The sequence below is a fragment of the Schistocerca cancellata genome, chromosome 1, assembly GCF_023864275.1.
Source record: "Schistocerca cancellata isolate TAMUIC-IGC-003103 chromosome 1, iqSchCanc2.1, whole genome shotgun sequence".
Taxonomy (NCBI): Eukaryota; Metazoa; Arthropoda; class Insecta; order Orthoptera; family Acrididae; genus Schistocerca; species Schistocerca cancellata.
In genome coordinates, this window is record NC_064626.1 from 282,696,671 (window position 1) to 282,840,849 (window position 144,179).

The following is a 144,179-nucleotide window of genomic DNA, read 5'->3' on the forward strand; positions in this document are numbered from 1 at the left end:
TGCGAAGACTTGTGTGAGGTCTTGCATTGTCATGAAGAAGGAGAAGTTCTTTCAGATTTTTGTGAACAATTGTGACAGCACTACCAACAGAGATATCAAGTTGAGCACTAAGTTGTTTGATGGTGATCATCTCGAACGAGTGTGTTCGCACGCTCCGCCATTGCAGGAGCCACAGCTGTGCGCGGCCGGCCCGCACGCGGGAGATCAGACAGTCTTGCTTGACTTTTGCCCAACGACTCACCGTGCTTTTGTCCACTGCCAGATCACCGTAGACATTCTGCAAGCGCCTATGAATATCTGAGATGCCCTGGTCTTCCGCCAAAAGAAACTCGATCACTGCCCGTTGTTTGCAACGCACATCCGTTACAGACGCCATTTTAACAGCTCCGTACAGCGCTGCCACCTGTCGGAAGTCAATGAAACTATACGAGACGAAGCGGGAATGTTTGAAAATATTCCACAAGAAATTTCCGGTTCTTTCAACCAAAATTGGCCGAGAAAAAAAATGTTTTGCATTACTTATTGAACTGCCCTCGTAGTTTGAGAAATGTGTGGGGCCCTGGGGCCCATAGTCCCAGATCTTGTAGGCATATCTTTAAAAGGTTAGAAAATCTTACAACAGTCTCATTGTACATTTACTAAGTAATGAAATTTGTTCCCAGCAATATAGACCAGTTTACGAACAACTGTGACGTTCATGATTATAAAACCAGAAGAAAGTAAGACTTACACTATCCTCTACTTAACCTATCTTTGGCACAGAAAGGGGTAACATATGTTGCTGTAAAACTTTTCGAGAAATTACCATATGAAATAAAATGTCTGACAGAGAGGAGTCACAGTTTTAAAAATAAACTGAAATCAAACCTCCTTGACAACTACTCCTATACCATAGATGAATTCTTGAGTAGGAATAAATAAAGCTATAGGTCTAAGATATGCATTTTGTGCCATGTAGGGGACTGGGGTACGTAATAAAAATTTTAAGCTTTTTTGTAAAGAAAAGGAAAAAAATCCTTCATTCATGTATGCATTTCTTATGCTCTTGACATGTTCCACATCATAACCCTTACCGTGACATTGATCAATGAAACAGGTAATCAAATAACTTTGCTATGAACACCCGCTTATCCTTCAGACCCATTTCTCCCTACGCGATTACTATATTTTTGCTGCCCTAAGGAATCGCATTAGTGGCCAACGATTTAATGGGGTCGAAGAGGTGCACGCCTGGGTACAATCGTGGTTCCCTAAAGAGAGGTTCCTTCCAGCAAAACAAAAAAAGTAGAAGGACCATGCAGTAAACATTAGCTCTGAAATGCATACCTGAAGAGCTATCAGCATTTGTACATCTTCGGTGCTCAGAAACCTATTTCTTCTATTGAACATGTGCTCTTAGCTCTTAAGGTAAGTATTTTAGATCCTACATTTACTCGACAATTTTTTCTTGTTTCGGTCGATACTACCTACTCGAAAAATACGGAAAGGAAAGCGCTTACAGTAGAAGAATATCAAAGATGAACAAGTGCTCACCGCTCTTAAGCTATGCGTGTCAGAGACTATATTTACTAGATATTGCTTCTTCTTGTTTTGGTTAAGGAACCTGTCCAAATGCCTGTAAAGTGAATATCGAATCGCCTTGTCTAAGTTGGTTAAGTGCTGTTGTTGTTGTGGTCTTCAGTCCAGAGACTGGTCTGATACAGCTCTCCATGCTACTCTATCCTGTGCAAGCTTCTTCATGTCCCAGTACCTACTGCAACGTACATCCTTCTGAATCTGTTTAGTGTATTCATCTCTGACTCCCTCCGTCGGCGGGGTCAGGGATTTTCTCTGCCTCGTGATGACTGGGTGTTGTGTGATGTCCTTAGGTTAGTTAGGTTTAAGTAGTTCTAAGTTCTAGGGGACTGATGACGATAGATGTTAAGTCCCATAGTGCTCAGAGCCAGCCATTTACCCTCCGTGCTGCCCTCCAATACTAAATTGGTGATCCCTTTATGCCTCAGAATATGTACCACCAACCGACCCCTTCTTCTAGTCAAGTTGTGCCCCAAATTTCTCTGCTCCCCAATTCCATTCAATACCTGCTCATTAGTTATGTGATCTACCCATCTAATCTTCAGCATTCTTCTGTGGCACCACATTTCGAAAGCTTCTATTCTCTTCTTGTCTAAACTATGTATCGTCCACGTTTCACTTCCATACATGGCTACACACTATACAAATACTTTCAGAAGCGACTTCCTGACATTTCAATCTATACTCGATGTTAACAAATTTTTCTTCTTCAGAAATGGTTTCTTTGCCATTGCCAGTCTACATTTTACATCCTCTCTACTTCGACCATCAACAGTTATTTTTCTGCCAAATAGCAAAACTCATTTACTACTTTAAGCGTCTCATTTCCTAAACTAATTCCCACAGCATCACCCGACTTAATTCGACTATATTCCATTATCCTACCCAAGAGGACGGCATCATCATTAAACCATACAGTAAAGCTGCATGCCCTCGGAAAAATTACGGCTGTAGTTTCCTCTTGCTTTCAGCCGTTCGCAGTACCAGCACAACCAGGCCGTTTTGGTTAATGTTACAAGACCAGATCAGTCAATCGTCCACACTGTTGCCCCTGCAGTTACTGAAAAGGCCGCTGCTCCTCTTCAGGAGCCACACGTTTGTCTGGCCTCTCAACAGATACCACCCCGTTGTGGTTGCACCTACGGTACGGCTATCTGTATCGTTGAGGCATGCAAGCCTCCCCACCAACGGCAAGGTCTATGGTTCATGGGGGGAGGGGTTAAGTGTTAGTTCTTCCTAAAACCCGAATTTAATTCTTAAGCTAGATGACAGTCCAGTTACGCGTAGTTCTGCTTGCATGTACTTACGCGTACCTTTCAACGAAAAAAGAAACAGATCAGGACAGTCTCCAAAAGATGCTAAACTCATTTGTAAAATTACTAACGCCAGCAGAGCCAGGTACAAAATACCCCTGATGTTCTGTATATGTATAACTCATTCAAATCATAGTAGCAAGCTCTAGTGCTCATTGACTCCAGCCTATGATGTACGCTAATAAGCGAGGAGAAGATCAAAGGAGCATTCGGTACTGCACACATAAAGGCTCTCTTAGTCGTTCACCGATGACATCACAGTAAGGTATCTTGCGTCAACATATTGCTTACGAAGAATCAGGTAGAGTATAATTAACTAATTACCCAAGAATAAATGAAGTCGGATCTTTGAAAACGGAACATTTGATGAATGGCAGCAGGATTAAGACAATGGAAGTACGCAACGCCGCATACGTAGTTTTCTTAGGAATGTCATATGAAGTTTATAAAAGAGTGATAGTAGATGGACAATGTGCTATTTGATTGGTTGAGTTGAGGGGACCAAAGCGCGAATTCTTCGGTGCTGTCGGCTTAGGGAAGGATGAGGAAGGAAGTCGGCCGACCTCTTTGAAAGGGATCATCCCGGCATTTGCCTGAAGCGATTTAGGAAAATCATTAAAACCTAAATCGGGATGACCAGACGCGGCTCTGAACCGTCGTCCCGCCGAATGTTAATCCAGTGTGCTAACCACTGAGCTGCGCCACTTCACTCGGTATGCTATTCGAATCTTAGAGGGAATCGAGAGGATTCACGAATGCTCTTCCCATTGAGAAGGCTGATGAGTGCATAAAAGCCACCGTATACTAGGCGATGAAGAAGAAATGATATCTTGATATCGTCAGCAGCGTCTGTTGGTAGGTATTGTGCGAACATCAGTGTGTGCACTGTCCAAATACGTTATATCAGAAATTACTGTGTACTCATGTGTTCAGTGATTAGCATGCTGGACACGCATTCGGGGCCGCCCGCGGTGGTCTCGCGGTTCTAGGCGCTCAGTCCGGAACCGCGTGACTGCTACGGTCGCAGGTTCGAATCCTGCCTCGGGCATGGATGTGTGTGATGTCCTTAGGTTAGATAGGTTTAAGTACTTCTAAGGTCTAGGGGACTGATGACCTCAGATGTTAAGTCCTATAGTGCTCAGAGCCATTTGAACTATTTGAACGCATTCGGGAGGATGACGGTTCAAACCCGCGTCTGAGCATCCGGATTTAAAATTTCCGTGATTTTTTTAAGTCGCTCCAGGCAAATGTCTGGACGGATCCTCTGAAAGGGCAAGACCGATTTCCTCCCTCGTCCTTGATAGAATCCGAGCTTGTGCTCCGTCTCTTATGATCCCGCTGTCAGAGAAATGTTAAACCCGTTCTTCCTTCCTTTCTTCCACTCATGTTTCATGCGGAATATTCAAACCCTCTTTACAACTGCTACGAGATTCTTGTTATCTGGAAAGATAGTTTGTTGACGATCTCATAGACGAAAAATACATAGAATTATGTCATCGGACAATTTCGGGGATTCTTGCCCTAGAACACAGAATTTGAAAATAATTGCAATCCAAAAATCACTAATTTTATATCTAATATCTGTGACTGCCCTCTGGTTAACCAAGCGAAGATGAATTATTATGTCAGTCATGGTGTTGAAGGAGATGGTGACATCTCGAGTAGGCACTGTACGCTAGTTCAATTTATACTAATAGTCGTCACAAAAACGTGGGATTTGAAAGGACGAAGTAAAAAAGAATCAGCGCATAACTTACACTACTCTTCCGCAGTTAGCTGTACTGTGTACTCAGCTGTATATTCAGGGAGGTGTCACATCTAACATACATTGATAAGCCAAAGAAACTGGTACACCAGTTTAATATCGCGTAGGGCCCCCGCGAGCAAGCAGAAGTGCCGCTGAACGACGTGGCATGGACTCGACTAATGTCTGAAGTAGTGCTGAAGGTAACTGACACCGTGAATCCTGCAGGGCTGCACATAAATCCGTAAGAGTACGAGGTGGTGGAGATCTCTTTTAAACATCACTTTGCAAGGCATAGCAGATATGCTAAAAAATGTTCATGTCTAGGGACGTTCAAATTATCATATATGTGTGAATTCCTAAGGGACCCCAAACTGCTGAGGTCATCGGTCCCTAGACTCACACACTACTTAAACTAACTTATGATAAGAACAAAACACACACCCCTGCCCGAGGGACGACTCGAACCTCCGGCGGAGAGGCAGCAAAATCCGTGTATGTCGCCTCAAACCGCGCTGTCATTCCGCGCGGCATGTATTGGGAGACTGGTGACCAACGGAAGTGTTTAAACTCAGAGGAGTGTTCCTGAAGCCACTTTGTAGCAATTCTGGACGTGTGGGACTCACATTGGCCTTCTCAAACTGCCCAAGTCCGTCGGAATCCACAATGGACATGAATGGACGCAGGTGATCAGACAGGATGCTTACGTACGTGTCACCTGTCAAAGTTGTATCTAGATGTATCAGGGGTCCCGTATCACTCCAACTGCACACGCCCCACACAATTACACAGCCGCCCCCAGCTTGAACAGTCCAGAGCTGACATGTAGGATCCTTGGATTCGTGATCTTGTCTCCATACTTCATACACGTCCATCCGCTCGGTACAATTTGAAACGAGACTCGTCCGACCAGGCAACATGTTTCCTGTAATTAATAGTCCCATGTCAGTGTTGACGCGCGCAAGCGAGGTGTAAAGTATCGTGTCGTGCAGTCATCAAGGGCACTCGAGGGGGCCTTCGGCTCCGAAAGCCCATATCGACGATGTTTCGTTGAATGGTTCGCAAGCTGACACTTGTTGATATCCCAGCACTGAAATTTGCAGCAACTTGCGGGAGGGTTGCACTTGTGTCACGTTGAACGATTCTCTTCAGTCGTCTTTTGTCCCATTATTGTAGGAACTCTTTCCGGCAGCAGCGGTGTCGGAGATCTGATGTTTTACCGGATTCCTGATATCCAGCGTACACTCTTGAAATGGTCGTACCGGAAAATCCCCACTTCATCGCTACCTCAGAGATTCTATGTCCCATCGCTCGTGCGCCGAGTATAACACCACGTTCAAACCGTTCAAACTCACTTAAATCTTGATAACCTGCCATTGTAGCAACAGTAACCGATCTAACAACTGCGTGAGACACATGTTGTCTTACACAGGCGTTGCCGACAGCAGCACCGTAATCTGAATGTTTACGTACGTCTGTATTTGAATACACTTGTCTGTACCAGTTCCCTTGGCGCTTCAGTGTATAACGACAAATTAGACTGAATGTCTGACTGTTATCTTAGCAATAGAACAACCGGTGTACAGTAGAATGTCTTCAGTACTTTTCCTGATTACAGAGGTGTTTCCAGAAACACTGATCATAATTTTGCTAAGAGAAACTTTACATGGAGTGAATGAAGGTGGGCGTTGCATGTAATGCTTCGTTTAATATTCGTAAAATATAATCATCAACTGAAACCAAGCGTGTTGAGAAGATGTAGCGCTAAAAGGACCGTACGACGTTCGATGGAGAAGAGGACGCAAGGTGAACTTAAAGATTTTCTCGGTCTTATAATTTGAGTCCTTGTCCTCCGCTTAACTAGTTCTCTTGTTTACCCATATTTACGAGAGGATGCTGAAAGAAGGCCGGTTTGTGCCTTGGAGGGTTGCTCGGACGAGAACAAACCATGAGAAAGTTTTTCGGTACGGATCAAGTTGGGAGCGCTTTGGCTGGAAACTGGCGGCACGCACATCAAAGAGACGACGACCTCCCCTCCCACCCTGCCCTCCTTTGCCACCCCCATGCTTCCAGAGACGCGTTTTCCTGTATCGCTCGTACAAAGAAAGAGAAACATCCAAGTTGTCCTTCCTAACCCTGCCACACTAATGCAATAGCCTGCGAGAGGAAAGGCAGTAACACTGAACAACACGCCAGCTACCTCTTTTACCATTCGCACAGAAAAATATTGTGAGAGTAGTAATATACAAAAGTAAAACGTCTACGGTTGGGAGCTGCTTGTGAGGAATCAAATAGACAGCAATTACATGTAAACCGAAATTGTCCTTACAAGTCCTATACAAATACTTCTCAAGCAATGAAAAACGGCCTCCTAAGTCTGTGTGAGTGATATTATACTTTTGCTATAGAACCAGTTTACATAAGTCAGCTTGCTTTTAATTACAGTTTCCGTACGGTCCTAGGATAAAGCGGCCTTTTCTTAAAGACATCAGTCATCGGCCATTCGACGATAGATATTGCCCGCCAAGATTCCCATCCTGTGACAAATTCTTCATCTCACAGTATCGATTCAACTCTACATCTTCAGTTATTTGTTCAATGGTGTTCCAGTTTCATCTCCCCAAGGACTTTTTAGCTCCTATGACTGCCTTGGAGGCTATTTCCTGTTGTCTTAAGAAATGTCCTGTCATCCTGTCCTTTCTTCTTGTCAGTGCTTTCCGTATGTTCCTTTTCTCACCGATCTCCTCATCTTACCAGTCCACACACGTCTCACACACTTCGACTCTCTTCATCTACGGTTTTCCCATGATCCACGATTCACTACCAAACAATGCTGTGTCCAAATGTATATTCTAAGAAAGTTGTTCTCCAAATTGACCAATGTTTGACACTTGTTTTAGCAGGACACTCCTATTTGCTTGAGTAATCTACGAGTACTTTTTACGTCATCATTGTCTCGTCGGTAACGTGCTACCTTGCTTCCTGGGTACCATAATTCCTTAACTTCGTCGGTACTCTCGTTTCTACTACTCTCATTTCTACCATTATTGACTTTCTTCAATTCACTCTCAATTCAGGTTCCGTACCCATTAAAATGTTGATTCTATTAAAAAGGTCCTGTACTGCTTCTTCAGTTTCACTGAGAATAGTACTGTCATCCACGAATGTTTTCTGAGATATCTTTTCACCCTGAATTTTAATTTCACCCTTGAAACATTTTTTTTTATTTCCGTCAGTGCTTTTTCGAGAATAGACTGAACAGAAGGAGCGTAAGAGTACAGCCTTGTCTTATATCGATTTTAATCACAGCGTTTCTTTCTTGGTCTTCCTGTTTTACTGTTCCAGTCTTAGTGTCACCTACTGTGCATTATGCGTTTTCGTCTATAGCTTAATCCTACTTGTTATGGCTTCATTTACACGCTCTGTGGTTCTTTAGTCGATGCAGGAGCGAGGAATAGATGGTGTTCATTAACAGAGCATTCAGACCTTAAGTTATTCTATACTTTTGAATACATTACGGGGAAGGCAGTGATCAATGTCTTACAAATATTTACTATTAAAAACAGTCTTGATCATGATTTATTTATCAAGGTGACCAGTTTCGACCACTACTGTGGTCATCTTCAGACCATTGAGTAGGAAGCTATTTCTGTTGGAGAATCTCCAACAGAAAGAGGTTCCTACTCAATGGTCTGAAGATGACCACAGTAGTGGTCGAAACCGGTCACCTTGATAAATAAATCGTGATCAAGACTGTTTTTAATAGTAAATATTATTAAGTTATTCTGTATCTAATATCAAATAGTAAAAATAACACATACCTGTGTTGCGGTTGCGCAGCGTTAGTTACTAACAGTAAATATGAATGTAGAAATATGTACGGATATAAAAGATTTTTAAATCTCTCACTATTCATCACACTGACTGTTCAGAAAATGTCGAGCCCTGGTCACTAAGAAAGCCTGTAAATGTTATGCAACTGGCAAATACACAAAATGGGGTCAGTCGAAGAATGTTCTAACTTACGTACACCCGCCGCTGGAGATGAGAGGAAGCTTGCATCTAACTGGCAGCTACGTAATCGTTTGTGGCAGCGCCCTCGTGCCGCAGTGACGTCTGTAGGCAATGCGGCGGGTGTAAGTAACGGCGTCCGTATTTGAAATGCGATCGACCATCTGGTACCCGATACCGCACTACTATACCCTGAATTTCGAAATATTACACCAGTTTACAAGTCAACAGATCCTACGAACGTGTCTCGATTATTCATACTACTAACTTCCATTACCAACCGTAACATCAGAACTGCATCACTGGTTCCTCTACCTTTCCGAGAGCCAAACTAATAGTCATTTGTTGCCAATACTTCTGTATATTGTCCTCGTGCACATCTTGAGTGCACGGGCTGCTAAGTTGAATGCGTGTTCTCTCACGTTGTATCAACTAACATGACTGCTACTGATTACTCCACCATGTGCGACTGTATATGAATAAATGTTATCTTGTGATGCCCCTCCCTCTATTGTGCGTGCTGCTTCGGAGGGAAAGGGAAGAATTCAAAGACAACAGCGACTGTCTGTGAAGGCAGAGACGTTAGCGAAAATCGTGCCGGATGTATCGACACCTACATCTATATAAATACTCTGTAAATCACCGTACAGTGCGTTGCTGTGGATACCTTGTACCATTGCTGGTTATTTCACTCGCAAAGAGAGCGAGGGAAAAACGAATGTCTAAACGCCTCCATAGGAACCCTAATGTCTCCTATATTCGGGGTCCTCATTCGAAATGTAAGTTAGCGGCAGCAGAATCTTCCTGCAATCACCCTCAAATGATGGTTTTCTACACTCCGGGAAATGGAAAAAAGAACACATTGACACCGGTGTGTCAGACCCACCATACTTGCTCCGGACACTGCGAGAGGGCTGTACAAGCAATGATCACACGCACGGCACAGCGGACACACCAGGAACCGCGGTGTTGGCCGTCGAATGGCGCTAGCTGCGCAGCATTTGTGCACCGCCGCCGTCAGTGTCAGCCAGTTTGCCGTGGCATACGGAGCTCCATCGCAGTCTTTAACACTGGTAGCATGCCGCGACAGCGTGGACGTGAACCGTATGTGCAGTTGATGGACTTTGAGCGAGGGCGTATAGTGGGCATGCGGGAGGCCGGGTGGACGTACCGCCGAATTGCTCAACACGTGGGGTGTGAGGTCTCCACAGTACATCGATGTTGTCGCCAGTGGTCGGCGGAAGGTGCACGTGCCCGTCGACCTGTGACCGGACCGCAGCGCCGCACGGATGCACGCCAAGACCGTAGGATCCTACGCAGTGCCGTAGGGGACCGCACCGCCACTTCCCAGCAAATTAGGGACACTGTTGCTCCTGGGGTATCGGCGAGGACCATTCGCAACTGTCTCCATGAAGCTGGGCTACGGTCCCGCACACCGTTAGGCCGTCTTCCGCTCACGCCCCAACATCGTGCAGCCCGCCTCCAGTGGTGTCGCGACAGGCGTGAATGGAGGGACGAATGGAGACGTGTCGTCTTCAGCGATGAGAGTCGCTTCTGCCTTGGTGCCAATGATGGTCGTACGCGTGTTTGGCGCCGTGCAGGTGAGCGCCACAATCAGGACTGCATACGACCGAGGCACACAGGGCCAACACCCGGCATCATGGTGTGGGGAGCGGTCTCCTACACTGGCCGTACACCACTGGTGATCGTCGAGGGGACACTGAATAGTGCACGGTACATCCCAACCGTCATCGAACCCATCGTTCTACCATTCCTAGACCGGCAAGGGAACTTGCTGTTCCAACAGGAAAATGCACGTCCGCATGTATCCCGTGCCACCCAATGTGCTCTAGAAGGTGTAAGTCAACTACCCTGGCCAGCAAGATCTCCGGATCTGTCCCCCATTGAGCATGTTTGGGACTGGATGAAGCGTCGTCTCACGCGGTCTGCACGTCCAGCACGAACGCTGGTCCAACTGAGGCGCCAGGTGGAAATGGCATGGCAAGCCGTTCCACAGGACTACATCCAGCATCTCTACGATCGTCTCCATGGGAGAATAGCAGCCTGCATTGCTGCGAAAGGTGGATATACACTGTACTAGTGCCGACATTGTGCATGCTCTGTTGCCTGTGTCTATGTGCCTGTGGTTCTGTCAGTGTGATCATGTGATGTCTCTGACCCCAGGAATGTGTCAATAAAGTTTCCCCTTCCTGGGACAATGAATTCACGGTGTTCTTATTTCAATTTCCAGGAGTGTAAATTTGCGCAAAAGTGCCTTCCGGAAAGAGCATTGTCTTCCCTCCAGGGAAGCATACCTGTGAATTGCTTTGGCGCCTTCCTTTAATTCGATCTGGTTGGAGTTCAAATGGTTCAAATGGCTCTGAGCACTATGGGACTCAACTTCTGAGGTCATTAGTCCCCTAGAACTTAGAACTACTTAAACCTAACTAACCTAAGGACATCACACACATCCATGCCCGAGGCAGGATTCGAACCTGCGACCGTAGCGCTGGTTGGAGTCCCAAACACTCAAACAATATTAAGGAAAAGGTCGCACTAGCTCTCTACATGCCGTCTCTCGTTGCTACATTTCCAGCTGTTCTCCTAGTAACACGAAGTCGAGAATTTAGCTTCCCTGCCACCAACCTGATGTGATCATTGCATTTCATATCGCTTTACTGCTTTACGCATACATATATACTGGAAGTAACTGTGTCATGCTGCATCCTACTAATGCTGTATTCTAACGATAAACCTCTTTTTTCCTACTCATCCGCATTAGCTTATATTTTTATGCCATTATAGCAAGCTACCATCAGCACACCAAGACAGCAACTAGAAATTTTGTCCATGTCCCCTTGCATTTTCCTACAGTATATCAACGACGACACCTTTCATACACCGAAACGTAATATCAACAAACAGCTGTAAACTGCTGCTCATCATGTTCTTTAGGTAATTTATATATATACGAGACTAAAAGCGGTCTTATCACAGTTTCTCCTATTTCCTCTATTACGTTAAGAAAATGGACTACTATTCGACAGGAACTAGATTCTAGGCCATGTCTGCCCATTCTTATTTAGGACTTGTTTATTTGGTACCTCTGTTGTTATCTTAGTATAAGTATTACCCGGAAAGTTGTTAGTTCTGCCATAAAGCTTTTATATTTAAACACCTGCACAAGAAATTTGACTTTATTTTTCGACCCATTCTGTATAGCTTCAGGCTCATACATTTTATATAAGGGGCAATCAAAAAGTTTCCGTTTGAATGCCGTTTGCTAAAACGTCTTGTCCTGCTACGTGAACACATCCGTAACATCCTGTTGTACATCCTTGTATATCCTCATCCGACAGGAATCGTCGGCCCCTCAAAGCTTTTTTAAGGGACGGATGGCGTGATAATCACGAGAGGGAAAACCAGCACTGTAGGGGTGGGGGGATGGGGGGTCTGGTGCTCGGTTGTCACTCACTTGTAAGTAATCGATGAGGCCCGCCGCAACATCGACCGCCGTCTTATGTCGAATCGCAACCACGACGGAACTTGAGAAACCATTCCACAACGACGGTGGTCCACGGACACGCTGCCTCATATACATTCTTCGTTCTCTGATCGATGTCTACTGGTGATTGTCCATCGGCAGCCAAGAAAAGAATAACAATACGTTTGTTCTATTTCGACTCTTTTGGTAACAACGTGGTCATTGCTCACGTTTCCCATTCGACGAACGCAAGGACCGAGTTCCGTAATACTCTCTTGCCTATATATCGACGCTTATATAACCTAGTCGGAGACACATTACATATAAGCTGCAGAAACGCGCTCAAACGTAAAAGTTTTGATCACCCCTTATAGCTTGTTACACTTGTGACCCTAGGCTCTATACAATCCTGATGTTTAAAAATTCACAGCACGTACAAACCTCGGTTGTTAAACTTATTCTTTCGAGATAAATGAATATTTTAATTTGATAACAATTAAAGTCTTTGATTGTTTATTGTTGAAAAGCCTGAAGTTACACAACAACGCAGGTCCCATGTTAAGTCCGACCTACCAAAACATCATCGCTACTATTCGTATGGCAACTGTTTGGTGCGGATGAAGTTCATGTATCTAACAGTTCATGTAGGCTATCACGATGGTAAGATTTCTTTCTGACAAGCAAATGGAAAGACCGGTAAATACATCTGCAGGTGAAGAGAATATACTCGTATTACCTAATGAAGAAAATAACACCACTGATGGAAGCATTTCTTCTACATATGAATCAGAAGAGACAGCTGACAATGATACCTCCCGTGGTAACATGTAAGCTGTGCAAGTGGTTCAGTCAAAGGGCAAAAATGCCATAATTAGCTCACAACTATTTCTATAAGCTGGAAGGGGAGTTAGACTGAACTTTGTAAAATAGACTCCTACTTCAACAGGGTTTGCTACATCCAAAATAAATTTATTAAAATCATCTTTTCAAGTTCTTATTTCCTAATATAGTAATGCCCAATACCTCATAAGAGAGAGTGCACAATTACTTTCTTGGTATCTAGGTTGCTCGTTGAACAAACGAAAGATTATTTTAAGGATACAATGATTTACAGTTTTTGATTTTTTTAATTCTCATGGTATAACGGAAAGACTATCAGTTCCAGTAAAAAAAAAAGAACAATCCTAAATTATATTGAAACCACATTAGTATTGTTAACAGGGTGAAGCAAATGTCTTGGCTTCAATATTGTGCTTCACATCATTAACATCCGGCTTCTTGTATAAAATGCATGCTTTCCTGACGTCTGCACTGGTGTGCAGTACACCGGAACGAAAGTAACTTGTACTTTACGTTGCGCTGCCAACTAACATGGTTCCATGAAACGTGGACTATAAGTAGAGAGAACTAAAGCAGCTGAAAAGAAGAGGGTGTGCCGTCACAACGGATGGAAATGCAGGCTCTTCAACGTACTTCTTGTAGTAAGACATTACATTTCGCCACCAGCGGGGTCGACAAACAATTACTGGATGGTCGTTGATGCATATAGGCGTGTTGAAGTACGTTCAACCAACGCATCCCAGATGTATTCGAAAGGATTTAGAGGGGTGTACATGCACGAAAATCCTTTCGCCAAATATCCCATCCTTCCAATAGCTCCTCCACCTCCACTCTTCGACACGGTCTTGTATTGAAATCCATAAAATTAATGTAAGGGTCGAGTGAATCCCTGAAACGTCGCACATGGGGAAGGACGTCAGTGTTACAGTATCGTTCACCAGTGAGTATAACTGCGTTCAGAGATTTAAAGGTCAGTACGTTCATGCACTATTATGCTTTCTCGCAGTATGCACCTGGAGCACCGAAACCATGCCTGTTACAAGGTGACTAAAATTTTGGGGTCAGAATCATTCAGGTGGAATGGGATTTTACACAGACTCCTTTGAGATGAGGAACTAACATCAGGAAACGAATATTTGATTTGCCATTAGAGTAGCAAATTACACATGGTAGTAAACACTTGCGCAAATAGGAAGTGTCAGCTTACGTTTCCCTATCTCCTACACAAAAGGCATCATGTTTATCCATAAAGGAATCATGCATACGTGGAAAAAGAATCGATTGGAATGGAAACAAGAAGGGAAAAGAAAATGTTAGTGTTTACTCAATAAGTAAACAAGATTGGATTAACCAGTGCAGCCAAATATGAAATTTGGAGGAATGACAAACTTTCACAGAGAAGTCAATTGAGAGCTTGACAACTTGACTCTGAATATTTCAAGAAGACCTAAAGTAATCAAACATAAGAAAGCGTTCCGTATAAACAGAATAAACAGAGAATAAGTTGAATACCCAGATATATCGTCCATTGAAGAATTTTTAAAATGTAACTGGAAAAATAGTAACATCCCAAAGCATGCTGTTAAAGAAAAGTAATATCTATTTATATGATAGTTTATAAATGAAAAGCTTAAAACACAGTTATCACGTGACTCCCTTATTAACAGCAGAAGCAAATTCTCTCTCTCTCTCTCCTTGACTTACTTATTAACAACAGAAAAAAATTACCACACTGTAGCGACTATCAAACAACAAGCAATAAAACTCTCCCTCTCTCCCTTTCTCTCTCTCTCTCTCTCTCTCTCTCTCTCTCTCTCTCTCTCTGACACACACACACACACATTGAAAACATATCAGAACACATTTAAATTTCGAGGTCGCCAATAGAAAAAAAAAAAAAAAACGAACGAAACGACTGTATATAGCTCAAGTATGGAATAAAAAGCGAATCTAAGCCTCAGCTACATATAATATCCAGAATTCATCAATGAACACTACATTTTACCGATGTTCAGGAGACATTTTAAATAAAAAGCGACAACAACAACATGCTTAGCGAGTAAATAGAACCCAATTACAGCTCAGAACAGGTCAACAGCAATCAGCAATAGTAACCATAAAAAGTTGTATTCCAAACCAAAATTCAATTCAGACGTTGCCCTAATATTCTTGTGTAGCAGATGAAATACTCCATCAATTTCTGCTTGTGGTTTATTTCTGTTGGCAGTCACATAATGTAAAAATAGGAAAATTACATACATAACGTGAATAACAACACTATTACAGACATTTTAACCTCAGAGGAACTGGGTTAGGAATACTTAAGTATGGTTGCGCTTCTCACACCGAAAAGAAGAACCACAGAATGAACTTTGAAACGTTTTCTCCAGTTACTGATTTCGAACAAGCACGGATAGGATAACGTCATGAAGCGTTTTTAATAGAACGAGTATACATATATCAAATGGTGGGATCCATAATATTCGACTGTGCCTATACAATAATTTGTTTGAATATAAACAGAAAATTAATCCAGTCGTTCCCCGAAAATAAAATAGTAAAATAATAATAAATCCTTTCTGCAATATTACTTAATGCATACGTTCATGTTATGGTTATAACACGGAAGTCCAATATTAGTTCAAAGATTTCTGTTGGAGAAAATATTTCCTTAAGTGTAACACCATATGTTGATGATCTAGTCTGTGACCCCGAACGCCACCGATAAAATATCGTTTATTTCGCAAGTACGTTTATTTTGGTACGAGGGATATGAGGTCCTTACCTGTTCATTACTGAAATATCGCATTTAGTTTGATTCCTTGAAATTGTTTGACATTGGAGACATCTGGACAAAAGTGCACATGTTGAAGGAGTGCGTTGTGTCAGTTGTTTGAAGAGAACTTTTTCTACGCAACCACGGGACTGACTGCCGACAACAGTAACGCCCACTTGTCTCTTCGCCCTCAATATTTCATTCAGTATTGCAGGCCGTTTCTCGGTTTCGACTTACCAGCAGTGTTAATTGTGTATTAACGGTAGTACACGGACTATGAAATGACATTTCTTTGCAATGTGAAACTAGAGACCGTAAGTCCCTTACACGAAAATACCTATAAAGTAACGATATATAAAATAACAATATGCCCGAACAGACTGCTCAGTTTTGACGGTGGAGTTCAGGTTCACCCTGACGACGTTATTCATTATAATGAACATCAACTACAGTATGAAGTTTGAATTTCAACCAGACTGTAACAGTACTACCATATGTTATATGTTTCGACAAAGCAAAGACAACGGCTTTAAAGATTGCAGATGAAGGCAAGTGTCACACTGAAGATAAGAAACACGACATGCTTTTTATTCCATATTTAGTAGTCTATACTTCACATGAGAACGACACAGACCCAGATCCACACTATACCAAAGTGTAGAAGTATTTGTGGCGATGTTCACAAAGACATGGAAAATTTGCCCGACCAATGAACAGGTAAGGACCTCATATTCCTCGTACCAAAATAAACGTACTTGCGATATAAACGATATTTTATCGGTGGCGTTCAGGGTCACAGACTAGATCATCAACATATGGTGTTGGTTGAAAACATAGTCCCTTTGGCACCAAACTCCCGTCTACAACTTCTGCCGCCATGCAGATGCGTATGCAGATATTTTGGAATCTCTGTTTAAGGTTTTAACCCTCCGTATAGATTCAAAAAAAAAAACATGGTGGGTTGCTGACAGTACTGTAGCACTAAATTAATGACGTAAATCCACCAGAACTTGTATGTGAGCTACATAGTCATGGTTACTGAGCGAACACCACACACCTATTGGGAGTGTACGGTAGGTAGCCACTGGACTGTGCTCAGGAACGTTGAAGACTCGAAAACTCTAGTACCTTCCGCCGCGGAAGTCGAACACACGGCAGAACAAATGGACGTGGTCAGCCCATAGATGGCTCCGCCTCCGCGGCGCCTATTCGGCGCAGCGGCTCTCGCGCAGCGAGGGCACCACCGCTAAGCCACGTGCAGACAGCGGCTAATAGCCGCTCCCTCCGGTTTCTTATATAGGGACGCGCTCTGCCCTAGTCCAGCCACCCTACGACGCCACCGGCAACTCCAGCGACACATTCATAATTTGCTCGCGGCTAAGAAACGCCGGGACTGGCGACAGACATGCACCCGTTTAAATGCTACCCTCCCTATTAACTCGTCCAAGTTCTGGTCAGCCTTCCGTCGCCTTACCGGAACTAAGCCCTCCCCCTACTGTCCTCTTCTCCATGATGATCACCCCTTCCCTGACCCCCTTAGTAAGACCAATCACTTTGCCTCCTACCTGTCCGATGTGTTTTCCATCCCCGATGATCCCCTGTCTGATTACTCCCTCTTCCCGGATATCCGCGATCGAACTGACACCTCTGTCCCCCCCCCCCCCCTCGCTCCTGGTTTTCAGTACTTGGACAACATTGCACACACGGAACTCAATGCCTCTATCACTACACAGGATCTCATTGCTACACTCCGCACAAAACGCAACACCGCTCCTGGTCACGATCGTGTCACCTACCGTCACCTACCGTCACCTTCGTGAAGCTCCTGTCTCTTTTCTCTCCACCCTGGTCGGGCTCTACAATGTAGTCCTGTAAACTGGTCACTACCCCGACCTGTGGAAAACCTCCCGTATCCTCATGTTCCTTAAACCTGGCAAACCGCCGTCCGCCGTCTCCTCCTACCGTCCCATCAGCCTTTCCTCGGTCTTCGGCAAGGTCCTGGAATCTATCCTCACCCGACGCATCCACCAGCATCTCCGCCAGCACCGCCTCCTTCCCGTTACCCAGTGTGGCTTTCGGCCGTCCTTCTCTTCCGACGATCTTCTCCTTCACCTCACTCATCTCCTTTCCGAACAGCTAAATTCCCGTCGCTCTGCAATCTTCCTCTCCCTTGACCTCGAACGCGCTTATGACCACGTATGGCATTCCGATCTCCTCTGCAAGCTACAAACCTTCGCCCTTCCCGTTAAATACGTCCGTCTGATCGGTTCCTTTCTCTCCCGCCGTCCTTCCTATGTCACGATCCATAACACAGATTCCTACACCTTTTTCCCCTCCGCCGGTGTGCCCCAAGGCTCCGTCCTCTCCCCCCTTCTGTACCTTCTGTACACGGCGGACATGCCGCCGCCGTCACCTCCCGCCCACCTTCCCAGTTTGCCGATGACACCGCCTTCCTTGCCCTTGCCCCCACCCTGCAACGCTCCCAACGCCTTCTCCAATCCCATCTTGACCGGTTCACTGCTTGGTGCAACAAGTGGTTGCTCAAGGTCAATCCCTCCAAAACCCAGGCGATCATTGTAGGCAAAACCACCCCTTCCTTCCGCCTCCTTGATTTCTATCTCACCGTCTATGGCCGTCCTATCGCCCTCACTCCCACCCTTAAGTACCTTGGCGTCACCCTCGACCGTCGCCTCTCCTGGACTCCCTATCTCCGGACAATCCAAGCCAAGGCACGTTCCCGCCTCCGTCTCCTCAAGCTCCTTTCCGGCCGTATGTGGGATCTGGACCCCTCCACAATCCTCCACACCTATAAATCCCTCATCCGCCCTATCCTTTGTTACGCCCATCCAGCCTGGATCTCCGCCCCCCCCCCCTACCTTTTATAAATCCCTCCAAATCCTTGAACGCCATGCTCTCCGCCTTGCCTATCGCATCCGTCTCCCCTCCCCCACGCAGATCCTGTATGATCTCATCCCCTTCCCCCACCTCCTCCTTTTCCTTGAAAGGATACGGATCCTGTACACCTCCCGTAAACTTGAACCTCCTCACCCGCTCGTGTCCCCGATCCTCTCCCACCCCCGCACGCTGCCGCGCCTGTATTCCCACGTCACACCCGGTCTCCATGTCTCCACCCTCCTTACCCTCTCCCAAGGTGGCTTTCGCCAGCTCCCCCTCCCTGTTGATGTCCTCATCCCCTCCATCTACCCCTCCTATCAACTTTGACCCTGCCCCACCCCTCCCACTTCTGGTGTCCATTCCTTTCGGCACCCTCCCTCCCTCCCTTCTCTTCTCTTCCCTTCTTTTTCCTTTTCCTCGTCTCCTCCCTCCACCCCTCTTCCCCCAGGCTTCCTCTCCCCCTTCCTCCCTACCCCCTATTTCCCCTGCCTGTGGCATCTCTGCTCTCCCCTCTCGCTCTCCCACACCCCTTCCTCCTCCTCCTCTCTTGGCAGGTCCCCGGACTCGCACACCCTTAGTGAACATTCGCGCGCCGGAGATCATCGCCATTTGTGTCTCGTGTGTGTGACGTCGTTTTGTGTTTTTAGTGTCCGCCGTCCCGCTACTACGTTCACTTGTGCTGTCGGATTCGTCGAGGTTATGTGCGCTGTGTCAACGTGTTTTCAGTGTTGTTATCGTCGCGTGTGAACGGCTCCGTGTTTTTTGTGTTTCTGTGACCTCTATCTTTTGCCCATCACTATATTCATTATCATTCTACATTCTTGTACTATTGTCAACACTATGGCTGACGAGCGGCGTAGTGTGCCGCTGACAGCCTACCTGATTTGTACAGGTATTAAAATAACAATAAAGTAACAAAAAAGAACCTAGTCCAGCCAGTCTGGTACTCTCTCTGGATTTCGTTTCTATCTCGGTGGTACTGCGTTCTGGTCGTTGCTCGTTGTTGACATTTGCCTGGCTCTGGTTCCGAGAGGATTTACGTTTGGTGTTTGGTGTTGTGGTTTCCACAAGCCTCCTACTCGTCACTGAAACAAAATAATGGACGATGGTGCCATATTACAGCATTTCTTACCATTCCCATCTTGCTAAAAACTGTAACAACTATGCAGTAGTGCGTTGTAAAGTGATCGTGTTTCCCTGGATGATGCTATTGTTGGTTGGTTGGTTGATTTTGGGGGAGCGGACCAAACAGCGAAGTCACCAGTTCCATCGGATTAGGGAAGGCTAGGGAAGGAGGTCGGCCGTACCATATCCAAGGAACCATCCCAACATTTGCCTGAAGCGCAAAACCTAAATAAGGATGGCCGGACGTGGGTTTGAACCGTCGTCCTTCCGAATTCGAGGGCAGTGTGGAAACCACTGTGCCACGTCGCGTCGCTCGGTGATACTTTTATTAAAGGTAATTCTCTCCGTATGAAATTCTCTAGATGGGAAGTTTTGTGTGTTCGGCCTAATTAAAACGCAAGGTAATGGGGAAAGAAAGAGAATTCCTTCTCTGTCAGATTCTAAAAAATTATACCGCTGCTGCTAATGAACTCCAAGAGTTCTGTCCACATGCAACGAGCACTGGTGCAACTAATAAAACGTGTTAGAGCATCCTGTAATTATCATTTCGAAACCGTCCGACTTTCCACATCCACACAGACACTCCACATTCCACCGTACGGTGCGTGGCGGAGGGTACCCTCTACCACTACCGGTCAATTCCTTTCCTGTTCCACTCGCCAATACAGCGAGGGGATGACCGACTGTCTAAATGCTTCCATATGAGCCCAATTTTTCGTGTCTTACACTCATGGTCCTTATGTGCAGTGTATATTGGCGACAGTAGAATCATCCTACAGTCAGCTTCTAATGCTAGGTCTCTAAATTTTCTCAACAGTGTTTCTCTAAAACATCGTCCGCTCTCTCCAGGATTCCTATTTCAGTCCCCGAAGCATCTCGGTAACACTAACATGTTGTTCGAACCTAACGGTAACAAATCTGACAGCCCGCCTCTGATTTGCTTCGACGTCTTCCTTCAACTCGACCTGGTACGAATCCCAAACACTCGAACAGTACTCAAGAATGGGTCTCACCAGCGTCTTATATGCGGTCTCCTTCACAGGTGAACCACTCATTCCTGAAATTCTCCCAATAAACCTAAGTCCACTATTTGCTTTTCCTACCACAAGTCTCACATGCTCATTCCACATCACATCGCTGTGCAACGTTACGCCTCAACATTTAAACGACTTCATTGTGTCAAGCAGGACACGAGTAACATTGTATCTGATCTTTACAGGTTTGATCTTCTACTCATCCGCATTAACTTACATTTTTCGACATTTGGAGCTACTGTCACTCATCACACCAATTGGAAATACTTTCTAAGTCTTCTTGTATCTTCCTACAGTCACATGATTTCGAGATGTATCGTAACCACGGCATAATCAGCAAACAACCGCTGACTGCCGCCAAGCATGTCTGCCAAATCATTTGTGTAAATAGAGAACAACAGTGGTTCTGTCACAATTCCCTCGGGCGATGCTGGCGATACACTTTTCTCTTGCGAACACTCGCCGTCCAAGGCAACACACTGGGTTCTATTATTTAAGAAGTCTTAGAGCCCCTCAAAAAACTGTGGACTTACACCGTATGCTCGTGCCTTCGTTAACAGCCTGCAATGTGGTGCCGTGTTAATTGCTTTCTGGAAATCTAGAAATATGGAATATGGCTGTTGCCCTTCATCCATATTTCTCAGTATATCATGTGAGAAAAGAGGAAGTTGAGTTTGGCATGAGCGATGCTTTCCAATACCACGCTGATTCGTGGACATAAGCCTCTCAGTTTCAAGAAAGTTTACAACATTAGTACTGAGAGTACGTTAAGGATTCTGCAGCAAATAGAAGTTAAGTATATTGGTATCTAATTTTGCGGGTCCTTTCATGTACCCTTCTTATATACTCGAGTCACCTGCGCTTTTTTCCAGTCTCTTGGGACTTTGCGCTGGCAGAGAGATTCACAATAAATGCAAGCAAGGCAAGGGATCAATGCTGTAAAGTATTTTTCATAAAATCGCACTGGGATTCCATCAGGACCTGATGATTTATTTGCTTTCATATCTTGCAGCTGTTTCTCTACGCTACGTATGCTAATTACAATGTCGTCCATACGGCAGTCTGTCCGATGGCCTAATGATGGTATGTTTGTACGATTTTACGTAAGACCAGAATTTTCTTGGGTTCTCTGTCAGATCTTTTGCTAAGACGTGACGGTGTTAGTAGTATTTTCGTGCATAGATCTTTTCAAAGACGGACCAATCTCTGCCAACCTTCGCATGCCATCAATTGTTCTTTCCCTTTGAACCGAGAGTGCAACAGCCTCTGCCTCCTCGGCATCCATCGAATTTCCATATTAAACTATGGTAACTATGGTGAGTCTCTTCCATCCATTGTCCGCTTACTAGACACATAATCCTCTAGACACGATATAAAATCTACTTAAACATTTCCTATAATTCCTCTACATCCATCATACTAGAAATAAGTGCCGTTATTTCACTTTCTAAGTGAGATGCTAATAACTGCCTATCTGCTCTATCTAAGAGAAACACTCTACTCACCTTCTTGATGGATTTTTTATTTTTCGTAGTCGTAGTTGCTACAATGCCATCATGATCGTTAATCCCAATTCTATACGGACGTTGTCGATAAGCTCCGCCCTATTTGTAGCTACAAGATCTAGGACATTTCCATTGCGTGTTTGCTGCCGAGCTAGCTGCTCAAGACAATTTTTAGGAAACGTACTAGAAGGTATTTCGCATCACTGTCAGTCTGTACCCCTCCGCAATGAATCCATAAACATTTCCGATTGGGAGGTCAAAGTCGCCTCCAACTACTACTGCATGAACTGCATATTTACGCGCTATGCAGCGTTGACTTTCTTTGAATCACTCTGCATAAGTATTCCCTTTGGCAATTTATACGGCTGATGAAACTAAGTTAACTTCAGTTCAGAATAAACAAATGAACTATGTACAGTTAGTAATAATGATTTCATAGCTCTGCTTTTTTTTATTTCCACCGCGAACTCATCAGATTTGTGTCAGCTGTTGTTAATTCAGCCGCCTATCCTGATAGGTAGAGGGGCAGAGTGACAGGGTATTTCCGTTAGCGGCATCTCCTGACAGCCAAGGGAAATCTCCAGGACACCTTTATCGGACTTGAACTATTTAAATTTGTATCTGGGACATTGCTGTCCATTGTCCAAGAACTATTGAAACTTATATCTGGGGCAGTGCTCTCAATTGCCTCAAAGAATTTAATTTTATGTAACAGTATGTAAGTATATACACTCCTGGAAATTGAAATAAGAACACCGTGAATTCATTGTCCCAGGAAGGGGAAACTTTATTGACACATTCCTGGGGTCAGATACATCACATGATCACACTGACAGAACCACAGGCACATGGACACAGGCAACAGAGCATGCACAATGTCGGCACTAGTACAGTGTATATCCACCTTTCGCAGCAATGCAGGCTGCTATTCTCCCATGGAGACGATCGTAGAGATGCTGGATGTAGTCCTGTGGAACGGCTTGCCATGCCATTTCCACCTGCCGCCTCAGTTGGACCAGCGTTCGTGCTGGACGTGCAGACCGCGTGAGACGACGCTTCATCCAGTCCCAAACATGCTCAATGGGGGACAGATCCGGAGATCTTGCTGGCCAGGGTAGTTGAATTACACCTTCTAGAGCACGTTGGGTGGCACGGGATACATGCGGACGTGCATTGTACTGTTGGAACAGCAAGTTCCCTTGCCGGTCTAGGAATGGTAGAACGATGGGTTCGATGACGGTTTGGATGTACCGTGCACTATTCAGTGTCCCCTCGACGATCACCAGTGGTGTACGGCCAGTGTAGGAGATCGCTCCCCACACCATGATGCCGGGTGTTGGCCCTGTGTGCCTCGGTCGTATGCAGTCCAGATTGTGGCACTCACCTGCACGGCGCCAAACACGCATACGACCATCATTGGCACCAAGGCAGAAGCGACTCTCATCGCTGAAGACGACACGTCTCCATTCGTCCCACCATTCACGCCTGTCGCGACACCACTGGAGGCGGGCTGCACAATGTTGGGGCGTGAGCGGAAGACGGCCTAACGGTGTGCGGGACCGTAGCCCAGCTTCATGGAGACGGTTGCGAATGGTCCTCGCCGATACCCCAGGAGCAACAGTGTCCCTAATTTGCTGGGAAGTGGCGGTGCGGTCCCCTACGGCACTGCGTAGGATCCTACGGTCTTGGCGTGCATCCGTGCGTCGCTGCGGTCCGGTCCCAGGTCGACGGGCACGTGCACCTTCCGCCGACCACTGGCGACAACATCGATGTACTGTGGAGACCTCACGCCCCACGTGTTGAGCAATTCGGCGGTACGTCCACCCGGCCTCCCGCATGCCCACTACACGCCCTCGCTCAAAGTCCGTCAACTGCACATACGGTTCACGTCCACGCTGTCGCGGCATGCTACCAGTGTTAAAGACTGCGATGGAGCTCCGTATGCCACGGCAAACTGGCTGACACTGACGGCGGCGGTGCACAAATGCTGCGCAGCTAGCGCCATTCGACGGCCAACACCGCGGTTCCTGGTGTGTCCGCTGTGCCGTGCGTGTGATCATTGCTTGTACAGCCCTCTCGCAGTGTCCGGAGCAAGTATGGTGGGTCTGACACACCGGTGTCAATGTGTTCTTTTTTCCATTTCCAGGAGTGTATGTTTTGTTTTAACAAAATCCTTTAATACTCCACTCCAAAGAATGAAGCAAGTTCTTCGAGATCTGCGCCACTGATCAGTCACGGTTTCCTTCAACTAATTATGTGTGCGTGCACGTGCAATCTAAGAGCAAACAACGTTTAATGGGCCTGAAAACGATACAAACCGTACAAAGGAAAAAATTCTTAAGAGAAACAACCGGCCATTAATTCTACCTGTACGCTGTGTAGCGGAGTGTACTTCTCATATCACTACTTCATTCCACCTGTTCTGTTCTATTCACAAATCGGAGAGGGGAGAAACGACTGTTTGTAACACTCCGTATGACACCGAATTTATCTAGGTTTTTGATCGCGATAATTTCGCGAGACGTATGTGGGAGGAAATGTGTTACCCGATTTTTCTTCGAGAGACGTCTGTTGAAATTTGTGCAGTAAACCTCTCCGTCATTTACAGCGTGTCTGTTGAACAGTCTTCCAGTGGAGTCTGTTGAGCATCTCCGAAACTCTCGCCTGCCATGTCCACTTTGAAACAAAAAAGAAAAGAAACACGCAACACGAAGGAATTTTTAGAATGGTACGGAAAGCGGTAGGTGTGATATGCATCTACAGATAAACAAATAATTGCAGTTTGAGAAAAACTGGAAGAATGATTTAAGAGAAAGAGCTCCACAAACGAAGCACGTCAATAGCACGTTGCTCCGTCTGCAGCCCTTATGTAGTCAGTTATTCGGATTGGCATTGATTGACAGAGTTGTTGGATACCCTCCTGAGAGATATAGTGCCAAACTTTTCCCAACTGGCTCGTTGGATCGTCAAAATCCCGAGATGTAGGAAGGTTCTGCACATATACTCCAAGCGTTCTCTATTGGGGAGAGATTCGGCGAACTTTCTGGCCTATATGGGGTTTGCCAAGTACGAAGACGAGCACTAGAAACTCTCTCAGTGAGTGAACTGGCATTATCGTGATGAAATGAAAGCCCGGGATGGCTTGCCATGAGAAGCAACGAAACGAGGTGCAGGAAATCATCAAAGTATCGCCGTTCTGTAAGAACGCCGCGGATGACAACCCATCCTGGGATTATCTTTCAGCAAGATAGTGCCAGCCCGCGGATGGCGAGAGTTTCTGCTGATTGTCTTCGAGCTTGCCAATCCCAACCTTCCCTAGGTCACCGGATCTCTCCCCAACTGGGAACGTTTGGAGCATTATGGGCAGGACTCGCCAATCTGCTCGGAATTTTGAGGATGTAAGGCGCCAGTTGGACAGAACTTGGCATTGGTATCACGCAGGACATCCAGTGAGTCTATTAATCAGTCTCAAGCCGAATAGCTGAGTGTATAATGGCCAGAATGGATCAAAGCGTTACTGACTTGTTCAATTTGTGAACCTCTTTCTGTAGAATAAATCATATAATTTTTCTGAAATTGTAATCATTTATCTGTTAGTAGATATATAACACATCTACCCTTCTCCTTGTCAGAGTTTCCCACATTTTCCTTTCCTCTCCGATTCTGTATAGAACCTCCTCATTCCTTACCTTGTCAGTCCATCTTATTTTCAAAATTCGTATGCAGCACCGCATCACAAATGCTTCGATTCTATTCTGTTCCGGTTTTCCCGTAGTCCATGCTTCATTACCGTACAATGGTGTACTCCAGACGTACATTCTCAGAAATTCCTTCCTCAAATTAAGGCTGATATTTTGATATTTGGAGACTTCTCTGGGCCAGGAATGCTGTCTATGCCATTGCTAGTCTGCTTTTGATGTCCTCCTTGCTCCGTCCGTCACTCGTTATTTTACTGCCTGGCTAGCAGAATTCCTTAACTCCATCTACATCGTGACCATCGATCCTGATATTAAGTTTCTCGCTGTTCTCATTTCTACTACTTCTCATTACCTTCGTCTTTCTTCGATTTACTCTCAATCCATATTCTGTGCTCATTAGACTGTTCATTCCGTTTAGCAGATCATGTAATTCTTCTTCACTTTCACTCACGATAGCAAAGTCATCAGCGAATCGTATCATTGATATCCCTTCACCTTGAATTTTAATTCCATTCCTGAATCTATATTTTGTAGTGCAATAGGGGATGAAAACTTTTAGGAAAATATTTTGTTACATTAAAAAATTTGAAGTAAATTTATGAAAATTAGTATTTTACTTCTCGGTTAGATACAAAGAACTATGTGTTACCTGATGAAGGTTGCTCTGGAAATATCTCCACAGAAGGAATGATTAACAAAAACTTTGGGTTACAGCTACGAAAATCGCTTTTTGGTCAGAAGTAAATTCGGAAAAGACCACACTTAAATGGCCTTAATTAGCATGTAGAGCTTGGAAGATGTTGCAGTTTATGAACAACATAAAAGTTATATTATATATAAACAAAAAACTCTCTGCAGGCTGTACAGTCTACACGAGCGAAGCAGCGTGCGCTGAGCTAGTAATGTATAACAACAGGCACCTCAAATTAGTTAACAATGTTCGTAACAGGTACGCCATGTGAAGTTCTGATAATGTGTTGCTTTGTAGAGATTATGTTTCAGGTAAATGGGAACATAAATATTCCCTATTTCGGATGCAATTTTTGACGTATATTCCCTTTTTGATGTGTGTGTGTGTGTTGGTCAGAAATTGCTAGACACACTAAACTTCCTTCCCGTCAACTTGATCAAAATACAACAGGATTATGGACACGAGTCACTAGGTATATAATTCCAAATAGATAGGTTTACTTTTATGGTGGTTAACTTGACGTCTTCTATACAGTTTTCAGTCATCTATTGCTCATCGTCAGACATGCATTTTTATGGTATTTTTATAGCATGACAGCGACTTTCTACCTCCATACACATTATACCGGCGAAGGTAGCCTCTTTACTTCCATAATATTTGCAAGGAAGTTACAGCGTATCGATGAACGTGAGCTGGTTCTCTGTCATGCTCCTAACTGCGAAACTTTTACATCGTTCCTCAGACACACGGAGTTTCTGTAAGGGAGAACGGCACCTCTTACTGGACTGCAAGTTTATGGGAGCAGAATATGTTGATGGGACGAGACTTTACGCAGCGACTTCCCAGCTGCTGTGAAGTAACGAGTAGTATTTACGATGGTACTTCGAGAACGGCTGCGCTTCTACAATGTAATTTACTGGGTGTAACATGGTGTGGATCATGTGACAGATACGCATATTCTGCGAAGTTGGTTTACGATGCAGTAAATCGACTGGGTACTGTGTAAAATCATAAATTTTTCTTGTAACCTGAAAAATTTACTGAAACTATTCGGGTAGATTTAACACATATTTGAACGTATTACTTGAAACTGAAAATAATCAGCTGCAACCAGGTCTTCAGGACATTATTTTAAGAAAGATATGAACAATACTACTTGCAGTCTTCTAGCTTTCAGTTTCAAATGGACTTTGTGCTGGAAATTATATTTCACAAAATTCTGGGAACGAGTGCCTGAAGGTATTTTTAAATATCTCATAAATTACAATTTCCGTGTCTTTTCGAGTTTGTGGCCTCACTTCGTCAAACAGGAGCAAGAAGTAGGAATTCGTGTGACCTGTTGTGAATGCGATATAGTATACAATATAAACCTCCTTGTTTCCACATGTGTTTGCCGTTTTTGAATTTCACCTCAAAAATGTTTCATTTATAAATACGGATCAGTTTATATCGTAAATTCTTAAGGTGAGAATTAGTTCGCTAACGTACAAAACACCTGCATAATGGTATTTGTTTGTCTTGAATGGTCAGGTATTGCCACTCGTGTTTAAAGTCTCAGAGTACGTGTTGTAGCTGAGTTGTCAGCTTAAACGGCTGCCATGCGGAGGAGCCGGGTTCAGTTCCCGGTACCGCCAAGGGTTTTTCCGTGGTAGGAAGACTGGTAGGGAGTGCCAATTGACGAGCTACTTGGGCAAGCAGCAGTGGCTCCACGGTCTGGGAGGTCTACATCTACATCTACATTCATACTCCGCAAGCCACCTGACGGTGTGTGGCGGAGGGTACCTTGAGTACCTCTATCGGTTCTCCCTTCCATTCCAGTCTCGTATTGTTCGTGGAAAGGAGGACTGTCGGTATGCCTCTGTGTGGGCTCTAATCTCTCTGATTTTATCCTCATGGTCATGGTTTCTTCGCGTGATATACGTAGGAGGGAGCAATATACTGCTTGACTCATGGTGAAGGTATGTTCTCGAAACTTCAACAAAAGCCCCTACCGAGCTACTGAGCGTCTCTCCTGCAGAGTCTTCCACTGGAGTTTATCTATCATTTCCGTAACGCTTTCGCGATTACTAAATGATCCTGTAACGATGCGCGCTGCTCTCCGTTGGATCTTCTCTATTTCTTCTATCAACCCTATCTGGTACGGATCCCACACTATTGAGCAGTATTCAAGCAGTGGGCGAACAAGCGTACTGTAACCTACTTCCTTTGTTTTCGGATTGCATTTCCTTAGGATTCTTCCAATGAATCTCAGTCTGGCATCTGCTTTACCGACGATCAACTTTATATAATCATTCCATTTTAAATCACTCCTAATGCGTACTCCCAGATAATTTATGGAATTAACTGCTTCCAGTTGCTGATCTGCTATATTGTAGCTAAATGATAAGGTATCTTTCCTTTATATGTATTCACAGCACATTACACTTGTCTACATTGAGATTCAATTCCCTTTCTCTGCACCATGCGTTAATTCGCTGCAGATCCTCCTGCATTTCAGTACAATTTTCCATTGTTACAACCTCTCGATATACCACAGCATCATCCGCAAAAAGCATCAGTGAACTTCTGATGTCATCCACAAGGTCATTTATGTATATTGTGAATAGCAACGGTCCTACGACACTCCCCTGCGGCACACCTGAAATCACCCTTACTTCGGAAGACTTCTCTCCGTTGAGAATGACATGCTGCGTTCTGTTATCTAGGAACTCTTCAATCCAATCACACAATTGGTCTGCTAGTCCATATACTCTTACTTTGTTCATTAAACGACTGTGGGGAACTATATCGAACGCCTTGCGGAAGTCAAGAAACACGGCATCTACCTGGGAATCCGTGTCTATGGCCCTATGAGTGTCGTGCACGAATAGCGCGAGCTGGGTTCACACGATCGTCTTTTTCGAAACCCATGCTGATTCCTACAGAGAAGATTTCTAGTCTCCAGAAAAGGCATTATACTCGAACATAATACGTGTTCCAAAATTCTACAACTGATCGACGTTAGAGATATAGGTCTATAGTTGTGCACATCTGTTCGACGTCCCTTCTTGAAAACGGGGATGACCTGTGCCCTTTTCCAATCCTTTGGAACGCTACGCTCTTCTAGAGACCCACGGTACACCGCTGCAAGAAGGGGGGCAAGTTCCTTCGCGTACTCTGTGTAAAACCGAACTGGTATCCCATAAGGTCCAGAGGCCTTTCCTCTTTTGAGCGATTTTAATTGTTTCTCTACCCCTCTGTCGTCTATTTCGATATCTACGATTTTGTCATCTGTGCGACAATCTAGACAAGGGACTACAGTGCAGTCTTCCTCTGTGAAACAGCTTTGGAAAAAGACATTTAGTATTTCGGCTTTTAGTCTGTTATCCTATGTTTCAGTACCATTTTGGTCACAGAGTGTCTGGACATTTTGTTTTGATCCACCTACCGCTTTGACATAAGACCAAAATTTCTTAGGATTATCTGCCAAGTCGGTACATAGAACTTTACTTTCGAATTCATTGAACGCCTCTCGCATAGCCCTCCTCACACTACATTTCGCTTCGAGTAATTTTTGTTTGTCTGCAAGGCGTTGGCTATGTTTATGTTTGCTGTAAAGTTCCTTTGCCTCCGCAGCAGTTTTCTAAAGCGGTTGTTGTACCACGGTGGCTCTTTTCCATCTCTTACGATCTTGCTTGGCACATACTCATCCAACGCATATTGTACGATGGTTCTGAACTTTGTTCCCTGATCCTCAACACTATCTGTACTTAAAACTTTCGTGTTGAGCCGTCATGTATTCTGAAATCTGCTTTCTGTCACTTTTGCTAAACAGAAAGATCTTCCTACCTTTTTTAGTATTTCTATTTACGGCTGAAATCATCGATGCAGTAACCGCTTTACGATCGCTGATTCCCTGTTCTGCGTCAACTGTTTCAAATACTTCGTGTCTTTTTGTCAGCAGAAGGTCTAATATGTTGTCGCCACGAGTCGGTTCTCTGTTTAACTGCTCAAGGTAATTTTCAGATAAAGCACTTAAAAAAATTTCACTGGATCCTTTGTCCCTGCCACCCGTTATGAACGTTTGAGTCTCCCAGTCTATATTCGGCAAATTAAAATCTCCACCAAGAACTATAACATGGTGGGGAAATCTACCCGAAATATTTTCCAAATTATCCTTCAGGTGCTCAGCCACAGCTGCTGAGCCAGGGGGCCTATAGAGACATCCAATTACCATGTATGAGCCTGCTTTAACCGTGACCGTCACCCAAATTATTTCACATTTCGGATCTCCGTCAATTTCCTTCGATACTATTGCACTTCTTATCGCTATAAACACGCCTCCCCCTTCACTGTCCAGCCTGTCTCTGCGGTATACATTCGAATCTGAGTTTAGAATTTCATTACTGTTTACATCTGGTTTCAGCCAACTTTCTGTCCCTCGTACTGTGTGGGCATTGTGACCGTTTATTAATGAGAGCAGTTCTGGGACCTTTCTATAGACGCTCCTGCAGGTCTGCGAAACGGCCGGGAGAACGGTGTACTGACCACATGCCCCTTCAGACAGAGCAAGGCAGAGGATGACAGCGCGGCCGGTAGACATCCATTGGGCCTCAACGGCCTGAAGAGGGGCACATTTCACCAATTTCTGCCCGGGTCCCATAGTTTACGACTGCTCAAACAGATCGAGATACAAAGACCACAAAAAAAAGTAAAATAAAAGTAAACGTTGTTAGTGACGGTGAACAGTAAAATCGCTGTTATTAGGAAATAATCAACAAAGACAAATATTGAGACTTCATGAATGATAGTGCGAATTATGAGTATACCGTAAAATCCAGCTGCTAGTTTCTGAAGCGTCCATTTTCCTCCTCGCAGAATTTCTTAACACTACAAAATAGGACACACCTACTTTGCTACTTTGAGAACACGATGCTTTAGAAATAGCTACCTACAGTAACAGTTCTTGTTTCAAAAGGTATACTTTATTTATAGCAAATGGTACACAGAGAATTACTCTGTGAAAGTTTAGGGTAAAGAGCTCTGCTTATCCGTACAATGTCGAGTATTTTCACGTATACATGAACTGTTTTGTTCAAAATTCTCTCCATGTCCACCAACAGTTCGCTGAAATTGAGTTTATATTTGAAGCTTAGTTTTGTGTGCTTGCCTCAAGAAAAACATCGGAATTTAGTGACATAACTTCACATCAATTCCTTTGAGGAGTATCAGACAGATGGTGTTTGTCTCCGTACGTACATCTTTTTAGAGACAGTTACGGGACTCGGCTGCTCGGTACAGGATATCAAATTAAATATCTTTCAGTGGTCTAGTTTCGAAAACTTATTTTATTTGGATACCAGATTCGGCGATTCATTACGCCATCTTCAGGCCCCTGCCGACGTGTAGGAAGATTCCACCTCGGTTCTGATCACAAAAGTTGCCGTCAGTATTGATATTAGTAGATTTGTGCTTGGTATAGCGATACCTTCTACCATATTTGGCAGATGATACCAGTACTGCTGGCCCGTGTTTTGATCAGAACCGAGGTGGAATCTTCCTACACGTCGGTCAAGGGGCTGCCGGCCACTGTGGCCGAGCGTTTCTAGGCGCTTCAGTCTGGAACCACGCTACCGCTACCGTCGCAGGTTCGAATCCTGCCTCGGGCATGGTTGTGTGTGGTGTCCTTAGGGGACTGATGACCTCAGATGATAAGTCCCTTAGTGCTCAGAGCCATTTGGTCAGGGGACTGAAAATGGCGTAGTGAATCGCCAAAACTGGTAGAAATATAAAATAAGTTTGGAGGCTACAGGGCTGAAAGGTGTTTAATTGGACATCCTGATGGTGATAGGTTCTTTGTTGTCTTCAAGTTAGCTCTGGTGGACATTATGTACGCTGAAGTTGACACTAACCCATACACACAAGTACCAGGAAATACTCCTGTTCCCAATCACGAATATGCAGTCCGTTGTAGTCGCTGCCTTTTATACCCTGCGAAATTCCTACTGCCAACATAATCACTGTATATCCTGAACGGGTTAGTGACAACGCCTGTAAGCAGACAGTTTGGTAAGTCATACTTGTGTTAGAACATTAATGCGAATGTATCGGACACATGCGAATCAGGTCACATGTGACCAAATTTTCTTACCATTTCGTAGAGTATTATTTGCTATGTTTGTATTTCATAGCAAACAGACAGCTTAGGAAAAACCACTGAGCGACCCAGCTGAAATATTTATCCCAGCTTATAGAAATTCCGTTGCGTATATCATGGCAATGTATCGTGCAAGCATTTTTTTCGTATGTCGCTCTTTGCCTGCGACACATCAGTGTAATTGCAAAGCTAATTATTGTATCTGCCCCTTTTGTAATACAACTCATTGATACGATTAGCTGCCAGCCGGTGTGGCCGAGCGGTTCTAGGCGCTTCAGTCTAGAACCGCGCGACCGCTACGGTTGCAGGTTCGAATCCTGCCTCGGGCATGGAAGTGTGTGATGTCCCTAGGTTAGTTAGGTTTAAGTAGCTCTAAGTTCTAGGAGACTGATGACCTCAGATGTTAAGTCCCATAGTGCTCAGAGCCATTTGACCCATTTGATACGATTAGCTAGAATGTTTGTATGGTGAACCGAGGATTGCTAGACACTACGTATTTGCCGACGAGAAGGTGAACGTACACCAATGCGACAGCTCAGAGCCTGACAGCCACGAAGTTTTCTTTGGTTGTGGGCTTTTTTGTGTTTTGCTGGCGCCTTAATTCTATCTTGTCTTTTCTTTGCAGGGTGTATTTACTTGTCTTAATAGTTTTTTCTCTATTCAGTATTTTCAGGTGGGCATTGCAGAAACTTTCTTTGCTTGTGTGCTTACTTTTATTGCTTGCATTGTCTGTAGCCGGCCGCAGTGGTCGTGCGGTTCTAGGCGCTGCAGTCCGGAACCGTGGGACTGCTACGGTCGCAGGTTCGAATCCTGCCTCGGGCATGGATGTGTGTGATGTCCTTAGGTTAGTTAGGTTTAAGTAGTTCTACGTTCTACGGGACTGATGACCTAGGATGTTAAGTCCCATAGTGCTCAGAGCCATTTTTTTGCATTGTCTGTTTATTGCGTTTGTCTATTCCAAAAGGAGCAATCCACCCCTCCTGCCTCCCTGCTCAGGCACTTCAGCTAAAAGCGATGGATGCAACACAGCGAACACAGATGTTTCAATTTCAGATGCAGTAGATAGCCATGCTGCTCAACACGGTGCACCAGCTATTAACCAATACTAAATACAATTGTAGCTCCGTGTTCCATATCGCCTTTTCGCCAGTTTAGTGAAAAAGAAGAGGAATCGCTCGAGAGGTTCCAAGAGTATGAAGCCAACATAATTGCTCACAACGTATCAGGTACTGTGAAACTACATTACTTTCTGTAAACGGCAGAAAGTGCAGCTTTTCGCCTTGTTGAAAACTTGTTCCCTAATGTCACTCCAAGTGAACTTTCCTATGATCAGGTTGTAGATTCGCTAACTGTTATGACCAACTAGTGAATGTGATGGCAGCTAGTTACCAATTCTTCCGTTGTAAGAAACGCTCAGAACAAACTTACTCCGCGCGGGATTAGCCGAGCGGTCTCAGGCGCTGCAATCATGGACTGTGCGGCTGATCCCGGCGGAGCTTCGAGTCCTCCCTCGGGCATGGATGTGTGTGTTTGTCCTTAGGATAATTTAGGTTAAGTAGTGTGTAAGCGTAGGGACTCATGACCTTAGCAGTTAAGTCCCATAAGATTTCACACACATCTGAACATTTTTGGACAAACGTATCGTGTACGTGTAACAGATTTGCAGGGTGTGATGAGGAAATGCTAATTCAAATGTGCTTATTGTGCTTTATATTCAGATGTTACGTTGCGTGATGTTGTCATGTACAATGTAACTTCCATACCTGGAGAACAGATTTTGAAACAGTAACATCCATCATTTCAGCATGTAGTGCAAATTCTACATCAGTATGATCCAGGTTCCATAGCGGCCGTAAAATTTGAGCAGCCACAAAATTTGTTGGGTTGAGTCATCCCTTGCTTACGATAAGCCATAAAGGCAGCAACAGTTCTGTAAACAGGCAAACAGAATTAAGTCATGCTGTTAGTGCCATTCATTGCACTAACGCCACTATTGTCCGTCCAGATACGCACAGTGCTACGTTTGTGGCAAGAAAGGTCACGTACAATATGTATGTTTGCAACGGAGCAAACATAAGGATTATGCCCACTCATAAAAAATCAAGTCAGAACGTTCATGTAATCACCGCAGTGTATTCCAACCCTGCTGCAAGCATTAGCAAAACTAGCAAGCGAACAATTTCTTCAGTGCTACGCATGTCCAACAAACTCTTTGTCCATTTGCATATTAGTGGAAAACTTGTAAAATTTCAGTTGGAAACGTGTGCCACTGTTACATTGCTGAATCGTAACACATATGACTGTTAAGCTCCCCCACACTTGTCTAAAACTACCACGTACTTGACAGCTTATAATGGACAAGACACTCCCATTCTTGGAAAATTTACTTTGCATGAGCCGGCCGCGGTGGTAATGCTGTTCTAGGTGCAGCAGTCCGGAACGGCGGGACTGCTACGGTCGCAGATTCGAATCCTGCCTCGGGCATGGATGTGTGTGATGTCCTTAGGTTAGTTAGGTTTAAGTAGTTCTAAGTCTATGGGACTGATGACCTAAGATGTTCAGTCCCATAGTGCTCAGAACCATTTGACCCATTTTTTTTACTTTGAATGCCACGTATCGCTCGATTACGCGAACTGAGAATTTCACTATGCTCCAATCACGCGACTGTGAGAGCATATTTGGCCTTGATTCTTGTAACTTGCTTGGTTTTCAAATTTAGGACAATGTGTTGTCAGTGACTGTATTTAATGCCAAAGACAGTGTAGCTAGCTTGCTGAAAGAATTCCCTGAACTCTTTTCTCAAGGTTTAGAAAAAGCTATTTTGTTGCACATATTACTAAGAAAGACATTGGCCAGCCTAAATTTTGCCCAGCCAGAACTTTTCCCATTGCATTATTGGACAAAGTGACTGCTGAAAGTAAAAATAAGACAGCGGAGCTATTGCACCCACTCAAGATAGTCAGTGGGCAAGTCCACTGCTTTTGCTCCCCAAACCGTCAGGTGTCATTCGCCTCGGTGTTGACTTCGTCTGAGGTCAACCCAAAAACTGTGACTGGTACTTATCCATTGCCATGCCCAGAGGATCTTATGGACAGATTATGCGCTGGTCGGTACTTTCCAAAACTTGATCTGCGCGACGCGTACCTTCAAACACCACTAGATGAAGAATCTGAAACCGTGTGTGTTTTTAACATTCATTTGGCTTGTTTAAATCTTTGAGTTTGCCTTTTGGCAGTGCTTCCGCACCCGCCATTTTCCACCGGTATTTGGAACAGTTGACTGTTCAAGTACCAAACTGTTCAAAATATTTGGACAGTATTGTTGTATGAGGTAGACCAACCACCTGAAGAACGCATTGAAAATTTGCGTGCTTTGTTGCGTACTACTAACACGGATCTACCGCTTACTGGAAGCACATGTATATTTGTGCCGGACAGGGGCTCGAACCAGGATTTCCGGTATATCACGTGCGGATGCCTCTACCACTTCCCCTATCTGAGCACGTCTCCAGGACCGATCCAAACTTCCACGTGTACTAGTGTCTTCACGACCTACTGGTCACACATTGATTCCGACACACGGAGGGACTGTGTTTTTTGTTCGCCTTTTTTCTTTGCTTCTGCGTGACATGCCGTTCTGGCAGTGGTTGTATTTTACAGTCCCTATGTAGTTCGATCCAGGCACCCTTCAAATAAGCATTTATTTCCGCGGGAACGTATACCGCTGACGATTTACGCAAAACTGACAGTTAATTGGAACGTTCAGACACTCTTAGAGACGATGGAACACACAAATTGCATCGCGATTCAATACAGCGTCCTCCAGCCGAATTGTCTCCAAATGTGTATTGCTGCCTCGGTCACCTGGTGGTTTTCCTGTGAGTCTAGTTTTTCGAATTCTAAGCAAATCTGACAGGTAATTGTAACGTTCAGACCCTCTTAATGGCGATGGAACACACAAATAGCGTCGCGATTCAATACATCGTCCTCCAGCCAAAATGTTTCCAAGGGTCTATTGGTATCTTGGTCACCTTATGGTCGTTCTCCTGTGAGTCTAGTTTTTCGAATCCGACGCTAAATTGACTGTTAATTGTACCGTTCCGACCCTCTTAATGTCGATGGAACACATAAATTGCGTCGCGATTCAATACATCGTCCTCCAGCCGAATTGTCTCCGAGGGTGTATTGCTGCTTCGGTCACCTGGTGGTCGTTATCCCGCGAGTCTAGTTTTTCGAATCAGGCGCAAAACTGACACTTAATTGTAACGTTCAGACCCTCTTAATGACGATGGAACACACAAATTGCGTCGAGATACAATACATCGTCCTTCAGCCGACTTGTCTCGAAGGGTCTATTGCTGACTCGGTCACCTGGTGGTCGTTCTCCTGAGAGTGTAGTTTTTTGAATCCGACGCATAACTGACAGTTAATTGTAACGTTCCGACACTCTTAATGACGATGGAACACACAAATTGCGTCGCGATTCAATACATCGTCCTCCAGCCGACTTGTCTCCAAGGGTCTATTGCTGCCTCGGTCACCTTCTGGTCGTTCTCCTGTGAGTCTAGTTTTTCGATTCCGACGCAAAACTGGCAGTTAATTGTAACGTTCCAGCCCTCTTAGTGACGATAGAACACTTAAATTGCGTCGCGATTCAATACATTGTCCTCCAGCCAAAATGTCTCCAACGGTCTATTGCTGCCTCGGTCCCCTTATGGTCGTTCTCCAGTGAGTCTAGTTTTTCGAATCCGACGCAAAACTGACATTTAATTGTAACTTTCCGACCCTGCTAATGACGATGGAACACACAAATTGGTTCGCGATTCAATACATCGTCCTCCAGCCCACTTGTCTCCAAGGGTGTATTGCTGCCTCGGTCACCTGGTAGTCGTTTTCCTGAGAGTCTAGTTTTTCGAATCCGACGCAAAACTGACAGTTTATTGTAACGTTTCGAACCCCTTAATGACGATGGAACACACAAATTGCGTCACGATTCAATACATCGTCCTCCAGCCGTATAAACTACATGAAATGTAGTGTTCCCCCAAAATACTATTTCTCCCAAAATTGTGAAAAAACCTGAATCTGGTGACAGTGTCTGGAGCACTACAGTGCTCTGTCAGTACGGTGACCGTTGTTGCGGCTTTCCTTGGCGAAGCGACAAAGACATGCGATCTGACAGTGTTGCATGCAACAACAGACACAGGACTGGCACTACGTCGACTATTCAGTTCTGCACACAGTACCACGACGAACGAGTGCATGCTCCGAGGAGAACGAACATTGCCAGATTAGATTCGTCTTTATCATTCACGCAAGGCATTATACAGTCCGTAATTCATGCCGCAGACGTTACAATTACACTGAGGTGACAAAAGTCAATGGACGCCAGTTAATATCGTGTCGGAACTCCTTTTTCTCAGCGTAGTGCATCCACTCGACGTGGCAGGGACCCAACAAGTAAATGAAATATCGAGCCTAGCTGCCTCTAAAGCCATCGATAATGGCGAAAATGATACTGATGCAGGATTTTATGCACGAACAGACTTCTCGATTATGTTCTAGGGGACCGATGACCTCAGATGTTAAGTCCCATAGCGCTCAGAGCCATTTTAACGAATTTTTTGGAAGGCTGCCAGTTTTGCTTGTGAGAAGACAACAGAGCTCACCAATTTCAGTAAAGTCGACAGGACCGATAGCCGAGTGGCAGGGGCTGTGCGGAGTGTACTCGGTGGTTTTTCGGGTTAAGGGGTCTCGGGGAAACACAACAAGAGATTCAGTCTCAAAGGGTGCACGTCGAAGACACGATGAACGTAGACACAGGAACCATCGGTATAACAGTTGTAAATTGTCGTAGCTGTGTTGGGAAAGTATCAGAGGTCCAAGCACTAACAGAAAGCACTAATGCTCAAATCGTTATAGGCACTGAAAGCCGGCTAAGGCCGGAGAAAAGTTCAGCCGAAACTTTTGCGAATAAACTAGCGGTGGTCGAAAGGATAGGCTAAACATGTGACGGTGGCGTGTTTGTTGCTGTTAGAAGTAATTTATACTGAAGCGAAATTGAATTAGATACTCCCTGTGAGTTTGTATGGGCAGAGGTCATTAATGGCAACCAGAATAAAATATAGTTCATGAGAGCGGAAACACAGTTGACCTCTTATCAACAAATAATCTTGAGCTAACAACGAGCATTAAAACTGATACAGAGATTAGTCAACACGGGACTGTTGTAGCATGATTCCATATCGTTACCCCCCACTGCCCCCTCCCCCAAAAAACGAAAACTACACGTACTGAAAAAGGCAGGTAAAAATTCAGTTGACGCATTCCTGAGAGACAACTTCCACTCCTTCCAAGTTAACAATGTAACTGTTGACCAGATATAACTTGAATTCAAAGAAATAGTGCCGACAGCAATTCAGAGATTTATACCAAACAAATTATCAAATGATGGAGCTGATCCGACTTGGTACACAAAACGGATCAGAAAACTGTTTCAGAAACAACGAAAAAACATGCTACAACATTTAAACGAACTCAAAATCTCCACGATTGTCGATCTTTAACAGAAACTTGAAATTTAGCGCTGAACTCAATGCGAGATGTTTGTAGTAGTTTCAACAAAGACACTTTGTCTCTAAACCTGCTAGAAAATCCGAAGACATTCTAGTCATATGTAAAGTATGCTAGTGGCAAGACACTTTCAGTGCCTCCTCTGCACGATGGCCATGGAAATACTATCGATGACAGAGCTGCTAAAAAAAATTACTACACTCGTACACCCCTTCCGAAGTTCCTTCACCAAAGAAGACGAAGTAGTCATTCAAGAATCAGAATCAAGAATAGCTGCCAATATGAGTATCTTAGAAATATACACTCCTGGCAATGGAAAAAAGAACACATTGACACCGGTGTGTCAGACCCACCATACTTGCGCCGGACACTGCGAGAGGGCTGTACAAGCAATGATCACACGCACGGCACAGCGGACACACCAGGAACCGCGGTGTTGGCCGTCGAATGGCGCTAGCTGCGCAGCATTTGTGCACCGCCGCCGTCAGTGTCAGCCAGTTTGCCGTGGCATACGGAACTCCATCGCAGTCTTTAACACTGGTAGCATGCCGCGACAGCGTGGACGTGAACCGTATGTGCAGTTGACGGACTTTGAGCGAGGGCGTATAGTGGGCATGCGGGAGGCCGGGTGGACGTACCGCCGAATTGCTCAACACGTGGGGCGTGAGGTCTCCACAGTACATCGATGTTGTCGCCAGTGGTCGGCGGAAGGTGCACGTGCCCGTCGACCTGGGACCGGACCGCAGTGACGCACGGATGCACGCCAAGACCGTAGGATCCTACGCAGTGCCGTAGGGGACCGCACCGCCACTTCCCAGCAAATTAGGGACACTGTTGCTCCTGGGGTATCGGCGAGGACCATTCGCAACCGTCTCCATGAAGCTGGGCTACGGTCCCGCACACCGTTAGGCCGTCTTCCGCTCACGCCCCAACATCGTGCAGCCCGCCTCCAGTGGTGTCGCGACAGGCGTGAATGGAGGGACGAATGGAGACGTGTCGTCTTCAGCGATGAGAGTCGCTTCTGCCTTGGTGCCAATGATGGTCGTATGCGTGTTTGGCGCCGTGCAGGTGAGCGCCACAATCAGGACTGCATACGACCGAGACACACAGGGCCAACACCCGGCATCATGGTGTGGGGAGCGATCTCCTACACTGGCCGTACACCACTGGTGATCGTCGAGGGGACACTGAATAGTGCACGGTACATCCAAACCGTCATCGAACCCATCGTTCTACCATTCCTAGACCGGCAAGGGAACTTGCTGTTCCAACAGGACAATGCACGTCCGCATGTATCCCGTGCCACCCAACGTGCTCTAGAAAGTGTAAGTCAACTACCCTAGCCAGCAAGATCTCAGGATCTGTCCCCCATTGAGCATGTTTGGGACTGGATGAAGCGTCGTCTCACGCGGTCTGCACGTCCAGCACGAACGCTGGTCCAACTGAGGCGCCAGGTGGAAATGGCATGGCAAGCCGTTCCACAGGACTACATCCAGCATCTCTACGATCGTCTCCATGGGAGAATAGCAGCCTGCATTGCTGCGAAAGGTGGATATACACTGTACTAGTGCCGACATTGTGCATGCTCTGTTGCCTGTGTCTATGTGCCTGTGGTTCTGTCAGTGTGATCATGTGATGTATCTGACCCCAGATATGTGTCAATAAAGTTTCCCCTTCCTGGGACAATGAATTCACGGTGTTCTTATTTCAATTTCCAGGAGTGTATATCCGCGGAGTAGTGAAGCAACTTAGATCACGTAATAAAAGCAAGTCTTCCGATCCATACTGTATATGAATTAGGATCCATTTAGAGCACGCTGATGCAATAGCTACCTACTTTATAACCATATGCAAAAGCTCGCTTGACGAAATACCCGTACTCAAAGACTCTAAAGTTCCACAGGTCACACCAATATTCAAGAAAGGTAGTAGGTGTAATGCACTAAATTATAGGTCCATTTCATTAATGTCAATATGCCGCAGGATTCTCGGGCATATACAGTGTTTGAACATTATTATTTATCTCGAAGAGAACGATCTATTGACACACAGTCAACACAGATTTAGAAAACATCTTTCTTGGGAAACACGACTAGCTCTTCCCTCACGTGAAGTGTTGAGTGCTATTGATGAGGGATTTGAGAATGTTTCCGTATTTCTAGATTTCGAGAAGGCTTTTTACACTGTACCACACAGGCGGTATGTAGTGAAATTGCGTGATCCCAGTTGTGGGACTGGATTTGTGATTTCTTGTCAGAGAGGTAACAGTTCGAAGCAATTGACTTAAAGTGATCGGGTAAAACAGAAGTAAATTCTGGCGTTCCCTAAGGTAGTGTTATAAGCCCTACGCTGTCTCTTATCTACATAAACGATTTAGGAGACAATCTGAGCAGCCATATTAGGTTGTTCGAAGATGACGATGTCGTTTATCGTCTACTAAAATCATCAGAAGATCAAAACAAATTGCCAAACGATTTAGAAAATATGTATGGTGCTCGAATTGGCAATTTACACCAATTAATGACAAGTGTGAAGTCATCAACCAGAGTGTTAAAAGAAATCCGTTAAACGTCGCTTACACGATAAATCAGTCAAATCTAAAGGCCGTAAATACAGCTAAATACCTAGGAAATACAATTACGAACATCTTAAATTAGAAAGAACAAACAGCAAATGTTGTGGGGAAGGAAAACCCAAGACTGCGATTTTTTGGCAGATTTATTGGCAAAGTACAGTTAGATGTAAATGTATAATGCTTTGAGATCAGTGGCTATCTCCTTCCTACTATGTTGTATAGGCACATTACTTTCCTCCATGGTGTGGCAGTTTCAGCTACTGGTAATGCATTTCCACAGAAACAATCAGATGAGCCTATGGAAGTCTTCAATAGTCTGAACCTACACTGCACAAATCCCGTTTTACTAAATTTCACATCCTGGTATCCAACGTATCCGATTTACTGCACTGAATACAGAAAAGTAAAATTTCATGTGCTGTTTTTCCCAGTGCAATTACAATGCCCTCTGGTATGTAGAATTCAGAATGAAAAGTCGCAACTATTTAATACACAGAGTGAAATCGACAACAAATACAGAAAATTTAAAGAGACGTTCAAACTTTTTCCATATTTTATTCGTATTTTATGTGACTCTCCATAATCACAAAGTCAACGTCAAAGAATTAATCCATTTTAGGCCTTATAGTCTAAAGAATAAATGAACACATCGACGGAAGTGCATTGTAAAAGCACATTTTCAATTCTGAAATCGTTTTCACGAAAGAAACACACACAGAAGGTATTTTTCACAACCCCTAAGAATAATTTGATAGGTGTTATCTTCGGTTATGTAAGAAGCGAGGAGCAGATCACATCGTCATTATGTTTAATCGATAAATCAGTTTGTAGGATTTACATGCATGTCTGAAAGAATGGACACTGTTGACGATCCGCAGCTGTACGAAGCACCTGGAAATGAAGTCGCTGCGTGCGAATTTCTTGACATGAAGTGTCATAGGTGTACTCGTACAGCTGCTGCAAAACAGTGACGCATGAAAATTTGCTCTGGACCAGGCCTCTAATCCGGACTTCCCGCTTAATGCAAGCGGTTGCCTTAATCGCATCAGTTAATCCGTGCACACCCAGCCAAACTTCCTTATGTCGCACATTCTGTATCCTAATACTGTAGTTTACTAAATTTATCGCCGGCCGCGTTGGTCTCGCGGTTAAGGTTCTCAGTCCGGAACCGCGCGCCTGCTACGGTCGCAAGTTCGAATCCTGCCTCGGGCATGGATGTGTGTGATGTCCTTAGGTTAGTTAGGTTTAAGTAGTTCTAAGTTCTAGGGGACTGATGACCACAGATGTTAAGTCCCATAGTGCTCAGAGCCATTTGAACCATTTTTTACTAAATTTATCACCTGATGCTCCCAACATGGCATTCCCCCAACAGGAAGAAATATACAACGAAGAATGCAGACCAGTGTTGTTCCTGTCGTGTGTATGCCTGTATCTGTATTACCTACATGGATGACTGAAGTAACAGACACTGTTGATAGTCCACGGATGTATAAAATACTCCAAAATTGTTCTTGAGTGTATTTTTGTTCTGTCGTTACAACTACAAAAATGCGTGATTTTTTTCGCCAGACGCGTTTCGCTTTATTTAGGTAAAGCATCATCAGTTGTCTGTAATTAAGTTATTTACATTTCGATTTGTTCTTAGATCGAAAAACAGTTCGTTAAAAATAGGTTGATTTGCACTTACTGTGATTTTTTGGCTGTTTTCTCGCTTGTATCGGGAAATGCCTTCTGCTAGCACATCGTTGTTTTCCTGTGTTAGACACTGCTGATAATTTTGGTCTAATTTTTAGATGTTCTACAGCAATATGCATTTCTTATGTTCTTCAAAACACACTTTTATGCACACCAAAGTATTCTGTTTGCTTTTGTACTTAAAGTATGTGTTGTTTGTGTTTTGTAGAGTTGCCAACGTAACTTTTCCACTACTTTGTCTTTGACCTAGAACATTTTTTTAATTTTAGATTATTGTATGTCTGTAATTTTGTTTAATTATGTTTCTGTGTATTTATGTACTGTGTAAGAGAAGAGAAGGAATAGCGGTGTAGGAATTTTTTCTTTTATTTTAGGCGAGGGGGAAACCATGATGAGTAGACGTAAGTATATAGCAGTGTGATGGAGTGTGAGTGTGAGTTTGAGGAGAAGGTGAGGAGCGAGAAGTGAAATGAAACTGAGAGAGGGGAGTTGTGGGGTGAGGTGGGAGAATGGGGGGGGGGGGGGGGTGAAGAATTGAAAAGGCTCTTTTCTTTTTCATGTAACGTCATCAATTCTACATAGAGGCTGGTTTCCATTATTCGTCTGGTCATTGAGCAACCATACATTTTGTTTTAATGTTGGCTGTGTGTGGAAATTTTCTTGGAATGGGAGGAGACATCTGTCATTACTGATTTTTATGATAGTCATATCGTTTCCAATATTGCTTGGTCTATGTTGTTCTTCTTTTAGATAATCCGCAAATGTTGAATTATTTGTAGTGTATTTAAATGCTCTGATGTGTTCTTTATATTTTGTGTCGTATGTCCTGCCATTCATTCCAATGTACATCTTCTCATAATCTCTGCAACTGAGCTGATAGCTACCACGTTGTTGGTATCTGTCTGGCTTTGATTTTTTTTATATGCTTTTGCATGGAATTGTTTGTTTTGTAAGCAATGTTTATGCCTTGGTTTTTTAATGTGTTATCTATTTTATGAGTGAATTTGTTGAGGTAGGTCATTGTATGCCATTTTTTTTTTGTTGTACTGCAAGTTGTACGAGTTAGTGAAGTCTGGTTAGTTTTTTCATTATTTGACTATTTTTTTAGTTTGTCAACAATTGTTTATTTCTGTCAATTCTTTAATGTTATTTGTTTTATAATGGCTAAATCTTCCTGGTAATTAGGAGTGTTTAAGGGGAGCCTGTTCAGCATGTTTAACATGTATCCGATTGCTGCTTGTATGTAGTTCTGTAGGTGGTTTGCAGTTGCGCTTAAGATAATGTCACTTGTTGTGGATTTTCTGTATATGTCAAATGTGCGTTTATTATTCTCTTTTCTTATAGTTATATCTAAAAACTTGAGTGTGTTTTCTTGTTCTTCATCTATTGTGAAATTTATGTTTTTGTGTAGAGTATTTATGTCTTTGTGTAGTTGTTTTATTCTGTTTTTAAGTTCACCTACCATGCATATTATGTCACGCATGTATCTGTACCAGTAGATGACATTGTAATTTTTCTTTGTTATTATGTATTCAAATATTAACTTTTCTATGTGATTCACGAAAATGTTGGCTAATGTTGCTGAGATAGATGAACCCATTGGTAAACCCTCTTCATGTATGGAGTACTCAAATAATGTAAGTCAAAATAATTTTGTTATGTTATTAACTATAATAATTTTATGGTTTCATCTGTGTGTTCATGAAGTAGCTGGTTGTGTGTTTTAGGCTTTCTTCAATTATTTTTATGGTTCCATTAATAGGGATGCAACTGTACATACTTTCTACATCGAAGGAGGTCGATGTTGCTTTGTCAGGGTTGTTGGTGTTCTACCAGTTGTGAGATATTTATGATGGTTGTATCATTTTCTAGTTTATAATACTATGTGAGTTGTGACTCTATTTGTTTTGCTAGTAAGTATGAAGGAGTTGCTGTGAAATTTACTATTGGATGGACTGGATAATTTTCATTATGGACCTTTGGTTGACATCTCGTGTTTGTGGCTTGAGGTTTATTTCGTACACATCTCTGTTTCTCTCTGCCTGTAAATGTATACTCTATGTTCTTGAGTGTGTTTTTAACATGTTTGAAGTTCGTTAGCTGGGTTTGATTTTAACTTATTTATGTTGTTTTTGGTAGTGAATTCTTCTGTTTTTTCTATGTATTCTTTTGTGTTCATGTGGACAACACTACTACCTTTGTCAGATTTTGTTGTAATGACCTTTTCTGCTTTCAGTTTTTCTTTAGATTTTTAAGCTGTGTTTCATCACAATTATTTTTGAATTTATAGTTTTCTTTTTTAATCTGTGTTGCTATGTTTTTAATTTCTTCTGTTATTAACTCCCTAGTTAGCCATATGTTTGTACTACTGTTTTCATTTATATCTTCTACAGTGTGAAAATAATCAGATTCTGTAATGAGATCATGTATCTGTTCATTTGCTGGTGAGCCAACAGTGTGTTTTAGACCTTTTTATAAGGGCTGTTTTCCGTTCTCATCTAGTGTCATATCCGCAATACTGACCACCCTAGGACGGAAATTAGGTACGTGTGAATGTGTCTGCTGTTATGGGGTTTTGTGTGGCGCAATTTGAGATTTTCAATTTTCTTCTCATGCTATAGTCGCATTTTGTTTACAGCTCTGAATGTGCAGCCTTCAATTTTTTCCACAATGGATGCCAAACTATCCGTATTATTTAATTTTTGTGAAAGCTGGAGGTGAATTTCGTATAATTCTTGGTTTAATGTCTGTTTTTTTGTATATAGTGATTTAATTTCGTGTTTCAGCCAGGCACTTCTAGCGGCTTGTCTGGCAAGTTTTGCTGACTGCCAATTCTTAGACATCAGCTGTTTTTCGTATAGATCTACTACACATTGAATTTCCCACTTATTGTGAGCTATCCTGTTAACCAATTTGGCTATCCGTACACGTTCCTCGGAGCGACCCACACTTTCATATGTGACAGTGTCGACATCCCTGTATCGTAATCTGTTAAACTGACCACCTAATGAAACCTCTTGGCAGATTAAAACTGTGTGCCGGGACCTTTGCATTTCGCGGGCAAGTGCTCTACCATCTGAGCTACCCAAGCACGACTCACGCCCCGTCCTCACAGCTTCCGCCAGTACCTCGTCTCCTCACGGTTTTAATCTGTCAGGAATGTTTCATAACAACTCACACTCCGCTGCAGAGTGAAAATCTCATTTTGATCACCTAATGCTCGCAAAAAGTGAGAAATGTGGTTCTAGTCTCATTCCGGCTCAGATTTTCATATGTTAGTATTGAGTAGTAGATTAATATCTAATATAGCTGATTTCAAAGAATTCGTAGATTAGGAATTAATTTTGAAGGTTAGTTGGGAATCACCATACCACAAGGTAAAGCTCCTCCAACTTGTTGAAAGATGTAATCTGTGTAATAAGTATCAAGCTGTGGCATCAGGCATGTCAGGGTAATGTTTTTTGAAACACCTAGCTCATTGACAGAAGTAAAATGGACACTACAACTTATGCCTTTACGTCGCGCAGGACACGTCAACGTTCACTACCTGACCACGATGAGCAGTTACACACGAAGGCTTTTCTATACTCCATATTGAAATACCGTGCCGGTTAACTATGCCACATACATGAAACGTTTCTTCTCTGGCCGACCGGTCCGTTCTGTTTTGCACAACTATCCTTTATGCTGAAACCCCTGATGGCATCTGAGACTGTAGTTCACAATTGGATGTGTCTGACTATTGCTGAAGAAGTCTTCCCTGCACTGAGATGGCAGATGACAAAAGGACGAATGTTACATCATAACACGCAGAATACCTTCTGTACGGGACCGCCATGGAAATATCCTCGTATGTATCATCGCACATGCGACGGGTTCCGATTTATTGCACTTGCTCAACGTTCTAAATTTTGAACTTTCTTTTAGATCCTCTGTAACCCTTATCTACTTTTTACTGTGCATTCAGTACACCGACGGCAAAAAATCTTAACACGAAGAAGGAGTTGTGCAACATAAATGAAATTTCACAGGCGTGTTTCTAAGTCTGAAAGAAGACGTCTATTCAGATTTCGCGCCAGTATCATAATACTGACAGTAGTAACGCCACTATGACGATGCAAATAGATATGCTTTAAATACACTCCGTAATTGTTGTGAGCGTTAGTTACCTTTGAGACTGGACGTGGTAAGCTGATGTTAGTCATGATTTTTAAGAGGATAAGGACGCCATTATCAACACCTCACAGAGTTTGAGCGAGGTCGACAAGTAGTGTGATGGAAAGCTGGATGTGCCCTCTGTGATATTGCAGAAATACAGGGCTATTACAAATGATTGAAGCGATTTCATAAATTCACTGTAGCTCCATTCATTGACATATGGTCACAACACACTACAGATACGTAGAAAAACTCATAAAGTTTTGTTCGGCTGAAGCCGCACTTCAGGTTTCTGCCGCCAGAGCGCTCGAGAGCGCAGTGAGACAAAATGGCGACAGGAGCCGAGAAAGCGTATGTCGTGCTTGAAATGCACTCACATCAGTCAGTCATAAGAGTGCATCGACACTTCAGGACGAAGTTCAACAAAGATCCACCAACTGCTAACTCCATTCGGCGATTGTATGCGCAGTTTAAAGCTTATGGATGCCTCTGTAAGGGGAAATCAACGGGTCGGTCTGCAGTGAACGAAGAAACTGTTGAACACGTGTATCTGGTCATGCTGGAAAATTGGCTCATGCCACAACTGGAGACCGACAGCGCCGACTTCATCTTTCAACAGGATGGTGCTCCACCACACTTTCATCATGATGTTCCGCATTTCTTAAACAGGAGATTGGAAAACCGATGGATCGGTCGTGGTGGAGATCATGATCAGCAATTCATGTCATGGCCTCCACGCTCTCTCTCCCGACTTAACCACATGCGATTTTTGCTGTGGGGTTATGTGAAAGATTCAGTGTTTAAACCTCTTCTACCAAGAAACGTGTCAGAACTGCGAGCTCGCATCAACGATGCTTTCGAACTCATTGATGGGGACATGCTGCGCCGAGTGTGGGAGGAACTTGATTATCGGCTTGATGTCTGCAGAATCACTAAAGGGGCACATATCGAACATTTGTGAATGCCTAAAAAAACTTTTTGAGTTTTTGTAAGTGTGTGCAAAGCATTGTAAAAATATCTCACATAATAAAGTTATTGTAGAGCTGTGAAATCGCTTCAATCATTTGTAATAACACTGTATTTGGCAGGAATGTAACTACTGTACGTGATTATTGACGGTGTTGGTCACGAGAATGTACAGTCACAAGAAGACCGATCTCCAGACGGTAAAATAGCACAGCCAAGAAGGAAGACCATCGTGTTCGCCGTATGGCTCCGTCGCATCCTACTGCATCTGCAGTAGGGCTCTGAGCAGCAGTAGGCATGACAGCGTCACAACGAACTGCTGTGAATCGCTTACTTCAAGAACATCTCATGCATTCCACTGGTCCCAAACCACCAGCATTTGCTACCTCAGTGATCTCAAGCGGTGGAATGCTGGATGGAGTTGTTACTTTTTCTTACGAAAGCTGGCTCTGTCTCGGTGCCAATGATGGCCATGTGTCTGTTAGGAGGAGGCCCATGGGACCAGCACCCACCCTACCTGGATGCTAGACACACTGGCCCTACATCTGGAGTAATGGTCTGGGCCGCAATTTCTTATGACAGCAGGAACCCTTGTAGTTATTCCTCGCACCCTGACTACTTTAATCTGGTGATTTGACCTGTTCTGCTGCCATTAACGAACAGCATTCCGAGGATAATGCTCGCCCACATACCGGTGTTGTAACCCAGCACGCTCTTCAGAGTCCCGACATGTTGTCTTGGCCTGCTCGATCACCAGATCTGTCTCCGATCAAGCACATAAGACACGTCATCGGATGACAACTCCAGTGTCATCAGCAAACAGCATTAACCGTCACTGTGTTGATCGACCAAGTGCAGCAGGCATGGAATTCTATCGAGCACCTGAACAACTCAGTACATGCATGTTTGCAGGTTTGCATCGAACATTCTGGCAGTTACATCGGTTACTGATTTCACATTTGCAATATATTATCTCGAGCTTACGTTGACGTGTCATCTTGCAATTGCGGCGGGACGGGATTTTGTGTATGTTTGCTCGTTCGTCGCACTGTTCAATGCAAAGTTCATCTACGTCAGTACCGCGGCAGATCACCAGCCCGTTTCTCTGCATACGTATGAACTGCACTGACGACGTAAAAGAAGCGTTGCAGGAAACGCTGTCAATACTTACGATGCGAAGACCGTGTCAACGTTGGTAGCAAGCTATCCTGTAAATTCTTATAATACTTTTCGGGTGGAAAGTAGTTACTTCGTTCTCTCAGTAAAATGTCAAAACTCTGAAACGAGTCTTCTATTCCATTTCACTTTAAAAAAATACCTGCCATCAGCCCATATGTAATTAGCGAACATCATCACTGTCCTAAGTTCACAATTCATGCAACCCAGGACACACGTAAGGCAGCCAGAAATGTACTTAAGTCCAACCCGAAGAATTAATTCGATTACCCATTCAATACTCCGCTACTGTAAATGAGTTTCAGATTCGGTCCTTCTCAGTGGATTTTCTATTAAAGAAATTGCTCGCCCTATCTTCCATATAAGGATACGAAATTTGCCACGCGGAATTTTAGAAAGGCCGAAAGTCCACATGCGTTATCTTTCCAGTAAAACAATTCTAGAACTTTCAAACTTCACAAAATTGTCCGTAAATGCAACTGCTTCTATAGCAACACAATCTGGACGCGAAATTCCAATAACGTTTTCATTCTACACATTATGCAGACGGACACGTTCAACATGACCTGCCCATTCAATAGCTACTCCTCATGCTGCTCCTTCCACATCCTATAACTACCTGGCAGTGCGCGGGAACTGCTAAGCTCTGATTGGTTGATCAAAATGACAATCCAATCAGAATAATCGTTCGAAATTATTATCGCTCCAAAACTGTCCTACACCAATCACTATTCCCAGTTGCATTCACGTCGTTTCAATATGAAAATATTAATATAATGTTTAACAAAACCAAACGAAAGGAAAACTAAACTGGGAATTTATTGAAAAAACTGTTACTCTGCAAACGGCTATCCTGGCTGCCTTGTTACAAAAGTAAGTATTCTTAGACATACTTCATCACCAACGAGGGGAAAACACAACTTTGCCACTACACAGTTACGTAATGTGGTACATTATACAATATTGAGTTTCTATGTATGTCCCACTTACACACTCACTCATTCTCATTCATTCCACAACAACAAAAAAACAAAAACAAATATTAACTAAACAATAATCTTTTCTGGGATTTATATTACGAAAATGAAAAGTAATTAACGTTTTAAGGGGGGCTAGGACGACAAACGGGCCGACTTGGAGCAGGAGAGGCACCACAGGGCATTTTAATTTCCACTGTCTATACTTCTACAAATAAATTCATAAAACTTTGTCAGCATGACCAAGAAGGATTTAGAATTCACACTCTTAGCAGTAGAAGTTCGAAAATAATAACGAAATAATTTTTTGACATGTGAAATTTCATCATTTTTTTCACTTACTAATAGCAGCATTTTTTGCTACAGGTACACTTTTCTTCATAAGTAAGGAAGATCCTTCGATGAATATTGCACAGCATACAAACCATATTTAAAGGTGTATGAAACTCTAGAATTTTCCAAATCTATTAAAAACTGTGGTAAAAATTTAGGTAAATAACTATAAAATCTGAGTTTTTTTTCTAATCATGAAGTTTAAAATATAACAACTCATTCGTTATTTAATAAATTAAATAAGTTCTAGAGTTTCATACACCCTTAAGTATGGTACGTATGCTGTGCAAAATTCATCGAAGAATCTCTTTAACTTATGAAGAAAAGTGTACCTATAGCAACAAATACTGCCATTAGTAAGTGAGAAAAATGATGAAATTTCACACGTAAAAAAATTAATTTTACTATGTTTTAGAACTTCCACTGCAGTGAGTGTGAATCCTGAATCCCTCCTGGTGATTCTGACAAAGTTTTATGAATTTATTTGTAAAAGTATAGACATTGGTTATTAAAATGTTCTGTGATGCCAGTCCTCCTCCAAGTCGGCCCGTTTGACGTCCTACCCCACTTAATATGAAAATCCTAATAAATTGACCTGACATTTTGTAAAATCCAGTAATGATTTCAAATGATACTAAAAGACAAACTGTTATTATTCATAACTGAGTTTTTTAGTCTTAGTGTCAGTTTTTGCATTTTTAAGTAATTTTCTCTATCTCCGAAACAATGATAGTTGCAACACTGAAATTTTTATACAATCTTCTCCTGAATAACAATAATTTGTGTATAGACTTTAAACACTATTAAATGATATTTAATTTAGTTTATTTAGATTCTTAAGGGTTTGAATATTCAGTCGCTCGAAGTGACACAGATACCGCTTCCCATTGCTAGCAAAGCGACAGGTGCGAATCAGTCATTGCTGAGACACAACTGGCTGTCTCCTTCACAGCCAACGGCTCCAATGCTATGGGCTGTTCTGGAAAGTAGCTTACGGCAATAAAGTTATCGCATATTGACTCGCGACGTTACATAATGCTAAACTCTTAGCTGTTGTTGTTGTTGTGGTCTTCAGTCCTGAGACTGGTTTGATGCAGCTCTCCATGCTACCCTATCCTGTGCAAGCTTCTTCATCTCCCAGTACTTACTGCAACCTACATCCTTCTGTATCTGTTTAGTGTATTCATCTCTTGGTCTGCCTCTACGATTTTTACCATCCACGCTGCCCTCCAATACTAAATTCGTGATCCCTTGATGCTTCAGAACATGTCCTACCAACCGATCCCTTCTTCTAGTCAAGTTGTGCCACAAACTTCTCTTCTCCCCAATACTATTCAATACCTCCTCATTAGTTATATGATCTACCCACCTAACCTTCAGCATTCTTCTGTAGCACCACATTTCGAAAGCTTCTATTCTCTTCTTGTCCAAACTAGTTAACGTCCATGTTTCACTTCCATACATGGCTACACTCCATACAAATACTTTCAGAAACGACTTCCTGACATTTAAATCTATACTCGATGTTAACAAATTTCTCTTCTTCAGAAAAGCTTTCCTTGCCATTGCCAGTCTACATTTTATATCCTCTCTACTTCGACCATCATCAGTTATTTTGCTCCCCGAATAGCAAAACTCTTTTACTACTTTAAGTGTCTCATTCCCTAATCTAATTCCCTCAGCATCACCCGAGTTGACTACATTCCAGGATCCTAGTTTTGCTTTTGTTAATGTTCATCTTATATCCTCCTTTCAAGACACTGTCCATTCCGTTCAACTGCTCTTCTGAGTCCTTTGCTGTCTTTTAGCTATAAAAATGTATTCCCGAAATGTCATTACTCTACATTAATAATTTTTGGTTTTGCGTTCTTTTGCCGTCTGTGTCGTCACAGCCGTTTGCAACCGTTATTTTCCCTTTGAATCGCAACGTATTTCTGTGAAAAAAAAAAAAAAAGGATACCCCTCTCATCTTCTAATGGCTAATGGCTGTCTGCAAAGCGGCGCGGCCGACTTGAACAACTGGCGGACAACAAAGGTGTCGTGGCTGCGCCACCTGCTGCTGGAGCGCCGCCAGCGCAGACGGCGCTGTCAGCCGTAAAGCCGCTCCCGTGTAGGATTTGCCGCCGCGTCCCCCGGCGCTATCTGAGAAATATTGCGGTGCCCGGGAATCCGCCGCTAACGCCGGCTGATGTACAGGGCGCGCCCGCCGCCGGCTACGCCGCTTTTTCGCTTCGCGGCGACACCGCGCACCTGCTGGCTTCGGGCCGGAATGCGGTCGCCGCGCCGGGCGTCCTCGTTACACAAAAGCCGTTCGGTCGACAGGCGGCGCAACGGACGCTCCGCATAAAGTTCCGGCCGGCGGGCGTCGCTCGCACCGCGTCGCGACGCCTGCTTCCTCTTCGCGCTCGCCGCGCCGCGGCGCCAGATTTAGTGCGCGGTGGCGCACCGCTCCGCTCAAGTTATGACGCGCCCGTGTCTCGCTGTGTTCTCTAGCTCCCACTTCCTCGCTGTCTCTGTGTGGATTACGCAGCGCGCCAACGTTTACTCATCCCACCTCCCGTCTGCATGTTGAATAACCGGTCTTCCATGTCCAATTAGAAGTGCGCGCAGAATAAGGCGGCCGGCCGATGAGCAATCGTTTGGACACGCGTGGGGAGTGTGGTAGAGGTAGGGGTTGCGGGCAGGCACTGTAGGGTAGATACCGAAATATCCTGCGCTGTAGGGGCAAATACTGCTGTAAACTGAAGCCTCCGTCATATGTTTATTAAACTGGAGCTCCTCGACTCTTAACACCTGCATAGTGACCATTTGTAAGGATATTCTGTCACCTATGCTTTTGTGTAGGTCTAGAAGGAATTCCGCTGAAAATGGTGCAGACGTAGCGATTTACTTTAGCCTGTTTTGTTACCCATTTATAACTTTCAGAGAAGCCCCACGACTGGTGAATTTTGAGTAACTCCTGTATTTCTGACCAAAGCTCATCGGCCGGCCTGGTTGGCCGAGCGGTTACAATTCAAAAATGTTCAAATGTGTGTGAAATCTTATGGGACTTAACTGCTAAGGTCATCAGTCCCTAAGCTTACACACTACTTGACCTAAATTATCCTAAGGACAAACGCACACACACCCATGTCCGAGGGAGGACTCGAACCTCCGCCGGGACCAGCCGCGCAGTCCATGACTGCAGCGCCTCAGACCTTTCGGGCCGAGCGGTTCTAGGCGCTACAGTCTGGAACCGCGCGACCTCTACGGTCGCAGGTTCGAATCCTGCCTCGGGCATGGATGTGTGTGATGTCCTTAGGTTAGTTCTAAGTTCTAGGGGACTGATGACCTCAGAAGTTAAGTCCCATAGTGCTCAGTGCCATTTGAACCATTTTGAACCGAAGCTCATCGGTGTTTACACAATGTCACCTCAGTAGCATGTTGCACAGATGCAGCTGCGAGAATATTCAGAAACAGTTGTTTATTAAGTTTATAAAGTGAGAAACTGAGGAAAAGTGAGGTCAACAGCTTATGAAACTGAACATCCTCCATACTAAATCACACAAATAATATCGTAACTTATGTTGTTACAAAACACACAGCATTTCTCGTTTCACCAGCTATCGACTGTGCTTAAAAATTACATTCTTTCATCGGAAAAGTCTGTAGTTAAGGGAAAAATGTAGTTTAACAAAATAGCTAAGTACCAAATAATCTCCTCTTTGTGTGCTGTCATCTGCCAAAATATCATTTCGATATGTCAAACCGTTTACGAAACATGACGAATGTTGTGCATATTTCAGCCTGGCTAGAGCGCGCAATCGTAAATGATTGTGCTACATCAGATTAGTTTTCTCAAGACTTCCACGGAAGTCTAAAGAAAATTTCAATACGTGAGCTGAATTTCATTCTGAGCAACATATCGTGTCTTACTTAAAAGCAAATATCACAATAAATCTGACCATTAACGAAAAGAAGGGCGCGTCATCATGAAGCTGACATATAAAGCTGCAAGTAATGCAAAAATTAAAGCTTTCCCGAATAGTTTCTATAAAACTGTTTGAAAAACTTGCAGTGTGTGCGCCTCGATTATACCATCACAGTGCGTCGCCTGAGCAGCTGCAAGCGGGCAAACAATGTCGGCCTCCCTTTTGTAACAAACGAACTCGCCCAGTGCTTTGGACGAGAATTGGTCACTCCCCATCGGCCACCGTATGCTGCCCGGGCTCTACGAACAGCACGACGGTTATAATTCGTCGTCCACAACCAAGACAGTACGTATGGTCTTACCTGTACAACCATCAGTGATTTCTCTCACCACTACGATGTCTGCGGTGATTTGAAATTCATTTTACATTAAACCTGTGTGCCACATTGGAACTCAAATTTTGGACCTTTTTGTTCATAGTCATGTGGTCACCGAATAAAATATCCAAGCAAAGCTTGTACTTGCAGCACCCCATTAAAAACCGTATTGAACTCACGATGGCTTCCAGAGTCACTTACATTAAATTCCTTCTGTAGTTTATGACGGGGTCGTGATGGAGAACAATCCTAAATTTTGGCGATTTGACCACAATCGTGAAATGTCATCCAATGATATACCGCACACTCATGCACTAGTGAAGATAACTCGCGTTAATGGCCAAACAAGCTTCGTTTCACTCTAGAACACAGAACGGCTTTCTAGGAACAAGCATTCGCTTGTATAAAGGGTACTCGGAAATTCCAATGACAAAATTCTTGGAACTGTAGAGGGCAGTGAGTACATAATGTTTTGAGTGGGGACCTATGTCTGCAAACGTACCGTTTTCATTCTCTGACGGTTTCAGTTCAGATGATTCGTCCACCTCTGCTTGAGGAACAGAGTTATGCGTGTCGTGGCATATTTATTAGGTAACAGTTCGAATTGCAACATAATGAAACATCCATTTATCACTGAAGCATATTTGTTTGTGCTAACACTCATTACTGTTCACGTTACTCTGAAACAGAAATAACCCCACACTCCATAGATACAGAACAGTACAAATGCAGCAAGGCAGACGTTAAGTGACATCAGGTAGCTGTCTGCCCTAATACATACCAGGACAAGCAACCGTGAGATTTTTCACTTTCCTTCAGCAGAAGTGGACGCGTTACACATCTTGGTTCAAATGGCTCTGAGCACTATGGGACTCAACTGCTGAGGTCATTAGTCACCTAGAGCTTAGAACTAGTTAAACCTAAATAACCTAAGGACATCACAAACATCCATGCCCGAGGCAGGATTCGAACCTGCGACCGTAGCGGTCTTGCGGTTCCAGACTGCAGCGCCTTTAACCGCACGGCCACTTCGGCCGGCGTTACACATCTTAATTGACACCGTCGTAGAACAGAAACAGTACGTTTCCGGACATGCGTACCTGTTCAAAACTTACGTACTCACCCCCTCTACAACTCACAGAAGTTTGTAACGCGAATTTCTAAACACCCTGTGTAAACATAGTGACTCTTATTAACGAATAAAAAGCTCTGAAGTGAAGTAGATGACGCTGAAACAATTTATTTAATACAAGATACATGGGGGCAGCAGATATTGGAAAACACACCAAAAAAGGTGTTGAACATGTAACGTCAGCAGATGACGTAACTCACCGCATGTGCTGCGTTTGAGCCTATCCGTCTGTCACGGCTGATTATCCCTACACTAGTTCAGTATTCACGTCGCTGTGAGTTCGGGCCCACATACGCGACTTCAGTGGTGGGGGCTCAGGGCTCGAGTCTTGCGTTTGGCAGACAGTATTTTCTTAAACTGAGTTAAACAGTTATCTGTTTATATAGAGCTATTGTTCATTGTTATATTTATCGGTCTCGCGGCCTCCACTCTTTAATTGTAAAGTAGAGTATAATACCAGTAAAAGCTTCTGGGAAGCATCGCTACCAGTAAATGACGTGCGTGTTCTTTACTAAATAAACTATGCAGGACAAAGTAAGATGGGACAAATTGAAAAAAAAATTCAAAACAAGAACAGCTTTTGGTTGGTAACGGCGAGGACAATAATTTAGTAATGGCAAAACATTTACAAAAGGTGTTCGGATAAAGAGCTGTCTACAGTGTGTAACACTGCCAGCTGCCGAAGAGAGTATAATCGTCAAGGCCAGTCGCCATACTTGTGGCGAGATGCGTCATCTGATGTCACATGTCCAACAATTGTCGTACATGTAAGTCCACAGGTTTTCGTGGCCGTTGTCACTAAATTTAAAATGTACTGGGTTATTAGGCCGTGTCATATTTCCTTTCTAAAATGATCGACGTTTCGACCCCTCTGCTAGGATCTTCTTCAGGATGTTTCGGTGTCCACTATTGCTAGAAAACTGTCAGAGACGCGTTCCGTACTCCTATAAATGGAGTTTTCTCGCGTTCCTGCTGAAGAAGTGGGAGCAATGATCTAAATCCTTGTGACTACCATTTGTGGGCCATCGTCATAGGCTAATATTCCCGCACTGATGCAGAAGAAGGGGCGTTATTGGCTTTTATTGACTAAACTCTCGTGGATAGTATCGGTGGCCCATCGTCATTGGATAAAAGCCTCTATTCCACACTTACGTTGGAGAAGGGTTGTTGGTTGAAATTCCTCCTGCTACTATTGAATGGCCATCATTGGCTAGATGCGAAACGGACACTGCAAGACAGGGGATGTTTAACCAAAATATTATTGTCCGCCGCAGTGATTTGCAGCGTTTTGTTTATAGCGCTCGCACACCGTGGCCGCATATTTACTTCCTCGATGGTGGGGAGCTATAATGCCGGAAGAATATAGCCGTCCTCTCTATTGAAATTACGAGTATACTTGGAAATTTTAATAGCTTCTCGGACATTTCTTCTATAGATATTGGTCCCTTAGCCAGCACACGTACGGTATTAAAATCGATGTCAGAGCCACAGTTCTCATAATGTTCCGCTACTGTTGATTTTACACTTTTTTTTAGCCTCTTGCGCCGTTCGTGTTCCTTAATGCGTTATTTCCGTTCCGTCTATGTACACTTTGCCGCAGCCACGTGTCATTTGATTGCCTCCTCCATTGTGGAGGCAATCAGGTACATCCTGTTTTGGCGGAATTTTTTTAAAATTTGTTTTGACTAAAGAAAGATGTTTGGATACCATTTTTCTTTAGAATTCTGCTGATGCGGTCAGTGACACCAAAAAGGAATGGTAACCTAACCGCATGAGAAAGCGGGCGGTTCAACAACTATCATAGCCATTTGCCTTCAATGTCCTTTTTAAAAAATCCAACTCCGATTCCAGGTTGTCGTCATCGCTGATACAGAAGGCACGTGAAGACAGGGTGTTGAGCACTAGTTGCCTCTGGACTGAGTGGTGGTGCCAGCTGGCATCTAAATACCTGTTTGTGTTATCAGCGTTCTATGCACTCTGTGCCCGAGGGTGTTATATTCTGTACATGAACACATATAGGAATGAGAGACCGACCTCAATCTCACGTACAAGTCAGCCTATTCATAGAATTCTCCAATGTAATGAAAAAGCTATAACAAAGAGCTAATTTAATTAAATCACAAACATCTGGAGCAACTTTTTCCCTTATGATCTCCATTCCACCTGATACTGGGACGTTAGTATATAACGATGCCACATCGAAGCTAGCAAGAATATCACCTGCAGGTATCTTCACTGTGCGCATAATTTCTAAAAAAAATGTTTCGAATCTTAGACACAAGTATTTGTTTTACGATATAGATGTCTCAGTTCACCAGATAAATGAAGTGCTAAAAAAATAAGAAGGCGAGTTAATCCCACTATCGATAAGTCACAAAAGAATTGATACTTTATGTGTTTTGAGTAGTCCATACATTCTGGCAGAGACAGGTATTCGAGGTGTTAGATTCTTTGTAGTAGAGCTATCCAATCTGGAGTCTGATATCAGGTTTGTCACTTTCCGAACGAATCTGTTCGTCGCAGCTCTTTTTAACTTGCTATACACAGGATCAGCTAGTAATTATTCCATCCTCCTGTGATAATCCACAACATCAAAAACAACGGTAGTATCCGATTTCGTTAAAGCCATTCTTTCATTTTCTCCCAAGTTCATTAAGGGATTTCCCTTCCAGCGCCGATATTTTGGTTCTCGGAGGTTAAGACTTCTCTAGATCTCTCGACAGATCTTGTCTGACTTCTTTGGCCTGCGCCTTCGGAAGGCGAAATAAAGATTCTTCGACGCGACTTACGATTTCTTTGACAGGCGTTCTCTTCGATGTAGTTGCGAAATTTAGACCTTTACCCAGAATTGAAACAGCTGCTTCATCGAGTACATCTGACGGGAGGTACACCACTACATCGAATACCTGTGTGACCCAGAACGTATGGACTACCCAAGATGCAGAAAGAATCGCTTCCTTTGAGGCCTATCGTCACTGGGATTAACTCGCCAATTTATTTTTTAGCACGTTATTTATCTGCTAAACTGGGACATCTAGTTGTTAAAAAAATACACTCCTCGAAATGGAAAAAAGAACACATTGACACCGGTGTGTCAGACCCACCATACTTGCTCCGGACACTGCGAGAGGGCTGTACAAGCAATGATCACACGCACGGCACAGCGGACACACCAGGAACCGCGGTGTTGGCCGTCGAATGGCGCTAGCTGCGCAGCATTTGTGCACCGCCGCCGTCAGTGTCAGCCAGTTTGCCGTGGCATACGGAGCTCCATCGCAGTCTTTAACACTGGTAGCATGCCGCGACAGCGTGGACGTGAACCGTATGTGCAGTTGACGGACTTTGAGCGAGGGCGTATAGTGGGCATGCGGGAGGCCGGATAGACGTACCGCCGAATTGCTCAACACGTGGGGCGTGAGGTCTCCACACTACATCGATGTTGTCGCCAGTGGTCGGCGGAAGGTGCACGTGCCCGTCGACCTGGGACCGGACCGCAGCGACGCACGGATGCACGCCAAGACCGTAGGATCCTACGCAGTGCCGTAGGGGACCGCACCGCCACTTCCCAGCAAATTAGGGACACTGTTGCTCCTGGGGTATCGGCGAGGACCGTTCGCAACCGGCTCCATGAAGCTGGGCTACGGTCCCGCACACCGTTAGGCCGTCTTCCGCTCACGCCCCAACATCGTGCAACCCGCCTCCAGTGGTGTCGCGACAGGCGTGAATGGAGGGACGAATGGAGACGTGTCGTCTTCAGCGATGAGAGTCGCTTCTGCCTTGGTGCCAATGATGGTCGTATGCGTGTTTGGCGCCGTGCAGGTGAGCGCCACAATCAGGACTGCATACGACCGAGGCACACAGGGCCAACACCCGGCATCATGGTGTGAGGAGCGATCTCCTACACTGGCCGTACACCACTGGTGATCGTCGAGGGGACACTGAATAGTGCACGGTACATCCAAACCGTCATCGAACCCATCGTTCTACCATTCCTAGACCGGCAAGAGAACTTGCTGTTCCAACAGGACAATGCACGTCCGCATGTATCCCGTGCCACCCAACGTGCTCTAGAATGTGTAAGTCAACTACCCTGGCCAGCAAGATCTCCGGATCTGTCCCCCATTGAGCATGTTTGGGACTGGATGAAGCGTCGTCTCACGCGGTCTGCACGTCCAGCACGAACGCTGGTCCAACTGAGGCGCCAGGTGGAAATGGCATGACAAGCCGTTCCACAGGACTACATCCAGCATCTCTACGATCGTCTCCATGGGAGAATAGCAGCCTGCATTGCTGCGAAAGGTGGATATACACTGTACTAGTGCCGACATTGTACATGCTCTGTTGCCTGTGTCTATGTGCCTGTGGTTCTGTCAGTGTGATCATGTGATGTATCTGACCCCAGGAATGTGTCAATAAAGTTTCTCCTTCCTGGGACAATGAATTCACCGTGTTCTTATTTCAATTTTCAGGAGTGTACTTATGTCAAACATTCGAAACTTTTTTTGAAATTATACGCACAGATTCCATTATACAAACATGGTCGAGTATGATTTTCACGTCGAAGCAAGACAAACTGACAAGAAATACAATTTATCTCTTGAGATATCGTCTAGAGATCCGGGTGCCACACCAAACTCGGCAACGCGAATCTACATCTACATCTACATTTATACTCCGCAAGCCACCCAACCGTGTGTGGCTGAGGGCACTTTACGTGCCACTGTCATTACCTCCCTTTCCTGTTCCAGTCGCGTATGGTTCGCGGGAAGAACGACTGTCTGAAAGCCTCCGTGCGCGCTCTAATCTCTCTAATTTTACATTCGTGATCTCCTCGGGAGGTATAAGTAGGGGGAAGCAATATATTCGATACCTCATCCAGAAACGCACCCTCTCGAAACCTGGCGAGCAAGCTACACCGCGATGCAGAGCACCTCTCTTGCAGAGTCTGCCACTTGAGTTTGTTAAACATCTCCGTAACGCTATCACGGTTACCAAATAACCCTGTGACGAAACGCGCCGCTCTTCTTTGGATCTTCTCTATCTCCTCCGTCAACCCGATCTGGTGCGGATCCCACACTGATGAGCAATACTCAAGTATCGGTCGAACGAGTGTTTTGTAAGCCACCTCCTTTGTTGTTGGACTACATTTTCTAAGGACTCTCCCAATGAATTTCAACCTGGTACCCGCCTTACCGACAATTAATTTTATATGATCATTCCACTTCGAATCGTTCCGCACGCATACTCCCAGATTTTTTACAGAAGTAACTGCTACCAGTGTTTGTTCCGCTATCATATAATCATACAATAAAGGATCCTTCTTTCTATGTATTCTCAATACATTACATTTGTCTATGTTAAGGGTCAGTTGCCACTCCCTGCACCAAGTGCCTATCCGCTGCAGATCTTCCTGCATTTCGCTACAATTTTCTAATGCTGCAACTTCTCTGTATACTACAGCATCATCCGCGAAAAGCCGCATGGAACTTCCGACACTATCTACTAGGTCATTTATATATATTGTGAGAAGCAATGGTCCCATAACACTCCCCTGTGGCACGCCAGAGGTTACTTTAACGTCTGTAGACGTCTCTCCGTTGATAACAACATGCTGTGTTCTGTTTGCTAAAAACTCTTCAATCCAGCCACACAGCTGGTCTGATATTCCGTAGGCTCTTACTTTGTTTATCAGGCGACAGTGCAGAACTGTATCGAACGCCTTCCGGAAGTCAAGAAAAATAGCATCTACCTGGGAGCCTGTATCTAATAATCGATGCCACAGACATTAGCAAGGAGACACTGCAATCCGCACCGACAAATGGGAGGCATTTCAGAAGACCACACCTCCCTCTCAGCATAGCAGCGTACTCACACTGAGGCCAACCATGCAAGAGATCAGGCCGAGGACTCAGCTGCTGCAGTCAACATTATCTTTTAGGATAGTGACAGCTAAAGTTTCTGATGAAATATACTTTCGTAAATGTTGCATTTTGTACTGAAAGTGAACACTTTGTTAATAAGTTCATCAAGTGATGCTTTACTAACCAGTGATAGCTGTAAGCCGGCCGGAGTGGCCGTGCGCTTCTAGGCGCTACGGTCTGAAACCGGGCGATCGTACGGTCGCAGGTTCGAATCCTGCCTCGGGTATGGATATGTGTGATGACCTTAGGTTAGTTAGGTTTAATTAGTTCTAAGTTCTAGGCGACTAAGGACCTCAGAAGTTAAGTCGCATAGTGCTCAGAACCATTTGAAACATTTTTGATAGCTGTAAATTATCCACCAGTCCAGTGATAAAGAGTTTTGTCAAAGGTAAGGAAACCATCTATTCATTTATGCAATACAGTGAGCTAATATTTCACGTGTTCTAGTTTGGTGAGATTTCTCTCAGAGCGAGTAAAGAACCCACAGTTATGGATGAACGAAAGTAGTTCGGTCTGGCCACCTTTACCTATGTGCGAATGACATGAACGGTGTGTGAGCACAGTGGGACGTGGATGGGTCTGGGAGGCACGCAGAGGTAGTTGTTATGGTAAGAAGGCTGCTCGTGATAAGCGGGAAATCTGATTTCGAACCCCAGACGGGCACAAGTTTTCTGTGCCTATAGTAAACCATACAGCTGAAGTAATACCGTAGTCAGAGTTTGTGAATACAAGTTCCTATATTGTATCCAGGTGTCCCAGAGATACGGTTGGCGACAGTTCTGCCCAGAGTCAAACCCTGGACTGTTGAGTAGAGAGCAGTGCTGGGTGACCGGTTAGACCTAGGTAGCACATGCCGAGAGTTCATTCGTTCATGGCTGAGGAAACTCATGATGGTGGAGGAGAAGTATTGGCTGTGTCACATTTATGGCGTAGTTTGTGATGACTGACACACAGCAAGGGACGTAACATAACCATGTCATGCTGCTGACCTACTCAGCTCAGTTGGCTGTTGAAAAACAGCTATCTGTAGCTGGACACGCGGAAGATGAGTGATTTAGGTTTCCTGAGCAGCAGTCAGTGTCCTAGGCATAGGTGGTGCAATGGAGAACGTGGTTGGCACAGGTGCAGTCAGCTTCTGCTGAGTTGTTGTATCAGCACGTCATTCACTGTGACAGTCAGTAGCTGCTGCGCCCATACGGTACCACCACTGGCTTTGGTGTATGCCATTATTATACACTCACATTCTGTGATGCTGGTTGTGGACTACTCAGAAGAAGGCCTAGTAGTGGTGTGGAGGTGTGTAGCAGCCAACACGTGCTATGAGCATTGTCGGTTACTAAGAGAAATATAGTGATGAAGAGAAAAGTACGAAATTTATGAAGTCCAAGTATTTGAACGAGATTTCATTCGCAATATGTATAAGTTTTCCTGTGTCAGAGTCAAAGTTGCGAGGCGTAGGTAAGTGGCTGGCCCAAATGATCAAAATTTCTACGGGGTAAAGTAGTTCCTATACCATAGCTTCAGGTGACCATTGCCAGAAGCAGGTGTCTGGCTGGATCACACATATGGAAAGGCAGGGCACCAATATGGGTCATTTTGTTTTAGGTGTTCGAATGCTTGTTGATATTTGGACGTTCCATAAAATGTGGTGCTCTTTTTATGTGAATGTCCTCGTGAGGTCTACCAGTTGTTGCAATTCGAGGAATGAATTACCATTACAATCTATCTTGCGTAGAAAAGCTGTAATGGTTTGATGCTAGGAGGAGAAAGTAATGAGGTCACAGCTTCTACATTGTTTTTCATTGTTTTGAGGATTTGAAAAGGGGGAGGGGGTCAATGCCCTCCCAGACTAAAATGTGACCTACACACTCAACATATGGTTGGAAATACTTACACTCTGAAAGACTGAATTTTATTCCTATAGGTTGAGTTTCTCGTATTACAGACACAGGTTCTACAGATGCCACCAGTAACGTTGTCATCCCTAATCGGTATCTCTTGGATAACTCGTTGCAAGTAGCACTGAAATATAGCTAGCTGCTTCAGTAAGAAGGTAGAATAGTAAACGTATGTAACGATCTACTTCTACATGTACATCTACGTAGCTACTACACAAGCAACAGTACTGTGCGTGGCATAGGTTAACCTGAACTGGAGTGCTGACGACCATACAGGTGGAGTTCCAGGTAGGTATATCCGAGATAAAATTTGGAGAAACACGACCATGCATTAGTTTATGCATTAGTTCTCTCAGCAAAGAAAATGGCATACGTCAACAACAGACTAAGTGTTGATAGTGGTTTGTCGGCCGGAGTGGCTACAGTGTGGCACCGCGCGACCGCTACGGTGGCAGGTTGGAATCCTGCCTCGGGCATAGATGTTTGTGATATCCTTAGGAAGTTACGTCTCATAGTGTTCAGAGCCATTTGAACCATTATGATACTTGTATACTGGTATATACTCGTAGTTTGCCAATAAGTTTACACATTACGACTAGGAGAGTCTCACACTGGCAGGAAGAAGGAGACGTTAAATTTTTTCTTGTTCAGGCCTAGCGATATTTCGTTTGATGTAGTTTCCTGCTGCGATTGATGCAGACCTGGATTGACGAAAACAGGGGTTGGCTGAATGTTTAGGTGCTGTGTGTGCCGTGCAGTGTAGACTAAACTACAATCTGGCTACAAAAAAGGTATTCTGAGCCCAGTGTTTCAACTTTTCAGATCAGTCCACTAAATGATGAACCGTAACATTATGAGCACCATCGTGTTACTTCACCTTTGCAACGAAATACGGCAGTAATTCTCCATAGCATAGATTCGATAATCCTTGAAAGGTTTGTAGATATTGTGACACCAGAAATTTAGTTACCGCGCTGGTCACGCAATTCCCGTCAGTTATGGTTCAAATGGCTCTGAGCACTATGGGACTTAACTGCTGAGGTCGTCAGTCCCCTAGAACTTAGAACTACTTAAACCTAACTAAGGACATCACACACATCCATACCCGAGGCAGAATTCGAACCTGCGACCTTAGCGGTCGCGCGGTCAGACTGTAGCGCCTAGAACCGCTCTGCCACCCCGTCCAGCCCGTCAGTTATGGGTCAGTGGCTTGTGCGCACGGAAGACGGCATCCAGTAGCTTGCCAAACATTTTCCATCGATTTCAGATCATTGAATTTGGTGGCCAAGACATTCACTTGAGTTTACTTCCGTATTGCTATAACCAGTGTAGCGCCTTGTGGCATGCACAGTTATTCTGCCGTAGCGAGTGAGCTGCATCGGTGATCAGCACACTGAATTCGCATTCTGGAGGACGACGGTTGAAATTCCTGTACAGCCGTCCAGTTTTAGGTTTACCGTGATTTCCCTATATCACTCGTGGCAAATGCCGGGATGACACTTTCGAAATGGCTGAGCCGACTTCTTTCCCCCATTTACAACTTCCGTAAGTTGAACTTGTGCTCAGTCTCTAATGGCCGCGCTGTTGACAGTACGCTGAGCTATAATTTTCCTTCCTTCATTCCTGGTTGCTGGAATATGATGTCGCCATCTAAGAACACGCAAAGAATAAAGGGATGTAGGTGGTCCATAATAATTCTCCCGTAATCCACGTCTGTTTAGTGGCTTCGAGAAAGTACTCATGTCCTCTGGAAGCCCAGGTGAATGTCACTCATACCTTGAAACTGCACCCATTGGTTTACGGGCGTGTATCTCTGCAAGTTCCGAGCAGCCTTTCACCTGGATTACGTGTCCGGACACAGCCATCGATCTGGTACAACAAAAAACCCGCTTAATGCGACCAGCTCGCACGTGTCCACTGACCCTTAGTCCACTATGTAAGATCACGTGCCCGTGAAGTAGCAGTTGGCCATATCGTTGAGGTAGCATGGGAACATGGCAAAACGAAAGCTGAAATTTTAAATTTAGCATTTGAGAAATCTTTCACGCAGGAGGATCGTACAAACATACCGCCGTTTGAGTCTCGTACAGATTGCCGTATGGAGGACATAGTGATAGACATCCCTGGGGTTGTGAAGCAGCCGAATGGGTTGAAAATAAATAAATCGCCAGGTCCTGATGAGATTCCAATTCGGTTTTACAGAGAGTACTCTACTGCATTGGCTCCTTACTTAGCTTGCAATTATCGCGAATCTCTTGCCCAACGTAAAGTCCCGAGCGACTGGAAAAAAGCGCAGGAGACGGCTGTATGTAAGAAGGTTAGAAGAACGGATCCTCAAAATTACAGACCAATATCCTTAACATCGGTTTGTTGCAGGATTCTCGAACATATTCTCAGTCCGAATATAATGAATTTCCTTGAGACAGAGAAGTTGCTGTCCATGCATCAGCACGGCTTTAGAAAGCATCGCTCCTGCGAAACGCAACTCTTCCTTTTCTCACATGATATCTTGCGAAACATGGATTAAGTGTATCAGACGGATGCCATATTCCTTGACTTCCGGAAAGCGTTTGACTCGGTGCCCCACTGCAGACTCCTAACTAAGGTACGAGTATATGGGATTGGTCCCCAAATATATGAGTGGCTCGAAGACATCAGTACGTTGTCCACGATGGTGAGGGTATCATCTGGAGTGCCCCAGGGAAGTATGGTAGGTCCGCTGTTGTTTTCTATCTACATAAAAGGTCTTTTGGATAGGATGGATAGCAATGTGTGGCTGTTTCCTGAAGATGCTGTGGTGAACGGGAAGGTGTCGTCGTTGAGTGACTGTAGGAGGACACAAGATGACTTGGACAGGATTTGTGACTGGTGTAAGGAATGGCAGCTAACTCTAGATATAGATAAATGTAAATTAATGCAGATGAATAGGAAAAAATATCTTGTAACGTTTGAATACTCCATTAGTAGTGTAGCGCTTGACACAGTCACGTCGATTAAATATTTGGGCGTTACATTGCAGAGCGATATGAAGTGGGACAAGCATGTAATGGCAGTTGTGGTGAAGGCAGATAGTTGTCTTCGGTTCATTGGTAGAATTTTGGGAAGATGTGGTTCATCTGTAAAGGAGACCGCTTATAAAACACTAATACGACCTATTCTTGTGTACTGTTCGAGCTTTTGGGATCCCTATCAGGTCGGATTGAGGGAGGACATAGAAGCAATTCAGAGGCGGGCTGCTAGATTTGTTACTGGTAGGTTTGAGCATCACGCGAGTGTTACGGAAATGCTTCAGGAACTGGGGTGAGAGTCTCTAGAGGAAAGGTGTCGTCCTTTTCGTGAATCGCTACAGACGAAATTTAGAGAACCAGCATCTGAGGCTGACTGCAGTACAATTTTACTAACGCCAACTTATATTTCGCGGAAAGACCACAAAGATAAGATAAGAGAGATTAGGGCTCGTATAGAGGCATATAGGCATTTTTCCCTCGTTCTGTTTGGGAGTGGAACAAGGAGAGAAGACGCTAGTTGTGGTACGAGGTACCCTCCGTCACGCACCTTATGGTGGATTGCGGAGTATGCATGTAGATGTAGATGTTTGAAAAAAAAAGGAAGCTGAGCTCCGAAATACTAATTGCTACACCAGATGTCGTCAAATCTGTCTAACCTTCTCCAGAGAGTCGGCAACCCCCCGATCTGCACTTTCTATGACGAGAAGTGGGCGTCCAACACTTTGTTGCCTACTCGTGGCTTCACCGTCCTTCAGCCACATTCCACAGTTGCTCATGACAGTAGCACGCAAATAGTCGTGCAGCGTCGTGGTTACCGAGATGCACTTTCCTAGGTACATAAAAATCTGTTCTCCGTCGAGGTCAAATATATCAGTTGATTTCCCCATTTGTGGCTCCTATCGTAACTCGAATGATAACCCATCCGTCTCTGCTCTTCTTATACAGGGTGAACCACAACTGCACCGAAAACCTGTCCGAGTGTTTTGTGCAAGGGGCACACGGTCTCTTGCTGGTCGTTACAGAGTTATTCCATTGTGCTTGCTTTTATGTCCCAATTAGCTTTGTATCTGTACTGAAATGAAACTAGTGCACAACTGTGCAAATGTCAGTGGTGTACGCATGTTTTTTTTTTTTTTTTTTTTTTTTTTTGTTAGAAAACAAACTTGTTCCAGTGCGTCACACAACTTTCTGTTGTCAACAGTAATGTCCAGTTTACTCTTCGTCCTGTATCAGTACTGCTAGCTTCTGTGTCGGCTTTGTTTGTCCTGCAGTGTTAGTTGAACATTAATATTGCTACACAGCTGTACGGATAGGTTTACTGAAGGAACGTTGGCCTATATGCTCCTCCTTTGTGGTGTCACTGAGTACACTGTAAGAGTGGCACAACGACCCTGCTCTGGGCTGTTCACACAGCGACGGCGATCACATCACAGTGCTTTCTTGTGTGTACGCTGGTGTTTGGTGTACGATGACGCGAAAATACAGCCTGCCTCATCCACCTATTAATCTCACCTTCTCACAGTGTACTCTGCGTAGTAGACGGGGTTCGACGGCCAAATATTGGCGACATAAGTAGTGCTGACAAGGGAACCTCCCCATCGCATCCCCCTCAGATTTAGTTATAAGTTGGCACAGTGGATAGGCCTTGAAAAACTGAACACAGATCAATCGAGAAAACAGGAAGAAGTTGTGTGGAACTATGAAAAAAATAAGCAAAATATACAAACTGAGTAGTCCATGTGCAAGATACAGTACGTTTCGGGAAGGACCTCCTTCGACTGACACGCAGTGATGTCACAGTGTTGTTTGTTTACTTCCATATTCAATGTTGAAGAGGTTGAAATGAGGTGTGGGCGTCTGTTAGAGCTTCAGAGTCGAAATGAATTGTAAGATTACGCATTGATTTTAGAGGGTTCCTGGAAGAAAATATACGTACAGCTTTTTTTGCCGCCACTAATAAACACAACTAATGGCGATTTTCAGAAATAAGAATTGTTCTAACCCCATTAAGAGCGTTACTGCACCCGAAGACTTTTGACAACTTGATATTCATCATATTAGAAGAAGCTGATGTAGAGTTGTTCAGTCCAAGCTTATGTCGTGTGCAGACCTGGTTCGTGAAAGGAAGACGCTTTGCTGCAGACAGCAAAATAATATATATATATATATATATATAATTCTGAATAATGTGCTTACTTTAAGGTTACAGTGTGATACAATTTCTTACAGGAATAAGTTGTACACGCTGGACGTTGGAAACATATCACTAAAAACACAACTTTTTCCATAAAATCAGCATAGCACGGAATACAGAGAGAACACACTTACCTAGATTGGTTACGACTTATGGCTATTAACGTTCAGTTATAGCAGCTGCATCACCAGTCTAAAATGCGATGGGCCAGCATTTTCATTCGGTGAGTTGACAAACTTACTTGCAATAGTCACTCTGCCCTTGTAAACTGAACGTATTACATGGATATGACCAGAAATAGGAAAAAGAGAAAATGCCTTGATGAAGATTCGGAAACTGCCCTTTGAAACGTTAGGAGATTTGGTATTAAGGAAGGCGAATTTGTTAAACTTTTGAAAGAAAATGAAATAGATTTTCCGGCAGTTATAGAACCGGAGAAGAAGACTTCTGAAATTTATACGTACTTCATTTTGTTATGATCTATAGCAGAAAAAACCAGGAACAAAGAGCAAGTAGAGATCTTTCCGTCTACATTCACAGTAAATGGAAAGATAAAGTAGAGGACTCTGAGTGTGTAAATGGACGCACTGTACCAGTGGGAAGTAAAGCTCGAAGAGGAAGGAAAATTTGACAAGCCAAAGGCCTTTCCCAAATAACTGCAGATGATATTGAACAGGAACAATAAAAGTAATATCTTATAGGAGACCTCAGTGCTGAAACAGGAGGTGTACCAATTCCAATAATAGTATAAAGAGCCACTGGCTTATTTTGGGTCAATATGGAAATTTGAAAATGTTGGTCCTACATCTAGGGATTCGTGACAGTTTTAATTACAGATGGAGAACTAAGAATGTACCAAAAAACTAGCTGAAGATCAAAGTTAAATATATCTTTAGAAAGGGTGATAAAAATAACTGTAATCACTATAGAGATATAAGCCTCACGCATTCAACCTATAAATTATGTGTCAGAACCGTGAAAGCATGATTAAAAGAGAATGGGAAAAAGTAATATCTGAAGAACAGTCAGATTTTAAAAAGGGACGATCAACATTAACAATGCTTCTATGCTACAACTTGTTATGGAAATGAGACGTATAGTCAGTCTGATTTTTAGAGATACTGGAAAGGCATTTGATAATGTGATTAGAGAAATGATATGGAATATAATGAATGAGCGAGGTTATCCATCTCATCTCATAAATGATTTATGGTCTGTACACATACGTAGAAACTGTTATACATATGCAAAATATAATAACGGAGACAATGCAAACAAGGGAAAAAGACAAGAATTGGATAAGGCAAGGATACTGTATTTCTTTGACATTTCTAAGTAAATACATAGATGGAGTGGTAGATCGAATGTTGAATAAGGAAGGAGTATTTTCAGAACGTTACACTAGACTACACACAGTTTTATATGCAGATGAACTTGCTCTGATTGCAAAGCATGAAGATGACCTTCAGATGGGAGCGCATAAATTGCAGCAGGTAGCCTCAGATTACATTCCAAAAATGGCTGTAGATGTAATTAAAGTGACGGCATTTCGAGACTTACAACCAGCAACCACAAAAACAGAGCAAGTTAAGCATTTAAAATATCTAGAATGCAACCTAAGATATGAATGAATGGACGATAAATTAAATAAATTTATTTCCATTTGTGCAACGACCGTAAAAATTTTACAGAATAAACCTAGGAAAGGAATCCGGCTGAAGTTTTAAAAACAATAACCAATACGAACACTTAGTTGCGAATATGAAGCATGAACAACATCAAACAGCCAAGGAAGTAGAATACTTATTCAAGGTATGAGGTCTCTAAAATGAGTGAAAGGATGCAGAACAGTAGATCATAAAAGAAATGAAGATATAAGGATAGGTTAAGGAATATGTAACGTGACCGAAAATTTAAAGCGAAACAGGAGAAAGTCGAATGAATATGTAAATCATATGGCAGAAAAAACATTCACGATAAAGTCACGCAATTATAATGCTCTGGAAGAAAAGATATGGAGCCCCTAACAAGCAATTTTCGTAGTAGATGAAGTGAAAGAAAAAGGAGTCATCGGTGTTTCGGAGATTCGGTATACAGGTTTATTAACTATTGTGAAGTTATTTTCACAGTAACAAAGGTAACAGGGGTAACAAACAGTAATTACCCACTATTCTATAACTACCTATGTGACACCACTAAACGTAATACCGAAATAATCAGAAAGCACACTGCATACTAGCCTGAACTGCAGCCCTACCATGTGTCATTCGGTCTCGTGTTGGGCATTGGTAAATATTTGTGGCCATCAACACGTCCAATATTTGGAATCCACAGTTTTCGAAAGGGTGTAGACTATACATGTTCTGGGATTTTGGCTGGCGATGTCAGTTCTGGACATAATTGAATTTGCTGTGGTGAAACATCGTGCGTGGTAGTGAAACATGACCGTCAATATTCCAGAAATATCATCGTTGAATTCGTGTGACAGTTGCTTTGGAATTTACAGCCCAAGTAGCGTTCGGCTGATTAATGTTATTTCACACCGAAAAAATACAATGTTGCGCTAACCAATGCACACACGCCACAAAAAAGTTTTTTGGCACCTTCGTTATGAAAGTACCGGAACATGTACATAAAACTGGAATCGAGATCAACATAAACATAATTTCCGCCCTTTTTATTGCTAATGAAAACCACGCATTTCGTGTTGTACGACCGTACAATGAGATCTTCAGAGGTCGTGGTCCGGATTGCTGTACACACCGGCAACTCTAATACCCAGTAGCACGTCCTCTTGCATTCATGCATGCCTGTATACGTCGTGGCATACCAACCACAAGTTCATCAAGGCACTCTTGGTCCAGATTGTCCCACTCCTCAAAGCCGATTCGGCGTAGATCCCTCAGAGTGGTTGGTGGGTCACGTCGTCCATTACAGCCATTTTCAGTCTATCCCGGGAATCTTCGATAGGGTTCATGTCTGGAGAACATGTTGGCCACCCGAGCGATGTCGTTATTCTGAAGGACGTCATTCACAATATGTGCACGATGGAGGCGCGAATAGTCGTCCATGAAGACGAATGCGTCGCCAGTATGCTGCCTATATGGTTACACTATCGGTCAGAGGATGGCATTCACATATCGTACAGCCATTACGGAGCCTTCCATGACCACTAGCGGCGTGCGTCGGCCCCACATAATGCCACCCCAAAACAGCAGTGAAGCTCCACCTTGCTGCACTCGCTGGACCGTGTGCCTAAGGTGTTTCTTCCAGACATGCCTCCGACGATTGTCTGGTTGGATGCATTTGCGACACTCATCGGTGAAGAGAACGTGATGCCAATCCTGAGCGGCCCATTCGGCATGTTGTTGGGTCCATCTGTACCGCGCTGCATGGTGTCGTGGTTGCAAAGATGGACCTCGCCATGAACGTCGGGGAGAATTTCCGCATGATTCTGCCTATGGCGCACAGTTTGAGTTACAACGCGATGTCTTGTGGCTGCACGGAAAGCATTATTCAACATGGTGGCGTTTCTGTCAGGGTTCCTCAGAGCCATAGTCCGTAGGTAGCGGTCATCGACATTAGTAGCCCTTGGGCGGCCTGAGCGAGGCATGTCATCGACAGTTCCTGTCTGTATCTCCTCGGAACGACATCGCTTTTGTTCACTCCGAGACACCTGGGCCCTTGTTGAGAGCCCATACTGGCACGAAGTAACAATGCGGACGCGATCGAGCCGCGGTATTGACCGTCTCGGCATGGTTCAACAACAGCCAACATGAGCCGTGTACCCCCTTCCTGATTGAAGGATAGGCCTAAAATCAGCAGCAGACGCAAATGACAGCTGTTCGTGTTAACTTTGGCCGGCTGGAACGTGAGAAAACGTGGCGGTTGTTGCATATGACTTGTCTGTCGTAGTATTGGAATTGCTGGTGTCACTATAACTATGTGCATTAGCCGCTGTTGAAATTCCAGCTACAGATGCTGTTGCTGCTGTGTGTGGAGGGCAGTTGCTGTTTCCCTGTACAACATCTGTCTAAAGGTGTGAGGACTCGAGTATGTCACGTTGCTACAGCGGTGCGTCTCTAATTTTTCCACCAGAACAGCTCCTGGAAAACGCACATCATTTGAAGGACACTCTAGCTCCACTATTAAATCGTTGTGGCGAAGACAAGAGAAGGTGTGAAGTTGGTTAAACTTGCTTTTCCTCAGCAGCGTTGATGTTGAAGTATATTCGCTTTTAGAAAAGAGAAAGTCAACTGGGATGCCTTTATGGACGATTTAGAAGTCTAAAAAAACTCATCGGGTAATGTAGTTGCATTCCGCTCCCGTTTCAGCCTGTGTGCCTACCATGAGGTGCGAGACTTGTTGAAAGCGATCTGATATCCACACTTACTTTATATCCAAACGGTCATTGCTGGATATGGGTTCCTTATCAAAACTTCATCTAGTATGTCGCCTCTACTACCTCTAGAAGCCTGTGACAAGAAGTTCGTTGCAGGGTTCTAGTGGTTGTAGAGGGGACTTAGTAGAAGACGTTTTGATAAGGAACCCATGTCCGGAAATTTAGCGTTTCGATATAAAATCAGCTTGAGTGTAGGATCACTTTCAACTCTCCCTCTTGAGAGTATGAACACAGCAGAGACAAAGAGTTTCAACCTATTTGCTGCTGGAGCACGTGGCATAGGCAATGATTCGTGTACTTTTCGGGATCTCTTGTATGTGACAAAGGACGTACTCTTCAGAGCCGAAATTGCAGGATGTCAGCTGAACACCACAGCCGATCCTGCTGGTTTCGAACGTATCAGTTTCTCATATCGGTTTTTATAGGCGGGCGAAGGTGTTGTGTCGTCAGGGACTGACGTCGGCGCTCCCGTTTCAGCCTGTGTGCGTACCATGAGGTGGGAGATTTGTTGAAAGCGATCTGATATCCACACTTACTTTATATCCAAACAGTCATTGCTGGATATGGGTTCCTTATCAAAACTTCATCTACTATGTTGCCTCTACTACCTCTAGAAGCCTGTGACAAGAACTTTGTATCAACGTTTATAATAAAATAATAAAACTGAGAGGACGTTAAAACCTAATAGATTGATGATATAAAATACTTGCCTAGTGCATGGTGTGGTGGCCCTACGAGGTAACATGCTGCATGCTACCCCTTTCTTTTGAAATCTCTTTCTTAGATTTATAGAACTGTTCAAAACTTCTACGAGGTGCATTCAAGTTCTAAGGCCTCCGATTTTTTTTTCTCTGGACTGGAAAGAGATAGAAACATGCGTATTGTTTTAAAATGAGGCCGCATTCATTGTCAATACGTCCCAGAGATGGCAGCACCGTACGGCAGATGGAATTTTACCGCCAGCGGCGAGAATGAGAACTGTTTTAAATACTAAAATGGCGACGTTTTCCTTACTAGAACAGCGTGCAATCATTAGTTTTCTGAATTTGCGTGGTGTGAAACCAATTGAAATTCATCGACAGTTGAAGGAGACATGTGGTGATGGAGTTACGGATGTGTCGAAAGTGCGTTCGTGGGTGCGACAGTTTAATGAAGGCAGAACATCGTGTGACAACAAACCGAAACAACCTCGGGCTCCACAAGCCGGTCTGACGACATGATCGAGAAAGTGGACAGGATTGTTTTGGGGGATCGCCGAATGACCGTTGAACAGATCGCCTCCAGAGTTGGCATTTCTGTGGGTTCTGTGCTCAAAATCCTGCATGACGACCTGAAAATGCGAAAAGTGTCGTCCAGGTGGGTGCCACGAATGCTGACGGACGGCCACATGGCTGCCCGTGTGGCATGATGCCAAGCAATGTTGACGCGCAACGACAGCATGAATGGGACTTTCTTTTCGTCGGTTGTGACAATGGATGAGACGTGGATGCCATTTTTCAATCCAGAAACAAAGCGCCAGTCAGCTCATTGGAAGCACACAGATTCGTCGCTACCAAAAAAATTTCGGGTAACCGCCAGTGCTGAAAAAATGATGGTGTCCATGTTCTGGAACAGTGAGGGCGTAATCCTTACCCATTGCGTTCCAAAGGACACTATAGTAACAGGTGCATCCTACGAAAATGTTTTGAAGAACAAATTCCTTCCTGCACTGCAACAAAAACGTCCGGGAATGGCTGCGCGTGTGCAGTTTCACCAAGACAACGCACCCGCACATCGAGCTAACGTTACTCAACAGTTTCTTCGTGATAACAACTTTGAAGTGATTCCTCATGCTCCCTACTCACCTGACCTGGCTCCTAGTGACATTTGGCTTTTTCCAACAATGAAAGACACTCTCCGTGGCCGCACATTCACCAGCCGTGCTGCTATTGCCTCAGCGATTTTCCAGTGGTCAAAACAGACTCCTAAAGAAGCCTTTGCCGCTGCCATGGAATCATGGCGTCAGCGTTGTGAAATATGTGTACGTCTGCAGGGCGATTACGTCGAGAAGTAACGACAGTTTCATCGATATCGGGTGAGTAGTTAATTAGAAAAAAAAATCTGAGGCTTAGAACTTGAATGCACCTCGTAGTACGATAATTTTAGTAACAGATGGCCATAGACTTTTATCCTGGAACATGGTAAAGGGCTACCACTAAACAAACGTGGTACACGCGGTATGAGGTGTCACTTGGTTCTGTACGGTTACCTGCAGGCATACACAGCTGTACACTTAACTAACTCCCTGTTAGTGTTTTGTGGAAGCCGGGCACCTGTCATGGCGCTACAATAACCACTCACCGTCTGTTACTGAAATGCGTTAACTCATCCTGAAGGTTTTAATAAGTATGAACGTGACTCTCAGAGCACAATTGGGAATAAGAAATAACATATTTTAAATACGCGTGTATTATGAGAGAGTTACAAGTTCCTAAATGCTTGTGTGCAGTATTATGGAGTACAGAAATGGATTATAGTGTATAATTTAGCAGTGATTTTAATTCAGTTACTTACGTGGTAGTTTGATACACCTGACAGAAGTACTGGCTCGTCAAACCACTATCGGTACATATGTTCCCCGTGTAGATTCTTTGACGTTATTATCTAGCAACGAGTGCTATAGCGTCTCGTTACAGTGCGCTGTGTGCTCCTACCTCCTAAAGCTTTATTCCCTCCCCTTTCTCCCCTCCCCAGCCGTCTTACTTTAGAGCGCTGCCGCTTTAGTCCCGCGGTCAGTGTGTGTATTCGACAGTTTGTGGCTTCACTTTTAATTAGCCGGAAAATGTCTTCCAAAACCAAAGACGGGTTTGATATTTCCTCCTTAGGCTTGTTGCAGGAGGTGCACTTGGTGATTGCATCTGGCGAGACCTCGGCCTGAAAGTGCTACATTTTTAAGAATAGGCCAAGTGGCAAACCGAGGGCAGCTGAGACGAAATAGCAAGCAGCTGCCTACTTCATTCAGTGCACCATCAGCCGAGCACCGAAGGCATTTCATCTGATGAGAATCATTTTAAAAATAGCGCCTTAAGCCTTTCTGTCTTCCACAACGAAGTGACATGTGTGTTTCGATGCACGGTCGATGCAAGATTAACCTTAGCTAACTTAAATTCAGATTGCCAAGCGTCATTTGTTTCTTCAGTGTCGTGGCAGTACTGCCTTGCTCTAGTTGTTATGTCTCATTCTATTGGTTGCAGCACCACCGCCAGAGAGTTAAGAAATCAGTAAATCACTGTCACTGGGTTAAATAAATGTTTGTATATTTATGCATATCCACATAGGTAAGTTGTTCTTGGGATTGGAATTGATTACAGCCGGTTCTATAGTTATTAAATGTTAGTAGTTCTTTTACCCAATGTTAACAGATTTCATAACTATTTATACAAAATTATGAAAGTTGTCGTCTCCAGTTGCCCTATGTGTAACATGAACTTGTTATTTTTCATATTTTTATCATAGTGCATGTTTGATCAATTTCTGTGTTTTATGAGAGTTTTTCAGATGTCTTAGTCGCCATGTATGGTCAGCTGAAGCTCTTGGAAAAACAGCAAAATTAGATCATGTTACCAGGCTGTGTTCCTATCAAAACTTGCTGACAGAGGTCAGGCGCTACTTGTAAACTGGGTGCATTTATGCACATTTTTAAAAATGGTTTTTGTGACAGTGGAGTATATGATTAATTCTTGTGTATTTGTGTCAAACCTCACGGCAATAAACATGAATAGATTTTATTGTAATTTTATTCAGAGCTACCTGACGTTTGGTTTTTCGGGATAAAAGGGTTTTACTGGCAATTACCTCTCGTAGCGCCTTGGTCTCTACCTGTCTCACACGCATGCTGTTGACACACTTCATTAAATTTAAGTATTTAATCTCCGCTTCCACGTACAACAACGTGTACTAAATTGACAATTTATTATACGATAGTCTCCTAAACACATGTCGCCCCAAAAACCATCGAGTTGACTGCTGTATGGTTCGGCTTCGGTTGTCTAAATAAATCACAAATTACTGTATACACCGTGTTCCGAAACTGTTCTTTCAAATTAACACACGAGGCAGAGAGAGATTAATCAAAACAATTTAGCTATCGTACATATTGTCAATTTCTGATGCTAGAGACGACTTACGCAGAAGGCAGTTCAGCATGCTAATTACGGGAGTCAATCGCAGGAAATGCTCGAATGCGCGACCATAGGGTTGTATGCACCCAGTACATTATCGGACCATTGACTGTCGAGTCTGTCAGAAGATTACTGACATGTCCCAACCGTACCAGCAGCGACGCGAATTCTCGCCTCAAGGCCTTCCGGTTCCACAACCATTTCAAACGCACCGGCCGCTTCAAATGGTCCCGAGAGGAAGAAATTCAGACTTGTGAGACCTGCTATCCTGGGTGGTCGTTAGTCACATCGGCGGATCCATTCATTCTCTAGGACTGCTCTCAGACGATATTTCCTAGCAATGCTGAAATGCGCTGCCGCCCCATAGTGCTGGAAGTACACACTTTGTCTAATATTCAGAGGTACATCCTCCAGCAGTCCTGTCAAAAAATTTCCCGTGAAGATGCTATACCTCCTTCTGAGCCGTGGGGGAGTCGCTGGTGCAAGTGATTCCCTTGTCTAGTTGGGGCAGTAATCCCGTTCGTTCCGGCACGTGCGTTTTCTCTTTGGTTTTCCTCTTCTGGCCGCTATTCAAGGGCGGCACTTCCGGCTATGGCTCTCTTGGTTTACCACTCTGGGGCTCCAGTGGTCGTGCTTGATCGTCGCTTGGGCATATATTGTGTTGGCGAGACTGGGAGTGACCGTTACAGAGGAGAGTTGGTTGCTCGCGGCGCTGTGTTATGATTTGAGGAGTCGGTCGGCGGCGGACAGGTGGTGATGGCCTCCAATGCACTAGCAAGTGTGTATAGTGTACTACCTGATGCTGGATACCCATGTATGCTATGTGGATTCTCGTTGTTCGCTGCCACTAACGGTGGGCATCTGTTATTTCTTTTCTGTCAATGATCAATGTGATCGTAGTTTATGTTCACAGCCGGGAACAATGATTTGTATGTGATTCTCCCCGTCGTGGCAGGAATAAGGAATTCACTCTTGGTTCCGGTATATGTTGTGTAATGGTGGTCAGAGTGTAAAACACTGCTCAATGAGGGGAGTACTAAGTGTGAGTAGTGCGAAGGCTGAATGAGCCATTCTAGGATAGTGCCCATGCCGTATTTAGTGTTAAGACAGTGTGCTTGTAATGTTATTTGAGTAGCTCATGATCTGTGGTTTCCATTTGAAGAGGCCGTGACTTTGGTTTATTGTATTATGGGTTTTTATGCTATTGGTTCGGAATCCTCTCCAGATTTAATGCTTGTTATTGGGGGTCTGCCTATAAGAGTACAAAATTATGAGCTGTAAGAAGTGAACAATTTTCCGTGCTATGCAAGTGTTAAAATTTAAAGGGGTTGTTGCTGTTGTGGTCTTCAGTCCTGAGACTGGTTTGATGCAGCTCTCTATGCTACTTTATCCTGTGCAAGCTTCTTCATCTCCCAGTACCTACTGCAGCCTACATCCTTCTGAATCTGCTTAGTGTATTCATCTCTTGGTCTCCCTCTACGATTTTTACCCTCCACGCTGCCCTCCAATAATAAATTGGTGATCCCTTGATGTCTCAGAACATGTCCTACCAACCGATCCCTACTTCTAGTCAAGTTGTGCCACAAGCGCCTCCCCAATTCTGTTCAATACCTCCTCATTAGCTATGTGATCTATCCATCTAATCTTCAGCATTCTTCTGTAGCACCACATTTCGAAAGCTTCTATTCTTTTCTTGTCTAAACTATTTATCGTCCACGTTTCACTTCCATACATGGCTACACTCCATACAAATACTTTCAGAAACGACTTCCTGACACTTAAATCTATACTCGATGTTAACAAATTTTTCTTCTTCAGAAACGCTTTCCTTGCCATTGCCAGTCTACATTTTATATCCTCTCTACTTCGACCATCATCAGTTATTTTGCTCCCCCAATAGCAAAACTCCTTTACTACTTCAAGTGTCTCATTTCCTAATCTAATTCCCTCAGCTTCACCTGAGTTAATTCGACTACATTCCATTATCCTCGTTTAGCTTTTGTTGATGTTCATCTTATACCCTCCTTTCAAGACGCTGTCCATTCCGTTCAACTGCTCTTCCAAGTCCTTTGCTGTCTCTGACAGAATTACAATGTCATCGGCGAACCTCAAAGTTTTTATTGTTTTTCCATGGATTTTCATACCTACTCCGAAGTTTTCTTTTGTTTCCTTTATTGCTTGCTCAGTATACAGATTGAATAACATCGGGGAGAGGCTACAACCCTGTCTCACTCCCTTCCCAACCACTGCTTCCCTTTCATACCCCTCGACTCTTATAACTGCCATCTGCTTTCTGTACAAAATGTAAATAGCCTTTCGCTCCCTGTATTTTACCCCTGCCACCTTCAGAATTTGAAAGAGAGTATTCCAGTCAACATTGTAAAAAGATTTATCTAAGTCTACAAACGCTAGAAACGTAAGTTTGCTTTTCCTTAATCTTTCTTCTAAGATAAGTCCTAGGGGCAGTATTGCCTCACGTGTTCCAACGTTCCTACTGAATCCAAACTAATCTTCCCCGAGGTCGGCTTCTACCAGTGTTTCCATTCGTCTGTAAAGAATTCGCGTTAGTATTTTGCAGCTGTGACTTATTAAACTGACAGTTCGGTAATTTCCACATCTGTCAACACCTGCTTTCTTTGGGAATGGAATTATTATATTCTTCTTGAAGTCTGAGGGTATTTCGCCTGTCTCATACATCTTGCTCACTAGAAGGTAGAGTTATGTCAGGACTGGCTCTCCCAAGGCTGTCTGTAGTTCTAATGGAATGTTGTCTACTCCGGGGGCCTTGTTTCGACTCAGGTCTTTCAGTGCTCTGTCAAACTCTTCATGCAGTATCATATCTCCCAGTTCATCTTCATCTACATCTTCTTCCGTTTCCATAATATTGTCCTCAACTACATCGCCTTGTATAGACCCTCTATATACTCCTTCCACCTTTCTGCTTTCCTTTCTTTGCTTAGAACTGGGTTTCCATCTGAGGTCTTGATATTCGTGCAAGTGGTTCTCCTTTCTCCAAAGGTCTCTTTAATTTTCCTGTAGGCTGTATCTATCTTACCCCTAGTGAGATAAGCCTCTACATCCTTACATTTATCCTCTAGCCATCCCTGATTAGCCATTTTGCACTTCCTGTCGATCTCATTTTTGAGACGTTTGTATTCCTTTTTGCCTGCTTCATTTACTGCATTTTTATATTTTCTCCTTTCATCAATTAAATTCAATATTTCTTCTGTTCCCCAAGGGTTTCTACTAGCCCTCGTTCTTTTACCTATTTGATCCTCTGCTGCCTTCACTAATCCTCTGCTGCCTTCACTATTTCATCCCTCAAAGCTACCCTTCTTCTTCTACTGTATTTCTTTCCCCCATTCCTGTCAAATGTTGCCTTATGCTCTCCCTGAAACTCTGTAGAACCTCGGGTTTAGTCAGTTTATCCAGGTCCCATTTCCTTAAGTTGCCACCTTTTTGCGGTTTCTTCAGTTTTAATAGACTGTGGTCAGAGTCCACATCTACCCCTGGAATTGTCTTACAATTTAAAACCTGGTTCCTAAATCTCTGTCTTACCATTATATAATCTATCTCATTCCTTTAAGTATCTCCAGGCCTCTTCCATGTATACAGCCTTCTTTCATGATTCTTGAACCAAGTGTTAGCTATGTTTAAGTTATGCTCTGCAAAAAATTCTACCAGGCGTCTTCCTCTTTCATTTCGTAGCCCCAATCCATATTCACCTGCAATGTTTCCTACCCTCCCTACAGCTGAATTCCAGTCACCCATGACTATTAAATTTTCGTCTCCCTTCACTACCTGTATAATTTCTTTTATCCCATCATACATTTCATCAATTTCTTCGTCATCTGCAGAGCTAGTTGGCATATAAACTTGTACTACTGTAGTAGGCGAGGGCTTCGTGTCTATCTTGGCCACAATAATGCGTTCACTATGCTGTTTGTAGTAGCTTACCCGTACTCCTATTTTTTTATTCATTATTAAACCTACTCCTGCATTACCCCTATTTGATTTTGTATTTATAACCCTGTATTCACCTGACCAAAAGTCTTGTTCCTCCTGCCACCGAACTTCGCTAATTCCCACTATATTTAACTTGAACCTGTCCATTTCCCTTTTTAAATTTTCTAACCTACCTGCTCGATTAAGGGATCTGACATTCCACGCTCCGATCCGTAAAACGCCAGTTTTCTTTCTCCTGATAACGACGTCCTCCTGAGTAGTCCCCACCCGGAGATCCGAATGGGGGACTATTTTACCTCCGGAATATGTTACCCAAGAAGACGCCATCATCATTTAATCATACAGTAAAGCTGCATGCCCTCGGGAAAAATTACGGCTGTAGTTTCCCCTTGCTTTCAGCCGTTCGCAGTACCAGAACAGCAAGGCCATTTTGGTTAGTGTTACAAGGCCAGATCAGTCAATCATCCAGACTGTTGTCCCTACAACTACTGAAAAGGCTGCTGCCCCTCTTGAGGAACCACACGTTTGTCTGGCCTCTCAACAGATACTCCTCTGTTGTGGTTGCACCTACGGTAGGGCTATCTGTATCGTTGAGGCACGCAAGCCTCCCCACCAACGGCAAGGTCAATGGTTCCTGGGAGGGGGGGGGGGGCAAAACTCTGATAAAAGAGTGTTTGTGTCCTTTGGTTTAGTTGTCTGTCCTCTGTTTTATTTTTATTTTCTTTTATGTTAGAGTGTATTACGAGCGGCGGGCACAATCAGTTCCGGATTTACCAAAACAGGGGGCGGTGCCATGACTGTCATTTATTCGGACGCCGTTAGCTCGGCCTGCCGCATCTTGGTGTCGCTCAGAGCTACTTGGCTGTGTCCTGTCAGAGTCGCTGCTCACCCCAGTAGTTGACAGAGCTTGAGTATTCTCTCTCGTAATTATTCGGAGATTCCTGTCGTTAAGGCGTGCGAGCTGCGCCAAGGTGCGTCCCCTGTTGCTAGTAGTTTGGTCACTCTTGTTTTAGGGTGATGTCATCCGTTGGGCTGTGCCCGCTGTTGCGTGGAACTTAAACTGACTATTCAGGTAACCGTCTTTTCTGCCTAAATGTTGTTGTAATACTTGAAAGGGATTTCAGGAATGAGTTCAGTGGAATAAGTCACTATACAATTGGTGGCATTCCATTGTTCTCTGATCTTTCTATTGGGCTAAGATTCCCGTCAAGGATTTTGAACTTTTACTTGAAATTTGTTATTTAATATTCTGTACTCTATCTTTTTTTACCAATGGGGATTTAGTCCTGAAAAGTCCTGTTTTAATACGTGGGCAATTATGCTTGTCATCCATATTTATCTGCGACTACTTGTTATTTAGTTAAAAGAAAGCATCTTTAATGAACTTGTTTAATTCCACATACTTCTTTAAAAACTGTATAAACCTATCAGTTTGTTATTAGTGGCTGTGGGAACGTCGGTTTTGAAAGATTTTGCAAAACTTGTTTTCGATATATGTGTAATAAACCTTTTTGAACTACAAGCCTGTGTTTGCGTTTCCTTATGATGGCCCTTTGTGCCTGGTTTGAGGATTGTAAATGCCACGTCCCACCGTCCATTGAGAAGGAATGGGAGAATGTTGGCCTTGTTAAACCGTCATCGAGAATGTCGCCCCACACATTAACACCAAATACCTGTGGATGAGCACGAGGTTGAACACCTTGTCGATTGTGAATATTGAAACAGCCGTCTCGAGTAAGCGAAACGTATTCGGTTTATAAGACCTCGACAGGAAATATCGTCTGCATCGTTGTCTGCTGCTCGTGTAACACATTCCACAAAAGGCTATGTCTGACGCCAAGGAAGTGAGCAGTATGTCGTGTACTTGTAGATGAAGCGTCTTCAACATGGCGCAGAATTTACGATCTTATCATACATACTTCAAAAGAAATTGCCTGTTTCACGTAGCACACAATCCAGATGTCTGAACGTTTGGTATTGTGGAACCCGTAGGTCGGGCAATTGCTGTCGATACTTTCTCACTGCAGCTCGTCAGTTTCCATTCATAGACTCGTGTACCAGATGCATGTCATCCATTTCAGCATACATAAACCACACATTGCTTCTGTTGTCGCAAGACGGTAATGGTTGTTGTCACAAGGTGGAGACGCTTGCGAATGTGTTGATGGGTTTCCAAGCGGAACTCAGATCGAATATTCCGCGCAGAGAGTAGTTTTAAGTGCCAGTACGTACTCAGTCAGCGACACTGATACAACAACTTAAGCCAGCACCAATAACTAAATAATTTCTAAAAGCAACATTACACGTTGACTTCAGAGATACCTAGCGAGGTGGTGCAGTCGTTAGCACTCGGGACCCGGATTCTAGAGGATCGCGGTTCAAACCACCGTCCGGCCATCCAGATTTAGGTTTTCTGTGATCTCCCTAAATCTCTCCAGGAAATAACGGGACGGTTTCTCTGAAAGGACATGGCCAATTTCCATCCCGATCCTTGACACAATCCAAACTTGTACTCCGTCTTTAATGAGGTCGAAGACGACGAGACGTTAAACCTAATTTTACTTCCTTCAGGGACCGTATTCTCTACCTTTAATCTGAACAAATAATTTCGAAATACACTGTATTTAATATCGTTTGGATAATCATCATCCTTCCCTTTGGATGATTATCCTATAGCCAGTAAAAAAGAATCGTTTCTCCCTTTTGTTTCGTAAGAATTCATTTAGGTCTTGTATGTTGCTAACGCACATCATTATTATCAAGATGTTAGTACAGCTTTGAATTTTTTAGGGGGTGGGGGGGATGACGGGACATAATCCATTGTCTAGACGCGTATCGAATAATTTCATCGCCGCTGTGTATAAAATCTATACGAATGTGTCTACTTCAGCTCTCTGGCTTAATTTCGCATCACGGTGTTCTGACAGTTGGAACTTTAACAAGAAAATGACTAGCTCTACTCAGTCGGAAGTAGTATTTAACGTAATATCACGTGAAACAGTGAAGATATGCCAGAAGGAGGTTCGCGATAATCTCGCATCGTCCTATGCGAGGCAGCCTTCTCTGAATACGCTTTGTTTCATGGATAATAAGATACAGTAGTTCCGCTTTCGCGGAGGCAGCGAATATATTATTCATAGCGCGTTAATCTCATTGCCTGCTACTGGTTCAACCTCGTTCCGGATGGAAGGCTGAGCGCGGAACTGCCCTCGAGGTAGGGGATCCATGAAGAGGCGCCTTATTTGACTCATTGCAAAATCCTTTTCACCATGAGATAATCGTCCATAAATTGCATATTAAATGAGTGCCACTTTAGGACCGACGCCCGCAAGAAAATTACGTTCATTTGTTTTATACCGTGACATTGTTCTGAAGGGAAAAAGTGAATACCAATGCGTGTATTGTTTCAAATACCCTTTCTAGCGTAAAAGCCACACCATGCCTGTCTATGTACAATATCATATCTACGTGCCGATAAGCATATAGATTATCATACACTGCGTTAGCTGTATCGACTTCTCAGTCACTGGATGCTTCCCTATTTATTTTCAACCCTTACACTACTATCTTTCCAACAAAGCAGAAATACCCATTCTCAACTAATTAAAATCTTTCTGTGCCGCTAAACGATACTGTCATCTTCTCTAAATCATTTTCTGTATGAGAACCCAACTTTGGCACAATATTCGTCTAAATATTAGAGAAACTGAAATTCTTTCAAACTTCAAAAGATAGCTATTTGCCTACAACCTGTCACAACAGCTATGTCTTCTTGCAGCTCAGTCGCAGCAACTGTCCGTCTCCCACCACTATTCTCTTCCCTAATTCTCTTCACTCCAAGCAGCCATTGCTATTTTTTATCACTTTCACTTGATATAATACCAAACGGAACTTCAAAAGTGCTGACTTACCATATACGTTACTATTATTTTTATTAATGTCACTATTGTCATAATATTAATACATGAACAGGACAATTGAAGTACCGATTTTTAATATTAGTTATACAAAGAGTCCAATAACGCTGACGTAATTCGAAAGGGACTTCGCCATAGAGAAGCACAACTACAGTACCTAAATATAAGAATACGAACAACTTAAATTAGAAGGAACACATAGAAAATGTTGTGCGGAAGGCTAACCAAGGACTGCGTTTTATTGGCAGGACACTTAGAAAACGTAACAAACCTACTAAGGAGACTGCCTGCACTACGCTTGTCTGTGCTCTTTTAGAATACTGCTGCGCGGTGTGGGATCCTTACCAGATAGGACTGACGGAGCACATCGAAAAAGTTCAAAGAAAGAAGGAAAGGGAACACGTTTTGTATTATTGCGAAATATGGGATAGAGTGTCACAGAAATGATACAGGATTTGGGCTGGACATCATTAAAAGAAAGTCGTTTTTCATTGCGACGAAATCTTCTCACGAAACTCCAATCAACAACTTTATCCTCCCAATGCGAAAATATTTTGTTGACACTAACCTACATAGGGAAGAACGATCACCACGGTAAAACAAGGGAAATCAGAGCTCGTACGGAAAGATATAGGTGTTCATTCTTTCCGCACGCTATACGAGATTGAAATAATAGAGAACTGTGAAGCTGCTTCAATGAACCCTCTCCCAGGCACTTAAGTAGATGTAGATGTAGGCATGTTGGAATGTAGCTGTTAAGAGCGGTAAAGGGAAGTAGATGTTTCTACACTACTGGCCATTAAAATTGCTAAACCAAACAGAAATGCAGATGATAAACGGGTATTCATTAGACAAATATATTATACTAGAACTGACATGTGATTTCATTTTCACGCAATTTGGGTTCATAGATCCTGAGCAATCAGTACCCAGAACAACCACCTCTGGTCATACTAACGGCCTTGATACGCCTGGGCATTGAGTCAAAACAGCTTGTATGGCGTGTACAGGTACAGCTGCCCATGCAGCTTCAACACGATACCATAGTTCATCAAGAGTAGTGACTGCCGTATTGTGGCGAGCCAGTTGCTCGGCCACCATTGACCAGACGTTTTTAGTTGGTGAGATACCTGGAGAATGTGCTGGCCAGGGCAGAATTCGAACATTTTCTGTATCGAGAAAGGCCCGTACAGGACCTGCAACGTTATCCCGCATTATCCTGCTAAAATGTAGGGTTTCGCAGCGATCGAATGAAGGGTAGAGCCACTGGTCGTAACACATCTGAAATGTAACGTCCACTGTTCAAAGTGCCGTCAACGCGAACAAGAGGTGACCGAGACGTGTAACCAATGGCACCCCATACCATCACGCCGGGTGATACGCCAGTATGGCGATGACGAATACATGCTTTCAATGTGCGTTCACCACGATGTCGCCAAACACGGATGCGACCGTCATGATGCTGTTAACAGAACCCGGATTCATCCGAAAAAATGACATTTTGCCATTCGTGAATCCAGATTCGTCGTTGAGTTCACCATCGCAAGCGCTCCTGTCTGCGATGAAGCGTCAAGGGTAACCGCAGCCACGATCTTCGAGCTGATAGTCCATGCTTCTGTAAACGTCGTCGAACTGTTCGTGCAAATGGTTGTTGTCTTGCAAACGTCCCCATCTGTTGACTCTGGGATCGAGACGTGGCTGCACGATCCGTTACAGCCATGCGGATAAGATGCCTGTCATCTCGACTGCTAGTGATACGAGACCGTTGGGATCCAGCACGGCGTTCCTGAACCCACCGATTCCATATTCTGCTAACAGTTATTGGATCTAGACCAACGCGAGCAGACAGCAACAGCTGTTTGTGTATGAGAAATCGGTTGGAAACTATGTCAGCACGTTGTAGGTGTCGCCACCGGCGCCAACCTTGTGTGAATGTTCTGAAAAGCTAATCATTTGCATATCACCGCATCTTCGTCCTGTCGGTTAAATTTCGTGTCTGTAGCACGTCACCTTCGTGGTGTAGCAATTTTAATGGCCGGTAGTGTACATTCATAACTCTGATGATACCTTCTCTATCAAACATTAAAATCTCCAATACGTGTATATCGACAATTGAAGTGCTCCCAACCTTTTCCCTGCGTACCGCTCCGGTGCTACCACAGAAATGACATACGGAACTAACAACGTTTCGTGGAATCGCATTCTAGTAACACTAATAATGATCATAAAATAACGGAGAAATAAGGAATGATACTAGTCAGTTACTACAAAACAAACTCAGTAATAGTAATTTTCATTATTATCAAGAAGTAAATATGTGGAAAAATAATTAATAAATATTAATATTGCTACATGTGTTGTTGCTTGTCAGACGTAAGAGAGGGCCTTAAGTTCCTAATCTGGTCAGACTAAGTAAGCAATATATAAATAAACCCCCCCCCCCCCCACACACACACACACACACACACACACACACACACACACACATGTATATATTGTTCACCACTTCTTCAGTGGGGTGCTCACTGTCAACGGAAAATGTCGGTTTGTTCTTTAGTATCTATTAACAAGGATAGTAAAACACGAACAATTACCAGCGGTTAACCAGCAATTGAGCAGCGCTGCCGTGTCGCGATAGCAGTGAGCACGAGCAATGGCTGTGCTGTCGCTGTTATAGTACAGGTTATTCTTTGTGTTTCGCTGTCACTTTGAAAACATATCGATAAAAAGAGTGTAACACTAGACTAATTTGGAAACCTTCGACTTAATGGAAACGTGAAAATCGTGCTTTGAAAACCGTTTTATTGTTATTGAAAAACGACACTGAGTGTTTCTTTGGGCTGACTCCAGGTACACATTGCGTAGAGGAATTTGCAAATATATGCCGAAACACGAGAGAAAATGTGCCTGACGACTTTTAGGAGGGTTGGGGCCACCCAGAATATATATATACAAAGGATGTCCAAAAGAAGGAGTACGAAACAACACTGTCCGTGTTTTTGAAATCTCCATTCAAACTGGAGCCATCTTACACTGTCTCCTTCAGTTCGCCGTTCATGTAGAAGCGCTTCTTTTTATCGGACCAAACACATGGAAGTTGCAAGATGACGAGTCTTGGCTGTAGAGCGGATGATGAAACTGTTCCTACTTGGCCCTGACACTTTGTGCGACCTTTAAGGCGTGTGGAAGCGTTTTATCTTAGGGTAGAACCACTCACTCTGTGAGCATCTCGGGCTGTTTGCTCTTAATGGACTTGCGTAGGCTACGGGGTGTCTCACAGAATACACCACTGTTTGAGAATTTTTTGTGCTTGAGAGATTCGATGAGTATCGGATCTTGGACGTCGAAATCGAGGGTGAGCATCAACCTGCATGCTGAGGATACACTTGTGAATTTTTTAGGGGAAGGTAACAACGCGTTCTTCCATTGCCTAAATGCCTCACTAACCTATCCCAAAACGACTACTGCAAATTTCAACAGGTTCCAATGTTTCTTACCTTTTCAGCTGAACACTTCTTATACAGGCTGGTCCATTGATAGTGAACGAGCCAAATATCTCACGAAATAAGCATCAAACGAAAAAACCACAAAGAACGACACTTGCCTAGCTTGAAGGGGGAAACCAGATGGCGCTAAGGTTGGCCGGATAGATGGCGCTGCCATAGGTCAAACGGATATCAACTGCGTTTTTTTTAAATGGGAACCCCCATTTTTTATTACATATTAGAGTAGTATGTAAATAAATATGAATATTTTAGTTGGACCACTTTTTTCGCTTTGTGATAGATGGCGCTGTAATAGTCACAAACATATGGCTCACAATTTTAGACGAACAGTTGGTAACAGGTAGGTTTTTTTAAATTAAAATACAGAACGTAGCTACATTTGAACATTATATTTCGGTTGTTCCAGTGTGATACATGTATCTTTGTGAACTTATCATTTCTGAGAACGCATGCTGTTACCGCGTGATTACCCGTAAATACCACATTAATGCAATAAATGTTCAAAATGATGTCCGTCAACCTCAATGTATTATGCAATACGTGTAACGACATTCCTCTCAACAGCGAGTAGTTAGCCTTCCGTAATGTTCGCACATGCATTGACAATACGATGACGCATTTTGTCAGGCGTTCTCGGTGGATCATGATAGCAAATATCCTTCAACTTTCCCCACAGAAAGAAATCCGAGGACGTCAGATCCGGTGATCGTGCGGGCCATGGTATGGTGCTTCGACGATCAATCCACCTGTCATGAAATATTCTATTCAATACCGCTTCAACCTCACGCGAGCTATGTGCCGGACATCCATCATGGTGGCAGTACATCGCCATTCTGTCATACCGTGAAACATCTTGTAGTAAAATCGGTAGAACATTTCGTAGGAAATCAGCATATATTGCACCATTTAAATTGCCATCGATAAAATGGGGGGCAATTATCTATCCTCCCCTAATGCCGCATTGTACATTAACCCGCCAAGGTCGCCGATGTTCCACTTGCCGCAGCTATCGTGGCTTTTCTGTTGCCCAATAGTGGATATTATGCCGGTTTACGTTACCGCTGTTTGTGAATGACGCTTCGTCGCTAAATAGAACGCGGGTCATCGTCCCGTAACTTCTCTTGTGCCCTGTGGCAGAAGTGTACATGACGTTCAAAGTCGTCAGAATGCAATTCCTGGTGCATAGAAATATGGTACGGGTGCAATCGATATTGATTTAGCATTCTCAACACCGACGTTTTTGAGATTCCCGATTCTCGCGCAATTTGTCTGCTACTGATGTGCGGATTAGCCGCGACAGCAGCTAAAACACCTACTTGGGCATCATTATTTGTCGCAGGTCGTGGTTGACGTTTCACATGTGGCTGAACACTTCCTATTTCCTTAAATAACGTAACTATCCGGCGAACGGTCCGGACACTTGAATGATGTCGTCCAGGATACCGAGCAGCATGCATAGCACACGCCCGTTGGTCATTTTGATCACAATAGCCATACATCAACACGATATCGACCTTTTTCGCAATTGTAAACGGTCCATTTTAACACGGGTAATGTATCACGAAGCAAATACCGTCCGCACTTGCGGAATGTTACGTGATACCATGTACTTATACGTTTGTGACTATTACAGCGGCATCTATCGCAAAGCGAAAAAGTAGTCCAAGTAAAACATTCATATCTCTTTACGTACTACACGAATATGTAATAAAAATGGGGGTTCCTATTTTTAAAAAAAACTCGGTTGATATCCGTTTGACCTATTGCAGCTCCATCTAGCGGGCCAACCATAGCGCCATCTGGTTTCCCCCTTGAAGCTAGACGAGTTTCGTTCTTTGTAGCTTTTTCTTTTGATGCTTATTTCGTGAGATATTTGGCCTGGTCACTATCAATTGACAACCCTGTCTATGTACTCTGTTCGGAACTAAGTACCGAACGAGACAGAACAGTTCTTAATGCACTGGCCTTGGCTTGGGAACAGAAAGGATGCTTAACTTTTTCAACCATTTCTCATTTGGCTTTGAGCAGTCCAAGCTTGAGCCGCTAACATTCCGGTTGTAGACTTGTTGTTGGTGTGACAGCAGGCTCATACTTTCCTTCCATTCTTCGAAACTTTGGCTTCAAGAGTTTGTCTTTTAACATGAATTTCAACAATAATATGCCAAGATCATGAAGTTAATCCATATCATTATTATCAAGATGTTAACAATCTCTTCTTTTCCGTTATCTTCATTCCAAGTTATGACGCACGAATTTGTTTTGTTTCATTGGAACATTCTTTTTCACGGTTTACGAGTGTTTCCGTAATTTATAAGGTATTTCATAGACTGGTTGTGAGTCACGCTTTTAGTATCGTTCTGTAGCTTCCGCCAAGCTACTCAAACTATTTCATATATGTGGTAGAGGACTGTAAATTATTTGTTTCTGTTTATCTAGGATCCTATGTCATTACTCTCAGATTAGTTTCATCTTGGTTGGTTGAATCGTTGATCTACACTGAAGTGCCAAAGAAATTGGTATAGGCATACTGCTACCTAGGCAGTAAAGTAACCAATGATGGACGAAGCATGGAGGGCATCAAAAGCATACTTGCCAAGAGAAGTCTGCTAATGGACAATATCATCCTTAATTTGAGGAAGAAATTTCTGAGAATGTATGTCTGGAGTACGGCATTCGATGGTAGTGAAACATGATCTGTGGGAAAACCGGAACAGAACAGAATCGACACATTTGACATGTGGTGCTACAGACGAATGTTGAAAATTAGGTGGTCTGACATGGTAAAGAAGGAGCAGGTTCTGCGTAGAATCGGAGAGGAAAAGAGCATGTGTAAAACACTGATAAGGAGAAGGGACAGGATGGTAGGACATCAGTTAAGACATTAGGAATTGACTTCCATGGTACTAGAGGGTGCTGTAGAGGGTAAAAACTGTAGAGTAAAACAGGTACTGGAATACATCCAGCAAATATTTGAGGACGTATGTGGCAAGTGCTACTCTGAGATGAAGAGGTTAGCACAGGAGAGGAATTCGCGGCGGGCCTACAATTGCAGGTTATCAGGATTTAAGTGAGTTCGAACGTAGTGTTATAGTCCACGCACGAGAGATGGGACACAGCATATCCGAGCTAGCGACGAAGTGGGAATTTTCCCGTACGACCATTTCACGAGTGTACCGTCAATATCAGGAATAATCCGGTAAGACATCAAACCTCCGACAGCGCTGCAAGCGGAAAAACATCCTGCAAGAGCGGGGCCAAGGAGCACTGAGGAGAGTCGTTCAACCTGACTTAAGTGCAACCCTTCCGCAAATTGCTGCAGATTTCAATGCTTGCGAACCATTCAACGAAACATCATCGACATTGCTTTTTGGAACCGAAAGCGCACCCATGTACTCTTGATGACTGCACGACTCAAAGCTTGACGACTGCAAACGTGTTGACTGGTCGGACGAGTCTTGTTTGAAATTGTATCGAGCTGATCGACGTGTACTGCTATGGAGATAGCCCCATGAATCCATGGACCGTGCTTGTCAGCTGGGGACTATTCAAGTTGATGGAGGCTCCGTAACGGTGTGGGATGTGTGCAGTTGGAGTGACTTGGGACCCGTGATACGACTAGATACGGCTCTGAAACGTGACATGTACGTAAGCATCCTGTCTGACCACCTGCATCCATTCATGTCCATTGTGCATTCCGACGGACCTGGGTGGTTCCATTATGACAATTCGACCCCCCACACATCCAGAATTGCTACAGACTGGCTCCAGGAACACTCTTCTGAGTTGAAACACTTCGCTGGCCACTAAACTCCCCAGACATGATCTTTATTGAGCATACCTGAAATGGCTTGCAACGTGCTGTTCAGAAGAGATCTCCACCCCGTCGTTCTCTTAAGGATTGACAGACAGCCCTGCAGGACTCATGTCGTCAACTGCCACCTGCACTACTTCAGACATTAGTCGAGACCGTGCGTCGTCGTGTTGCGGCACTTCTGCGTGCTCGCGGGAGCCCTACATGATAATAAGCAGGCATACCAATTTCTTTAGCTCTTCAGTGCACCTAGTTCACGCATCCTTCAGAAATCATGGCGAATGTTGTTACTTTTGTCCCCATTGCTTTGTAGAAATCTGTGTGTAAATGATCTGCATGCCATGACACGGATCACTTTACATGTATGTTATTTGTTTTGCACGTCCTTCCCGTATTCCTGAAAGGATAACCAATAAAAAAACACGCTTAGCATCAGCACACATTTTCTCCCTAACGACGGTTGTTCCCCATAACATAATCTGTCATCCTCAGATGTTTGATGGGAAAGATTCGAAACGCCTCGCGTGTGTATTTGAAACTCAAAAATTTCAAGCATTTCTTCAAAACGTATAAATAACAGATGTCTCGGTATTCCGTTAAAATAAATCTCCGCCTACTGGCCCTGTCGAACGTCATTCAGTGCCGACCGGCCACTGTGTCATCCTGTGAGAGTTGCCTCATTCGATCAATAATCCACTATGGAACAACGAGACTTAAATTAACAAATCTGCCTTGTGCTAGAAGAGTCATGTACGCAGTATTCAAGACAATGTGTTCCGTCGTAATAACGAACAAAGTTTACGTGAATCTGAAATAAATATCAACAACTAGAAGAGAGAAGTGTATGTAGAAAAATATATGGATTCTCGGGCTCATATTTATGCATAACAATTATTTACACTGCTTTCTGATTTGTGGAAGCAGACATTTTCATGACAAGACCTGCTGTAAACGAACGTACCATCTGCTGCTTGTTAGTTGTTGCGCTTAGGTGTTAAAAGTAAGACCTATAGAGTCCATACTCCCAGAACATCGGTCTACAAGGAGAGAAATCTGCATATTTACTAAAAAAAATTCCCCTAGATCCAAGCTCGTGGACCAAGACAACGAAGAGGATAAGATATTTATAGATAAAACTTTATGTCTTCCTCATACGTCAGAACTTTCACTCACTATTTGTAAAAGTTACTCCTTTTAATCCCCCATACTAAAATTAGAACTTGATCTGCTAGGATATTCAGTTGTGCAGATAGAAAAGAATTTTAATTTTTATAGGACATTGCGAGTTTTTTGTTGAGTGTGCCGACACGTACGATAAGTGAAACATTTAGCAATGGCAGAATGTATGCCTATACCCTATTTTGCGCAATGTGAAGATGTCTGCTGCAGAAATATTTCGTCCTGATTATATCCCGTTGTAAAATAAGAGACTGCTGCATCAGACGTTGTTGTTTCGCGTTCACAGTAAAAATTATGAAGATCAGAGATCATTAGTGTTAAGGGAGGTCACCTACTGTATTTGCTGTACGCAGTCGTATCTTACCGCTGCCTGCTCGTCACGAATAGTTGTTGCGTTATTATCTTCCTCCACAAGATTCTCCTTTCCTGCTACTTGGGCTGAAGCACCTACTAAAATATCTTTTGCATCAGTATTTTTCATTGGCACAACATTAATCCTCCTCTTCCTCTGACTTTTAAAGTGCTGGTCAACTGCTCTCATTTTCTTCAGCAAGCTAACCACTGCTTCAAGGACAGTGGCAGCAGTAGCGAGCCATTCATTTGCTAAGGGCTGGTCTAGATTTCCATCAGGTGCTCCCACCAACAACTTAGCGTCTTCATTTGTATGGCCATAGTGTCCATAGTTGCTTTATAATTCTTGAGAGTAGTTTTGTTCTGTCGTAACTACAAAACTTAGTGTTTTTTTTTTTTCCACCACACGCGGTTCGCTTTATTGACCGCGTATTTCTGCTCATGCGTTGAGACAACTAATCTTGAAACTTTGTAATAAAGCCCAAGGCCCATATTCTCTATGAAACTGTAAGGCCTTGTAAAAGTTAAAAAGGGCATTAACTGTCATTCTTAAATTTACCATGCCGAGTGGCAATTTACAGGTAGCTACATTACTGGACGACAAACAAATCTATTTGTTTCGATACAGAAATTGGTAACAGTCGTCACTGTTAGCCTTCTTATTCCATATCTTGTGGGTGAGAACAGGGGAATTAAAACCTTTACTGGCCAGTTTCCGCTACATCCGTCCATCCCTAACTACTTTCATACATTCTATCAAGTTTCTTGGAGAATAAATGTAGTGGTACAATGCCTACTGACGGTGAAATTCTAAAAGTATCGTAAATGCGAAAGTGAGTAGTGTTTGTTGCAGGAAGCTAGTGCAAGTAGTTCACGAGTTATTGTATTGTGAACACTGTGAACACCGACAGCTGTTTGGTATATACTATTGTTTACATGCTAGGTGACGATGTTATGTTTGTTTACGTAGTATTGTGTGTACACTGCGATTTGACTGCTATGGTTCTCTCACTTACGTGATATTAGGACGTGCTTGGAAGATACATGGTATTTCACAATGCGAAAGAACCGGAAGTCCTCAGATTTATTGTGAACGTAGACACTACGGCGTTTGACCGTGCGGTTATAGGCGGTACAGTCTGGAACCGAGCGACCGCTACGGTCGCGGGTTCGAATCCTGCCTCGGGCATGGATGTGTGTGATGTCCTTAGGTTAGTTAGGTTTAATTAGTTCTAAGTTCTAGGCGACTGATGACCTCAGAAGTTAAGTCGCATAGTGATCAGAGCCATTTGAACCGCTACGGCGTTCGATCGTGTCCGTATACGCCGAAAGATATGGCAATAGACGTTAACCTCTTAAGACAATTACAGATGATATGAAACAGCATATTACTGCTGTGTGCGCTGCAGTTTCCGCTGAAACGCTATAAAGAGTGCAAGAATCGTTGCATGGCAGACTGCTAGCTTGCGGTAAGGCTGGTGGTGGTCCTTTTGACCACAAACTTTGATGGTACATTCGTTCTTCGCTTGTCAGACCCGACAGACTTACTAACATCTGTGTACAGCCATACATACGTACCCAGGTGAATTCACACTCGTTTGTGCTACAACATGGAATAAACAACTGTCGGTGGTTACAGTGTTCAAACTACGATACCTCCTAAAATACTTACATTAGACTTCTGCAACAAGCACCACTGGCATTCTAATTCAGAGTACTTTCATTGTGGTAGTATCAAGAGGCACTGTTCCATCTAAATATGCATATGCAAAACTCTTTAACACTTTATGTATACAATGAAATGAAAACCCTTAGCTGCTTACAGGCGTTGACATACGTCAACGGGGACAGATGAAAATGTGTGCCCCGACCGGGACTCGAACCTAAGATCTCCAGCTTACATGGCAGACGCTCTATCAATCTTTTTTTTTTTTCTTTTTAAATCTTATTTTGCTCTATACTGAGCGTTGTATAGGTTCGAGGCGGACGTCCCATGACATTCGTTCAGGTTGTTCGTTGAGCCGTTCACTCAGTTTCTTTTATTATAGAGGGTAGCTAAACCCTCTGACCGAACACGCTGAGCTACCATGCCGGCTGTCCATCTGAGCCACCGAGGACACAGAGGATAGTGCGACTGCAGGGACTTGTCTCTGGCACGCATCCCGCGAAACCCACATTTTCAACGTATTGTCCCTCACTACATTCGTAGTGCCTCCGTCCATTATACTCATTACTCGCGGCGTGTTGAAATTCCTGTAAGAGTTCGGGCATTGTTTGTGCATCTGCACAGAAGAAGAAGATAGTCAAGTGGCCGGTGAGCCTTAACTATATATATACGAAGATGGTGGCTGTTCTTTCGGACATATCAGATACCATCACCTGCCATTCCAGTCTGTGAAATCCGCATACCAACGACACCTTTCATTATCGAAATATATGTGGTGCAAGATTTTGGTGACACGATGTGTATGCCATAAACACAAAGGTTCTCTGATATAGTGCAAAAAATTATCTACAAAAGGAATTTACGTCTATCAGAGCTGAAGTAAGTATCAAACATGATTTTCTGAAAAAAAAACTGGTGTTTCTCTCATGTTCAAAGTAACACCTGTTTACCTCCTTGTCGGAGCTGGATTACTCATTCACTCTGTGCAGCACTACACACAGACCGTCCTCGGTTTACACTGCGTGTTTCTCTTCCTGTCATATTTATCTCCATAACGTAGGCCTCTCTTTGCCAGAGTAATTGTGCCAATAAACCCCGAATTTCGCAACGCGCGGTTTGAAAAATACCTCGAGGCCAGTGTGGTGACGCGAAATAATTTCGCGGCTAATTGCCGGCGCAGCGCCGCGGGCCCGGCCGGGGTCGGCGCTGGCGGCAGACCCGTTTAATGAACAAGTGACGGTGGCAGCCGCTGCCTCTGACCAGAGCCCCCTCCCCCCCCACGCACACCTCCCTCTTCCCCCCACTCCCTCCCCAGCATCCACCGTCCGCAGGATCCGACCCCAATAAAGCGCGGCTGCCGTGATGGAGCGCCGCAATACTGGCCACCACGGCGCGGCGGCCGCGACCCGGCCGCGGGTCTCGGCAAACTACTTTGCCTGTGTCAGCAGCGCGGCCCACTGCTCTCCGGAGATCGCGGCTGTCGTGCCGGTTACAGCTGTAATACAGCTTCCGCTCCCACTTCATGCTGACCCTGCGTCAACAAACGGACCCACTCCCCGAGTGCGCCACGCCACATCCACTTAGGTCAGTTATTGTCTGCTGACGCTTGCACACTCGGTAGCTACAAACAACATACTTCTAAGCACAGTTCGGTTAAGCAAACGCCTTTAAGGGGGATAGGACGTCAAATGGGCCGACTTGGAGCAGGAGAGGCACCACAGGACATTTTAGTTTCCACTGTCTATAATTTTACAAATAAATTCATAAAACTTTGTCGGCATGACCAGGAAGGATTCAGAATTCACACTCATAGCAGTGGAAGTTCGAAAACATAACGAAGCAATTATTTTACATGTAAAATTTCATCATTTTTTTCACTTACTAATGGAAGCATTTGCTGCTATAGGTACAGTTTTCTTGATAAGTAAGAGATATGGTTCGATGAATTTTGCACAGCATACAAACCATACTTAAAGGTGTATGAAACTCTAGAATTTTCCAAATATATTAAAAACTGTGGTAAAAATTGAGGTAATTAAATACAAAAATACGACAGATGATTCGTTTTTTCATAAATTAAATAAATTCTAGACTTTCATACACCTGTAACTACAGTATGTATTCTGTGCAAAATTCATCGAAGAATCTCTGCAACTTATGAAGAAAAGTGTACCTATAGCAACAAATGCAGCCATTAGTACATGAAAAAATGATGAAATTTCACACGTAAAAAAATTATTTTGTTATGTTTTCGAACTTCCACTGCAATGAGTGTGAATCCTGAATCCTTCCTGGTGATGCTGACAAATTTTTATGAATTAAAATGTCCTGTGATGCCTCTCCTGCTCCAAGTCGGCCCGTTTGACGTCCTACCCCCCTCAACCAACAAAACATTTTGAAACTTGTAAGACATGCGTTTACGGCTAGCGGACACTGAAGATCGACGAATATCCGGAATTTTTATTCTGTCTTTAGATATATTTAATTCTGCAAAAGAAATGATGACGTTCCTTTAATTTGAACACTTTAAAGCCTTTATTTGTTCATTTAAAAATAGAGCGGCACAGGTCAAATTTGTTTCATGTACACCGTATTATTATGCTTCATATGGATGGCAGTCAATTGAAACGTCTGATTTGTAAATGTGGTATTTATGTGTGGCATGTCTGATATGCTATTTTTTGTTACAGGCATCTGCCGTTCGTATGACTCTTCGGGTGTCGTTAAGAGTTATCTAACCGCTTTTATCCGATTTTTATCCCATTTTCATTATTGCAGGAACGCTTTTCTTGGAACTGCCTTTGATAGGGAGCTAAATTATTTGTGTACTGCTTCATCCATTGATACACTTTATAATCAGTAGGAAAATTTCTCACAAGGGAACCTCCCCATCGCACTCCCCTCAGATTTAGTTATAAGTTGGCACAGTGGATAGGCCTTGAAAAACTGATCAATCGAGAAAACGGGAAGAAGTTGCGTGGAACTATGAAAAAAATAAGCAAAATATGCAAACTGAGTAGTCCATGCGCAAGATAGGCAACATCAAGGAGAGTGTGAGCTCGGGAGCGCCATCGTCCCGTGGTTAACGTGAGCAGCTGCAGAACGAGAGGTCCTCTGTTCAAGTCTTTCCTCGAGTGTAAAGTTTAATTTTTTTATTTTCAGACAATTATTATCTGTCCGTCCGTCCGTCCGTCCGATGCGAGGTAACTGCGCCGTAGTATTGGGACGCTGCGCCTAATCAAACATCGAAACACACGCCGCCAGTCGACTACAGCGCACGGAAGAGAGAGTATTCCTGCTAACGATTCTCCCTGGCTGGCAGTTGACTGTTCGCTACTTTGGACGAGAGGGCATTAAATACGTGAGATATATTCCGTGGGCAATATGAATCCATCAAATATAGCTCGCGACTTCAATCACAAGGTCAATGAATATTTTCCGAACTGTAATGAATCGGAAAGTTCCTTAAGGGATCGAACGCATAGAATATATCAGACTTTTTCTCTTGTGGAGTAATCGGTTGACCTATGACCTTGCGATCAAATGTTTTCGGTTCCCAAGGCATGTCCTTTCGTCTAGTAATCGCACGCTTTTGCGGTGCGGTCGAAAACACAGACACTGAACTTATTACAGTGAACAGAGACGCCAATGAACGAACAGACAGATCATGACTTTGCGAAAATAAAGAAAGTACACTTTTCACTCGAGGAAAGACTTGAACCAAAGACATCTCGTTCTGCAGCTGCTCACGCTAACCACGGGACCACGGCGCTGCTGAGCTCACTTTACCCTTGATGTTGCCTATCTTGCGCATTGACTACTCAGTTTGTATATTTTGACTATTTTTTTCATAGTTCCGCACAACTTCTTCCTGTTTTCTCGATTGATCTGTGTTCTGTTTTTCAAGACCTATCCACTGTGCCAACTTATAACTTAATCTGAGGGTGGTGCGGTGGGGAGATTCCCTTGACAGAAATGTCTTACAATCTCTCAGTTTCTTTTACCATCACGAAAATTAATAACCTTTGTTATATTTAGAGGGGTACTGTTTGAGGACATTTTGAGATAGAACATTTCACTTCCTGTGTGGCAGCCCAACATTGTATACGTTTTGCACAAAACCTGCGGAACTGAATACAAATGAAGAAAATGGGTTTCATGTTCACCTTTAAAACTTGCGAACTGTGTTAACCGATTTTCTGGGGGAGACATGTAGGATATCAGTAAATAGTCGGTCTTATAGATGTAGGTACCAAACCCACATGTTGAGCGTGCCATGATTGGCAGAAGAGTGGATCCATCCAAGATGATTTAAACAAGACCGAGATCGGTGTTACCATTATTAGGGCCCCTGTAACTAATATCATTTATCGTTTGACAAGAAACATTTTTAACTAACAATAGATGCTGTTTACGAAAAACAGATAGGAACATTGCATGTTAATTTTCCATGTTAAATGAACCTTCATGAAGATCGCCGGAAATGGTGAGTAATACAGTTTCCAAGCAATGGCCTTAAGAGAGACGCAAGAAGATAAGACTTTGACAATATTGGTCTTCAAAAAAAGTTTAAATTAAGAAAAATAAATAAACCACCAAACAATTAAAACGGAACTTTGGACGAATTTCAGTAATCGAGTCCAATATCACGTCATTAGGCAGACACCCAAAAGACCAATTGAACTACTTAACAAGAAGAAACAGTTCGCCTTTACGGGATACACAACGGGTTTACACCAAATAATTTAGAATAAAATTTAACCAGAGCAATAACATTAAAGGGAAAATTCCCTGTCCGAAGCCACTTATCGGATAAAACTCTTTTAGCCAACACCAAAATTTCATTTACAGTGCGAGTCTGATAACATAAGGTACTCAACTCGAACACAATCAGGAGACGCGACTGCAGAGAAAATGCAAGCCGCGCTACTAAATGCTCGAGAGTCGTCCCCACGGCAACAAGAAAGCCAGGTCCAGGGGGCAAGAAGCTGCCGACTTGGTACGCTCTCCCCGCAACTCAATTGGTGCCGTCACCAAAGTCCGAACGCAAATGTCATACTCAATTACACTACGAATAAAAGACATTATTTAACAACGACTGCAGTTACAGAACCCTTCCATTAAGGTCATACGCCCTAGTAAATAAGGCTAACTCAAAATGTAATGTGTAAAAGAGAACAACTTAAGGGAGCCGTACATTCTTCCAGGAAGGAATATAAATAACAGATCGCTAAGGTCTTACCATTAGCTGGAGACCAAAACACATAAACTTCTTAGGCTGGACGACAATAATAATAATACCAGGGACACTTCTAGAAGATAGTGAAAACGAACGCTAAATTCTGAAACAGTTTGTTCCTTATCGTAAAACAATTTAAAAACAAACGCAAAATTGGATGGTACATAGGCCCCTTATATAACTACACGTGAACGCTGGCACCTTACGCATATCGTCACAACATTAACCATGGCAAGTTTTCAGTGAAACCCGGGGCAGCAGATTGACTAAAGTAACTTGAAGAACTAACAAATGCAATAACTTTGTCCTAGAATCTCATAAGTCAAATAATAAAGGTGCGCATAACGACTCAATGAAAATAAGCACGAATATCTGCTCAGCAGCTACAGAGCTGAACAACCAGATACCCACGGCATACGCGAACCAAACCTTTAGCCTTCTACCCAGTCCTGGCAAAGAAGACCGAACGACGTCGTGCCGATCCACGACGTGTGTCCGCTGCTCCAAGCTCTGACACAAGCCCCAGCTCCACAGTGTGCCAAGACTACACGTAAAACTTCCTGCGCTGCAGTGTTCGAAGGCCTCTTCCCCAACGAAGTCCTAGCGGCCGCATTTGTAGCCCATTTGGGGTAACGATAATCGCACAAGGCAGTAATACCTGCCACGTGGTGACACACCTGCTAGAATCTGTCTCTAGTGGGAACGTTAAATGACCCACCGCGGCTCTAAGACGAAGACAATGGCTCTGAGCACTATGGGACTCAACATCTTAGGTCATAAGTCCCCTAGAACTTAGAACTACTTAAACCTAACTAACCTAAGGACATCACACACACCCATGCCCGAGGCAGGATTCGAACCTGCGACCGTAGCAGTCCCGCGGTTCCGGACTGCAGCGCCAGAACCGCTAGACCACCGCGGCCGGCCTCTAAGACGAAGACAGGAATTCCTTGACGGCAATAGCGTAATTTGGCTGTGATTTATTCCAAAACAATGTACAGATCAGCTCTTACAAAGCATTCGCAAAACATTAAATTACCTAATGCCTTCTTAGCAGGAAATGATTTCAAACAAAAACATTAGGTAATGTTCCCAGAAGATTTAAATCTCGGGCAACAGTGAGGCTGAGACTAGAATAAGAGTGGGAGGGGCATCCATTCCTCAGGAGGTCCAATGTAAGACACTCTAAAATGAACTTCCTGCATGCTGGACTAGCTTGGGTCAGCGACCTCTGTTAGTCAGTAGCCGGAAAACAATTTCAAGTTCCTAATGTTTACTTCTTTTTCATTTCATGACTAGTTTCGTGCCGAGAACCATTTTAAAACCATCATAACATAATCGAAAATGGCATACAGATGCATTGTAAGTGTTCAGTGCACATTTTTGACGTCTACGGAAATGTAATTTTCGACTATGTAATGATGATGTGAAAGCGGGCCTGCCCGAAACTAGTCATCGAATGACTAAAAACTAAAAATTTGCAACTTGGACTGGTTTTTTCTTCTACTAAGACACTAAAACGTCATGAAACTTGGGGTGGCAGGCTCAAAAATTCATCATGAGACCAACAAACTATCCTAACAGGCTTGATTATATCCATTCAGATAACTAAGGATGGTAAATAGATGTGGTGTCTTATCAGGAATTATAACAGTGGCGCGTATATGTGTTTTTAACATTCTACCATCCAGTGTGGAATTCAAAGATTGATAATTTAGCTGCACTAAATTTAAAGCTGGCTTAATAACCTGTACAGTATTGTACTTAACCACTCTAAACCGGTTTGAACTTACGCACACTACAATCATGTCGGGAACTTCTTATATATTTGTGGAAAGACAGAGCTATTTTGGAGTGTAAATAATGTACAATGATCTGCATTTGGGACGATGCATAAAACAGGGTATAACAATAGAATACTGATTCAGTGTTCGGTTTTGGAAGGTCTGGCAAGTGTCACTGATAGGAAATTCAAGTGACCCATTATTCGTCGGGTTCCGCTTCCAGCAGCTCAGAATCTCCACTAGTGACCACTCTCTTTTTTATGATATTTTTTATTAGTGACGAATCGCGTAGACCCAACGCAACGTCGTCTACAGAATGTGAGGGCAAGAAGCATAACTGACTGTTCCCCTAACTGCGAACCTCGGGTGGAGCTATATGAGACCTTTAATCTCTTTCCAGTCGTATTGAGGTGATTAACTAGTACCTCTAAGATCGTTGCAGTCGGAATTCCCAGTGAACTTCCTCATTTGCGGATAAACACGCGCTGCAGAATCAAGAAATTAACAAAAGAGAGTGCAAATGATATTAACAGTCATCAAAACGTTCTTGTTTTTTAATGGTACTGCTACATCCTTGTCGTTAGACAGCGAGGTAGAAAGTCTACGATGCACGATGGTCAATAACAGGTTCCCGCAACAAAGATTGCGTCTTGACCTCTGACGTCAAATAGGAAATAAAGCTGGTCACGTTGCCAGCATGATCTAATTTTTTGTCGAGCTGTGCTCTAGTATCTACTTCGCTGATGCTATGCAAAAATGAATGGGCTGCGTATTGAATCTCACTAAGACAACTCTTTGAAGTGCAGATAAGCAGAGGCTGACGGACTTCCGCGACCAAGTACTATCTGTATTCTTCCAATGTTGTGTGTAGTGCTTTAGGACCCAGCCAAGACTGGTTTTGTGAACAGTTAGGTCCACATTGCGTTTCTGTCCTTAGCGTGTAATAAAAAAGAATTTTTTTGCGATTTAGTAGGTGTAATATTGACAACTAAATTACTTGGTAACAGTCCAACCCTGCCCTGAAATGCTTTTTATAGGAAGAATACATCGAAGGAAACACAATGTGAAAATTGTTTCTGCTAAGACACAATGTAAGTATTTTTGAAGAAAACGTGGAAAATTGTCAAATCCGTCACTGCACCAATGTGCGTTCCTGCCATAGATGTAGCAGGCAGCGCATGCGCAACACAGCAGGCACATATCCTTGGTCGATGGCATTTAGGTAAACAGATAACACGGCACATGGCGATTGTAATTTGTAAAGTGAATTCCAGTTTCTGCTGGTAGAAATTTAAGGGTAGGTTTCGACATGTCGGACTGGGCCATTCCCGTGTTAGCGTGTGTATTACAACGGACGAAGTTCACTGACCATGGAACCAAAATTCATGAAATTGTGGCGACAAAAGCTGCAGGTTCAAAATACAACAGCAGACGGAACAACAACAACAATAAAAGCAAATTCCGGCAGCAGGAACATATAGTGTTACAGCACAGCTTATACAACAGCTGTCTATCAAGCCTTAACAGAATCCACAACCACCATTGCACCATGAAGATTGGGATTCATACTACAGACGTCTGCAGCTCAACTTGGAGACGAGTGGTATACCTCACGTTTCTGACCAGCTTGATTTTTTTCTAACCACTGAGCCAACGTAATTTGTCTTCTATAGAATTTACGGTATCTCGGTATACTTGAATGTGTAAAAATGTGAGAAATCTATACTTATCGCTCTAATAGTTGCTTGCCGGCCGGAATGGCCGTGCGTTTCTAGGCGCTACAGTCTGGAGCCGAGCAACCGCTACGGTCGCAGGTTCGAATCCTGCCTCGGGCATAGATATGTGTGATGTCCTTAGGTTAGTTAGCTTTAATTAGTTCTAAGTTCTAGGCGACTGATGACCTCAGAAGTTAAGTCGCATATTGCTCAGAGCCATTGGAACCATATTTCTAATAGTTACTTATGTAATAATTTCGAACGCACGGATAAAGACGTTTGTGCACTGGTTTGAAGTATCGAATGAAGCACAGAAGTGTTTGATGAAATTGGCGTATTTCCGTAAAATGATGTCCCCATACACACCACAGTAAGCATGACTGGTACTCACCAAATTACCTTTGTCACTGGACTAAAGATTCAAACCATGACGTCCATTTTGGGATAAAGCCCAAGCAACAAATTAGCAACTGCTTTTATTTGACTCATTGTCATGTATTACCTCTACCGCACGTCCTCGCTAAAACAAAAGTAGGGCCTGGTATTGTGGATACCCCATAACAGAAAATGCTCTCTACACAGTGCTGTAAGCAGCGGACTGTGGCGGAAATTTCTGAAGGACGCACCGCATTATGCCAACACAGCAACACTAAATCAACTGAACCGTCTATCGTACAACTACAAAAGTTTACTCTCCAAAAGAATCAAAGAAAAGTTATTAAAATTCCTAGCTAATACTAGCTTTCCAGTTTGTATCATGAATGAAGAAATCTATGCTCTTTTTGCTTCTCCGCCTGTTCAGACATCACATAGGTTGCAAATCTAGAGAAAGTACAGCATTGTACTGCGCTGTAAACGCGTAGTAATGGCGTTGCAGAAGGAAATCGGCTGGTCAACTACTTTCTTAGTCGTGCCGTCACTTCAGGAACAAAGAGTTTTTGAGATGTAACTTCTTCACCCTTTGATTTCAGAATACTAGACGACATCGACGTTATAGTACCATTCAATGACCTTGATTCTCTATGTACCACATTTTCGGATTCTATTTTCACCAGACTTAGGGTGTGCAGATAATTAAGTAGGTCTCATTCAGTTAGTCTTCTGAAGCAACTCGCTACTTCAGAGCTAGACCAGTGGCAGTAGGATAACAATACGATCTCAGCACGGCAACAAGACATTCTCACACGCACCACGTCAAGTCAACTGGCGACACCACACACATACATACATACCAAATGGTAGCCTCAGCGATTATTATGACTGTTGAGCAAACATTAATGAACAATGAATGATTGACGTCTGCTCCATCCAAGGACAAAAGAGCTTATCTAAGCACTATCTAGTTGTCAATACTTGAATTATTGGGTTTGTACAATTATAAGTCGTTGTCATTCGGAATTTTCTAGTGGACGAGTGCTGTTCTTAGGTTTTCTGGAGCAGCTGATGTAACAGATTTTGAATACAGTCAACTATTCGACGATAGTTAGTAAGTGACGTTATAAGAGAGCATCATCTCACAAACGTACATCTATTTTACAGTCACTACAACAAAGTGGAATACAGTGCAATACAAGACAGCTTGGAATTATTCAAAGGTCATAGAAATTCTAGCCCTCGTCAACTTTAAAGAGTTTCAGGCACTTATTGACAAAATCAGCTTGTATGAGAAGTTCATGAGAGTTGTCATCCAGATCTCTAGACCTCTCAGTAATTTACGCAACAAAGGCACAAAATACGTATCGTCACTTCGCTGACACGAGAAACTTCAAAAGTTAAGGCAACAGTTCACCAGCCCTACCAAAATGGCTCTGAGCACTATGGGACTCAACGTCTGAGGTCATCAGTCCCATAGAACTTAGAACTACTTAAACCTAACTAACCTAAGGACAACACACACATCCATGCCCGAGGCAGGATTCGAACCTGTGACCGTAGCGGTCGTGCGGTTCCAGACTGTAGGGCCAATAACCGCTCGGCTACAACGGCCTGCGGGCCCTACCCAAACGCCTGACAATGGTGAGTGAGGTATCTGAAAATGGCACTCAACATGACGCACATGACCGCTGAGGGTCTTGACGAACCCAGCACAAAACCCATGTTAAACGCTAAGCTCAACCCAGATAAAGTTTTCTCAAACCAGAATTAAGTCCATGCGAACAATTTGCCGTTCAAAAGCTCCGTACATTTATTTATAGCGTACAGTTTCATGTCAGTACTGCCCATAAACTTCAGGTTTGCTTCTTCGGCCGTAACAGCTAACTTGCTACGAACATTGCCTAATGTGACCAACGTTGGACGCTGTTCCTAATAGTACAGACCTTTTTTTTTTAATTATCAGTCGTCTGATGTTTTTAACGGCCCGGCACATATTCCTATCCTGTGCCAAACTTTTTATCTCCGGATGCTACTTGCTCCCTACGTTCTAAATATTTGCTGGATGCATTCGAATGTCTGTCTTTTTACTCTCTTCAGCTCCCCCTAGTAACAAGGAGGTTTTTCCCTGATGTCTCACCAGACGTCCTACCATGCCGTCCCTTCTTCCTGTCTTTGTTTTCCATATATTCCTTTCCTCACCGATTCTGTGGAGAACGTCCTCATTCCTTATCTAACTATCAACTTAGATTTGAAGCACCACATCTCAAATGCTCTCCGATTCTGCACAGAACCTCCTCATTCCTTACCTTGTCAGTCCATGTAATTTTCAACATTCGTATGCAGCACCACATCTCAAATGCTTCGATTCTCTTCTGTTCCGGTTTGCCCCACAGTCCATGTTCCACTACTCTAAAATCCTGTGCTCCAAACGCTTGTTCTCAGAACTTTCCTCCTTGAGTCATAGGCTATGTTTGATATTAACAGATTTCTCTTGTTCAAGAATCATATTTTTGGCCAGTGCTTGTCTGCTTTCTATCCCTATTTTTAATACACTCCTGGAAATGGAAAAAAGAACACATTGACACCGGTGTGTCAGACCCACCATACTTGCTCCGGACACTTCGAGACGGCTGTACAAGCAATGATCACACGCACGGAACAGCGGACACACCTGGAACCGCGGTGTTGGCCGTCGAATGGCGCTAGCTGCGCAGCATTTGTGCACCGCCGCCGTCAGTGTCAGCCAGTTTGCCGTGGCATACGGAGCTCCATCGCAGTCTTTAACACTGGTAGCATGCCGCGACAGCGTGGACGTGAACCGTATGTGCAGTTGACGGACTTCGAGCGAGGGCGTATAGTGGGCATGCGGGAGGCCGGGTGGATGTACCGCCGAATTGCTCAACACGTGGGGCGTGAGGTCTCCACAGTACATCGATGTTGTCGCCAGTGGTCGGCGGAAGGTGCACGTGCCCGTCGACCTGGGACCGGACCGCAGCGACGCACGGATGCACGCCAAGACCGTAGGATCCTACGCAGTGCCGTAGGGAACCGCACCGCCACTTCCCAGCAAATTAGGGACACTGTTGCTCCTGGGGTATCGGCGAGGACCATTCGCAACCGTCTCCATGAAGCTGGGCTACGGTCCCGCACACCGTTAGGCCGTCTTCCGCTCACGCCCCAACATCGTGCAGCCCGCCTCCAGTGGTGTCGCGACAGGCGTGAATTAAGGGACGAATGGAGACGTGTCGTCTTCAGCGATGAGAGTCGCTTCTGCCTTGGTGCCAATGATGGTCGTGTGCGTGTTTGGCGCCGTGCAGGTGAGCGCCACAATCAGGACTGCATACGACCGAGGCACACAGGGCCAACACCCGGCATCATGGTGTGGGGAGCGATCTCCTACACTGGCCGTACACCACTGGTGATCGTCGAGGAGACACTGAGTAGTGCACGGTACATCCAAACCGTCATCGAACCAATGTTCTACCATTCCTAGACCGGCAAGGGAACTTGCTGTTCCAACAGGACAATGCACGTCCGCATGTATCCCGTGCCACCCAACGTGCTCTAGAAGATGTAAGTCAACTACCCTGGCCAGCAAGATCTCCGGATCTGTCCCCCATTGAGCATGTTTGGGACTGTATGAAGCGTCGTCTCACGTGGTCGGCACGTCCAGCACGAACGCTGGTCCAACTGAGGCGCCAGGTGGAAATGGCATGGCAAGCCGTTCCACAGGACTACATCCAGCATCTCTACGATCGTCTCCATGGGAGAATAGCAGCCTGCATTGCTGCGAAAGGTGGATATACACTGTACTAGTGCCGACATTGTGCATGCTCTGTTGCCTGTGTCTATGTGCCTGTGGTTCTGTCAGTGTGATCATGTGATGTATCTGACCCCAGGAATGTGTCAATAAAGTTTCCCCTTCCTGGGACAATGAATTCACGGTGTTCTTATTTCAATTTCCAGGAGTGTATATTGTATATTACTCGTCTCTCTTTAAAGCTTACGCCAGTTTTTTTCAGAATTTCGAAAATCTTGCACCATACTACATTGTCAAACGTTTCTTCCATGTCGTCTGATTGTATGAACGTATAAATTTTTCTTCAGTCTTACTTTCATTATCAACCGCAATATCAGGATTGCCTATCTTGTGCCTTTGCCTTTCCAACAGCGGAACTGAACATCAACTAACTGGTGCTCACTTTTCCTTTCCATTCTTATGTTTATCACTCTTGTTGAAGTGCGCGTCACATATCTTGGCGGCCGAGTTTAGGTTCGTTCTGCGCATCTGACGTCACAAAACACAGTCAGCCAATGAACAGAGAACGACGTTGCCAGATCTCGACTGCAGTGCAGAGCACGGACAAGAGTCTTCAGTTTTAGAAACGTTCAGTCATAAATAAAGTAATAGAACAAAAGCAATGTCTTGATAGCAGACTTTCTTTTATAGAAGGTTTGGAAAAAGCATTCTTTATACCAATTGCTTCTTATTCTATTAATTAATTAAACCAAACAAGCAATAAGACTCCTAATTCAGGCGAAAGCAAGGAAAGGTGTTTGTTTCAATCTCACGAACTGCTTTTTCGCAATAAAGAACAGCGGGAATTGTTTATTTCCTATTGTACTTCGACGAAGCGTGAGTAATTCATAGTCATACCAACAGTGTTTATAAGTAGTTGGTCAGGTCTTACAGTCCTTATGAAGTTCAATTATTCGAAGAGCCTATGTAGTGGAACGGTTAAGGTGTTGGGCTGCCAAGTGAAAGATTATGAGTTCAAACCTTGTGCTATGCTTAATATTTTCTTCACTTAAAAACAATATTGGAGTGCCTTACTTCACGAATTTTATTCGTTTGAATGAAATTTCTAGTGATTTGCCTCTTCATTAACTTTTTGGCTGCTGCAGACACGTGCTCTCCGCATTCCGCGCTGTGCGCGATTTTGTCATCACTGCACTTCTCGCCTGTGCAGACACATGGTGTTCCCACTGCTTTGACACACTTATCATTCGATTTCACAAAAACTATTTGGCCAAAAAAATTGATTTTTACACGTCTTCTTGACTGATACCTTCCCCCCATAAATGACTTAATTTTGTTTTCATGTGCAGCATTAAATGTAGTAAACCATTGCACTAAATTTTGAAGAGTTTGCAGAGGTAAAAGTCCATAGCGTATACTTTCCGTATGGTCGATTTTAGTTGCCACAATGTTGAGAATGAAATGTGGAAAAGATACCTAAATTTCATATAATATTTACTGTATAACAATATCTCATTTAATTTAAGTACCACTTAGGTGTCGTATGTAATATTGAGAAGCATTCCGTCTTTCGCGACTGTAATAAAAGTTTTATTTACACAGGGCGCGTTTGGCTTTCTTTTAAAGCACTTCCATCGGTGAAAGGTATGGCACATACACAATGGTATTCATGTTCTATTTCTCGTTTTTGTTCCACAGTCGCAGTTTTACCAATGGCATTGAAATATATCCCTCTTCTGCAACTGTAATAAGCGACTTATTTAGACCAGACGCGTTTCTCTCTTTTGAAGCATCATAAGAGGACTGTATTTTGTGTCCTCCATTGCCAAGTCACCTTTCGTAATTTTGTGCTGCGGTAGCACAATATTCAACGTTTGTGTTGGCTCATCAGTGTTTTAGCAAATAAATGCTGTTTGTGTGTGCCACACACAAAATTATATTTGACATAGCTCTGAGCACTTCACTGACAGACGGTATATTCAAGTCCTAATGTTTTTGTAAGTCCACAGTTTTGTTTAATGTATTTTGTCTACTTCCTTTTGATTGATTGAAGTGCTTTAAAATAAAGCCAAACGTGCCCAGTGTAAGTAAAACTTTTGTTACAGTCGCGAAAGGTGTAATATTTCTGAATATTACATACGACACTTATGTGGTACTTAAATTAAATGAAATATATACAGGTAGATATCTTGTCCACATTTCATTCTCAACATTGTGGCAACTAAAATCTACCATCCGGAAAGTATACTCTATGGATTTTACCTCTGCAAACTCTTCAAAATTTCGTGCAATGGTTTACTATATATAATGCTGCATAATAACTGCGTTGAACATCGAAACAAAATTAAGTCATTTATGGGGGGAAGGTATCAGTCAAGAAGATAGGTAAAAATCTAATTTTTGAGCCAAATAGTTTTTGTGGAATCGAATGATAAAGAGTGTCAAAGCAGTCGGAGCACAATGTGTCTGCACAGGCGAGCAGTGCAGTGACAAAATCGCCCACAGCGCGGAATGCAGGGAGCACGTCTTTGTAGCAGCGAAAGGGTTAATGCGGCCGTGGTGGCTTTACTTCATGAACTGCGCGCTCCCCCCTAAACGTAAGCTTGCGAACTATGCTGTACTATGGCGCTGCTTCTCTTGGCGCGTGCGTCGTGTGCAACTGGCAACGCAGCAATCTCCCGCGTCTAGGCGGGCATGGGCGAGCCGCCAAGATAAAAGAATTGAACTATAGTAAAAAAAAAAAAGAAAAGGTTCAAAAGGCTCTGAGAACTATGGGACTTAACTGCTGAGGTCATCAGTCCCCTAGAGCTTAGAACTACTTAAACCGAACTAACATAAGGACGTCACACATATCCATGCCCGAGGCAGGATTCGAACCGGCGACTGTAGCGGTCGCGCGGTTCCAGACTGTAGCGCCTAGAACCGCTCGGCCACATCGGCCGGCCTTTTGTTAGTATCCTGGATGCGGAAGTAGCTGATAGTGTAATAATTCTCACACTTTTCGACTCTTTCTATCTTCAGAATTGTATGAATGAAGTTTTTCCGAAAGTATGCTGGTTTAACTCCAGACAGAGGCTCTATGGAGCAGCGTGAATAGTCGTTTTGTTGCCACTTTTTGAAGTGATTTTCCTTCCTTATCCTACGTCTTCTGAAGCTGTATTAAATTTTGATTCTAATATTGGATCCACTGTCTCTTTCCTATCGACTCCAGTTTTTATCTTCCATCACGTCGTCAGACGAATTCTCCGCCGCATACGGGCCTTTCAGGTTACCCTTTCCTCCTATCCGCGCTCGCCTCTGCATTTAACTGTGAAATTACTATTGAACTCTTAATATTACCAGCCTTGCTTTAAATTTCACCGAAGGTTGTTTTCACTTTTCTGTATGCTGAGTCCGTCTTTCTGATAATAATTTCTTTTTCCATTTCTTCACTTCTTTTATGAAAGCACTTCGTCTCATACTCCCTGAGTTCCGTATTTGTTTCGTTCTGAAGTGACATGCATTTCTGTATGCCTCACTTTCCTTGGTACTTCCTTCTTTCGTCTATTAATTGAAGTACTTTGCTTGTTACCCATTGCTCCTTCGCTTTTGATTTCTGAATAGAATAATCGCTATTACTAACTGATATTTATTGCAGAACACAATTAATCATTCTCCTACGTGATTTCTGCTGCCGTTACCTTTTCTTCTACGTGTTATTCTACAATGGCGTTCCAGTCCCCATGATCATTAGATTTTCATATCCAATTACGTGGTGAATTACGAATTCACTATCCTCACGTACTTGCTCTTTCTCTTCACCTTCTGCTTGCCTCGGGCATGTATAGCTGAAACATTGTTTTGGATGTTATTATGCTGTTGGTTCTGATGATAACCATTTAACACTGGACTGTTGACAGCATCTCATTCTCTGCCCTACCTCCCTATTCGTAACGAATCCTACTCCCGCTGTACCATTTTCTGCTGCGTTTGATATTACCCTAAACTCTTAGGAGCCTAAATCCTCTTCTTCTTTGCATTCCAGTTCACTGACCACCCCCCCCCCCCCCCCCACTATATCCAGACTCAGCCTTAGCATTTCTCTTTTCAGATATTTTCAGCTATCCTACCATTGAAAGGAAATGCTAAGTCTGAATCTAAATACAGTGCAGTTAGGAAAGAGACTGGAATATATACTCAGAAATTTCGTCATACAGGCACAGCACATGGCGCTCCCACCGATGCGCTAACTAGACTTTGCGGTCGGAACCCCACTCCCTCTATACTGATTCTCAGGAATCACAGTGTTTCCAAATAGATGAGCCCAAAAAGCCACCCACAATACTTTTCTGCGCAGGAGCCGTAACTGTAATGAAGGCATTTGGGTACCCTCTTCAATGAGGTATCCTCGCCAAGATCGGCGAGAACGACTCGCACCCCACTCCGAGGACTCCGCACATATTTTTCTCTCCACCTGGCACGAGTTACGTGACTATGAGCCATCTAGATTCTTCTACTGTTGTGCATCTGTTACACTACAGCGTCCCAGTACAAACGTGTTTTGTGTACTCTCAAATGATAATTGTATATTCACCCTTACTTTGCAATAAAAAGTGTTTTTGGCACTTCATCAGATAAAACAGATACATCAGACTAATAAAGGAATTCACCTATGTATGGATAAATATCACGCAAAATGCAGAAACAATAAATCCGTAAGCATTTATCGCCGAAGCTGAACGTTTTCTACAGACGGCTCAGTTGGTTTCTGATCATTTTTCTGTCGTACATGTCGAGAAAAAAAAAAGGGTCTTCCACTTATTCAGTTACTGTCACTGTTTGACAGTAGTGGACAGTATTAATGTGATAGAGTTGTATCTGCTGATTTCTGTCTCTGAAGTTCATCGAATCTAAAAGTTTGTGCATTCTGGCGGCCATTGACTTAATAGTGTTCTCTCATTGATCGACATTCTCACTAACAGCTTTAAATTAGGAAAATACGTTTATTACGGTATCAAAAGTTCTACATACAAGCTTGGCTTCCTGTACGATGACAGACTGATATCTCTCCGCACTTCTGCTGCATGATAAGGGAGTTTAAGCGTACTAGTTTCCGGTCTCTCTCAGACATTTCCCTCCCCACCCCATTCCATGTTTTATATGGATAGACGATAGCAACACTTAATTACTACTTTGATTATCTGTATCCCAATACTCTCGCATTCTATCAAAAATATATATATTTATGCTTTTATTTAATCTGGAAAGAATAGAGCCTTCATTCCAATATGTAACAATAATAATAATAATTATTATTATTATATGAGGAGTAAGAAGGATAAGAAGAAAAAGAGGAAGAAAAGGAAGTGGAAGAAATGAAGCATACATTGGCACAATAGGTGAATTACGGAATCAACTGACTGAAGTCAGCATCAGAGTTCCCAGTGAAGCAAGCAAAGAATCAATACCAGAAAGCTGCACTCCAATGCCGAACTGACAGCTCTTGCCGTAAATCATTGCATCTGAAGTTTTACGAGAAGGTTGAAAGCAAAGCAGATAAGGAAGAGACCGGGTCTTGCTGAGGAACGGAACCATAAAGAGAAAAGCTGAACGCCTTATTTTTAATGCACATGAACAAGCGATAAGAACTGACCTAATAAAATCCAGAAACGAGAAATCAGCAGAGGACCAAAAATGAAGACTTTACCGGGAAACTGAGGAACTGGTCGACCACCGTTTGAGCCGTTGCGAGAAGATCGTTCAGAATGGTTAAAGGCGTTCGGAATGATTACAGGCAAAGGCATAATGCTCTTCCACAAATAAGCCACAGGAATTTATGCCAAAATTAGCACCTGACAGCTGGTGAGAAGTTGTCGAAAACGCAGCGCCAAATTACTGTGGAACATCCGACTCCAGGCAAATTGAATGCTGGAACGCAATACATCAGACATCTCAAATGTTAAGAAAAAATAAAGTGAGGATCGCTGATGTTTCCATCCCAGTTCGTGGCAGAATCTATGAGAATCAACTGGAAAAACTTAAGAGATATGATTAATTGAATTGAAAATCGAAATGGAACGACTCCGGCACAAACCAGTGAACGTGGTATTACTGACAGACGGCACACTGGGGGCAGAGCCAACCGGCCTGAAATACAATGGCATTAATAAAGTATCCGTCTGCCAAACACAAGAAATCTCTTTACTGAGATCTACTCGGATTATCCGCCAGTACATCACAAAACCTAGACGAATGGGAAGTGTCCGACGGGTGATAAAATATAGTAGCCAGCATAGTGATCTCGTTTGCTATGTTCATGTTTTGATAACAAATACCTAAAACAAATACCTAAAACATGCAACACAAATTTTGCGGGAATGGAAAGTGCTATTGCTGTGCTATCTTCACAGAATGGAGTGGTAGTCAGGGAACCGTGTTGTTAGCCGATAAATAGACTGTAATAATACTTAGAAAGTGTAATTTTTGCAAATATACACTTTTTAAATAGAACAAGGCCTGTTGACATCAACCAACTGAAAGTAGGGTAGACTAGAATGTTAATTGTTTTTGTTGTTGGGTTCCAGTGTCAGTCGTTTACGAGTTGTCGTATTTAGAAAAGTTTCCTCACTGACATTTTTACACAACACAGATGCATACAGTAGTTATATAGAATCTGACTAGTAACGAGACAATGGGTTATCACAGGTTGAATTCAAGATGATCACCACCAGCAGCAACGCACCCTTGGTCTGGCATGGAACGACTGCCGCAATCGCACTAGCACTTCCGCGGAGATGTCTGAACATGGCGCAGTGATATGTCGTTACGTACCATCACGTACAGTTGGTATGTCCTTCTATACAGCGCTCTTAAGCTTTCCCCACAGAAAAAGGTCTACAGACGTCAAATTCAACACGTCAAACACTCTCAATACGCCATGAGCATGTCGGCTTTTTCTGCTTTTGTAAATGGTTCAAATGGCTCTGAGCACTATGGGACTTAACATCTATGGTCATCAGTCCCCTAAAACTTAGAACTACTTAAGCCTAACTAACCTAAGGACATCACACAACACCCAGTCATCACGAGGCAGAGAAAATCCCTGACCCCGCCGGGCTTTTGTAAATCTCTGAGTCCATGGTCACGACTAGTCCATAATGACGACCTACTGCTTCGACTGTTACACAGTAACTAAGCAAGCCGCAGTGCGCTCAAGGAACACACAAGCATAATGTACGCAAACATAACAACATCGTAATTAGCAACTATGCAGGCTGAATGGCACAAGTAAGTGTAGGTGTGGAAATTATTTAAAAATTTTATGTTTGCACAAAAATGCACTTTCCAAGTGCTATTACAGTCTGTTTATTGGTTAAAAATAGGAGCATCTGCCTACCGATTCATTCTGTGAAAATCAATGCAATCCACACATATTATAAAAACAGAGGTACGTATGTATGTTCCATATCTCCTAAGTCACGGGACCGATCTCAACCAATCTTGGTAAACGTATCGCTTACCACCTACAAGGAGTCGTTCTGGGGATGAGAACCACGTACCTGTGAAAGCGGTAGTGGTGAAAGTACAATGTAGCACACGAAGCGCGGAAACCCATATTTTATACATCCAAATTTAGGAATGAGAGCACTTAGTGGCTTGCAACAAACCTTAGACATAAATTCAAACCTCTACGATACTTTTTCTCTTTCACGACACCACAAAATAATGAAAGCAAAGAAGTTGAACTCTTACCTAATTCTCACTATCAATGTAGTAAAACTGCCACATGAAACGGGACGTTTTAATTTGTCACTTCTTTCCTACTAACTCTATTTGTGACCCACTTTGCCGATAGTATTCACTTTTACTACATAACATATCGGCGAAGTACATAACTCTACAACACGTAGTTAAGGAGATATATCGTCATACATACTCATACGCGTGAAAAACTGACACATTATTAATGACAGTTAAATTTACTTCTTCTTAACTACTATTACTTGTCACAACTCATTTCGCAGACAATATCCACATATGTCGCCAAATGTACCTAGAAACATACATCATTGTACAGCTCATACTTCACGAGATATGGTGTAATAAACAGTGAGATGCATGAAAAACTGGCGCATCTTGCATGACGTTTTGATTTTTTACTTCGTCATTACTATTTCACAGCAGCTTTCGCAGGTAGTATGCACGTATAGCACTGGATGTACCTGTAGAATTGTGTTATTGTGCGACACATAGTTCAGGGAACACGTCATAAACATTGAGCTTTGTGCAAATGAGATTGCAGTGCAATATTCGCTACAGAGACAAGTGAAATAGTTTAAACATAATTGAAATGTATTTGACATGAGCGTACAGGGGTAAAGCCATGGGTAAAAAGCTCGTCCTAAGGAACGATTTCAGCCATATTTGATACACTTATTAATCACTATCTGGAGAGGTATATTTTGGGTGCAAGAACCACTAGCCTCCTGATGGGGTGATAACATGGAGAGACAAAGGGAGAGGAGGAGATGGACAGAGGAGAAGAAGGAGGAGGAAGAGGAGGACAAAAATAGGAGGAGGAGGTGGTGGAGGAGATGGGCAGAGGGGAAGGAGCAGATGGACAAAGATGGGTAAGGAAGAGGGCAAAGATGTACAGCGCGTGGCCATAGGTAAAGGTATAAGAGATGGACAGAGAAGTCGGGAAGGAGCTGAGAGAGAAAGAGGGGAGGAGATGGGTTATAGAAGATTGGATTAAGTACACTCTTGTGCCATCCGATTCACCCCCCCCCCCCCTCGCCGTCACTGAGTTAGTCTGACATAAATGAATGGCAGGAATACAGGCTGCATCAATTGGAGGAGTGGTTACAAGAAAATTAGCAGATTAGACTGAACGAAGAAAATACACAGGATGATAAAATCAAGGATAACTTACAATTTGACGTGCTATTTCATTGTTGGAGACTCGGAAAACAGGGCAGAGTGGTTTGGATAAAACGCAGCGAGTAGTGTAGTTTGCTCCACAGTCTCATGCGTGAAATGTACAACCAAGATTCTAGAGGTATCACATCTCTAGTTACATTTCGTCAATGATAAGTGAGTGACAAGCGAGGAGAGGTAGTGGGGGATTCAATTATTAAATATGGATGTTCCTTGCCATCGTCATAGTTGTTCAGCGTATTCATTCTATGGTATTCCATTCGCACCTTAAAACCTCGCTGTGACTTTTGTCTGGTTTGAAACAACATCCTGTTCGAAGTATTATACTTATATAGCAATATTTAGCCAGTGGACCCGTCAGACTAGCCGATAGCATAAACGCACTGCTACCTGGACTCGGGTAGGCGCGCCAGCCCCGGATCGAATCCGCCCGGCGGATTAACGACGGGGGACTGTGTGCCAGCGAGCCGGGATGTGGTTTTTAGGCTGTTTTCCACATCCTGATAGGTGAATTTCGGGCTGGTCACCACATTCTGCCTCAGTTACGCGGCTCGCAGACAACTGAACACATTTGCACTATTCCATGGATTACACTAGACGCAGACAGTTGGGGTACACTCATTCCTTCCCAGAGGGTACGGGGAGGCGACAGGAAGGGCAACCGGCCACCCCTTAAAATTAACATGCCACATCCGATTAACCAGCAGACCCCACAAGTCGGAATTAATGCTTGGAAAGTGGGAGCTATATTTAGCCACTGACTGTAAAGCTGCAACCTTACTCTGAAATTATGTGGGTATAATTCATATTAAGTTTCTATTTACCAACAAAGGTGACCTGTGAAAGAAAACACGCAAGAACTACATTCTTGAACATTATTCGAGTGGGAAATTGTAAAGTTCCTCTTAATGTGTCAGGCGTGCACTACAGAGAAATTCTCCTTTGGGATAAAGAGCAAATTGCCTCCCAAAACCGAAGTTACATCAGCCACAAGGTTCTCAGAGAATACTCGTCCTCGCAGGTCGGGTATAGGAAAGGTTAATGTAATATTGGTGAACAGCAGAAGCATCCAAGAAAAGATGCTAGATTTGGTATCTCTTACTGACGGTTTTAGCCCCCAGGTGTTATTAGAAACAGAAAGTTGGTTAAAACCGAATAGCAACGAAATCCTAAGTTGGATTATTCATTTATCGTAAAGATAGATGGTAGTGGTGGCGTATTTATTGCAGTAAAGAATTCGAAGAGGTCTAGCGAGTTTATTACAGATTCCGAATATGAGTTTATCAGGGTGGACTTAAGCAGCAAAGGTAGGTCGGAAGTTGTAATCGGATGCTTTTATAGAGCACCAATGTCACACTACGTAGTGGTAGAGTGCATCAGGGATAACTTGCAGATTATCTTTAGTAATATTCCTCATCGTGCTGCTGTAATCAGTGGGTGGCTTTATCTTGCCAGGTATAGATTGGGACTGTCAAGCCATCAAAACTGCCAGGTACAGGGATATGTGTGACATTAATCTGAATTTCTTGCATGAAAATTGCTTCAAGCTGATAATTACAGAACCAACCCATGAAGATAAAGTCTTAGACCCACCTCTTCACTCCCCCTCCCTCTCTTTCCTCGCCTTATCAGTCCATATAATTTTCAACATCTCAATTTCGATTCTCTTCTGTTCCAAGTTTCCCACAGTCTATGTCTCACTACCATGCAGTGCTGTGTACCAAATCTACATTCTCAGATAATTCTTCCTCAAATTTCTACACAAAATGTACTTGAAAATTTTCATGTTGATGTAAAGTCGGGTCTAGATATTGTATAAATGGACAGTTCCCGTCAGACTAGAGTAGCACAAGATGTTTGTAGTATTGTCAGCCAAAAAATAACCAATTTTCATAATACTGCTAATTCCGACAAAAAATTAATTAAAACCATAAATACCAAGCTTGTAGAAAAAGATGCTTTGGTAACGAGGCTGATAAGGGTAATACCATTGTCATTGCTAGCAAACAAGAATATGTTATAAAAACTCTACAGTTCTTTCTGGGAAACGATGTTTCCGAGCTACATGAGGACCCCACACCAACTTTGCAGAAAGAAGTAAGAACAGCTATTAATGATACCAATGCTCTCCTTAAACCTTTACAAATAAAGCAGCTAATCAAAATGAATCCGCAGCCGCCTAAATTACGGGCTCATTTTAAATTTCATAAAAAAGATCTTTCGATCCGCCCAGTTTCCAACAGTATGAACAGTGCGACTTAGCCAAATTCTTGAAAGATATATTGAAAAAATCGTTCGTTTTCCACTTAACTTATTCTGTTTCCAATAGTTGATTAAAATTAAAGACATTCACTGTGATTGAGATACGAAATTAATTTTATTTGAAATTAAAAATTTTTACACGAATGTGCCAGTACTTGAAGCCTTGTACATGGTTCTTTCAAAAAAACTTTATCTGATGAGCAAATCACGGATCTTATGACTTTACTTCGTATTGTAGTGATATACAATTGTTTAGAGTTTAACGGAAAACTATATAGCAACTAAATGGCCTTGCAATGAACCACTTAGCTGGAATCATTGCAGAAGTGTCCATTAATTCCTTAGAAGTAAAATTTTTCAGTAAATTCTCAGCGTCAACTGTAGGCATTCTTTCATACGCTAGATACGTCGATGACATTTTGATCATTTACAAAGAGCCTAACGACGGTATTGATAAACTTTTTAATATGTTCAACGATATTCATGAAAATATTTCTTTCGCCTGTGAACTCGAAAATGAGTTCCGGCAGTTAAGCTTTCTAGCGCTCACTCTTACGATAGTAGACGACAAAATTAGCTTCAATATCTTCCACAAAGAAACCAGTACTGATCACATTGTACTATTTACTTCAATACACCTGCATTCTCATAAGATGGCCTTTTTTTTCATTCAGCTTTTCATAGAGCCACCTCCTGCCGGTTTCTTCTGAAAATCTCAATTTCAATCTGATTAAGACTGTTGCTGTCAATAATGACTATGATCCTTCTATAGTAGATAGTATTTTTAGTAGGAAAACCAATAAGTCCTTTCTAATAATGAACCTAATGAAACGAAAAAAATTCTCTGTACCATTTCTGGGCCCAATTTCTTACAGGATACAGCGTCTGCTTCAAAATAAATATAGTAGTGTAGTCTTCTCCACTAATAAGTTTTTAAAAAGTAATGTACATAACTTGAAATCTACGCCTTCCCCTTTGCAGAATTCTGGTGTTTATGAAATTATTTGCATCTATTGTCCCGCCTATTAAATAGGCGAAAAATGTCGAGCTATTTCGAGAAGATTCAAGAAACAGCTTCTACGCACAAAAGGCACCAATGTTCACAATTCAACTTTCGCTGACCAATTGTTGATAACAGGACATAATCCTAAAGATCTTAAAGACGTCCACATCTTGCACTCTGAGGAAAAAGGCTTTAGGGTTAATATCTTAGAAGAGCTACGGTTTTTTAAACACCTGTGTCTCAGAGACGGTCTCAATCTTAACGAACAGTTGCAATTACGCAACCAAAATGTTTCCTAGGTATAGAGCCGCTAATTAAAAGTGGTCTGAATGGCGCTACTCTCCTCAATTTAGACTCTTAAGCATCGTTTTCCATTCTGTTTTCATGTTTTCTCTGTACATTATTTTAACTGTATTTCTTTTGTAAAATAAGACCGTTACCGTATGTTATAACTTTCACGCACTGGTTCCTGTCGTTACCAGTAATGTTTAACATTGTCTTTGCAGTGCCTCATTTGCTCTTGTCTGTAATTATATCACTTCTTCCTACATGGCGCCAATCTGTTTTCGTGTTCAAATCGTGGCTGCCTTGGCCCGTTAGCCGTCTAGTGTGACAGCAGCGGCTGTTTGCTGCAGTTCTTGGACCTAAGCGACCTCGAGGCTGCTACTGTTTTTCTATGGAATGTTTTATTCCAGTTTACAAATATGTTACGAGAGCACTTTTGCTTAGGTATTTCTCACCCATGGTGTGATTCCATATAAGTACACTATTTTTACATTTTATGGAAGTAATCCTGTTAAGTATATTATATTTCAAGCCATTTCATTATATTTTCTAGGTAATCCTGTGTAATATTTATTGTGATGAAGATGGCCTTAGCGCTGTCGAAACAATGGTCAATTTGACAATAATTTCGTGCAACCGAGATCGCTATACATACATCCTGTAATTAAATTAACGCACAGTTGCTTGACCGCCGGCCGGTGTGGCCGAGCGGTTCTAGGCACTTCAGTCAGGAACCGCGCGACAGCTCCGGTCGCAGGTTCGAATCCTGCCTCGGGCATGGATGTGTGTGATGTCCTTAGGTTAGTTAGGTTTAAGTAGTTCTAAGTTCTAGGGGACTTATGACCTCAGATGTTGAGTCCCATAGTGCTCAGAGCCATTTGAACCATTTGAACCAAGTTGCTTGACCTCTGCCATTAAAAATTTTTATAATTCAAAGGCTTTTATGTTTTTTGTGAATGCTGGATCTGTCCTTCTCACAATAATGTTTCTTGTGTCTTCACATTTCTCATGCAGCCATTTGCCTTAACTTCCCTACACTTCCTATTTGTTGCTTCGTAAGTGTATTTCAGTATTCCTGAAGTTCCCTGAACATTTTTGTATTTCCTTCTTTCGTCGAAAAGCTGACGTATTTCATGTGTTATCCATGGTTTCACCGCTATTGCCATCTTTGTATCAATGGTTTGATTTCCAGTTTCTGTACTTGCTCTTTGTAGAAGTAGTGGTTTAAAGTTCGTTATTGCACACCTTTGATTTATTAAAATCGCAGACCCTCCTCCCTCCCCCTCTGGGAAATCCCCAACCCTCCCCGCACCTTGTCCCCTATTATTGATGTGGCAACATCGCATTGATGATGTCTTGGGTATTCCCCCTTCCCCACGTCCGGCCGGTGTGGCCGTGCGGTTCTAGGCGCTACAGTCTGGAACCGTGTGACCGCTACGGTCGCAGGTTCGAATCCTGCCTCGGGCATGGATGTGTGTGATGTCCTTAGGTTAGTTAGGTTTAAGTAGTTCTAAGTTATAGGGGACTGATGACCACAGATGTTAAGTCCCATAGTGCTCAGAGCCATTTGAACCATTTTTGAACCACTACTTCCCCTACCCTCCTCTCCTCTTTCTTACTTGTTAGCACCCCGTCTTCTGTGGATAGGAGGGGGGTGTGGTCAGCACACTGCTCTTTCGGTCGATGAGCTTCTCAATTGGCATCACAAGGCTGTGTGCACCCCATAAAATAGCAACAGCGCATGTTGGGGTGGCCACACCCAACAGTGCTTAACTTCGGTGATGTTACGGGAACCAGTGTATCCACTGTGGCAAGGCTGATGCTTTTCTTACTTGTTAACTGCCATAAAAAGTCGCTCTGTCTGTCCTTAGCTGTTGGCGTGTAAGGGCATAGGGTAGTTCATATCCTTTATTTTGGGTAAAATCGTATTGGAAAATTTCTATTATTTCATCGTTTTTGGGGTTAAAATTGGTAGTAAATTCAAAATTTTTACCATGAACAGAAATGGAAATATCTATGCAATCTATTTTTGTGACTGAATTGTTAATATCTCTCGAAATTCAAATATTAGGTGGGAAACACTCAGCCTATACACTTGTTACTAACCAAAAGGCATAGTGCCACAGCTGGTGTTAATCAGATAGAAAATGCTTCAGGATTGTTGGGAAGATACCACACTTACAATGGAATTAAGAATAGTTAAAACCACCATCATCAAAACACAAAAAAGCTCATTCATGAAATTACACTGCTACACATTGCAATCATGTCGCGCTAATAATACAGCTACAGATTGGTAGGAGTAAAATATTAGAAAAATCCAAAAACTTTCCTAATAAAGATCTAAACATACCCTCTCACATGCACTGAAATGGAGATACCTGTACCACCTGTTTAGAGCTTCAGGCAGAAGCACCATTAATGTACTGTGTTGGGACTGCTGACAAGTTCGTGAATGGCTGCCTGACGCCTGTGACAATGGCCAGGCGTTTAGCAGTGAAAGAGCTGAATTCCGTCCTATCCAGTAGTTAGGTAATATTATTTTTAAGTGCTACATTGTGTAATGAACAGCTCACCAATAGTAGCGACATTCCAAACTGATAATGGTACTTCCTGCACCCAAATAGACTGTGCGACCTAGTTCACACTCCCAGCACCAAAGGGCACACGAAACTGTGATGTCATGGGTTTTCCCAGTCATCCCTCCTCACCTCCTCTCCGTCTGCGGAATTGATAATACAAGCTCAGTCTCTGATGAGCTGCCAGTCTGGAAGGAAATATGGTGGAATTTTGTATGATTCATTATTTCTATGGATGAGCAGCGGGAAGGGAAATTCGAAACACCACTCCCTCACCCCACTCTGCACTGCCCCCCACCACCATTTTTCTTCCGATCACATGTGTTCGCCTTGACATGTGGGGTCGAACTGGCCTACTGTCACTAAAATTATGTCAGGTGGTTTTACCCTCTCCTCCATCTGACAAAGGCCAGTTGCCAGTTCCAAGATACTGGGCTGTTTATATAACACTTTGGAATTCTGGCTGAGACTCAAGTGTAGATTGACTTTCGATCGACAGCCAACCCCCTCCCCCCCCCCCCCCCCCGGATACTCTCCGCATTTGGAAATTGGTGGGAAGAAACGTTCAGCCCTTTTTGCCGCCCTCACCCACACACTTTTGCGCTCATGCAAGTGTGTGTGTGTGTGTGTGTGTGTGTGTGTGTGTGTGTGTGTGTGTGGGTGGGTGTCTGTGTTTGTGTGTGTCTAAGGACTTCATATGCCTGCTGTGTGGACTGAACTGCTGCTGGAGGCTGCTCCACTATCTCGAGGGTTTGTGTAGATACTGTCTGCTAAAAGCCATGAACAGAGGCCTGTTTTCTGGACTGCGCCAAATTCGCTGACATGTTACTGCAGCTGGCAAAGACGCTGCGCAAAAGAATCGTCGTAAACCCACAGCTAATTTCACTGGTACAGATGATCAACATAAACATCACTATGAAGTAGAACATTTAACGACACTTGAAATATCTTTAAACTTATTCATTTTAATCCTTTTCACTGGAAGCGGATTGTCATGTCAAAAGCCTAAATCTACTATATTGTGTTTTTTCTCTCGTGACGTGGTCATGACTGCCAGCTTCATCACAAGAACTGCAATATCAACTCCGCCAAGTACCACTCAATCCTCATGCTACACACCACTGCCGCAAGACATAAGGGTCCCTAGGAAACACATCTGCATGAACTACCAGCGAAGCATAACCTTGAAGGTGGTTCGAAAGTCCTGAGGCCCCATCCGATCATCTATGAGCGTTGCAAGTCGTGAGCGGCATTTAACAGGACGGGCAGGCCATTACGAGCTCATAACCATGGCACACCGCCTAGCCTGAGTCGCTTGATGCATATTGCACATTTCGTCGTATGTGCATTGCCAAGGGTCAAATTTAATGGAAGTGTCAATGACCATCATTCCACATAGAACTCCTTCTGCCACAAACCATCAAACATCAGCATTCACTGCTGGCCAGCCATTAGTTTCTTACCTGCAAAAGTTCTCATCTGGAGTTTTGTAGCGAACACCCGAATGGCCAGTGCTTATGTCACCATTAAACACTGTAAACTCTGACAAGATTTAATAACAGTATCTGGTGCGTAGGGCAATTCTCAGCCGTTAAAATAGCGAAACGAACTGATCCTACCCCAGGCTTAAGAGAATTATTAATGCCGCGATCTCACACTTCGGGCGCATGAAGGGCCGATCTTTCAGCTGCCTTTTTTACTGGTTGTTACATTTTTAAATAGTTTGTTGTTTTGCCTTTAACATGTGCTATTCTTGTGTTAATTCTATCATTGCTATGTCGGGTAAAGTTTAGACTTGAAGCCTTGTAGTTGTAAATATTTTCGACACAATTAACTAGGTCGGAAATAATTGTTTTGTCCGGGTCTGGAGCTTAAGAAAACTTTCGGACCTTTGGGCTACCTTTGCTTGTTGTCACTCAATGTTAATTGGACCTTAGCACAGTTCTCCAATGGCTGTAAATGTTCATGTTTGTAATCTGCTGGTATCTGTGTTTTAGAGAGGCGGAGCCTGGGTACTGGAGATGGCTGTAAGATGTCTGGAAAGTTTGGGCGACGTCAGGGGATGTTATTGGCCTCTGAGTGGCTTCATCGCAAGAAGAGTTTACTGAAGTACATATTGTTCTCGCTCTTACTATGTGCTCCCCTAAGTTCGATAACTTGTTTTGACCAGCAACTTTTTCAACGATTTTCCTTAAGTCACTGTCAAGAACACTACTTGCTCACACAGGCGTTAGCTTTTGAATAAATTTCCTTTAACAATTGTTTTAAATCAAAGCATTGGTTTTGTGACTTTATGTGAAATAAACATTCATCAATCTATATTTGAGATCCGTACTGTATCAATGCTAATAATCATTGTGGAGGAATACCTAGTGTTTTAAGCAATATGATAGATTTTAAAACTTGGTGGTGCCACCAATAATGTTAAATACCACTTTGGCCCAGTCCATGGGCAAAGGCAAGGCAACCAGACAAGACAAGCCGTGTGTCAGTAAAGTGTGGCCACACACTACACCGTTATTCAGTGAATATATATGTAGGTGAAGATGTAGATGTAAATGTATGTGCCGTCAGTACTATTAGCAGAAGTGCTTCTATTAACATCGTGCTAATTGTTGCTGTTATCACCTGCACATGCGATGAACCACCGTTGGACATGGGTAATTCTCATTTTGTGTTTAGAAATCCTCATATTTTCTTAAGCAAATCAAGAGGATAAACCAATAAATAGTCTCTCTGTAGGTACATCGCTCAAAGAGAAAGAACAGATTTCAGTCGTTTATTACAAACTCTGAAATATGTAAATGAATACAAGAATTGGTTGAGTTGCTGAACCGATTTTAGAAGCGTTTCTACGCCTCCGTCAAATACTTTGTGACACAAAAATTCGCATTTTTAGTTGTAATTTTGTTTTAAAGTTTCAAGTTACAAGAAACAGAAAACTCCTTGCTTTTGGCGCACTGCTGAGATCGTCAGATAGTTATTTCTACACTCCTGGAAATGGAAAAAAGAACACATTGACACCGCTGTGTCAGACCCACCATACTTGCTCCGGACACTGCGAGAGGGCTGTACAAGCAATGATCACACGCACGGCACAGCGGACACACCAGGAACCGCGGTGTTGGCCGTCGAATGGCGCTAGCTGCGCACCATTTGTGCACCGCCGCCGTCAGTGTCAGCCAGTTTGCCGTGGCATACGGAGCTCCATCGCAGTCTTTAACACTGGTAGCATGCCGCGACAGCGTGGACGTGAGCCGTATGTGCAGTTGACGGACTTTGAGCGAGGGCGTATAGTGGGCATGCGGGAGGCCGGGTGGACGTACCGCCGAATTGCTCAACACGTGGGGCGTGAGGTCTCCACAGTACATCGATGTTGTCGCCAGTGGTCGGCGGAAGGTGCACGTGCCCGTCGACCTGGGATCGGACCGCAGCGACGCACGGATGCACGCCAAGACCGTAGGATCCTACGCAGTGCCGTAGGGGACCGCACCGCCACTTCCCAGCAAATTAGGGACACTGTTGCTCCTGGGGTATCGGCGAGGACCATTCGCAACCGTCTCCATGAAGCTGGGCTACGGTCCCGCACACCGTTAGGCCGTCTTCCGCTCACGCCCCAACATCGTGCAGCCCGCCTCCAGTGATGTCGCGACAGGCGTGAATGGAGGGACGAATGGAGACGTGTCGTCTTCAGCGATGAGAGTCGCTTCTGCCTTGGTGCCAATGATGGTCGTATGCGTGTTCGGCGCCGTGCAGGTGAGCGCCACAATCAGGACTACATACGACCGAGGCACACAGGGCCAACACCCGGCATCATGGTGTGGGGAGCGATCTCCTACACTGGCCGTACACCACTGGTGATCGTCGAGGGGACACTGAATAGTGTACGGTACATCCAAACCGTCATCGAACCCATCGTTCTACCATTCCTAGACCGGCAAGGGAACTTGCTGTTCGAACAGGACAATGCACGTCCGCATGTATCCCGTGCCACCCAACGTGCTCTAGAAGGTGTAAGTCAACTACCCTGGCCAGCAAGATCTCCGGATCTGTCCCCCATTGAGCATGTTTGGGACTGGATGAAGCGTCGTCTCACGCGGTCTACACGTCCTGCACGAACGCTGGTCCAACTGAGGCGCCAGGTGGAAATGGCATGGCAAGCCGTTCCACAGGACTACATCCAGCATCTCTACGATCGTCTCCATGGGAGAATAGCAGCCTGCATTGCTGCGAAAGGTGGATATACACTGTACTAGTGCCGACATTGTGCATGCTCTGTTGCCTGTGTCTATGTGCCTGTGGTTCTGTCAGTGTGATCATGTGATGTATCTGACCCCAGGAATGTGTCAATAAAGTTTCCCCTTCCTGGGTCAATGAATTCACGGTGTTCTTATTTCAATTTCCAGGAGTGTATTTGAAGATAACTATCCCCGATATCCTAGAGTGGCTGGCGTTGGATTATACATATGGGAGGGTGTCACTTGTTCGTGTCTTTGTAGTCATCCATATATTAAAGTAACTATTCTGCACTGCAGGAAACTGTCATTGAGGTTTGTTTAACGAGATCATCGGTGACCGGGTGGTATGGAAGCGGCTCACTCAACCTGAGGCTCTCGGCCAAACTGGTATCTCTAGCGTGACGTCATGGTTCTTAAGCAGGGCCGCGATGTCTGCTCTTTTGCTGCCACACGTCCGCGGCATTCTGCGTTGGCCGAAGCTGGGCTCCACTCGATGTTCCACTCACTTATCTTGTGGACAATTTATTGTGATTTGGATACACTGGTTTTGTAGGCATTCCATGAGTGTCAGTTTTCAGGCTTTTCTGTGGTCTCTGACGATTAACCGGTTTGAGTGCGTCCTCAGCCATTCTTTTCCTTGTTCCATCATGGTCAAGTTCATTTAAGTTTATATTTATTTGAAAGTATATATTGGTATTTCCTCTAAGATAAGGAATTAAACTTAATTCCTTATTGTTATGATTTATTTAAATCAAATAGAAAGTTACTATTTTAAGGCTCTGTTAAAGGACATTTCATGTCCATTCGTCTTTGAAAGCAAATTTTGAAACTTTTAGTGCGCATTACTGGGCAAGGTGTGCTCATTTTATGCAGGGAAATCCATCAGTTCTAAGTAATTGCTCCTGTTAACATTACTAGGCCCTTATACTATAAATGCTTATAAATTTTCTTAAAGTAATTCGTTACTTGGAATAATTTCTTTGTGTGTTAGTGTTTTCTTATCTTATGTTATATTAAAGACAAAACATATCTTATTTTTTAGCGAAAATTGTCTCATAAATTACGAGTATGTGTTAAACAAGTGAATACACCATTCGAATTCCCTTAGAACCGGTACTTCCTGCAAAGTCTTGTGGTAACTCAAGAGGCCGTAATTTATTCGAATTCCCTTAGAACCAGTACTTCCTGCAAAGTCTTGTGGTAACTCAAGAGGCTGTAATTTCCCATTACAGTCCGCATGTCACTGGATGGAGGAAGGCTCAAAATTTTATGTTTGCGCACACACTATACCATACACTCAACGTGGGTAGTATGCGTTGCTCGAGAAATATCGCAACACTAGTCCGTTTCATTCCACACGCCAATCAATAGGCCCTTGAAGTGTGCCTGCCATAGGTAGGACAAAGACTCTACCTTTTATTTATACCCTCAGAGAAAATTTTCAAGTTGTGGGGTCGTACGACCTGGGAAGCCAAGAGTGGTGGACAATGGATTGACTACACACAAATTTCACCACACAAAATAATTTCTCTTGCGGTTTAGTTGCCTTGTTGGTACAAGCAAACAGTGCAGCTGTCTCAAAACATCGAATCTTTTTTATCCAGTGGCACGCGCTGTGTTTCTATTTTATATTTTCTCTGTAATAAACAACTGAAATATATTCTACCTTTTTAAATCGCCGTAGTCCTGTATTTTGTTGGACAGGCTCCATCAGCAGGTGTGATGAGATAAGTCTGTTTCAGATTCTGAAACTAGAGGTTGAACCAAAGTATTAATTACTACACTACAGCAATAATTTATGAACTCAGTACGGTTAAGTAATGGAACACTGGCAACTTTATACGTCTCACAGTTACGAGTAACAAGACATTCAGACTGTAAGTTTTTGTCAAATGCGGGACAGCGTAGCATCAGCAACATATAGGTTTCAACCTATTAATCTTTGCATAAACTGTACTTCGTTCGGGATAAGACAGAAATGTGAGAGGATATTCGACGGAAAATGTCATGATAGCTGCTAATTATTTTAACTCAATGGAACTAGCATCATTTCGATAACTGCTGCTCTGTCACATTTTGCATTATGCAGCAGTTTGTGGTCCCGGATGCTGTTCATGCAAATGTCGGTTGTGGTTCCCCATACCGCAAATTAGACTATGCCGTTCACATGAGATCGCCCGTATATGTGTAATTTGTGTTGTAATTGCTGTATGTAACAGTCTGTTTGCTTGTCATCTCTCCATGTCTTATATTTAGAAATATGTCGCAATAGTATCGAGATTTTCCTTACAGGAGCATATGATTCTCATTTTTTATGAATTTCGTTACACTTTTTTTTCACGGGACTGTAGTAATTCTGTGTTTACTATAGACTTCGCCGATTCTTAGACTGTATAATTCATGTCAAAACGAGATCTGTAACTACTGCGGCCGGCCGGTGTGGCCGTGCGGTTCTAGGCGCTTCAGTCTGGAACCGCGTGACCGCTACGGTCGCAGGTTCGAATCCTGCCTCGGGCACGGATGTGTGTGATGTCCTTAGGTTAGTTAGGTTTAAGTAGTTCTAAGTTCTAGGGGACTGATGACCACAGATGTTATGTCCCATAGTGCTCAGAGCCATTTGATCCATTTGTAACTACTGCATGGGTATTTACTAACTTCAGCATCCCTAATGAAGATACTGAAATAACTTGGACTGTTTATAATTATTTTTACAAAATTGATTTTATAGCATGTAACCTAGATTTTATGGGAATTTCAGCCCTTGTATCCAGGCTTATCAATAAAACGTTTCAAAATAAGGTCAGTCACTGTGTTACTCAGTTATAATAATGATCTTACGTTTTAATGCCACAGGAAGTGATATTTCTTATCTGAAGTACATGATCATATAAAAATATGTAATGAACCTGCAGAAGCAATAACAAATCACACAGACAGACGAATTCACCGTAACTATAAAAAGAGTATGGGGAACTTAAATGAAACAGCAGGTAAGAAACGTTCATGTAAGGTAAATCTATAGAGGGTGGAGGAAATACAAGACTAACACGGTATCGACCCTTTTTTTATCAACAGGACAAATTCCCATCACAGATAATGCTTGAAATCCTGATTTAGATGCACCAGTTGGTTGCTCTCGTATGTCTACACTTCCTCATTTCCCGTATGCCCTATCCCGAGTATTTCAGTGTTTTCAAGTGACTGATAGGAGCAGGCATGTTTAGTGACAAGTTGAATCCAACGCGAAATCGTGTTCCTGATAAAACAGTTCTATTCACTGTCGAGTATTACGCGAAGCTCTATTCATAATGGAAAAAGCATTAGGAACTGATCTGCCTAGAGTTTATGAATTGAAGTGTTTTGGTAGAGCCTCTAGCAAAGTCTGCTACTCTAAACTTAGTCCCAAAATCGAAAAAAAGAAACGGGGTCTTTAGCGTATAAAAACCGTAACCTTTCAGTTCGAAAACTGGAAACTATTCCGCGACTGATAGAAAGCCTGAAACCAAGTCCGACCAAATCTCAACGACATTTGTCTGTGAAAGTGAGAATTAGTGGGCGAACTTTCACCTGTCCAGTTCTGCCTGTGGTTTCTGAGTGAAATGGGATCCGTACTTCTGTATCCTCAAATGAGACGTGGTATATTCACAGTACATGCAGCATTATCCATTAGAAAATGGCCACCTGTAAACGGTAAAGCCATTGCATAAATTCACTATTGGTTCGTGGTGCGCAGTGTTTGGTGTCTTCATCATAAACCATTCTTTCACCAATGTTTTAACGCTAACCAGTACCTCCAGAAATATTTTAATCTACATGTGGATCAAGTCATAAGGGATGAAAGACCATACAGATATTTTGAGACAAACGGAACAACGAACAAAGCCTCGATAATCCTGTCACTAGGGCGTAGGGTGTTCTGCGAGGCAGCGCAGTCTCCTGTTCACTACGATTGTCTGCTCTCTCTCTCTCTCTCTCTCTGTCTATCTATCTATCTATCTATCTCTCTGTGATTTTTAGTTGTGGAGCATATTGAAGAGTGAGGTGTAATCGAGACTTACACTCTGGCTGAGCCACAGCAGAACAATGAGAACGCTGTTGCTTCTGCTCCCCAGGCAGTGGTGCTACGGGTGTCTCTCAGTTCGACAAATCGAGCATAACGCTGCAGCGTCGTCAGTGGTGGCCATTTCCGACAGCTTCTGTAGTATCCACCAACAAGGGCCAGTCCAGTGCCAGTCTTTCAGTAAGCATTTTTCAGGCCAATGTTATTTGCCCACTTTGTGGTTCATAACCACATATAAGGCAGAAGAGTTAATGAAGATGAAGATAACCAACCTCCGGCGAGAAATATAACGGGAAGGTGAACAGATACCAACTGTAAGGCTCGCAAAGAACACATGCCAACTGTTGAGAAGTAAGAAAGTCTTATATGAACGGAACATAGGTTAAACATAACGCAAAGGCGGAACTATTGACGAATGAAAACAAATCAACTTTTAAAATATGGTCATCCCATGTACATTAAAAATTAAGAGTTGTAGTAGAGTATTAATGAAGAGATACTGAAAATAAATGCCATGGAAATATATGAAGATAGTGACTGTTCTCGAAAGTAGAGATCCCATTGATGAGTGTGCCGCTTCTCTAGAATCAATGATGATTAATTGAAATCCTCAGCTGCCGACAGGTGTTGTTGATATACCTCGGTGGAGACAGCTGAAAATGTGTGCCCCGACCGGGACTCGAACCCGGGATCTTCTGCTGTCGGCAGATGAGGTTTTCAATTAATTATCATTTATTCTACAGAAGCTACACGGTAATCAGTGGTATCTGTTCTTTCGAAAACAGTTACTATTTTCATAGGCAGTTAAATGGCTACCCGACCATTGCCCTTCGTCAGTACGAATACACACAGGTTGACAGAACTCTTACGGGAATCGTCACCTTAGTGTGCGCGAGTAATGAGTGGATGGTCAAATATCTATTAGGAACATTACGTATGTAGGTTGTGGACAGTTGGGAATGTGGGGCTCACGGGAAGCGTGCAAGGGATAAGTCTTTGCAGACACGCTATTGATCTGTGTCCTTAGTGGCTCATATGGATAGAGTGTCTGCCATGTAAGTAGAAGATCCCGGTTTCGAATCCCGGTCGGGGCATGCATTTTCAGCTGTCCCCATCGAGGTATATCAACAACACATGTCGGCAGCTGAGGGTGTCAATTAATTATCATCCATCAAAATATGTCAACAGAAAACAAAACCTTCGTCGAGGCTTTCCAAAAAGACTTCTAAGAGTCTCATATGACGAAGCTACAGATAACGTTTTATCCCACGCCCTCCAATGAATGAATGAAAGAATATCCTGAAGATATACGAAGCATCGAATGCAAATCTTTATAATCATTAAATTATTCATGATTGCTGACGCGCTGCAATTTTAAAAGTTCTCATATACGAAGCACCTGGTAACTTTTCTTTGGGTGGCTTTTCAGCCGAGATGTGGCATCGTTCCCTCGCCACATTTCAATGAGTTACGTACATCTCATCTTCAGGGGAACATGATGGTAGAAACTCACTGAAACTGTGCGTCTCGAAGAAACCACCACTCGGATGGTCACTAGAGACGATTTTATCATTGGATTACCCGAGAAAGCCTGAAATCACATACCGAATTTCTTATGAATAAGTCTTTTTCGGCGCAGAGGTATTCTTTCCGCAGAAAAACAAACTGAATTTGTTAGTGCGTCAATCCATAACAACCACAGCCGCAAAATTGCCTGGATCTTTGTAAGAAAAAAACTTAAATGTGACCTCACGGTAACATCCAATAACTACTCAACAGTTCCTATTATAAATAAAATCCAACAAGGAATGTCAGGAAATAAGAATTAAGGAAGTCACAGCCAAGAATCAAACATGTACTAAACGCCATTTACGGTAAAAGAACTTAATCACGGACTGAATTTACTGTAAGACTGGAAAACAGAGAATCAACTATATGTGCCTGAAGCAGACCAAACTCTTCAGTCCTAGTGCCAAACAATAGTTTTATACAACATTTTAACCGCTGTCTAAAATTGTTCAAGCACTGAAATATGGAATGGATCAGAGATATAAGTTCTAGCGAAATGTGCCGTGTAACACTTCTCCCCCACCTGTATGAACGAATGATTTTATTCATATATCAACTATTGCTGACCCAATACTCATTCGCTACATGCTGCAGTCATACCCACACCCTTACGGGATGCATAGAGGAAGAACCTGAAAAGAAACGAATAACAGTTGTAGCCCTGTTAGAATTAACTTTAGCAGTCACACCGCCAACCACAGAATGCTAAATGAAATCACTCTAAAACACATCCACTCACAAAAATAACTGAATCTCTACAGAAAACAGGCAGTTCCATATGATGGTGGAAGGTAGGAAAAGTCGGTGGCGTCTCGCCCAGGGCAGTGTCCTGGACCCCCTTTATTTCATCTACACACCGACGATCAGCTAACACCTGACTATACATCCGATTTACTGTATGCGATGATCTGGCTATTACTTGAGGATATAGAAGGGAGACTGGAAATTCTGAATAATAGCGAGGCAACTCCCTCAAAACCAAAACCTTTGAAAACACGAACACCGTTTGGCTCCTTCCACCTTCACTCGAAACAGGGAAACAGAAATCTGAGCGTCACTTCGAATGGCAGCAACCTGAAACATACAGAAATATCAGCATATCTGGATATCAAGCTTGACAGATCACTGACATAATAATACGCTGTGAGAAGAACCGCCAGAATGTTGCCGCCAGGAGCAACATCTAAAAGAATTTTTTTTTTTTTTTTTTTTTCATCTGTCTTCTGACTGGTATTATGCGGCCCGCCACGAATTCCTCTTCATCTCAGAGTAGCTCTTGCAACCTACGTCTTCAATTATTTGCTGGATGTATTCCAATCTCTGTCTTCCTGTACAGTTTTTTTCCCTCTACAGTTCCCTCTAGTACCATGGACGTCATTCCCCCATGTCTTAACAGATGTCCTATCATCCTGTCCTCCTTAGCAGTGTTTTCTACATATTCCTTTCGATTCTGCACAGAAACTCCTCATTCCTTACCTCATCAGTCCACCTAATTTTCAACATTCGTCTGTAGCACCACTTCTCAAATGATTCGATTCTTTTTTGTTCCGGTTTTCCCACAGTCAGTGTTTCACTGCGATAAAATGCTGTACTCAAGACGTACGCTGTGCGGGGTAACCTTGCGGTTTCAGTTGTCTTGTCACGATTCGTACGCTTCCCTCGTCAGAGGTTACAGTCATCCCTCGGGCATGGGTGTGTGAGTTGTCCTTAGCGTAAGTTAGTTTAAGTTAGTTTAATTAGTGTGTAAATCTAGGGACCGTTGACCTCAGCAGTTTTGTCCCATAGACCCATAGACACAAATTTTGATTCGTAGAAATATCTTCCTCAAAATAAGGACGATTTTTGACATTAGTAACCTTCTCTTGGCCAGGAATGCCCTTTTTACCACAGCTAGTATGTTTTTGATGTCCTCCTTGCTCCGTCCGTCATTGGTTATTTTACTGCTTAAGTATCAGAATTCCTTAAATTCATCTACTTCGTGACCATCGTTCCTGATGTTAAGGTTCTCGCTGTTCTCATTTCTACTCCTTCTCATTACCTTCGTCTTTCTTCGATTAAAATAAATAAATAGATAAAGGTTCAAATGGCTCTGAGCTCGAGAGTGGCTCCAGTAAAACTCTTCTGAATGTAGCTTCCGGTGGCCACCAAAATCCTCGGACATGAACATTATTGAGCGTCTCTGGGACGCCTTGCAACGTGCTGTTCAGATGAGATCTCCACACCCTCTCGTACTCTTACGGATTTATGGACAGCCATGCAGATTCATGGTGTCAATTCCGTCCGGCAGTACTTCAGACTAGTCGTGTCCATGCCACGTCTTGTTGCTGCAGATCTGAGTGGCTACGGGGCCATACACGATATTAGGCAGGTGTACTTTTTTTTTAGGCTCTTCAGTGTATATTCGAATTAGAAAATACTCGAAATAACATTGTGAAGGAGACTGGTCTGTAATTTTGCACGGACCCTTATTTACCCTTTTTCGACACGGGAGTTGCTTCTCCCCAGACGCTTGCGATTTTGCACTGTGTGAGAAATACATGATAGCTACATAATAAGTAAGGTGGCAGTTCCAAGAGTACCTTCTGTAAAAACGGTTGGGATTATACCCGGATCTGGCGACTTTCAGTTGCTTCCCAACGCTAGGGATATCTGTTTCTATGTTTTCAATACGGGATTATGTGCAACAACCGAACAGTCATCCCTTGAATTTGTAATTAGTGTCACGTTTTGTTGCTGTACCACATGGCCGACCACGTTGGTGCTCCTCTCTCGCTAGGATTGAGGGCTCGGTCGATGGTGAGTTTGGCGCTGCTGGTGCCGCTCCGCACTGGATAGAGCAGCACGAGCAGAGGGTAAAGGAATCTTGAGGTGGCCAGCGCTGACTGAATCCGGGGCTTGGATTGAGCGGAGGATGACCTGACAGGGCAGTCGGGCCTTGGGCTGCGAGCGGCGGCGTGAGGTGGACTTGATTCCGGTTGCGGCAAGGTTCAGCCGGCAGCAGTTGTCTTGCAGCACAGGGTGCTGTTTCTGATCCCGTGCATGACGTAAGCAGGCGCTGTCCATGCAGTCCGGTGTTTGCCTGTAGATCAGTGAACGAGTACAGTCAGTTGGCGGAGAACCAAGGACAAGAAACATTCTTCAAGATGGTGCGGAAAGGAGCTGTCTACAGGACCTTACTGTCAGCACGCGGTGTGGCCGCTGCGCTTACGCTTATGTCCAGTCGGTATGTAGCGTCTTTTGCTAGGCTAGAGCATAGAAACAGACATGGACTTCCAGATTACAACAGGAGCACCAACTGGATCCTTTAATGGCCTAAAACAGTATTTTGGTCCATTGTTTAATGTAACACATTGTACAGTGAAGTGTACAGGCTTTAAATTCAACATGGTCAGTAATACTACATGTGATTGGTCCGTGCATACAATGCTGGATGTTACTGTTTTTGAGTGGTGGCACGCTCTGTGTGCAAATATTTTGTTGAAAAACGTGACCGATATCTGTCGTGTTAAGTATATACAGTGAACGTGATCGATTTTGTTTCTGTCCTGGTAAGAAAGTGTCTGAAAACGTGAGAAAGGTCCCCGTGTCTCACTGCCATGCGGAGCGTCCGAGTTCGGTACTGCTAGGGATTTTTCCTTTGATGGGGGGACTGGTACGGGGTGCACTCAGACTCGTGAGGTGCTACACGGTAGGTCAGTAGTGGCTTCAAGCTCAAGAAATCCTACAGCAACCGAGGCAGCATCGTGATGACCAATGCCCTCCCCACTGCACCTGATGACGCCATTGGCACAGAATAACACAGCGGTAGTTCGAGCTCGAACGGCCCATATGGAGCGTAAACGTAAAATGTAACTGCTGTACCTACTGTAATATGGTATTACACTCCTGGAAATTGAAATAAGAACACCGTGAATTCATTGTCCCAGGAAGGGGAAACTTTATTGACACATTCCTGGGGTCAGATACATCACATGATCACACTGACAGAACCACAGGCACATAGACACAGGCAACAGAGCATGCACAATGTCGGCACTAGTACAGTGTATATCCACCTTTCGCAGCAATGTAGGCTGCTATTCTCCCATGGAGACGATCGTAGAGATGCTGGATGTAGTCCTGTGGAACGGCTTGCCATGCCATTTCCACCTGGCGCCTCAGTTGGACCAGCGTTCGTGCTGGACGTGCAGACCGCGTGAGACGACGCTTCATCCAGTCCCAAACATGCTCAATGCGGGACAGATCCGGAGATCTTGCTGGCCAGGGTAGTTGACTTACACCTTCTAGAGCACGTTGGGTGGCACGGGATACATGCGGACGTGCATTGTCCTGTTGGAACAGCAAGTTCCCTTGCCGGTCTAGGAATGGTAGAACGATGGGTTCGATGACGGTTTGGATGTACCGTGCACTATTCAGTGTCTCCTCGACGATCACCAGTGGTGTACGGCCAGTGTAGGAGATCGCTCCCCACACCATAATGCCGGGTGTTGGCCCTGTGTGCCTCGGTCGTATGCAGTCCTGATTGTGGCGCTCACCTGCACGGCGCCAAACACGCATACGACCATCATTGGCACCAAGGCAGAAGCGACTCTCATCGCTGAAGACGACACGTCTCCATTCGTCCCTCCATTCACGCCTGTCGCGACACCACTGGAGGCGAGCTGCACGATGTTGGGGCGTGAGCGGAAGACGGCCTAACGGTGTGCGGGACCGTAGCCCAGCTTCATGGAGACGGTTGCGAATGGTCCTCGCCGATACCCCAGGAGCAACAGTGTCCCTAATTTGCTGGGAAGTGGCGGTGCGGTCCCCTACGGCACTGCGTAGGATCCTACGGTCTTGGCGTGCATCCGAGCGTCGCTGCGGTCCGGTCCCAGGTCGACGGGCATGTGCACCTTCCGCCGACCACTGGCGACAACATCGATGTACTGTGGAGACCTCACGCCCCACGTGTTGAGCAATTCGGCGGTACGTCCACCCGGCCTCCCGCATGCCCACTATACGCCCTCGCTCAAAGCCCGTCAACTGCACATACGGTTCACGTCCACGCTGTCGCGGCATGCTACCAGTGCTAAAGACTGCGATGGAGCTCCGTATGCCACGGCAACTGGCTGACACTGACGGGGGCTGTGCACAAATGCTGCGCAGCTAGCGCCATTCGACGGCCAACACCGCGGTTCCTGGTGTGTCTGCTGTGCCGTGCGTGTGATCATTGCTTGTAGAGCCCTCTCGCAGTGTCCGGAGCAAGTATAGTGGGTCTGACACACCGGTGTCAATGTGTTCTTTTTTTCCATTTCCGGAGTGTATGTAGTGGTTGTGACTGACTTGTTTCTGCCATTTTAAGGAAACTTATCTTCTTATTCTACCCTGAGACAGCGGTCCTCTGCCGATACTAAACGGTATCGGGGCCACGTCTCTTTGTAACGCTTTCCCCGACGTTCCGTTTGGTGACGGCGAGAACGTGCGAGGAGGCTTTATAGTGCTGTACGCTGATCGGCTGATGGTCTTGTTACCTTCTACGAATTCAAGAGCTGTTTGCATGTGGTGTCGACGCCTCGGGGTTGACACAGTGTTACCTTGGACGGAAGTTCCACGGCAGCATCTGTATTAAATTTTCGCAGGGTCATCTGCACACGAAGAGAGTTGGAGTTAGAGGTGGCGCTGAAACTGAACCTTGACAGGAAGGCGTTCTGCTTGCCATCCCGCCTGCTTCACTGTCGAAATTAATCCTAGCATTACCAAAGTATTTTTCGTAAAGCACATTACCTACGGGGATAGGGGGCTACTTTATACCCACACGATAAAAAATTAAAAAAGCTGAATTCATCAATTCTTGTTGATTTTTTAAACTGATACTGATGTTTTAGTAGGGTCCAGAATATGAAAATATCTTTCAGCACTTTCTTAGCAACATCAACACATTTTCGGTAACATGTACAACCAAGCGCGCGGGGGTGGGGTCAGTACTGATGTGTCATCAAGGTCCTGATCCTGAAAATATCGAAGATGACGTTTAGTGGAGAAAGTGACATCTACTACTGAAACTTAAATGTTTGGGTTAAGTTTAACTGAGAAATTTAAAATATTCGTGGAACCAGGTAGAAGTAATCGTTACAAACTACACTCCTGGAAATGGAAAAAAGAACACATTGACACCGGTATGTCAGACCCACCATACTTGCTCCGGACACTGCGAGAGGGCTGTACAAGCAATGATCACACGCACGGCACAGCGGACACACCAGGAACCGCGGTGTTGGCCGTCAAATGGCGCTAGCTGCGCGGCATTTGTGCACTGCCGCCGTCAGTGTCAGCCAGTTTGCCGTGGCATACGGAGCTCCATCGCAGTCTTTAGCACTGGTAGCATGCCGCGACAGCGTGGACGTGAACCGTATGTGCAGTTGACGGACTTTGAGCGAGGGCGTATAGTGGGCATGCGGGAGGCCGGGTGGACGTACCGCCGAATTGCTCAACACGTGGGGCGTGAGGTCTCCACAGTACATCGATGTTGTCGCCAGTGGTCGGCGGAAGGTGCACGTGCCCGTCGACCTGGGACCGGACCGCAGCGACGCACGGATGCACGCCAAGACCGTAGGATCCTACGCAGTGCCGTAGGGGACCGCACCGCCACTTCCCAGCAAATTAGGGACACTGTTGCTCCTGGGGTATCGGCGAGGACCATTCGCAACCGTCTCCATGAAGCTGGGCTACGGTCCCGCACACCGTTAGGCCGTCTTCCGCTCACGCCCCAACATCGTGCAGCCCGCCTCCAGTGGTGTAGCGACAGGCGTTAATGGAGGGACGAATGGAGACGTGTCGTCTTCAGCGATGAGAGTCGCTTCTGCCTTGGTGCCAATGATGGTCGTATGCGTGTTTGGCGCCGTGCAGGTGAGCGCCACAATCAGGACTGCATACGACCGAGGCACACAGGGCCAACATCCGGCATCATGGTGTGGGTAGCGATCTTCTACACTGGCCGTACACCACTGGTGATCGTCGAGGGGACACTGAATACTGCACGGTACATCCAAACCGTCATCGAACCCATCGTTCTACCATTCCTAGACCGGCAAGGGAACTTGCTGTTCCAACAGGACAATGCACGTCCGCATGTATCCCGTGCCACCCAACGTGCTCTAGAAGGTGTAAGTCAACTACCCTGGCCAGCAAGACCTCCGGATCTGTCCCCCATTGAGCATGTTTGGGACTGGATGAAGCGTCGTCTCACGCGGTCTGCACGTCCAGCACGAACGCTGGTCCAACTGAGGCGCCAGGTGGAAATGGCATGGCAAGCCGCTCCACAGGACTGCATCCAGCATCTCTACGATCGTCTCCATGGGAGAACAGCAGCCTGCATTGCTGCGAAAGGTGGATATACACTGTACTAGTGCCGACATTGTGCATGCTCTGTTGCCTGTGTCTATGTGCCTGTGGTTCTGTCAGTGTGATCATGTGATGTATCTGACCCCAGGAATGTGTCAATAAAGTTTCCCCTTCCTGGGACAATGAATTCACGGTGTTCTTATTTCAATTTCCAGGAGTGTATGAACATTTTTTCATAAATTTATAATATAAAGTAACTGACTTGATTACAATATTAAATGGACGAAAAAAGTTACCGTGTAGTCTGTGGGTTATTGTCGTGGCAGCGGAAAGACAGCTAAAACGAATACACGGTGAGCGTTACAGTTTCAGATGCAAGCATTTGTCAACTTTGGGATTAATGTGCGGCACCGATCAATGTTTCAGGGCATTCTGTTCGACTCTGTGTTGTGAGTGGTACATTCCATGCACAGATGGTTCCCCCAATTCTTTCATTTGTTTGTTTGTTTTGCTTTGGCTAATGGCTCTGAGCACTATAGGACTTAAAATCTGTGGTCAGCAGTCCCCTAGAACTACAACTACTTAAACCTAAGTAACGTAAGGATATCACACACATTCAATTCTGAGGCAGGATTCAGACCTGCGACCGTAGCGATCACGCGGTTCCACACTGAAGCGCCTAGAACCGCACAGTCACACCTGCCGGCTTGTTTTGTTTTTTACGATGACATGTGAGGTAACCAAGTCAGATACATCTTAACATTTCAACAAGCTCTTCAGAATGGCTGTATAGCCGAGATAATGATTGTGTGAAATAAGTGAACAGTAATCTGCAGTAAAATGGCGGGATTTTCTTCCAGAACGTCTCGTACATGACCCACAAAGAAAAAAATCTTCATTGACAGTTTTCTGCCTGTGCCCCAGGGCCAGATATTGTAAACTTTTCTTGTAAACTATTATCGGCCCAATCTGCAGGGTTGAAGCCTATTTAAAGTTTCATTTCGTTGTGTTAAAGGTATTTATTTATAGTTGTTATTCTCTCTTGTAGAGCCTTGCCTACAAAAATTATTTTGTGCTGTAAATTGAGTTCTGTTTTGAAGAACATTTTATGTTTGATGAACTCTTTGTGAAATTCATTCCAGACCTCTGCAATTCCCAGACCGAGTCACTCTCCAATCCTACAAAACACAATCCTCCTGCGCGTAAGATATTTAAAGTGCGGAATTTAAAACTTCAGTTTTCTTTTTGCTCTGTCCTATTGCAACACCAGACTGGTCGGCGAGTGACTGAATAGAAGCCGTTTAGCAAATTTACGCAGGATCACATTTTTATCGAGTATGACTGTGGAACTTGTCGTATGCTTCGTGCATCGAGCTTTTCGTAGAGGCACGAATTACTATTAAGCTTTGCTATCAGATGGGGATTCGCATTAGTCAGCAGCTTGGTGGGGTGTGGCGGACGGCGGGAGTCGGTCACCTGCTTCAGCTGGCAACACCGGGTCGTCGCATGCCCGCCACACAGTTCACGGCCGGCCCAGCCGCCCCTGTATCGCGGCTTCTCGGAATACTCGTACGTGAGCAGGAAAAACATACCCCGGCTGCTGCCCGCTGTGACCGCCAGATAGCAGCACCGTCGCTGTGTACACAGCACCATGGCCCCAGCGGAAACGCTCCCATCTACGACGCGCTGTGTTATCCGCCCCAGAGCAGTGACACTTAACAAGTTCTTCCCTCGCATCATTACAGTGTTATACAGCCTGCAACCAGCCCGCTGTAGAGTATTACGAAAACCTTTTTGCGATCCTACAGTTTAGATTAAATTCATATGATCATAAGAAACTCCAGCGTTGTTCTCGAACGAATAGACCATAGGATTTTCTTTTTCAAGTTACTAGCTCCAGTACCACTCCTACACAGGACTATTACAGCAGCAGTTTTACTCTTAATTATACATCCAAGTTACCTCTCATCTCTTCTTCTTTCTTGCATATACTTCGTGGGTGTACTAATATTATTGGTTCCACACTTTGATCTAATCACGTCTAAGTAAACAACAGCTCAGAAGATGCATATGCATACCTGCTCACTTTATCAGACAAACAGCTACTTTTCAAGCTGGCGTAAGGCCAATTACTAGAGCATATGCTGAGTTACGTCAGCCATTAGAATCTGGTGCCAGTAATGAAATAGGAAAGAAATGTTTTGAGTCGTTACCCTCTGCTTTTGTCGTGAGACCTTCTTAAAGGCACAAAAGACTGAAAAGCGTTCTACAAGTGTTGTGCTTCGCTCTGAAAGGGAAGGCCGGTTTAAACTTCGAGTGACAGCTGACGGCCGTCGCCAAGTTCTTGATGTCCTGATACACTCGAGCACAATCTTAAATGGCTTTTTGTTACAAACA